Source organism: Halichoerus grypus, chromosome 3 (genome assembly GCF_964656455.1).
Source record: "Halichoerus grypus chromosome 3, mHalGry1.hap1.1, whole genome shotgun sequence".
Classification (NCBI taxonomy): Eukaryota; Metazoa; Chordata; class Mammalia; order Carnivora; family Phocidae; genus Halichoerus; species Halichoerus grypus.
Window position 1 is genome coordinate 70,686,751 of NC_135714.1, and position 144,179 is coordinate 70,830,929.

At 37.3% G+C, this 144,179-nt stretch overlaps 2 protein-coding genes and 1 long non-coding RNA gene across 4 annotated transcripts; 2 read left to right on the forward strand and 1 right to left on the reverse strand.

Moving 5' to 3' along the window:
- Positions 1–21,746: 21,746 nt before the first annotated feature.
- LOC144381259 (uncharacterized) lies at positions 21,747–69,288 on the reverse strand. The gene is made up of 2 exons (XR_013446151.1): positions 69,234–69,288; positions 21,747–21,902 (listed from the first exon to the last, which is right to left on the reverse strand). It is a non-coding gene; the product is annotated as an uncharacterized LOC144381259 (long non-coding RNA).
- Positions 69,289–70,109: 821 nt separating this feature from the next.
- On the forward strand, positions 70,110–84,131 carry IBSP (integrin binding sialoprotein). 2 transcript variants are annotated; one of them, XM_036096738.2, is made up of 7 exons: positions 70,110–70,250; positions 73,074–73,141; positions 73,235–73,285; positions 73,381–73,458; positions 77,566–77,628; positions 82,362–82,532; positions 83,108–84,131. In XM_036096738.2, the coding sequence occupies exons 2-7, from the start codon at positions 73,088–73,090 to the stop codon at positions 83,645–83,647; spliced, it is 957 nt and encodes a 318-aa protein (XP_035952631.1). In that variant the 5' UTR covers positions 70,110–70,250; positions 73,074–73,087; the 3' UTR covers positions 83,648–84,131. The 2 variants fall into 2 exon arrangements, with proteins under 2 accessions (XP_035952631.1, XP_077925064.1); XM_078068938.1 differs by having other exon boundaries at positions 70,159–70,250; positions 73,077–73,141.
- An 11,604-nt stretch (positions 84,132–95,735) lies between these two features.
- On the forward strand, positions 95,736–110,860 carry MEPE (matrix extracellular phosphoglycoprotein). Its single transcript, XM_036096721.2, has 5 exons — positions 95,736–95,800; positions 97,544–97,609; positions 101,926–101,979; positions 102,914–103,006; positions 109,013–110,860. The coding sequence occupies exons 2-5, from the start codon at positions 97,556–97,558 to the stop codon at positions 110,483–110,485; spliced, it is 1,674 nt and encodes a 557-aa protein (XP_035952614.2). The 5' UTR covers positions 95,736–95,800; positions 97,544–97,555; the 3' UTR covers positions 110,486–110,860.
- The last annotated feature ends 33,319 nt before the right edge of the window (positions 110,861–144,179 follow it).

Genomic DNA, 144,179 nt, shown 5'->3' on the forward strand with positions numbered 1-144,179 from the left:
TTTCCTAATATTGATGGTATTTTGTAGTTATATAGGAAAGTAATCTTGTTGGTGGGAATTACACATTAAAGTATTCAAGAGTGATGGGGCATTTTGGAAATTTACTCTCAAATGGTTCAGCGTATAACAGTCTTTCTTGCACCATTTCATAACTGTCTGCAAGTTTGAGATTGTTAAGATATAAGAGTTTCTTTAAAAAAATAAATGACTAAAAAAATCAAGGCACAATTATATAAAATTTATCCACTCCACTTTCCTTTCAAAGGATCTCTCCTTGATGTTAGGTAGTCCCATATAGAGCATCAGTGCACCTTTAGTAAGGACCATATAGCCAAACCAGGCAAAGCTCAGACTTCTAGCTGAGCTCCGATCTTTTTTTTTATTATTATTATGTTATGTTAGTCACCATATAGTACATCATTAGTTTTTGATGTAGTGTTCCATGATTCATTGTTTGCATATAACACCCAGTGCTCCATGCAATATATGCCCTCCTTAATACCCATCACCGGGCTAACTCATCCCCCCACACCCCTCCCCTCTAAAACCCTCAGTTTGTTTCTCAGAGTCCACAGTCTCTGATGGTTCATCTCCCCCTCCGATTTCCCACCCCCTTCATTTTCCCCTTCCTTCTCCTAATGTCCTCCATGCTATTCCTTATGTTCCACAAATAAGTGAAACCTCATGGTAATTGACTTTCTCTGCCTGACTTATTTCACTTAGCATAACCTCCTCCAGTCCCATCCATGTTGGTGCAAAAGTTGGATATTCATCCTTTCTGATGGCGATATTTCTGATTGTATATATGGGCCACATCTTCTTTATCCATTCATCTATCGAAGGGCATCTTGGCTCTTTCCACAGTTTGGCTATTGTGGACATTGCTGCTATGAACATTGGGGTGCATATGGCCCTTCTTTTCACTACAACTGTATCTTTGGGGTAAATACCCAGTAGTGCAATTTCTGGGTCATAGGGTAGCTGAGCTCCAATCTGAGCAGCGTTTTCACTTTGAATAGCTACAGAATTCCCTGATACTACTAATCATGCTGAAAATGAATTTCCTTCCCATGTGTTTGTCCGTAACAGGTGAGAAATTTCACGCCCATTCTTAAAGCAGGGTGGAAGAAGGGGAGGTATGGAATGTGAGGGATGCCATAGTAGATTCCTGAATTTATAGGTGCAAGAATTTTTGTCAACATCTTTTGTTAATAAATAGCAACTGTCCTTTTATATTAACCACATTAGTGTGTGAGGGGATTTCTTAATACAGTTTGTAATACCTAAAACTTACCTCATTTTCTTACAGAAATAATAGTTATATCAGTGCTTAACATGATTCTCCTTTGCATAGATGTTTTGAGACTGAGCCAGATAGAGCAAGAAAGCAACAAGTACCTTGGATTCCATGACTATGATGAGCAATACCTCTATACGTGTTTCCCAAATGTTGGAATATAAATTCAGAACTGTGGTTTCTGGAAAGAATGAAATTCTGAGCAAATCCTAAGATCCTTCTTGTCTCTGCCAATTAAGTGGGGTTTTAGTACCTAATGTACTAGTGCTTTAAAATTAATTTCTTGGGGCGCCTGGGTGGCTCAGTTGGTTAAGCGACTGCCTTCGGCTCAGGTCATGATCCTGGAGTCCCGGGATCGAGTCCCACATCAAGCTCCCTGCTCAGCAGGGAGTCTGCTTCTCCCTCTGACCCTTCCCCCTCTCATGTGCTCTCTCTCTCTCAAATAAATAAATAAAATCTTTAAAAAAAAAAAAAAATAAAATAAAATTAATTTCTTCTTCTGAATTGAAGGAGACCTCTATTTGCTGTGGGTTTTTTTCAATTCATTAAATAAGTTTCTGTGAATTACCATGTCTGCCTGCTACCACTACTCTAAACACATTATTATAACAAGCTATACCACTACTGAACAGACTGAGTTAAACAGAGGGTGAATCTATGTAAGATTCTTCTACCTGTTCTGACAGCACTGGCTACAGTATCACTACAACAACTCAACAACTAGGGACATATTCTTTTTGTCTACTCAGTATCTCTTTTCTAAGAACCATTCCCTACATGCCTCTCTCCGTTCATGACCGCTGTCCCATTCCTGCACTATGGTCCTTGGTCATAACTCATTGGCTTATTGAGTCATGTGACCTTTGCTGGGCAGCACCTGCAGGGGCAGAAGAGAGGTGGTCAGACCTATACCTTATAAAATTCAAAGCTGTCAATAGCTGTTTTTTTTTTTTTTTTTTGAAATGTAGATTGGGAAACAAAATTGGGATGCAGAGAGAGAGAAAGACAAATGAAGCTAACCTACAGAAATGGACAGAAAAGAGAGATGAAGAAAATTTTAACAATTTTGAGCTCCAGGTTTTAGTTTGTTCCTGAAGCCCAAAAGCATTTCTGTCATTGGGTTTTATCAATTATACTAATATCCTCCAATCAATTTCTCATTTTTACTTAAGCTAGCTAGATTTGGTTCACTTACTTGCAAAGAGAAATTACTAATTAGAAACTAATGTAAGAAGTCGGGTGCTGCAGAAGACAGACCCTAGCATGTGAAGCTTGATAGTTCATGTGAGAAGAACTGAGAATTCTGCTGCCCCTTATGCCAGCATGAGAAACTGAAGATATTGTATGGGGGCAAAACAGGCAGCTACACCATCCTGCTGTCTCTTGGGACTCAAGACTTCAGGGCCATGAAGCTGGAGCAACGAGGCCTGAGGGCAATTTGGCAGGAAGCCCATGTGTTTAGAAGCTGTAGGAAATGTTGCCTTCAGCAAGAGCTACAAAGGAAGATTAGCTTCCTTTGGAGCTGAGCCTGTTGGAAAGCAGATAAGAGACATCAGATTAAGTGCACAGCCTTGTGAAGAAAAGCTATTTTCTGTCTAAGGCTAGTTATAAGAGTTTGCAAAACTTGAGATGATCAAAGCCTTGCTGGATTGCAACCACCAAATTCACTGAGATCTGAAAAATAGTAAGTGCATTATTGAAGAGAATGAGGGATTTTTTGGTATTTGAAATAGAGATACTTGGGGGAAGCTAGAAGGGTCAGGAAGCACTAATCCTCCTTCAAAAGAGCCTCTGCTGAAAATCCACTGCCAGTCAAAAGACTCAATGCTTCTCACTGACCAGCACGTGGGCAGGAATACAGCTTGTGGATGGGCACAGAACTCCAGGACAGATCAGTTCCACTTCACCAACCCCCCCCCCCCCCCAGCCTGTCACAGAATCCTGAGGCTAACTGTGTAAAGCTCAAAGGACAGAGTATTCACTTACATTGTAAAGAAGTCATGAGTACAGAGAGCCCTGCTTCAACTAGAGATTCTAAGAGTATGGATGAGAAACCTTTCTTACGTTGATTTGTATCCTAAAAACAAGATAAACAAGCAGCTGACTACAGTTTTATGGGAGTTGTATTGCAGAAAACCTCACACCTTGCACAGGGGTGAATGGGAGTTCTCATCCCAAAAGCGACCGCCATGGACCAATAAGACATAAACTGTTAAGGTGGAATGGCCCTCCACAAAAGAAATCCTTCTCTATTGTCAGAAATTACCTTGAAAGACTGGACAAATGAACTCATCCTAGCAGGTAGAGCTTGAGGCAGCCAGACTGGCTCAGCAAAGAACATGCTAATTGAAACTACTCTAAGATATTTTTAGAGATGGGAACACAGAAAGAAGAAAATATCTTACCTAAGATATTGGGCTAGGAACACAGGTAATCTAGTTCCATAAACCTCACACCCGTGGCATTTGCTAGTTCTATTTTGACCATCAAGATGAATCTAGAAGTTGAATTCTGGTTCTACTACTCAAGATGTGTAACACTGGACAAACTACTAAACCTCTCTGTGCCTCAGCGTTGTCTCCTTTGAATGGGAAGGATAATAACAGTGACTATCTCCTGGGGGTAATTTTGAGGACTGCATGAATAAACACATGTAAAGCCCTTACAATAGTGCTGAGCACTGCTACTGCGTTACTGCTGTCATTATTTACATTATTGTCATATTTTATGTTCTGCATTAAGGACAGCAAGTGTTATTGCTGGGCTAAAGCTTCTGTATCCCTAACCAACCCTATTGTGTCTAGAGGATTTACATGTTGAGCCTCTTCAATGTTTTCCAGCCAGGATTCAATAAACTACTATAAATTAGATCTCCAGGGGTGCCTGGGTGGCTCAATCATTTAAGCATCTGCCTTCAGCTCAGGTTGTGATCCCAGGGTCCTGGGATTGAGTCTCACATCAGGCTCCTTGTCCAGCAGGAAGCCTGCTGCTCCCTCTCTGCCCCTCCCCCTGCTTGTGCTCTCTGTTTCTCTCTCTTTCTCAAATAAATAAAATCTTTAAAAATCAATCAAGCAAGCAAGCAATCAATAAGATCTCCACATGGGCCCAAACAGATCAACAGATGATCACTAATTTACTTTTTCTTGATCTCACTGTAATTTTAAAGTTTATCATTGTATTGCCTAGAGTACAATACCAATTTCTAAGACTGTATTTTAATTAAAAAGAAAGGTGTATCAAATAAACTTAATAAACAAAAGAGTAAACAAAATTAATGAGCTCTTGACTATAAGGCTATTCAGGGCATTTAATATGATAATATTCATTGTGAAACTCCAAAAGGGAAGAGTGAATAGTAGTTTTTAAGATTATGTGACAAATACTGACTTAGTGGACCATCTAGTAACATCTTGAGGAAAATCAGCATCCTGTGCGCCCCTGGATGAGTGAAACTATTTGGAACCATTCAGGTTATCAGATGATTCAGGTCAAAAGCAGCTGCAGCAGTTAGCACACTGGCAGCCATGTGCATAGCTGAATGGTGACAATGAATCCCCTTCACTGGAAACCCTCCCTTAAGATGGTTTGCAGAACAATATTTAATTTTATTATAGCTTGGATTCTTCCTCTAAACCATTATTTTTTCAATAAAATAAATACTGTCTACAGGTGCTTATTTTTATAATAACCACCTTTTTTATTTCCAGGTGTTTCTGAGCTTGACAATTACACGTTTCTCTTAAGTCACAAAAGTTCGTGACTACAAGGAAAACGGAAGGTACTTTCTGCCTTCAGCCATGCACCTCCAAGTTCAAGAAACTCACTGAGCCTTATTTTCTTCTGTATGAAAAAAATGCAAAGTGTGCAACTTGAAGTGGTGAGGGGTGACAGTGTCAGGAAGAAATTTCCAAAACTGGTAGAATGTTAGGTTTGGGAAGCTTTTAAAAATACCCCAGCCCATGAAACACCTCCTAAATCAAAATATACAGGCAAGGCAAGGGGCTTGAAAAGGTTAAAAAGCTTCCCAGGTGATCATGGTGAACTGGCTGGCAGACTGGCACATTGTAGTGCTCAGTGAAGATTGGATAGCGCTGCACACCTCTGTCTCATGACCTCCTTGAAATTCAGGTTCATGTGGCACTTAAATCAGATTTATTTAGAGTATTTTAAATTGTTTCTCTTTTGAGAATAATATAATGATATTCCAAAAAGTATCTCTTTTTCTTTCTACGGATTTCTCTTATCTGACCATGTTTCATATATCAAAGTTTCTTTGGAGTTTTGGTGAATTACATTTTTCACTCTTCATACTCTTTCAGCAAATCTCATTAAATCTCATGGTTTTGATGACTACCTATGCAGATGACCTCTTCCCCAAACTTCAGATTTCCCTATCCAACTGCAACTAGACTTCACCTGGATGTTCCACACACACATCAAATCCAACTCTCACTCCAGCTCTGCTCCTCATTCTGTGTTCCCTCTCTCCACTGGCAGAATGGCCATCCACCTCATTATTGAAATCTGAATCATAGAAGCCATTATTTTATACTTCCATAAATTTTATCTTCTATATTCCAGCTTGATATTAGAAGTCCTGATCATTTTCTCCCCTAAATATTTATTTTATCTCTACCTTGATTCTGTATTGCTTGGTCCTTAGGTTCTAGAATCTAGAATGCAGGCAAGTAATAAATTTTGGAATACTCTTGCTAAATAATATTTGAATACTCATATTTTAGAATATTATTTAAAAAATGGCTGCTGAGATAGAAACACCTGATTTACAACTGAACTTGTGAACCACAACCCATTTGAAAATTGAATACTGACTATACTGGTTATTAATTCCCCAAATCAATAACTTTCTAAAAATTTTATTGTAAATATTGCTGCTTGGGAAAAAATAGTTATAATCAGAGCAGGATAAAAAGGCAGAGAGGCCCTTCTTTGGGTATTCTAAACTGAACTTCCAGATTTTTTCAAGAGCTTTAGAAGTTTACAGTTATGTAAAATATGTAAAATAACCATTTCACTAGAACATTTGTTGCCCTCTTATTTTATTGTTGTTGTTGTTCTTTTTTTCTAATGTATTTTGTGTTTCCTGGATTAAATGACTGGTTTTCTTGTTATGGTGGTACTTGGACTGAGTTCTAGTTATTGGAGGTTAGAACTCGCTGTGTGCAGTAGGTAACTAAAAATTGCTCATCAAATATTCATTACCTACTATATGTCCAGGAGTAGGGAAGGGGATTGACTGCAAAAGAGCTGGATGAAACTTTTCAGGGTGAAAATATATTATACCTAGATTGTGGTGACGGTTCCAAGATGGTATGCATTTGCCAAAACATCCAGTTGCCTGTTACTGGATCTAAGTTATACCTTAATGAGCCTGACATTTTAAAAAGCTTCAGGTGGGGGCACCTGGGTGGCTCAGTTGGTTGAGCATCCGACCCTTGGTTTCAGCTCCGGTCATGATCTCATGGGTTGTGAGACTGAGCCCCAGGTGGCCTCCATGCTCAGTGGGGAGTCTGCTTGAAGAATCTCTCCCTCTGCCCCTCCCCCACTCACACACACACACACACACACACACACACACACACACTCTCTCTCTCTCTCTCTCTCTCTATATATATATATAATAAATAAATAAATCTTTAGAAATATAACAAAAAATAAATAAAAAGCTTCAAGTGCCTTTTGATCAGGCAAGGCCTGATGACCAAAGCACAAGAGTATGGTGCCATTCAAAAGCACACTGGTGGGGTTAGCAGCACAAGGCTGACTGCTGTGGGCCTTGGATCTTAATGCTGAGGCTCCATGTGTGGGAACCCTAGGCACACACCCATCCCAGAAGAGGTATAGGGCAGCGAGCCCAGTACCCCCAGGCTGGCGCCCGGACCGTAGACCTTGCCTCTGAGAGCCCACCACTGCCACAAACCACTGGTGCTTAGTAGAACCCATGCTTCCTGATAGCTTGTCTCTTGCGTTTTACACATTATATTAATAAAAGTAGCCTGAAGCAGATCAGCCATGTTTGGGTGGGTTTTGGGTTTAGGCATGGATTGAAAACAGGAAGAGATGGGGCAGAGAGAGTGAGAAAATATACGAAAAAGATTCTTTGAAGAGAACACATTTATCTCTGACAAATTTAAGAGAATAAGTAGTGTTAGGAATCCTTGACGGGCTTATCTCACACCAGTCACTTTCCATATAGGAAATCCAAGAGGTAACAAAATATTTTCTTGACCACCTCGTGGAGGAGGTTTTCCTGAGAAGAAACACCAAATTTTGCTCCTCCCTCCCTTCCCCTAGCACTTTGTAGACATCTTCATAACAGCTCTCATCGAATTGTACTGTATGATTTATTTCTGTCTTCATTTAGCTCACCAGACCTGGAGCACCTCAAGTGCAAGGGCCATCTCATTCTCCTTTATATTTAATTGCTAGCACGAATTCTGGCACATGGTAAGTGCTGAATATACACTAATTAAACAAATGAATGGAGAATGTGCATAATTCAATGAGAATTTAATGTATGCAAGTTTCCATGGTCTTATAATTAATATAATTTGGTATAGATTAAGTCCATGGTCTTATAATTAATATAATTTGGTATAGATTAATTTGGTATAGATTATTTGTCATGAAATAGAAGCTCAGCAGCTGCCTCTCTTAGGTGGGCCCAGCAGCTCCCTGTGGAACAGGCTTCCAAGGCAGTGCAGGCTGGCCATGGGAAGCACAGTCTCTGGGCCTTGTGCCAGGTGTATGAGGCTTGTGCCTGTTTTCCAATCTGAAAACCAAAGATGCCAATAATACTGCCCACCTCACAGGGTTGTTGTGGGAGTTAAATGAGCTAACACATGTAACAAATGCTTCTAATAGTGCCTGGCAGAGAGTAAGCACTCAGAGTGCCAACTGGTATTGTGGTGCAGTGTCACTTGAGAAGACTTCTACTGTCATTCAATAATTTACTGAATGTCTACTATGTGCCCAGGTCACTGTGGACAAAGTTAGGGTACAGATGTGTTCTCACTGTTCATTGAACTGACAGCCTAATGCAGAAAGCAGAGGGTATTAAATAATCACAAAATAAATGAACAGTTTAACTGTGATCATTACTATGAAGGAGAGATAACCAGTACTTTGAGACCATGAATGGGGGATTTAACTGGTTTGGCAGGGTCAGGAATAAGGAACTAAGATCCGAGGTGTCAGTAGACACCGGCTAGTTTAGATATGAAGAACAGCATTCCAGGCTGAAGGAGCAGACATTCAAAGGCCCTGAGGCACTAAGGGTGTTGTACATTTAAGGGAGGAAAAGAAGGCCAGTGTGTTGGGGTACAGACAGTAAGAGCAGCATGGTTTAAGATGAGGTTGTATAAAAACAAAGCAGCCAGCTCACACAGAACTTTGTTACTCTGTTAGTCACTAGCTGTGTGAGGTGGTGGGAGTGAGTTGTGGAGAACAACATGATCATTTTTATTTTGAAAATCATTCAGATTGCAATGTGGAGAATGACTAAGGGGGCACTGTGTGAAAGCAGGTAGACTCCAATAGAGGAAGAGACAATAGCAGCATGGGCTTGAGTAGAAATGGAGAGAACAAGGTGAAGATGGGTGGTGATGGAGGAACTGTCAAGGATCAGGAGTGGGTTGGTAGCCTGTACTATGGTTAGAAAGGGTCCCACTGACTGAGACTGGGCACACTGAAGAGAGCCTGGGGGAATATTATGAGTGTAATTTTGAATATATTGAGTATTAGATTCCTTTGAGACAAGTGAAAATGTCCAATGGTCTGTCAGGCATATGAGTGTATGATGCAGGAAAGTTACGTAACCATGAGGCAATTAGGCATCCATTGCACTAAGGGAAAGATGTAACAGAATATTTTGTAGGTTGACAATACCTCTTGGATTTCAGAGCTTGTCCCCTTCAGAGATGTACTAAATGGCCTAATTCTTCCCTTATAATTTCTATTTTGATTCTCCAATCCACTCGGTGGCCCAAACTTAACCACAGTCAAAAACCTGGAAATTTCTCCAGAGCTGTGTTTAAATGGGGGGGGGGGGTGCTGAGTAGTACCAGGTCCCATTGTGGGGAGGCACATGCTCTTGAATGTCATCTGTCTACACAACTATCCATAGACACACTGCTTCTCTCTCTAGTCCTTAGTCCTCAGTCTGCCAGGTTGCAATGAAATGTCACTCATGCTGCCCACATGATTCCTTCAGGTATAACAACTCTTTTTGGTTTTGACTCATCATACTTAAGACACAAAAATTATTCCATTATTTCTGTCATGGTCTGTAGCACAGGAATCTAATTTTCTCTTTGGCTCACTGGACCGGGACTCAACATTCAGCTCTTGTCACCTCATCAGGATCCTACTATGGAAAGTAGGTAATACATGCCCTCTGCTCCCAGGTACCTCAAATTTCTGCAGTCTTCCCACCTCACCAGGGCTTTAAACCAGGAAGTGGGAAAGAGTTTCTCATTCAGTCTCTCCAAAGCCTCTCAAGGATCCTGTATCTCTCAGGGACTCTAACCCATAAAATGGGTGAGAACAAGGCTCAGTTCTAATCCCCATTCATAATTTCATTCTCCTGGATCTAACTCTGGATCTCTTCCCTCCATGTAGCTTGTGGAATAGTCTTCAAACTATCTTTGTCTATACCAGAAATATTCTTGTTTCTCCTTAGGGTTTTGGCTTTTGGAAACCAAAGCAAGGAAGACTCCTTTTTCTCCTTCCACCTCGTACGTTTCCATCTCCAAGGAAACAAGCTCAGAACAACTTAGCTCCTAAAACAGAAGTAAAAGTGGGGAAATATTAAAGGGAAGGTCAATATTTTAAAAATATCTTTATGCCCATAGACAAGAGAAAATTCCCTTTTACCTCTTCTAGATGATTTTATGATCAGATTAAATTGTATAGGTTATAGATGAAAATATCTTGCATCATTAATTATACAGTCAGAAAGAGACTGTGTGTACATATTCTTATGACTGATTATCTGCATAAATCTTGCTATGGGCTAAATTATGTCCTCTCAAAATTCATACTGAAACCCCAACTCCCAATACAATGGTTTTTGGAGATATAGTCTATGGAGGTAATTAGGTTTAGATGACGGCATGAGAACAGGGTTCTCATGATGGGATTAGTGCCCTTATAAGAAGAAATGCCAGAGAGCTTATTTCTTTTCTCTCTTTACCCACATCCACTGAGGAAAGACCATGTAAGGACATTGTGAGAAGGTAACCATCTGCAACCCAGGAAAGAGCTCTCACCAGACATCAACCCTGCTAGCACTGTGATCATGGTCTTCCAATCTACAGAACTATGATAAATAAATTCCTGTTGTTTAAGCCACCTAGTCTATGGTGTTTTGTTATGGCAGTCAGGACTGACTAAACAAATTTCAACTGATATAAAGGTCCATTGCACATGCCTATTTTACTTCTAATTCCATCTCAACTAAATTTAACTGGAATTGTGTGAGGCAAAACTAACTGAAACTGTAAAACTCCCTAAAATTAGTGACATTAAGTCATTCTGTTTCCTTGCCCAGCAAGACTGTTAAGATAAGACTCTATTCCAGTCATATTTTATAGTACATCATTTTCCAGTTTCCAAGAGCAACCAGGAGCTCTTTATTTGTTTTTAGCACTAATATGGGAGGTGAGGTTTGAACGTAATACAGTGGAATTAAAAGCATCACCACAGATTTGTTATGATGCTACAAGAAGAATAAATACTTTAGGGAAAAATAAAAGCTAGATTGAGTTTTCATGATGTCAAGAAAGATTTGCCCTTATGCTATCTAACCTAATGAAAGATATATTTCTAAAAAAAAAAAAAAAAAAGAAAAGAAAGATATATTTCTTTAAGTATGTAAGAAAAATAAACAATAGCACTAAGTTCATAAGAGTATAGTGACAGCACATCAGTAATTTCAGTTTAAGGTGGTATCTCTTGTGAGTTATACTCAGAGCTTGAGATATAATTGGTTGTTAACAATGTGAAACTAAGTTGAAGGTATTTTAGTTAATCATATGATATATAATGAAGAAGTCTGCAGGTAAAACGGTTAAGAGAATAATATAAGTGTTAGAATATAGCCCAATTTCCTTGGAATGCTTTAACTTAACTAGTTTTGATAATCCACTGCACTGCTTACTATTCAGTGCTCTGACGCTAAACTTCAGTGGATGACTCTTTGGCTTTCAACGTCATCGTATGCTAGTAAAGTGAAAATGAATTTGCGTTAAGAGAGGACACAAAAGGTATAAAAAATGTTTTCTATTATTATCTATAACATTTTTCTTCCCCAAATAGACCAACTTTAATAGAAAGTACATGGGAACTGATATTCTAGTATTCTATAAATTCTTTCCTAGAACTAGTAAGAAATGCTAAGTAATATATCCTTAATTATTTGCTTTTGTGATAGAACTCAAAACAGGTGAACATAAATTTATAAAATCCCAAAACAATTAATTGAACAAGAGAAAATACTCAGATTTAATTTAGAATTTGCATCTTTGCATGCTTTAGTATATTTACATTGCTTCCTTCAAATGTCTTTGACTGATTTTTCTAAAATTTTTCCTAACATCCAAACATCTTCTAGAATAGGGCTATTACTTAATCTGTGGGTCAAAATAATGTTATTTCTCTAATCTATATCAAGAAGAGATATGATGCCTTAAATATAATTAAGCTCTAGCTAAAAAGTTTAATGCCTCACTGTGGGAAAAAAAATATATTTAACATGAGCTAACTAAGATCATAAACATGGGGGCTCTTGATTTTAAGGCTTGTTTTCTTTTCCTTTTATTTTTTACCCAATTAGAAAGACCATGTTTTAATTTTTTTTTTTAATTCAGAAATAACTTCCCACAAAGTGAAAGATAACTCATTAACCCTGTGGCATTCCATGGAAAAGAAACTGTGGGCTACTCAAACCTTCTCTTGAATCTCTGGCTAGCCACAAAGCCAATCTTGGCAAATGGATAGAACATACATTTCCAAATTTGTCAAATAAACACAGAAGCTGCCCAGAGTTTTAAAGGCCACTGTGGCTATATTTCTAAACCAAAACCAAAACCAAAGCAAAACCAATCTAACCTGAGCTTGGCAACACTGGCAGTCAGATTCAAAGATGTAATTGGCATATTCTTTCCTTCAGTGCCTTTTACTATAACTCTCAACCACTTTATTTAAACCCTTTTATTAATTTTTATCTCTATAACTGGAACATAAGCTCTGTGGAACAGTGTCTGTCTAGCTTAATGTTTTGGTTTTTTTTTAAGATTTTATTTATTCATTTGACAGAGAGAGAGATAGTGAGAGCAGGAACACAAGCAGGGGGAGTGGGAGAGAGAGAAGCAGGCCTCCCGCGGAGCAGGGAGCCCAATGCGGGGCTCGATCCCAGGACCCTGGGATCATGGCCTGAGCCGAAGGCAGACGCTTAACGACTGAGCCACCCAGGCGCCCCATGTCTAGCTTAATGTTTTATTACCGATACTAGCAAAATAGCAGGCACATGACAAATAGAGCTACTACCTCTGTATTCTACTTTTATCCTCACCTTACTGGACTGCCATTTTAGAGTATTTCAAGAAAGTTAAAGTACAAGGAATCTCAAATTGAACATATTAATATGAAATCAGCATTTTCCCCTTCTTAGCCAAAAAAATCATCCAAAACCACAAGATGAACAGAGAACAGTATCACAAGGGAGGAAACTGAGAGAAGATAACACAGTGAGAGAACTAATTAATGACAGAATCTAGTTGCTATAAATATCATTAAAAAATGTAAACTTTTGAGATGTAATTGGTTGTTAACACTTTGTAAAACAGATATGAACACCTTGAAATGCAAAAACAATATCCCTAGTTTGCAAGGATGTAGGAGGTAGGGGTGGGCTACAGCTAGAAGACCTAATCTACTTTACTTGACTCCAGAAGCAGACCAAGTATGGCTGAATGAAATGTCACATAGATAAGACATGTTTTAAGGAAGTAGTGTTTCTCTATGGCAGTAGGGAAGGATACAACATATGAATTGTGAAGGAAAAAAATACTGCCTATCTCAATTGTTTGGGAATTAGTAAAGGCTATAAAAATGCTCTCATAAATTCCTAAATCAAAGACAAATCCCAAGTATCCTGGAACAAAGCCCTGGCCTCTACCTTTCCCATAAACTTTCTTCAAAGAGATGGTTCAAAAATTAACAAACAAATAAAAACCTTTAATAATGAATAATTGAGGGGCGCCTGGGTGGCTCAGTTGGTTAAGCATCTGTCTTCGGCTCAGGTCATGATCCCAGGGTTCTGGGATCGAGTCCCGCAACGCGCTCCCTGCTCAGTGGGGAGTCAGCTTCTCTGTCTCCCTCTCCCTCTGCCCCTGCTTGTGAGTTCTCTCTTACTCACTCTCTCTTTCAAATAAATAAAATCTTTAAAAAAATAATGAATAATAGAAAAGGATCAGTACAGAATCTATACAAAGATTCTATAAGGAAAAAAACCAAAAAAGCAAAGAAAATAACAGATGAAGAATACTCATCAGAAAATAGCTGCCATGAAGCAGATTAATATTGTGAATAATATTTTACCATTAATTTAAAAAAATGTAATGAGGTAATTGCCTTTATGAAGCAACAAAGAAAATACACACAAAAACCTATGGAAGAGACGGAGAGATCATGGATTTGAAACATTAGCTGGCAATGCTCAGGAAAAAAATGAAAGAATAAAATAAAAACCACTGCAAAAAGTATGTCAAAATTGAAAGGACATTAAAAGAGAAGAGATACCGTAAAAAAACATAATAAGTGGCGCAGAAGATGAAAATGAGAAAAGAGGCAAATTGGACCAGAAGTAGAGAATTTAAAAGGATCAGAGAGACTACTATAGCTCTAGAAAATAAGCATTAGAGTGTCAAGACACATAACCATGAGTATCAAAGAAGAAAACAAAGTATGGAACAGAAAAAAATTTTTAAGGAAGCATTTTTTGATATCAAAGGAAACTTGATCTGAGTATTGGAAAGGGATATGATGAGTTATAAAAAGTTGATAAAAAATGGTCAACCCTGAAGAATATTAAGTTTACCAGACTTCTAAAGAATCTTTTGGGTATCCAGGCAAACAAGAAAAGTTAACTTACAAAGTGAAAAAAGAATCAGAATGATTTCAGATTTCCTGACAACAAAATTGTGTCAGAAGATAACTATAAAATTCTTAGCAGCAATGTCCACAATAGCCCAACTCTGGAAAGAGCCAAGATGTCCATCAACAGATGAATGGATAAAGAAGAATGGATAAAGACATATATGTACACACACACACACACACACACACACACACACACACAGGAATATTATGCAGCCATCAAAAAAATTTGAAATCTTGCCATTTGCAACGACGTGGATGGAACTAGAGGGTATTATGCTAAGCAAAATAAGTCAATCAGAGAAAGACAAGTATCATATGATCTCACTGATATGAGGAATTCTTAATCTTAGGAAACAAACTGAGGGTTGCTGGAGTGGTGGGGGGTGGGAGGGATGGGGTGGCTGGGTGATAGACATTGGGGAGGGTATGTGCTATGGTGAGCGCTGTGAATTATGTAAGACTGATGAATCACAGACCTGTACCTCTGAAACAAATAATACATTATATGGTTAAAAAAAAAAAAAAAGAAGATAGTAGGAAGGGAAAAATGAAGGGGGGAAAATTGGAGGGGGAGACGAACCATGAGAGACTATGGACTCTGAGAAACAAACTGAGGGTTTTAGAGGGGAGGGGGGTGGGGGGATGGGTTAACCCAGTGATGGTTATTAAGGAGGGCACGTATTGAATGGAGCACTGGGTGTTATACGCAAACAATGAATCATGGAACACTACATCAAAAACTAATGATGTAATGTATGGTGACTAACATAACATAATAAAATAAAATTTAAAAAAAGAAGATAACTATAAAATTCTTAAGGAAAGAGAATATGATCCGAAGATTTCATACATAGCCAAAATATATGTCTTGTATAAAGAAAAAAGATGAACTGTTTTGAAAACACAAAGATGCAGGAAACATAGATCCTTCAAGAAGGAGTTCCTTAAGGTCTCCTTGATGAATTCATACATCACAAATTATAGCCAACCTAAAGAAAATAATTATCAAAAGCAAAAACCTGGTAAGTATTTTAAAAAATACCTTCATGCTCCAGAAAAGAGAGAACATGCCTCTGGGGGACTAAATGCTGCTTTCCCTTTCCTGCAACTATACCCAATCTCTCCAAATGATTCTATTCAAATCAGCACTTTTACTTAGCTTGGAATTCCTCACAGGGGAGAATCTGAACATGAAACTCTGGGCAGCCAATTGTTGAAAGCTTGTCAGCAATAAGAAAAAATGGGGCCAAACTACAGAGAAAAGCCAAGAAACTGGTATCTTACTATGAGGAAAGAGCCCTGTTCATTAACAGTGTGTGATCTCCTGGACTCTATGGGTTCCAACAATGAACAAAAAGAATCATATCCCTGCTCTTGTGGAGTTCACACTCTATCGAGGAGTGAGGCAGAAATCATGCAAACAAATGTGTGCGTGCATACACACACATGCATACGTTATAATATCAGGTGGTGGTAAATGCTGTGAAGAAAAATAAAGTGTGTGTGCAGGAGAGGGAGGGGGGTGTTGCTGAAGAATGACTGAGACAGACGCATGTTCTTTTATAGGATGATCATGATCAGGAAAAGCTTTTCTGTTAAGAGTAAACAGACACCTGAAGGAAATGATGGCTCAAGCCAAAGTATATTGAAGGATACACTGAGAGTAAGAGAACAGTAGCAGTGAGTCTGAAGGAAGGGCATGTTTGACATTTTCAAGGAATATACATATGCAAGTCTATTTTATTGCTATTTTTGTCCTTCAATTTTATACAAATGGTAGCATCCTATGCTTTTTTATTGAAAAAAAAATCTTGTTTTATACATATATTATAACTTGAAAATCAAGTTAAGGAACTATCAGAACACAGAGTTAGAGGTGAATTCTCAGGGAATGGGTCATCTAACTTATTTGACTAGTATCCTACTGATGGGCATTTGCAGACAGTTCTGCAATGAGTAAATTTGTATGCATTCCCAATGTGTGTAGGTATATCTGAAAGATCAATTCACAGGAGTGAAACTTCTTAGTCAAATGTCATATTCATTTGTGATTTTGCTAGGTTCTGCCAAATAACCCTTAATAGAAGTAATAATTTAGACTTCACCAACTGGATGAAGTTGCCTATGATCTCACAGCTCCCCCACCCCAAATGCTGTTTTAATGATAAAAGCTTTTACTGTGTGCCAGGAGCTGCTGTAAGCACGTTAAACAAATTTACACATGTAATCCTTAAAATAATCCCATTATGAGATAGTTCAAATTATGGTTCCCATTTTACATATTAGAAAACTGAGGATCAGAGAAGTTAAGAAATGTGTTCAAAGTCTATTTGGACTCAGATCCTTGTAGTCTGGCTCCAGACACAGGCTCTTAACCAATACTCCATAGAGAATAACCAAATTTTACACTTCTGCTAATATGAGAGGTGAAAATTGTACCTATTTGTTTTTTAATTACTCTGAGAAGTGGGGGATAGCATCTGCTTATATGGTTAAGAGTCAAATTATAATTTACTTTTCTCTGAACTTCTCATTCATGTCATTTACCAATGCTGTGATGTGACTGTTTTTCTTATTAATTTATAGGAACTCTTTATAATGGAAATACCAGCCTTTCGTTTATGAGTGATGTGAGTGGCAAATACTTCCTAAAATTTGTCCCTTATTTTTCGATTCTCTTAATATACTTTTTCCTTCATGCATAAGCGTTTGATTTATATGTCATCAGTATGGGGTCAGAGACAGGTTTTTTTGAGACAGTATGGGGAAAACTGCACACTTATGTACTACTGGGAATGATTCAGGACAGCAGGAAAGTTTTTAATTAGGATAAGGTAAGGACTGCTGGAGTGGTGCCTTGAGCAGGTAGGAGCTGACGGATCTTAGTGCACATTAAGTGCACATTATTACACAGAATCACAGAAAGTTCATCTACAGTGACATAGGAAACACAAGAGTACAAGGGCACACATACTAGTATGTGGGCAGGAGGGGTACTATAAGTCTGTGCCAGTTTTCTTCTAAGTGCTTTGCTTCTTAGTGAATTAGCAAAGTGGGTCATAAGTAGAAAGTGTGAATCAAAGAGAGGAAGAAATGATATAGTAGCTAGTAGAGAGAGAGAATGAATAACTAGAAAAACTTAGTAAGTATGATTGGGAGGCAGCATTAGCAGGCTATTTGAAATTCATAGTGATGGTGATAAAGCAAGACCAATTAGTGTGGTTTTTCTCTGGCCAGATTTAGCTGAACAGATCAAGGGACAAAGCAGGCAGAAGGTGGATATAATCAGACTTGGGGTTTCATACTACAAGTTCAGCCAGGTGAGAGGGGGCAAGTATATGTATAATATGTTGGTTAAGATAAAAGACCTTGGGATTTAAGCTGGGTAAGGAGGAACAGTAGAAAGACAGATTTAAAGAATTGTTGGGATGTAAGTATTGGAGAAAATGAGCTGAAACCTAAGGGGTGATGGTCAGAATGGGATGCATGAAATAGGGCTTATGGAGGGACTGCAGTTATTGAATAATATGAATAATAATATTAATAATATTATAATATAATAATATGAATAATAATGTCTGTGTAATGACCATGGGAGTCTTGGGTAGGGTGTAGTATACAACCTCTGGATATTTTTTCTTCAAGTCTCATGAAGAAGGGAAATACAAATCAAACAGGACAGATGGCAATACATGAAACATATCAACAAAAATTTGGTATATAGGAAGCACATGGATCAGAGGGAAAAAGTGGACTATAGAACAATTAGCACAAAAAGAAACCAAAGTTAAAAAAAAGAAAGAGTAGAGACTTACAAGAGGCATACCTAAAACATAGGAATACCAAAATGTTGGACATAAAGGCTGAAAATACATGCAATGCTAACCTAATCCAGAAAGAAAACTGATACAGCAGTACAAACAAAGTAGTCTTTAAGCTGAAAACAATTTCTAGAGATAGAGAAGTCTTTAATAATAAAAAGACCAGTTTTTCAGGAAGATGCAACAATTCTAAATTTGTTTGGACCTAGTAACTTAACCTGAAATAATACAAATTTTAAAATGACAGAACATAGAAATAAATGAATTCATATTCTTAGTAGATTTTTCCTTTTTTTTTTTTTTAAAGATTTATTTATTCGAGAGAGAGAGAGAGAGCATGAGAGGGGAGAGGGTCAGAGGGAGAAGCAGACTCCCCGCTGAGCAGAGAGCCCGATGCGGGACTCGATCCTGGGAGTCCAGGATCATGACCTGAGCTGAAGGCAGTCGCTTAACCGACTGAGCCACCCAGGCGCCCTCTTAGTAGAAGATTTTAACACAATTCTCTCAGCAACTGATAGAATAGACCAAAAAAAAAAAAAAAAAAAAAAAGGATTTCAAATATTTGAACAGCAGGCTTAACAAACTTGTCCTAATTGACATATGTAAAACCCTGCACCCAACAACTCTAGAAGAGATGATCTTATCAAATACATATGGATCATTTATCAAAATTAACCAAATGTGGGACATGAAGCATTCTCAACAAACTTCAAAGGACTGAAATCAGAATATGATTTCTGATCATAGTGGAAATTAATTAGAAATAAAAACAAAAAGGAAACTTAAAAACATCCATATGTTTGAAAATTAAGCAATATATTTCTAACTAATCTAAAGAAAAAAATCATAGTAAAGCTCAGAAAATATTAATTGCAGAATAATGAAAATACTATTTATCAGCTCACTCTGTGCATGGGAAGAAATTTATAGCCTTATATACATATGATAGAAAACAAGAAGAGCTGAAAATTAATGAATAACCAGAATGCCACTAGATCTTTGTTTGAGATGCCAATGGGACATGCTGAACCCTTTTATAGTTGCTATATTAATGACCCCGAACATTAAGGAAAAGTTGGGTACTTTACCTATTCCCTTTGATTTAAATTATTTTACTCCCAATTTTCAAATAAAGTTAATCTGAACCCTTCATTCAGCAGCTACATACCTACCTGAATTTGTATTTCATTGCCTTTTAAGATATGTAAATGTCTTCCTATCCACTGGCTAAAAATCATAAGCAGAATTTTTAATTCTTTCCTTTTCTCCTGACTTACTGGAACATACGACTCTTAATCTAATTGGATTGTGCAAATCTCAAGGCTGTCTGAATCTATTCACAGGATACTGCTACAAGCAATTTGTTCAATGTGAGGAACTGGAATGCATCATGTGCAACTGGTGTATTACATAACTGTATTTTATCTATTTGCAACATGTTATATTACCAGCATGTCATGACCCTTATTTCTTTAGTTCTTACTCCCCTAGGACAGCAATGAATAAAAGGAATGAAACCATTGGGTGGTTTTTTGAGCAATGACCTCAAAACTAATCCCAGAAGTTGGGTGTCCACAATATGAAAAAATAAACACACCCATCACTGTTGACACTAATTGTGTCCTTCACTTGTGTCTTCTGAGAAGAAAAGCTAAGAATGAAATTGCCATGAAGAACAAGCTCCTTCTCATCACTGGGGGTGGCCTCTTCAGTGCAGGGTTGGAGTCTAGCCTGATGTGGGATAAGTGTATTTGGCCACTACCTGTAATATTCCTAGCGTGTGGAAAAAGAAGGTGGGATAATATCCTGAGACATCTAGCATCCATAACTCAGCAACAAATCTGTTTGCAGAAGTTAAGAGAAGGTAAAATATGCAAAAAAGTAGGCAAGAGGAGACTTACTTAGAATTTTCTTTTATGAGACACAATTATCAATACGTCATCACTTAACATAGCTTTATAAACTACAGGATTTGTAAATTATTAAGTTTTTGAATATTTAGTTAGAGTTGGACTACTGATTAGTAAAATGCGGTACTGGTCAACCACCAGTAGGGTAAGTCTGAGTAGCAGACCCCTTTAATTCTCACACATTCTTCTATATCAGCTTCATTAGTAACAAAGTTGATATTTAAATTTCCACATACCCAAGGCTGGCTTCACAGGCTTTTGACCTAACCAGTCACACAGGACCCCATGCTTAGAATGTCCTTGTGCTTAGAGAAGTCCCTGGACTAAGTCTGATGCTCTGCTGTCCCTGTCTTGAAATTCTAATGATTATTAAACAAGGGGGTTCACATTTTCATTTTGTACTGGGCCCTGCAATTATGAAGATTGTCCTGAATATACTGCCCTTTAGCTTTTATTTCTTAAACTTGGTTTTCTTAGGTGAAGAAGAGGGATGTTATTTATTGAGTAGCTCCTCAAAACCCCAATACATTAAATTATATAAAGAAGGAATTTTTTTAATAATAAAAGGCAAAAAAATTATGGAATTGAATGGCTGTACCACATGATATAGAAACTATATTAAATTGCACTACTAGCAAAACTAAGAAAATGTGGTAAAAATATGATTATAGCTAAACTTTAACACACTACTTTAGAATAGGATGGTTACTATAGTCAAAAAATTAAACAAAGACATAGAGAAATTGAGTATCCTTCCAGTAGAGATTTCCATTTTTCTATACATCCATAGAGCATTTATAAAAATAAACTGTGTGCTTAGTCACAAAGAAAATTTTAAAATCTAAAAACTTGGGAGATGTTATAGCTTACATTTGATTAGCATAATCCAATAAAATACAAAGAAATAATGAAATATTCTCCCACCAAAAATTGAGGTGAATTAAAAAATTAAATGGAGAAAAGGAATAATACAAATCCTACAGAAAAATCCAGGAGACTTATCAATCCACAGATGTTGGAGGGCTTATATACTAGGAATTGAAAAAGAAAAAAAACCATTTTTTATAAAAATGAACAAACAATGGATGTGGAGAAAATAATTTTAGCACAGATTGAGACAAGGTGTTAGTAACTATGACAAAAATGGACCATTAAAAGACATTTAAAAGGGCAATATGTATATTAACCAATAGTAAGTCCAAGTACCCCACAAATATGAAATGATGCTCAAATTTACTACTGAAAATAATATTGCACACCTACAAATATGTAATAAAAAGGGTCCTCTCAGAACTGCTGGTAGAAATATACATGGCTACTGCTTTTCTGAAAAGTAATCTGGAAACAGCTATTGAAATTTTTACAATAATGTGTATTTTTTAATTTAATACTACTCCTGGGAATCTCTCATATAAAGTAAGCCAGTGGCACATAATGACATGTGTGTAAGGAAGTCTATTATAGCTTCATTAATAGTAGGCAGAGAATAAATGGCAACAGTGAATGACCACCAGTTGTAGTATAAATTATGCCACATTCACACCATGCAATATTTATTAAAAAGAATAAATCAGAGGGGCTCCTCGGTAGTTCAGTCGATTAAGCGACCAGCTCTTGATCTCAGCTCAGGTCTTCATCTCAGGGTCATGAGTTCGAGCCCTGCACTGGGCTCCACGCTGGGTGTGGAACCTACTAAAAAAAAAATAAAAAGGAAGAAGGAGAAGTCAGAGCTAAACAACTGATTTGAAGTGCTATCCATGAGGTGTTTGTTGTTGAGTAAAATGGGTGGCTCAACAGGTATTCGTTTCACAATAGTTTTTGTAAAAGCAAAATAAGAAGAAGAAATTAAATGTATTCTAGAATAGATAAATGTCTGTATATGATTCTATGACCATGGTGAAGAAGTAGAAGGATACATACTAAGATGTTGTGAATAAGAGAATGGTATGTGCAGGAGTAGGGGAGCAGGTTATGAGTGTGAGAGGAAAAGGAGAACCAAAAATGCAAAACAAAAATTTTAAAAAGACTATACTTAGGGGTGCCAGGGTGGCTCAGTTAGTTTAGTATCTGAGCCTTGGTTTCCGCTCTGGTCATGATCTCGGGGTCCTGGGATCAGCCCAGTGTTGGGTTCCTTGCTCAGCGCAGTCTGCCTGGGATTCTCTCTCTCTTTCTCCCTCTCCCTCTACCCCTCATGCCACCTGCGTTCTCTCTCTCTCAATAGATAAATAAATATAACTTGAAGTCCAGAATTGTGATGCCACCAGCTTTGGTTTTCAACATTCCTTTGGCTATTCGGGGTCTTTTCTGGTTCCATACAAATTTTAGGATTATTTGTTCCATTTCTTTGAAAAAAGTGGGTGGTATTTTGATAGGGATTGAATCGCCTGTATAGATTGCTCTAGGTAGCATAGACATTTTAACAACATTTGTTCTTCCAATCCATGAGCATGGAACATTTTTCCATTTCTTTGTGTCTTCCTCAATTTCTTTCATGAGGGTTCTATAGTTTTCTGAGTACAGATCTTTGCCTCTTTGGTTAGGTTTATTCTTAGGTATCTCATGGTTTGGGGTGCAATTGTGAATGGGATCAACTCCTTAATTTCTCTTTCTTCTGTCTCATTATTAGTGTATAAAATTGCAACTGATTTCTGTGCATTGATTTTATATACTGCCACTTTGCTAAATTCTTCTATGAGTTTTAGCAATTTTGGGGTGGAGTCGTTTGGGTTTTCCACATAGAGTATCATGTCACCTGCAAAGAGTGAGAGTTTGACTTCTTCTTTGCCAATTTGAATGCCTTTTATTTCTTTTTGTTGTCCAATTGCTGAGGCTAGGACTTCTAGTACTATGTTGAACAACAGTGGTGAGAGTGGGCATCCCTGTTGTGTTCTTGATCCTAGGGGAAAAGCTCTCAGTTTTTCCCCATTGAGAATGATATTCACTGTGGGGTTTTTTCTGTTTTAAGATTATATTTATTTATTTGAGAGAGAGTAAGAAAGAGCGTGCAGAAGTGGAGGGAGGGAGAAGGAGAGGCAGACTCCCCTGCTGAGCAGGGAGCCTGATACAGGGCTCGATCCCAGGACCCTGGGATCATGACCTGAGCTGAAGGCAGACACTTAACCGAATAAGCCACCCAAGTGCCCCTGCTGTGGGCTTTTCGTAGATGGCTTTTATGATATTGAGGTATGTTCCCTTGATCCCTACACTGTGGAGAGTTTTAATCAAGAAAGGATGCTGTGTCAAATGTTTTTTCTGCATCTATTGAGAGGATCATATGGTTTTTGTCCTTTCTTTTATTAATGTAGTGTATCACACTGACTGATTTGCAATTGTTGAACCACCCTTGCAGCCCAGGAATAAATCCCACTTGGTCGTGGTGAATAATCCTTTTAATGTACTGTTGGATTCTACTGGCTAGTATTTTAGTGAGAATTTTTGTATCCATGTTCATCAGGGATATTTGTCTATAATTCTTTTTGGTGGGGTCTTTGGTTTTGGGATCAAGGTAATGCTGGCCTCATAGAAAGACTTTGGAAGTTTTCCATCCATTTCTATTTTTTGAAACAGCTTCAGTGCAATAGGTATGAATTCTTCTTTAAATGTTTAGCAGAATTTCCCTAGGAAGCCATCTAGCCCTGGGCTCTTGTTTGTTGGGAGGTTTTGATTACTGCTTCAATTTCCTTCCTGGCTATTGGTCTATTCAGGTTTTCTATTTCTTCCTGTTTCAGTTTTGGTAGTTTATACATCTCTAGGAATGCATCCATTTCTTCCAGACTGTCTAATTTGTTGGCATATCGTTGCTCATTATATGTTCTTATAATTGTATTTCTTTGGTGTTGGTTGTGATCTCTCCTCTTTCATTCATGATTTTATTTATTTGGATCGTTTCTCTTTTCTTTTTGATAAGTCTGGCCAGGGGTTTATCGATCTTATTAATTCTTTCAAAGAATCAGCTCCTAGTTTCATTGATCTGTTCTACCATTCTTTTGGTTTCTATTTCATTGATTTCTGCTCTAATCTTTATTAAATCTCTTCTCCTGCTGGGTTTAGGCTTTACTTGCTGTTCTTTTTCCAGCTCCTTTAGGTGTAAGGTTAGCTTGTGTGTTTGAGACTTTTCTTGTTTCTTGAGAAAGGCTTGTATTGCTATGTATTTCCCTCTTAGGACCACCTTTGCTGCATCCCAACAGTTTTGAAAAGTTGTGTTTTCATTTTCATTTGTTTCCATGAATTCCTTAAATTCTTCTTTAATTTCCTGCTTGACTCATTCATTCTTCAGTAGGATGATTTTTAACCTTCATGTATTTGAGTTCTTTCCAAATTTCCTCTTGTGATTGAGTTCAAGTTTCAAAGCACTGCGGTCTGAAAATATGCAGGGAATGATCCCAATCTTTTGATACTGGTTGAGACCTGATTTGTGACCCAGTATGTGATCTATTCTGGAGAATGTTCCATGTGCACTTGGGAAGAATATGTATTCTGTTGCTTTAGGATGGAATGCTCTGAATGTATCTGTGAATACACTGGTCCAGTGTGTCATTCAAAGCCCTTGTTTCCTTGTTGATCTTCTGCTTAGATGATCTGTCCGCTGCAGTGAGTGGGGTGTTAAAGTCCCTTACTATTATTGTATTATTATCAATGTACTTCTTTAATTTTGTTATTAATTGGTTTATATAACTGGTTGCTCCCATGTTAGGGGCATAAATATTTACAATTGTTAGATTTTCTTGTTGGACAGACCCTTTAATTATGATATAGTGTCCTTCCTCATCTCTTATTACAGACTTTGGTTTAAAATCTAATTTGTCTGCTATAAGGATTGCTACCCCAGCTTTTCTTTGATGTCCATTAGCATGATAAATGGTTTTGCACCCCTTCACTTTCAATCTGAAGGTATCTTTGGGTCTAAAATGAATCTCTTGCAATGCATATTAATGTAATCATCAAGACAGTATGGTACTGGCACAAAAACACATACACAGATCAATGGAACAGAACAGAGAACCCAGAAAGGGACCCTTAACTCTATGGTCAACTAATCTTTGGCTAAGCAGAGAAGAATGTCCAGTGGAAAAAAAGACAGTCTCTCCAACAAATGGTGTTGGGAAAACTGGACAGCAACATGCAGAAGAGTGAAACTGGACCATTTTCTTATACCAAACAGAAAGATAAACTCAAAATGGATGAAAGACCTAAATGTGAGACAGGAATCCATCAAAATCCTAGAGGAGAACATAGGCAGCAACCTCTTCGACCTCGGCTGCAGCAACTTCCTGCTAGACACATCTCCAAAGGCAAAGGAAACAAAGGCAAAAACAAACATTGGGACTTCATCAAGATAAAAAGCTTTTGCACAGCAAAGGAAACAGTCAACAAAACCAAAAGACAACCAACAGGATGGGAGAAGATATTTGCAAATGTCTCATCAGATAAAGGGCTAGTATCCAAAATCTATAAATAACTTATCAAACAACACCAAAAGAACAAATAATCCAACCAAGAAATGGGCAGAAGACATGAACAGACATTTCTCCAAAGAAGACATACAAATGGTCAACAGTCACATGAAAAGATGTTCAACACCACTTGGCATCAGGGAAATACAAATCAAAACCACAATGAGATACTACCTCACACCAGTAAGAATGGCTAAAATTGACAAGTCAGGAAATGACAGATGTTGGCGAGGATGTGGAGAAAGGGGAACCCTCTTACACCGCTGGTGGGAATGCCCTCTGGAAAACAGTTTGGAGGTTCCTCAAAAAGTTGAAAATAGAGCTACCCTACGACCCAGAAATTGCACTACTAGGTATTTACCCCAAAGATAGAAATGTAGTGATCCAAAGGGTACCCTAACGTTTATAACAGCAATGTTGACAATAGCCAAACTATGCAAAGAGCCCAGCTGTCCACTGACAGATGAATGGATAAAGAAGATGTGGAATGCTACTCAGCCATCAAAAAATGAAATCTTGCCATTTGCAACGACGTGGATGGAACCAGACGGTATTATGCTAAGCAAAATAAGTCAATCAGAGAAAGACAATTATCAGATGATCTCACTCATGTGGAATTTAAAAAACAAAACAGAGGATCATAGAGGAAGGGAGTTAAAAATAAAACAAAACGAAATCAGAGAGGGCGATAAACCGTAAGAGACTCTTAATCATAGGAAACAAACTGAGGGTTGTTGGAGGGAAAGGGGTGGGGGGAATGGGGTAACTGGGTGATGAACATTAGGACGGCACATGATGTAATGAGCACTGGGTGTTATATAAGACTGATGAATCACTGAACTCTACCTCTGAAACTAATAATACACTCTATGTTAATTAATTGAATTAAAAAAATAACAAAATGATCTTGTCACTTCAAGGAAAACAGTGACAGTATTTATTGCCAATGATAAAATTTAAGATTTCAGACAAAAATTAGAATTTTGGAAAACTTGTATCTGCAACTGTGAGCCTGACAACTTCCCAATAATCAAAGATTTTTCTGGTGAAATAGGTAGTAATATTAACAAAAATGATTTTTTTAAAATTATATAATAAAATGTGCAAATATTTAAAAAATAAAATTTTTAAAAAAGAATGTACTTAAAATAACCAGCATTTATAATACAATCTGTATTATGTATTAATGTAAAATCATTACCATGTTTAACAAAATTAAAAAAAGAAAACCCAGTGCCTATTGCCCATATGCAGGTCTTCCAGGAGAAATTCCAACTGAAGGCAAAACATGGCATTTAGTCCACCTGGGAACAATCCCAGCTCCTTGTCCTAGCCCTGGCCTCATTTCTGCCTCATTTCCTTTTTCTGAAATTTTAGTTCCAACATAATGTGGTTGAAATTTCCACAGCTGGGTAGGAAATGGGTGTACCTCCAGAAGGGTGGAAATAGTATGAATGCAAAAATACATTAAGTGCTTAATGGTATGAAGTTTCCTTTTTGGGGTGAAGAAAATGTTTTGGAACTATATAGAGGTGATGGTTGAACAATACTGTAAATGTACTAAATGCTGCTGAATTATACACTTTAAAATGGTTAATTTTATTTAAAGTAAATACTTTTCTCAATAAAAAAGGCATGAAGAATGTTATGGACAAATACATTTTGGGGTGCTATTTCTGAACTTAACTCAAAAGTCACAGTCCCTTGGATGCTTATGCCAGATATGTAGACAGGTGTGAGATAATCTAATTTAATCATTTTCTAGTTTACCTTTGAAATTTAGTTCTTGAATCTTTCAAAGGTATTATTAGCTCACCTTCATGGCACAAACTGTAGGCAAGTGACTAAAAGACACATAATTAACCCTGCAATGTTAATATATTCAGCTGACAGATCCTAGTATTCAAGAATACTATGTCCTCTTGCCATATAAAAACCTCACTCATCTTTTTCTGGAAAGCATGCCTTAGCACAAGTGCCCTGAACCTACAAGCAGCTCTCCTGGTACTTAGGACTTGTAGTTCAAGTCCTGTGTCCTAGCACTCCTGGTGATCAAACACACAGAAAGACCTATGGGAATTAAGTATAGACTTTAGAGGTAGTGGGTGGAGAGAGAGCTCATACCCAAGAAAGGGCTACTGATGCTTGCTCAAAATGACCATGCTCCTACTTTACTAGGGAATAAAACTCTGTACAAAATCCTGTAGAAATTTACACTCAGAATTGACATCCTTCCATCTATAGACTCCTATATTTATTTTATGTTTTGTTTTTTTTTTTACTGAAGTATATAGTTCACATACAATATTATATTAGTTTCAGGTGTACAATATAGTGATTTGACAATTCTATACATTATGCTATGTTCATCATGATTAAGTGTAGTTACCATCTGTCACTATATGATGCTATTACAATATTATTGACTATATTTCCTATGCTGTACTTTACATAGTGTAAAGTGTGTCTTATTTATTTTATAACTGGAAGTTTTTACCTCTTAATCCCATTCTCCTATTTTGCCTATCCCTCCACCCCATCTCCCCTCCCAACCACCAGTTTTTTCTCTGTATTTCCAAGTCCGTTTTTGTTTTGTTTTTTTAGATTCCACCTAAATATGAAATCATATGGTATTTGTCTTTCTCTCACTTATTTCACTTAACATAATGCCATTTAGGTCCACCCATGTTGTCACAAATGGCAAGATTTCATTCATTTTTATGGCTGAGTCATATTCCATTGTACATATCTATACCACAACTTCTTTATTTTTAAAGATTTTATTTATTTATTTGACAGAGAGAGACACAGCGAGAGAAGGAACACAAGCAGGGGGAGTGGGAGAGGGAGAAGCAGGCTTCCTGCTGAGCAGGGAGCCTGAGGCAGGGCTCGATCCCAGTACCGTGGGATCATGACCTGAGCCGAAGTCAAGACACTTAAAAACAGCCACTGAGGGGCCCCTATACCACATCTTCTTTATCCATTCATGTATCAGTGGACATTTGGGTTGTTCTGTATCTTGGCTATTGTAATAATGCTGTGATGAACATAAGGGTGCATGTGTCTTTTTATGTTTTGTGTGAATTAGTGTTTTGTTTTCTTTGGGTAAATAACCAGAAGTGGAAATGCTGGATCATGCTGCATTTCTATTTTTAATTTTTTTTGAGAAACCTCCATACTATTTTCCATGTCTGCACCTATTTACATTCCCACTACTAGTCCATGAGGGTTCCTTTTTCTCCACATCCTTGCCAACACCTATTATTTGTCTTTTTGATACTAGCCATTCTGACAGGTGTGGGTGACATCTCAGTGTGGTTTGGATTTGCATTTTCCTAATGATTAATGATGCTGAGCATCTTTATAGTATCTGATGGCCATCTGTATGTCTTCATTGGAAAAAAGGTCCATCTAGTTTCTCTGCTCATCTTTAAATTGGATTATTTGGTGTTTTTTGTGGTTTTTATGTGTGTGTGTGTGTGTGTGTGTATGTTCAGCTGTAGTTTTTTTTTTTCAGTTTGAAGTTTTTTTAATACATTTTGCTTATTAACCCTTTACTGTATATATCATTTATAAACATGTTCTCCCATTCAGTAGGCTGCCTTTTCATTTTGTTGATAGTTTCTTTCTCTGTGCAAAAGCTTTTTAATTTGATGTAGTTCCAATTGTTTATTTTTGTTTCTGTTGCCCTTGTCTGGTGAGACAGATCCAAAAAAAAATATTGCTAAGACCAATATCCAAGAGTTTACCACCTTTATTTTAAGGAGTTTAATGGCTTCATGTCTTACATTTAGGTCTTTAATCCATTTTGTGTTCATTTTTGTATGGTGTTAAGAAAGTGGTCCAGTTTCATTCTTTTGCATGTAGTTGTCCAGTTTTGGACACCTACTTTTATTTATTGAAAAGAACTGTCTTTTCCCCATTGTATAATTTTTGCCTGCTTTGTCATAAGTTAATTGACTATAAAAGTGTAGGTTTATTTCTGGGCTCTCTGTTCTGTTATACCGATCTCTGTGTCTATTTTTGTGCCAATACAAAATGTGATATCATCCCATTTTGGTTGCTATAGCTTTGTAGTATAGTTTGAAATCTGGGAGTGTGATACCTCCAGCTTTGTTTTTCTTTCTCAAGACTGCTTTGGCTATTTGAGGTCTTTTGTGGTTCCATACAAACTTCAGAATTATTTGTTCTAGTTCCATGAAAAATGCTATTCATATTTTGATAGGGATTGCACTGAATCTGTAGATTGCTTTGAGTGGTATGGACATTTTAACAATTTTAATTCTTCCAATCCATGAACAAAGAATATCTTTCCATTTATTTGTGTTATCTTCAATTTCTTTCATCAGTGTCTTATGGTTTTCAGAGTACAGGTCTTTCACCTTCTTGGTTAAATTCACTTCAAGCTATTTTATTCTTTAGATGCAATTATAAATGGGATTTTTTTCTTAATTTCTTTTTCTACTAGTTCATTATTAGTGTATATGAATACAACAGATTTCTATATATTAATTTTATATCCTGCGGTATTATTCAAATAGTTATTTGGTGGAGTCTTCAGGGTTTTCATATATAGTATTATATCATCTGCAAATAGCAAAAGTTTTACTTTTTCTTGTCTGATTCCAGTACTTTGTTGAATAAAAGTGGCAAGAGTGGGCATCCTTGTCTTGTTCCTGATATTTGAGGAAAAGCTTTTGGCTTTTCTCCATTGAGTATAATGTTAGTTGTGGGTTTGTCATATATGGCCTGTATTATGTTGAGGTATGTTTCTTCTATACCCAGTTTGTTACTTAGCTCACCATTCTTAAACTGAAAGCCAGGTAAAATGGATAACTGCCTCTCAGAACAGTCCCTTCAGCGCTACTCACCTCCAAGCCAACTGCATATTGTTTCCTCCCACACTGCATTAACTTAAAATAAATCCATGTACTCCTACACAAACACTACGATAGCCATCATAATACTTCCTGGCTTTCATTCTACCCCACGCCTCAAACACAGATGATTTCCCCGGGAAATTTTTTTTACACATCAACTTACTACATGTGGTAACTCTTTCCAGGAAGAAAATGTAGCTTGTGTAAGCTAATTTAAGGGGAACTTTAGTGTAAATGGAAAATTGATCCAACATCTCCAATCTGGATTCTTAGACTTTCTTCTTTTTCCTAATGTTTTTATCCTTTTGAGCTTCCTAATACAGTTTTGATTCCATTAGTTAATATCCTTTCTTTCCATATTTGTAACATCCTAGTTTCTATTTCCTTTCACCCTATTCATTCTATTCCAGCCAATCCTAGATCTAATTTACTATTTGGCTTCCTCATTCTTATATACGGGTTTTCAGTGCTTCTGGAAGAAGTAACACAAAAGCATAGACTGGTATCATTACAACTCATGAGTCTATGTTAGGCACCTGTCCACTGTTAGAACTGGAGTTGGCTTCTTGGCAAATAAGGTACATCCAAGCTGAGGTTAAGGAAAAGCAGAAACCAAGAATCTTATGGAGGAAGCCTGTTTGCAGAGAGGAGAACAGAACAGACAGGGAGGGGAGATCACATAGAGAGAAGCAGACTGAGTCAAAGGGAGAAGGGGCTAACTCTGACATTCCAGTTTTGCTATGTTGCTCTAAATCTCCCCTTTTTTGAGGTAGCTTGAGGAGATTTTTGTTCCCTGAAAACATATGATTCCTTATAAAATACAGACCTAACTTTACAGACACTTTGGTTTCTGCACCTGCCAGACTGACTATGCCCAAGTTCATTCTGCTGGACAATTTGGTTTCCATTGGCCACCACTTTCTCAACTAACCAATGTATTTGCATTATGATATAACTTTTTAAATGTGTCTATTAGTATTTTCTCATTAGACTGCAAGTTCTAAATTGCATCTTTCATTTCTTTTTATGCCTGTGAATGTATAGTCTAGAGCTCTATGACCATATTCATAGTAGATGATCTTTAGATATTTACTGAATAAATAAATAAATAAATGACTCATTCATTATTAGTCTTCAGAAAGATGATAATAGCAAGAAGCTCTAGAGTCTTAGGGCTCAGAAAGGATAAGAAATGAGAGAGGAAGAAACACAAACGAAAGAAATACTGGCATTACTTCCACCAAAATTCAAAAGAGGAACAGGAGGATAGGCCAACAGATTGAGCCATTCCTGAGGCCAAAGCATGAGACAGGCAGGAATGGTCTTCCAGCATTCTAGGTCTCTGCATTTAATCTCCCCTTCTGACCTGCCATTGACATTCAAAGGGTACCAAAATAAAAGTGAGCAGAAATATCTAATTATATTTACATTTTAAAGGCAGGGGAAAATATATTTGCAGAACTGAACATTGTTTTACCAGTAACCTTACTACCTGCAATCTAAAAGACATCATCACCTTAGTTTATTTTGTTTTGTTTGCTGTGCTTATTTCTGGAATTGTGGTTTCTCTTTAGAATAGCTTCAGAGTGGAAACATGTGAATACTCCTGAGTTATTAAAACAACCACTACACTCTTCACATTCAAATGTGTCAAATATAAAAGGTAACTACTTTACTAAGCTATGAACATAATATTTGGGGGCAGAAAATAAGAGGAAAGAAGTCTCTACAAGAAATGCCTACAAGTGATGAAATGCCTACACTTGCAAGAAATGCCTAAAAGTGATCCAACCTTCTGCTCTTTAAAGTTTGGGCATCTAAAGAGAAACATCATGGGGCCACAACTTCATCTGGTTAAATATATGGTTTTAAAACACTAAGCTATTCATTTACAGGTTTCTGCTTAAATTTTCAACCACATTTTTAAGCACAAAACTTAGTGGTTCATGAGTTAACAAGATGCCACCAAAGAAAACATTGCTTCATGGGTGTTGCTCTTGAGATCCTTGGAAATGTCAGAATGCAATGGTCCTCCTCTTCCCACAAAGTGACCCTTTAAATTTGAAAGGCATTGGTTTGCTAATGGTTGGTTTCAGGCTGCAGTGTTCCACAAACTGTTTTGTTCTTTCTCTATGGTCTGGTAATGATATGCCTCAAGGAATGGTGGCTGATATTCTTTTCATTTTCCTCCCTTATTTTCTCACTAAAATGTTTAATTAGTGAAAAGGCAACATATTTATAGATATAATTAAACAGTACAGGAAGGACTGTTTTAAATATATGCACAACATGTTATATTTAGATATATACACACACATATATTTAAAGGATACTTTAAGTTCATACACATGTGATTCAGAAAACTGTACTACTAGGCAGGGCATGATAAAAGTGAAATGATACACGAACAACAAATTCTTTGAGATGTTCCAAGATAAAAAGAATATATTATGTAAAAATTATAAAATATTTAAGATACCAGAAATGAAATATAGTAATGGCTTACAATAACAGACATTATCCACTCATTTCTCATAAGGACTTTAAAATAGGTATCGGGGCGCCTGGGTGGCTCAGTCATTAAGCGTCTGCCTTCGGCTCAGGTCATGATCCCAGGGTCCTGGGATCGAGCCCCGCATCGGGCTCCCTGCTCAGCAGGAAGCCTACTTCTCCTTCTCCCACTCCCCCCGCTTGTGTTCCTGCTCTCGCTATCTCTCCCTCTCCGTCAAATAAATAAATAAAATCTTTAAAAAATAAATAAATAAAAAATAAAATAGGTATCATAATCCCCATATTAAAAATATGGAAGCTGAGGATGAGAGAAGCTAAAATGAGTTTTAATTCTAATAAAAGATGTATGGAGAGTTATGTCATCAATTTCTAAATTAACTATTTGCTCTTACAACATTATTTAAAGGTGACAATGTAGTGAAAATCAGTGACATAATATTTTGAACAAGACTAATGCTCTGTAGTCAAATTTGGTTTCTAAATTTCTTAATAGGAAGTCCCAAACCAGGAGTTAATGCAGGCTGAAAAGAAAGGTCCTGGAATCAGGAGAACAAAGGAAGAGATAATGTACTCCAAAGGGTTATAGAACTATGAAAAATAAATATCACAAATAATGTGTGAGAATAAATTTTTTGTAGAGTAATTCAGTAAATCATGTAAATAAAAATAATTAAATACAAAAGTTAATTTAATTTAAAGTAAGAACAGTATTGTTCTATTTTTTGTTAAGATTTTATTTATTTATTTGACAGAAAGAGAATGACAGAGAGAGCACACAAGCAGGGGGAGCAGCAGGCAGAGGGGGAAGGAGAAGCAAGCTCCCCGCTGAGCAGAGAGCCCAATGCAGGGCTTGATCCCAAGACCCTGGGATCATGACCCAAGCCGAAAGCAGACATTTAACCAACTGAGCCACCCAGGCAACACAGAATAGTATTATTTCATTTAAAGGTATATATATATCTTTTAAGATTTATTTATTTTAGAGAGAGAGAGCGAGAGCACATGCACATGAGTGGGAGAGGTGGGGGAGAGAGAATTTCAAGCAGACTCCATGCTCAGCATGGAGCCTGAGGCCAGGGTCAATCTCACAACCCTGAGATCATGACCTGAGCTGAAACCAAGAGGATGCTTAACCAACTGCACCACCCAGGTACTCTGTATTACATTTAATACAAGAGTCCAATTAACAAGTCCTATCAGTAACAACTGGCCACCTAGATAAATGAAAATTTAAGATATTAGAGAACAAAAATTCTTAGTTACACCTGAAATGCTTTATACATTTCCTATGCTGGCAAAGTTAAAACAAGAAGTGAGATCTTCATTTTCACACAAATTTGCAGCAGATATATTTCCAAGCTCAAATTACAATTCCAGCAGTGTTTGTTAGACCTGGATACAAGTATAAAGAAAATTTTCATATTTCAACATTCACTGAGTAAAAACGAAAAATTCATTTAACTGAATTTTAATGAAAGCAACTGAAGAGCTTCTATCTAGATACCTTCAATTGAATGTGATTAATCTATAATATAATGGATTCTCTGAGCCACCTTTAACTCAGCACATTCCAGCTTACCCTCTCCCAGCTGCTCTGTCAGGACTTATCGGCCTTAGCATCTTCTTGAGGTATACTTAATATACAAGAACCTTGCACATATTTAATGTGTACATTTTGATGAGTTTGGACATATGCATATACCTGTGACACCATCACCACAATCAAGCAGATGCACACCAACCTGATGGAGGAGACAAACAGGACAATCTTGGGTGGCTGTCTTCAAAAACCTGTACTTGTTTTCTCAAGGTCACATAGCTCTGCATCAGATAGCAACAGAGCTTCAGCAATAACAGGAGATGCCATCTTAGATTAATTAAAAGTGGAGTCCAATGTGGGGCTTAAAATCACCACCCTGAGATCAAGACCTGACCTGAGACCAAGAGTTGGATGCTTAACTGACTGAGCCACTCAGGAGCCCCTAAAGGACTACATTTTAAATACAGTTTGGAAACTATTCTTTTATATACACTTGCACCATGGAAAAAGTTGGAAGTTGTGACTTTGACATAAGTAGCAGTCAGCATCAGGTGAAATAGAGACAGTAGTAGACTGGCCAGGGGAGGACAGCTGCTTCTATAGATGTGTAAGGGGTTCTCTGGAGGCAGCAACACTCTTCTGAGTTTAAATGTATTTTTGATCTCTAATATACAGAAGTTTGGAAATTCAGTAACACCTTAATTATTATTATATGAAAGTAGAATTAAAGAAGAATTGTGTTGGTTTAGGAAGCAAAAATATAGGAGTGGACTTTTTGATCAATTTGGCTGCTTTCTCAAAGGTAATTTTTACTTATTTATGATAGTTCTGTCCATGTCTGTTGAATGTGGTTAAAAGCATATGGATCTCTGAAAATGTGAGTAGTACTATTCCCAAATGGCTGAAACAAAATGGGTAAAGAAAAGCCTGCTGGGTAGGTGAAAAAGTTAAGATAGTTTTTCCTGTTCTTATTGAACCTCAAGCAAAATGAGAGGACCAAGGCCAGCTTTTTCTCCACCTATCTGGAGTTAATAACGTGAAGACGAATTTGAATTACTCTTTGTAACCAACTCATATGATTATTACCGACAGGAGAGGTAATCAATACTAGCAAGATGAGATCATCATCAGTGATGACTTCCAACCTCATCTACTTTTTAAGGTCTTTGAGTAAAGCATGGCTCTTGGGGGGCTGAAATGAAAAACAGAGAGAGTGAAAGAGAAGGAAGTCACTGCCCTCAACTTCTTTCATTAATTTGCTTACCATACAAAGAAATAAGTGGAAATGCTGACAAATGTTATCTGTGAATGCTTTAGATTTTGTTCTTGTTATGTTGTTTGGTTTTGGTTTGCCCCTTAATGCCATGGCTTTATGTGACTACTAGTTGAATATCTTTGCATTCAAAACTTTGGGTCATAGAATCTTAAGATTACTAGGGTAATACTGTTGCTTATGATTTTATATTTGTTGAGGATTTAAAACAAAAACAAAAGAAAATAAACCGATTGCTCTGTTAATACCTGCTAAAAAATTGATAATGTAATGGCAAGCTAAAAGGCAAATATCAAGGGACTAATCTAATAGAATTCTATAAATGTCTTCCAAATGGACAAACATGCTCAATTAAAATAACATGCTAATGGACTGATGTCAGCACTTGGGAGGACCTGTCTGTGTGAACAGACATTTTCAGAGATAAAAAATGCAAAATCTCATTTCATTCATTGATGTATCTTTCCAATCAATTTCAATGAGAGAGAACACTAGCACTGAACATTTTACAATATTTAAAGAAATATGTATAATTTGTACTTCAGAAAAGAAAGAAGACTTAATTGACATTGATGTGGATTTCTAATTTCTTATCCAATCTGAAATCTTTGTTCTTTAATTATAGTATTTGGTGTAGCTGGAACTCTCAGCCAGTCATGCTGGTGAGTACTCTACCCACCACTGTACCATTACACAGTGGACATTACAGCCAGCTGCGCTGGGAGCCAGCCCCATCACCAGCATACCCACAATAGTAACAGCCAGTCACAACAGAAGGGTGCATACAGCCCTCACAGGGCATACCTCTGGAGTGCCTGGTTCTGGTGACCAGGAGGATTGTACCTCTGGGCCCCACAAAATACCCTCTACATTAGGCAACTACCTTCAAAATCAGGAGATGTAGCTGAACCTACCTATTACACAGAAACAAACACAGAAGAGTTACACAAAATGAGGAGACAGAGGAACATATGCCAAATAAAAGAATAAGACAAACTTCAGAAAAACAACTAAACAAAATGGAGATAAGCAATCTACTTGACAAAGAGTTCAAAGTAATGGTTATAAAGATACTCACTGAATTTGGAAAAAAAGAGTGGATGAACACAATGAGATCTTCAGAAAAGAGACAGAAAATATAAAAAAGAACAAATCACAGCTGAAAAACAAAATAACTGAAATGAAAAATACACTAGAGAAAAACCAACAACAGATTAAAAGATGCAGAAGAACAGATCAGTGATCTGAAAGATGGGGTAATGGAAATGAAACTGGGCAGCAAAAAGAAAAAAGAATTTCTGAAAGTGAAGATAGGTTAAGGGACCTCTGGGACAACATCAAGAACACTAATACTTGCATTATAGAGTTCTCAGAAGGAGAAAAGACAGAAAGGGGCAGAAAACTTATTTGAAGAAATAAGTCCTGAAAACTTCCCTAACCTAAGGAGGGAAAAAGACATCCAGGTCCAGGAAGCATAGAAAGCACCAAACAATATGAATCCAAAAAGGCCCACACCAAGACACATACTAATTAAAATGTCAAAAATTACAGATAGAGAATCTTAAAAGCAGCAAGAGAAAAGCAAATAGTTACATAGAAGGGAATACCCATAAGACTATGAGCTTATTTTTCAGCAAAAACTTTGCAGGCCAGAAGGCAGTGGTATGATATACTCAAACTGTCAAAAGAAAAAAATCCAGGGCGCCTGGGTGGCTCAGTTGGTTAAGTGACTACCTTTGGCTCAGGTCATGATCCTGGAGTCCCAGGATCAAGCCCCACATCGGGCTCCCGGCTCAGCGGGGAGCCTGCTTCTCCCTCTGATCCTCTCCCCTCTCATGGTCTCTCTCACTCTCTCTCAAATAAATAAAATCTTAAAAAAACAAAACAAAACACTTCCAAGAATACTCTACCCAGCAAGGTTATCATTTAGAATTGAAAGAGAGATAAAGAGTTTCCTAGAGAAACGAAAGTTAAAGGAGTTCATCACTATGAAACAGACCTTACAAGAAATGTTAAAGGGACTTCTTTAAGTGGAAAAGAAGAGGACATAACTAGAAGTAAGAAAATAATGAAAGAAAACACTTCACTGGTAAAAGCAAACATATAGTGAAGGTAGTAGATCAATCACTTGTGAAACTAGTATGAAAGTTAAAAGATAAAAGTAGTAAAATCAACTCTATCTACAATAATAAGTTCAGGATTCACAAAATGAAGAGATGGAAAACATGACATCAAATACATAAAACATGGGGGGAGGAGGTAAAAATACAGTGCTTTTACAATGTGCTAAAACTTAAGTAACCATTAAACTTAAAATGGAGTGCCATATACATAGGGTGTTATAAATGAACCTCATGGTAACCACAATCAAAAATCTATAATAAGTACATTAAAAAGTAAAGAAAAAGGAAGCCAAGCATAACACTAAGAAAGTCATCAATCATAGGGAAGAGAACAAGAGAAGAAAGCAGAAAAGTATAAAAACAACCAGAAAACAATTAACAAAATGGCAGTAAGTACACACCTATCAATAATTACTTTAAATGTAAATAGACTAAATGCTCCAATCAAAAAGATATTCTGTGGAAGTAGAAATGAAAAAAAAAAAAAAAAAAACTGGGGTAGCAATACTCATATAAGACAAAATATGTTTTAAAACAGAGACTGGAAAGAAAACAAAGAAGGGCATTATATAATAATAAAGGAATCAATCCACCAAGATCAATATAACAATTGCCTCTACACAACATAGAAGCACCTAAATATATAAAGTGTTAACAGACATAGTGGGAGAAATTGACAGTAATAGAATAATAGCAGGAGACTTTAATATCCCACTTACATTAATGAATAGATCATCCAGACAGAAAATCAATAAGGGAACAGTGGCTCTGAACAACACATTAGACCAGGTAGATTAACAGATATATACAGAATATTCTTAAAAAACCAGCAGAATACACATTCTTTTGAAGTGCACATGGAACATTCTCCAGGACTGATCACACTAGGCTACAAAACAAGTCTCAATAAATTTTTAAAAGATTGAAATCATAACAAATAGGAGCGTGAGAAGATGGTGGAAGAGGAGAATCCTAAGCTCACCTCATCCCATGGATACATCTAGACAATATCCACATCACTGTTACTAACCCAGAAAATGAACCAAAGATTGATAGAACAGACTCTCTATGGTTAATCATAGAGAGGAAGCCACACCAAAAAAAAAAGAAGAAGTAAGGGCAGAGACATGGTGGGTAACCAAACTAACCTGTGAAACTAACCACAAAAATGAGAATCACCACAAGCACGGAGAAGAGAGAGGAAAAGACCGCACACCAGCCACCCCAGACACGAGGGACCTGCACTGGGAAGATGAGTGCCCATAACATTCAGCTTTGAAAACCAGAGGGGGTTAACTTTGAGAGTTTCTATAGTCAGTGGGGCTTAACACCCAGAATTTTAAAAATCAGAGGGATTGACTCTAGGAGAGCCAGAGGGCCACAGAAAACAGTCCCTGCCCTTAAAAAGACAGGATAACAAACAACCCCTCCTAGATACAGCATAGAAGGAGCAATTTAAGAAGCACATGGGGTAAGTGGGAAGGTTTATTTGCTAATCTCAGAAACTGCAATGAAGAGGCAGAAATCTTTAAGTCACTTCTCCAAGAACAAAAGAGCTGATGGGTGCCATTTCTTTACCCTGCTCCCCCCCCCCCCAGCCTAGATACCCAGACACCTGTGGGAACCAGAGCAAACACTCACCACCTAGCATGCTGACACCATGCACCCTGCCCCCCTGTTCTCCTGCAGACTCACCCCACCCAATCCAACCCACTCAGTAGGAGCCCATCCAAAGTGGCACATGTTAGTGCAAGAAGTCCAGACAGTGGCCAGAATCACTCCAAAGTGACTCTTGTCCTGGGGAGAGGGGAAGATAACCATACATACCAGTGTGACCACAGCCCCAGCAGTGGGCTGGGGACAGACATCTGAGATGACTGCCAACCCTGCCCACTGACAAAAACCTCACAGGGGGCATCACAAAGAGAGATCCTTGTAGTTTAGAGTCAATGCAACCCCAAAAGACACTGGAGGCAGACATCTGGCCTGACTGCAGGCTGTACCCACCAACAAAAGCCTCAGGGGACAATGTAGGGAAAGTATCCTGCAGTTTGGTGTAACCACAGTTACAGCAAACAGGCCAAGGGCAGGTATGTCGTCTGACCCAACTACAAACCAAAGGTAGCCCCAGACTGGCCTTTTAACAACACAGGGACCAAACACTGCCCAGAACAGACAAAAAGGACTATTGCAGCAAATTGTACTGAAGGCAAACAAGACTCAACCACAACAGCAGGGTACACAAAACACATGAGAGACACCCTTGAAGAGCATGTCTCTGATGGACAGAAGACACTGTACTGCAGGGTACCACAGGACCTCTTCTTCATAAGGCCATTACTTTCAAGATCAAGAGACATAGTGGACTTTCCTAATACACAGAAAAAGAGAGTTAGACAAAAGAGGTGACAAAGGAATATGTCCCAAATGAAAGAACAGGACAAAATCACAGCAAAAGAGCTAAATGAAACAGAGACAAGCAACATGTCTGATAGATAATTCAAAGTAACAGTCATAAAGATATTTACAGGACTTGAGAAAAGAGTGGAGGATCTCCCTGAGACCTTCAACAAAGAGGAAATATAAAAAAGAATCAATTAGAGATGAAAAGCTCAGTAACTGAAATTAAAAATATACTGGAGGGAATAAACAGTAGACCAGAGGAATGAGAGGAATGGATCAGGAGGCTGGAAGACAGAGTAATGGAAAGCAACCAAGCTGAACAGGAAAAAGAAAAAGAAAAATTGAGAATAGGTTGAGGGAACTCAGCAACACCATCAAGTGAAATAACATTTGCATTATAGGGATCCCAAGAGAAAAGAGAGAAAAGGGGGCAGAAATTGATTCAAAGAGAAAACAGCTAAAAACTTCCCAAGCCTGGGAAAGAAAACAGAAATCCAGATGTAGGAGGCACAGAGAAACCCCAACAAAATCAACCCAAGAAGGTTCGCATCAAAACACGTAATTATTAAAATGGCAAAAAGTATTGAAAAAAGAGAGAATTTTAAAAGGAGGAAGAGAAAAGAAAACAGTTAAATACAAGGGAAACCCCATAAGGTTATCAGCTGAGTTTTCAGCAGGAAAGAAGGGAGTGAAATGATATATTCAAAGTGCTGAAAGGAAAACATCTGCAACCAAGAATACTGTATCCAGAAAGGCTATCATTCAGAACAGAAGGAGAGATAGAGTTTCCCAGACAAACAAAAGTTAAAGGAATCTATCACCACTAAACTAGCCTTACAAAAAACATTAAAGGAAATTCTTTGAGTGGAAAAAAAAGGCCATAATCGGGTAAGAAAATTAGGAAAGAAAAAAATTTCACAACTATATATAAACATAACAAAAGTAGTAGATTAATCACTTATAAAAGCAGTACACAGCTTAAAGCACAAAAGCAGTAAAATCAATTTATCTATAAAAATCACTCAAGTGATTCACAAAAGGATGTAAAGAATAACTTCATATACATAAAACATGGGAGGGGAGTAAAAATGTACTGTTTTTAGAATGGGTTTAAACTTAAGCAATCATCAACTTAATATAGACTGCTGGATGCATAAGATGCTATACATGAACTTAATAGTAACCACAAATCAAAAAAACTAATAGATACGCAAAAATAAAGTGAAAAAAATCCAAGCATATCACTAAAGAAAGCCATCAAACCACAAGGGACAAGAGCAAGAGAAAAAAGGAATGGAAAAGAAATACAGAAACAACTGCAAAATAAGTAACAAATGGCAATAAACATAGCTATCAATAATTACTTTGACTATAAATAGACTAAATGCTCCAACAAAAAACACAGAATAATTGAAAGGCTAAAAAAGGAAGACCCATCATATGCTGCCTACAAGAGACTCACTTCAGACCTAAAAACATATACAGACTGAAAAATGAAGGGATGGGAAAATATTTACCATGCAAATTGGAGTAGCAATACTCATACTGGACAAAACAGACTTTAAAACAAAGCCTATAATAAGGGACAAGGAAGGACACTACACAATGATAAAACAATCCAACAAGAGGGAGTAATAATTTTAAATATTTATGCACCCAACATGGGAGCACCTAAATACATAAAGTAACTATTAACAGACATAAGGAAAGAAATTTACAGTAATACAATAATAGTAGAGGACTTTAACAGCCCACTTAGGTCAATGGATAGATCATCCAGACAGAAAATCAACAAGTAAACAGTGGCTCTGAATGATACATTGAACGAGATGGACGTAACAGATATATTCAGAACATTCCATCCTAAATAGCAGAATATAGATTCTTTTTTTTAAATTTTTTTAATTAACATATAATGTCTTATTTGTTTCAGAGGTACAGGTCTGTGATTCATTGGTCTTACACAACTCACAGCGCTCACCATAGTACTTACCCTCCCCAATGTCCATCACCCAGATACCCCATCCCTCCCACACCCCTCCACTCCAGCAACCCTCAGTTTGTGTCCTGAGATTAAGAGTCTCTTATGCTTTGTCTCCCTCTTTTGTTTCGTCTTGTTTCATTTTTCCCTCCCTTCCCCTATGATCCTATGTCTTGTTTCTCAAATTCCTCATATCAGTGAGATCATGATACTTGTCTTTCTCTGACTGACTTATTTTGCTTAGCATAATACCCTCTAGTTCCATCCACGTCATTGCAAATGGCAAGATTTCATTTTTTGGATGGCTGTATAATATTCCATTGTATATATATATACCACATCTTCTTTATCCATTCATCTGTTGATGAACATCTTGGCTATTTCCATAGTTTGGCTATTGTGGCCATTGCTGTTATGAACATTGGGGTGCATGTGCCCCTTTGGATCACTACATTTGTATCTTTGGGGTAAATACCCAGTAGTGCAATTGCTGGGTCATAGGGTAGCTCTATTTTCAACTTTTGAGGAACCTCCATACTGTTTTCCAGAGTGGCTGCACCAGCTTGCATTCCCACCAACAGTGTAGGAGGGTTCCCCTTTCTCTGCATCCTTGCCAACATCTGTCATTTCCTGAATTGTTAATTTTAGCGATTCTGACTGGTGTGAGGTGGTATCTCATTGAGGTTTTGATTTGGATTTCCCTGATGCCGAGCGATGTGGAGCACATCTTCCTGTGTCTGTTGGCCATTTGAATGTCTTCTTTGCAGAAATGTCTGTTCATGTCTTCTGCCCATTTCCTGATTGGATCATTTGTTCTTTGGGTATTGAGTTTGATAAGTTCATTATAGATTTTGGATACTAGACCTTTATTTGATATGTCATTTGCAAATATCTTCTCCCGTTCTGTCGGTTGTCTTTTTGGTTTTGTTGACTGTTTCCTTTGCTGTGCAAAAGCTTTTTATCCTTACGAAGTCCCAATAGTTCATTTTTGCCCTTGCTTCCCTTGCCTTCGGCGATGGTTCTAGGAAGAAATTGCTGCGGCTGAGATCAAAGAGGTTGCTGTCCGTGTTCTCCTCAAGGATTTTGATGGATTCCTGTCTCACATTTAGGTCTTTAATCCATTTTGAGTCTACTTTTGTGTGTGGTGTAAGGAAATGGTCCAGTTTCATTCTTCTGTGTGTGGTTCTCCAATTTTCCCAACACCATTTGTTGAAGAGACTTTTTTCCATTGGACATTCTTTCCTGCTTTGTTGAAGATTAGTTGACCATAGAGTTGAGAGTCCATTTCTGGGCTCTCTATTCTGTTCCATTGATCTATGTGTCTGTTTTTGTGCCAGTACCATACTGTCTTGATGATGACAGCTTTGTAATAGAGCTTGAAGTCCGGAATTGTGATGCCGCCAGCTTTGCTTTTCTTTTTCAACATTCCTCTGGCTATGCGGGGTCTTTTATGGTTCCATACAAATTTTAGGATTATTTGTTCCATTTCTTGGAAAAAAGTGGATGGCATTTTGATAGGGATTGCATTAAATGTGTAGATTGCTCTAGGTAGCATAGACATTTTCACAGTATTTGTTCTTCCAATCCATGAGCATGGAACATTTTTCCATTTCTTTGTGTCTTCCTCAATTTCCTTCATGAGTATTCTATAGTTTTCTGAGTACAGATCCTTTGCCTCTTTGGTTAGGTTTATTAATAGGTATCTTATGGTTTTGGGTGCAATTGTAAATGGGATCGACACCTTAATTTCTCTTTCTTCTGTCTTGTTGTTGGTGTATAGAAATGCAACTGATTTCTGTGATTTTATATCCTGCCACTTTACTGAATTCCTGTATGAGTTCTAGCAGTCTTTGGGGTTTTCCACATAAAGTATCATATCATCTGCAAAAAGTGAGAGTTTGACTCTTCTTTGCCAATTCGGATGCCTTTTATTTCTTTTTGTTGTCCAACTGCTGAGGCTAGGACTTCTAGCACTATGTTGAACAGCATTGGTGATAGTGGACATCCCTGCCTGTAGTGTTCCTGACCTTAGGGGAAAGGCTCTCAGTTTTTCCCCACTAAGTATGATATTTGCTGTGGGTTTTTTGTAGATGGCTTTTATGATATTGAAGTATGTACCCTCTATCCCTACACTGTGAAGAGTTTTAATCAAGAAAGGATGCTGTCCTTTGTCAAATGCTTTTTCTGCATATATTGAGAGGATCATATAGTTCTTGTTCTTTCTTTTATTAATGTACTGTATCACATTGATTTGCAGATGTTGAACCAACCTTGCAGCCCAGGAATAAATCCCACTTGGTCGTGGTGAATAATCCTTTTAATGTACTGTTGGAACCTACTGGCTAGTATTTTGGTGAGAATTTTTGCATCCATGTTCATCAGGGATATTGGTCTGTAGTTCTCCGTTTTGACGGGGTCTTTGTATGGTTTTGGGATCAAGGTAATGCTGGCCTCATAGAAAGACTTTGGAAGTTTTCCTTCCATTTCTATTCTTTGAAACAGCTTCAGAAGAATAGGTATTAATTCTTCTTTAAATGTTTGGTAGAATTTCCCTGGGAAGCCATCAGGCCCTAGGCTCTTGTTGGGAGATTTTTGATTACTGCTTCAATTTCCTTAGTGGTTATGGGTCTGTTCAGGTTTTCTATTTCTTCCTGGTTCAGTTTTGGTAGTTTATACATCTCTAGGAATGCATCCATTTCTTCCAGATTATCTAATTCGCTGGCATATAGTTGCTCATAGTATGTTAGTATAATTGTTTGTATTTCTTTGGTGTTGGTTGTGATCTCTCTTCTTTCATTCATGATTTTATTTATTTGGGTCGTTTCTCTTTTCTTTTTGATAAGTCTGGCCAGGGGTTTATCAATCTTATTTATTCTTTCAAAGAACCAGCTCCTAGTTTCGTTGACCTGTTATACTGTTCTTTTGGTTTCTATTTCATTGATTTCTGCTCTAATCTTTATTAAATCTCTTCTCCTGCTGGGTTTAGGCTTTATTTGCTGTTATTTCTCCAGCTCCTTTGTGTAAGCTTAGGTTGTGTATTTGAGACCTTTCTTGTTCCTTGAGGAAGGCTTGTATTGCTATATACTTTCCTCTTAGGACTGCCTTTGCTGCATCCCAAAGATTTCGAACAGTTGTGTTTTCATTTTCATTTGTTTCCATGAATTTTTTAAATTCTTCTTTAATTTCCTGGTTGACCCATTCATTCTTTAGTAGGATGCTCTTTAGCCTCCATGTATTTGAGTTCTTTCCGACTTTCCTCTTGTGATTGAGTTCTAGTTTCAAAGCATTGTGGTCTGAAAATTTTCAGGGAGTGATCCCAATCTTTTGGTACTGATTGAGACCTGATTTGTGACCCAGTATGTGATCTATTCTGGAGAATGTTCCATGTGCACTTAAGAATGTGTATTTTGTTGCTTTGGGATGGAACGTTCTGAATATATCTGTGAAGTCCATCTGGTCCAGTGTGTCGTTTAAAGCTTTTATTTCCCTGTTGATCTTTTGCTTAGATGATCTGTCCATTTCAGTGAGTGGGGTGGATGTTAAATTCCCCCACTATTATTGAATCATTGTTGATGTGTTTCTTTGCTTTTGTTATTAATTGGCTTATATAATTGGCTGCTCCCATGTTGGGGCATAGATATTTAAAATTGTTGGATCTTCTTGTTGGATAGACCCTTTAAGTATGATGTAGTGTCCTTCCTCATATCTTATTATAGTCTTTAGTTGAAAATCTAATTTGTCTGATATAAGGATTGCCACCCCAGCTTTCTTTTGATGTCCATTAGCATGGTAAATGGTTTTCCACACCCTCACTTTAAACCTGGAGGTGTCTTTGGGTCTAAAATGAGTCTCTTGCAGACAGCATATCCATAGGTCTTATTTTTTTTTTTATCCAATTTTATACCCCGTGGCTTTTGATTGGAGCATTTAGCCCATTTACATTCAGGGTAACTACTGAAAGATATGAATTTAGTGCCATTGTATTGGGTGTAAGGTGACTATTACTGTATATTGTCTCTGTTCCTTTCTGGTCTACGTTACTTTTAGGCTCTTTCTTTGTTTAGAGGACCCCTTTCAATATTTCTTGTAGGGCTGGTTTGGTGTTTGCAAATTCCTTTAGTTTTTGTTTGTCCTGGAAGCTTTTTATCGCTCCTTCTATTTTCAATGATAGCTTAGCTGGATATAGTATTCTTGGCTGCATATTTTTCTCGTTTAGTGCTCTGAATATATCATGCCAGTCCTTTCTGGCCTTCCAGGTCTCTGTGGATAGGTCTGCTGCCAATCTAATGTTTCTACCATTATAGGTTACAGACCTCTTGTCCCGACATGCTTTCAGGATTTTCTCTTTGTCTCTGAGACTTCTGAGTTTTACTATTAGATGTTGGGGTCTTGACCTATTCTTATTGATTTTGAAGGAGGTTCTCTGTGCCTCCTGGATTTTGACACCTGTTTCCTTCCCCAAATTAAGGAAGTTCTCTGCTATAATTTCTTCCAATATACCTTTTGCCCCTCTCTCCCTTTCTTCTTCTTCTGGGATTCCAATTATTCTAATATTGTTTCGCTTTATGGTATCACTTATCTCTCGAATTCTCCCCTCATGATCCAGTAGTTGTTTATCTCTCTTTTTCTCAGCTTATTTATTCTCCATCGTTTGGTCTTCTATATCACTAATTCTCTCTTCTGCCTCATTTATCCTAGCAGTTAGAGCCTCCATTTTTGATTGCACCTCATTAATACCCTTTTCGATTTCAACTTGGTTAGATTTTAGTTCTTTTATTTCTCCAGAAAGGGATACTCTAGTATTTCTATGCTTTTTTCAAGCCCAGCTAGTATCTTTATAATCGTCATTCTGAACTCTAGTTCCGACATCTTACTAATGTCTGTATTGATTAGGTCCCTGGCAGTCGGTACTGCCTCTTGTTCTTTTTTTTGAGGTGAGTTTTTCCATCTTGTCATTTTGTACAGAGGATAATAGATGAATGAGAGAACAAAATGCTAAAAAAAAAATGCTAAAAGGGTAACAATGACCCCAGGAAAAGATACACTAAACAAATCAGAAGGGACTCAAAACTGGGGGGAAAAGAAAGGGAAAAAAAGAATATGATCAGGCTGGTGAAACTAATAAAGCCACACACTAGACTTTGGGTGTATTTTGGTCTGTTAGAAGAAATTGCTTCCCAAAATTTTAAAGAAAAACTTCTATATATACAAAAATAAGGGTAAATACGATGAAGCGATGGAATATGACTGTACAGATAAAAATTTAAAAAGATTTTAAAAAAGGAACTGATAAGAAGTTGGTTGAAAAAAGAATGAAAAAAATTAAAGAAAAAAAGGATGGAATGTGATCAGGCAGGAGACTAGGACAACGTCATACTCTAGATTTAGTGTATATTTTGGTCTGTTAGAAGAAACTGTATCCCAAAATTTTAAAGAAAGAAAAACATATATACACAAAAAATAAGATTAAATACAATGAAGAGATAGAATATGACTGTAAAAATGAAAAATTAAAAAAGATTTTTAAAAAGGAATTGATAAGATGTTGGTTGAAAAAGGAAAGAAGAAAAATTCAACTAAAAAAAATAGAAAAAGAAAAAACCAAAACTTAAAAAATTAACTTTGAAAGACTACAGCATCATGGGAAAAAAGCCATGAATTCTATGTGCTGTATTCTCCTAGCACTGGGGTTCTGACCTTCTCATTAATCGGTAAACTTGGTCTTGGCTGGATGTTCCTGCTGATCTTCTGGGGGGAGAGGCCTATTGCAGTGATTCTCAAATGTCTTTGCCTGAGGTGGAATTGCTCCACCCTTGCCAGGGGTCTGGCTAAGTAATCTGCTCCGGTTTGCTCTCGGTAGCTTTTGTTCCCTGAAAGCTTTCCGTACAGCTTTGGAGGATGAGAGTGAAAATGGCGGCCTCCCAATCTCTGGTCTCAGAGGAGCCGAGAGCTGGGGTCCCACTCCTCTGTGCAACCTCAGAGAAAAACAATCAGTCACTCCTGTCTCCCTGGTCTCTGGGCCACACTCCATGCTCACCAGCCTGTGACAGAGCGTTTCTTATTTTTTTTCTTTTGCATTTGCTCTTTTTTTTTTAAGTTTTATTTTATTATGTTATGTTAGTCACCATACATCATTAGTTTTTGATGTAGTGATCCATGATTCATTGTTTGCGTATAACACCCAGTGCTCCATTCAATACGTGCCCTCCTTAATACCCATCACCATGCTAACCCATCCTACAACCCTGAGGTGGGGGGGGATGGGTTAGCCTGGGAGCATTTCTATCTCTGGCACAGGACCCTGTTTGGAGTCTCCAAACCCAGCAGATTCCTGCGGTGCACTCCCGCGCCACTCCTCCTGGGGGAGGAAGGGGAGTCTCTCTGGATCTGCTGCTTGTTGGGTCCCTGCTCGAAGAGCAGTGGCCCGACTGTGCCGTGGATCACCGTTTATGGCAACCCCGAGCTGAGAGCCCACTCCTTGGCTCCGTCTTTGCAGCCAGCTTCCCTGCTCCAATACCTGGGATCTCGGCCACACTCAGGCACCCCTGGTCTTTCTGTGACCCCAAAGGTCCTGAGACCACACTGCCCCAGCAAGGGTTCCACCCCCCACTTAGCCACTGGAGCGATGTCCCTCAGTGGAGCAGACTTCTAAAAGTTCCGATTTTGTGCCCCGCTGCTCTATCACTTGCTGGTAGCCAGCTGAAGGAGGATCCCTCCCCCCCCCACGGTCTATCTTCCTGTATATCGCCTCAGATTTACTTCTCTGCACATCCTACCTTCCAGAAAGTGGTTGCTTTTCTGTTCAGAGAGTTGCTGCTATTTTTTTCTTCGATCTCCTGTTGAGTTTGTGGGTGTTCTGAATGGTTTGATAACTATCTAGCTGAATTCCTGGGACCAGACGATATTTAAGTCTCCTACTCCTCCACCATCTTGCTCCTCCTCCCAGAATATAGATTCTTTTCAAATGCACATGGAACATTCCCCAGAAAAAATCACATGCTAGACCACAAAACAAGTCCTAAATTTAAAAAGACTGAAATCATATCATGCATCTTTTCCAACCACAACAGTAGGAAACTAGAAATCAATCACACACAAAAAATAAAATTCTGGAACGAACACAAACACATGTTTAATAACATGCTACTAAACAATAAATGAGTCAACGAAGAAATCAAAGAATAAATAAAAAAATACGTGGAGACATATGAAAATGAAAACTCAACAGCCCTAAATAACAGGCTAAATAACATGCTACTAAACAATAAATGAGTCAATGAAGAAATCAAAGAATAAATAAAAAAATACGTGGAGACAAATGAAAATGAAAACTCAACAGCCCAAAATCTTTGGATGCAGTAAAAGCTGTTCTAGGAGGGAAGATTATAGCAATACAGGCCTACCTCAAGAAGCAAGAAAAATCTCAAATAACCTAACCTTACACCTAAAGGACCTAGAAAAAGAAGAGTAAAAACAAATCCCCAAGCCATCTGAAATAAGGAAATAAAGACTAAAAGTGTCTTTTGACTATTTAAGAGCAGAAATAAAGGAGATAGAGAATAAAAAAAAAATAGAACAGACCGATGAAATCAGTAGCTGGTTCTTTGAAAAGATCAACAAAATTAATAAATCTTTAGCCAGACTGATTAAAAAAAAGACTCAAATAAAATCAGAAATGAAAGAGGAGAAATAGGGGCGCCTGGGTGGCTCAGTCGTTAAGCGTCTGCCTTCGGGTCAGGTCATGATCCCCGAGTCCTGGGATCAAGCCCCACATCGGGCTTCCTGCTCCGCAGGAAGCCTGCTTCTCTATCTCCCACTCCCCCTGCTTGTGTTCCCTCTCTCACGCTCTCTCTCTCTGTCAAATAAATAAATAAAATCTTAAAAAAAAAAAAAAAGAAAGAGGAGAAACAAAAACCAACATAACAGAAATTCAAAGGATTAAGTCATTAAGTTATGAAAAATTATATGCCAAAAAAATGGACAACCTAGAAGAAATGAAAAAATTTCTAGAAATATATAATCTCCCAAAACCAAATCTGGAAGAAACAGAAAATTTGAGCCAAAAAATTACTAGCAATTAAATTGAATTAGTAGTTAAAAAACTGCCAACAAAGAAAAGTCCAGGACCAGACAGCTTCACAGGTAAATTCTACCAAACATTTAAACAAGTTAAAACCTATTCTTCTCAAACTATTCCAAAAAATAAAAGAGGAAGAAAAGCTTCCAAATTAATTTTATGAGGCCAGCATTATCCTGATACCAAAATCAGATAATGACACTACAAGAAAAGAAAACTACAGGCCAATATCTCTGAGAAACATAGATGCAAATATCCTCAACAAAATTAGCCAACTGTTTTCAACAATACTTTCAAAAAATCATTCACCACAATCAAGTGGGATTTATTCCAGGAATACAAGTGTAGTTCAGTATTTGCAAATCAATCAACATGATACATCACATTAACAAGAGAAAGGTTAAACCATATGATCATTTTAAGAGATGCAGAAAAAGCATTTGACAATGTACAACATCCATACATGATAAAAACCCTCAACAAATAAGTCTAGGGGGAACATACCTCAACATAATAAAGTCCATATATGAAAAACCAACAGCAAATATCATACTCAAATGACGGCTAAAAACTGAGAGCTTTTCCTGTAAGATCAGTAACAACACAAGGATGTCCATTCTCACCATTTTCATTTGACATAGTGCTGAAAGTCCTAGCCACCACAACCAGACAAGAAAAACAAAGAAAAGGCATCCACATTGGTACAGAAGAAGTAAAACTTTCACTACTTGCAGATGATATGATATTATATACAGAAAACCCTAAAGACTCTATCAAAAAACTACTAGAACAAATAAATGAATTTAGCAAAATTACGGGATACAAAGTCAATATACAGAAATCTGTGCATTTCTGTACACTAATAATGAGGGAGCAGAAAGAAAAATTAAGAAAACAATCCTATTTACAACTGTACCAAAAAGAATAAAAAACCTAGAAATAAACTTAACAAAGGAAGTGAAAGACCTGTACAACTAAAACCATAAAACACTGATGAAAGAAACTGAAGATGACACAAACAAGTGGACAGATATTCCATGCTCATGGGTTGGAAGAATTAATATTGTTTAAATGTCCATAATACTGAAAGCAATCTACAGATTCAGTGCAATCTCTATCAAAATATGAATAGCATTTTTCAAGAACTAGAGTAATCCTAAAATTTGTATGAAGCCACAAAGACTTCAAATAGCCAAAGTAGTCTTGAAAAAGAAGAACAAAACTGGAGGCATCATAATTCCAGATTTCAAGATCTACTACAAAGCTATAGTAAGCAAAATAGTATGATACTGGCACAAAAACAGACACATAGATTAATAGAACAGAATAAACCCATGCTTATCGGGTAGATAAGTCTATGACAAAGAAGAAGAAAATACGCAATGGAAAAAAGACAATTTCTTCAACAAATGGTGCTGGGAAAACTGGACAGCTACATGCAAAAGAATGAAACTAACTAGACCATGTTCTCACACCACACACAAAAATAAACTGAAAATGATTAAAGACCTAAATGTGAAACCTGAAACCGTAAAAATCCTAGGGAAAAAAAAAAAAACACAACATAGGCAGTAATCTCTTAGACATCGCCATAGAAAGTTTTCCAAATATGTCTCTTTTGGCAAGGGAAACAAAAGTAAAATGAAACTGCTGGGACACCACCAAAATAAAAAGCTTTTGCACAGAGAAGGAAACAATCAACAAAACTAAAAGACAACCTACTGAATGGGAGATGATATTTGTAAATGATACATCCAATAAATGGTTAACATCCAAAATACATAAAGAATTTATATAACTCAACACCAAAAAAACCAAATAATCCAATTTAAAAATGGGGAGAGAATCTCAATAGACATTTTTCCAAAGAAGATATACAGATGGCCAACAGGCACATGAAAAGATGCTCAACATCACTCATCATCAGGAAAATGCAAATTAAAACCACAATAAGATATCACCTTACACCTGTCAGAATGGCTAAAACAAAACAAAACAAAACAAAACAAAAGAAGTAACAAGTATTGGTGAGGATATGGAGAAAAAAGACCCCTTGTGCACTGCTGGGGAAATGCAAGCTGGTGCAGCCAGTGTGGAAAACTGTATGTAGTATGAAGGTTCCTCAAAAAATTAAGAATGGAGGGCACATGTTGTGATGAGCACTGGGTGTTATACTCAACTAATGAATCACTGAACACTACATCAAAAACTTATGATGTACTATATGCTGGCTAACTGAACATAATAAAAAAAATAAAGAGATGTGATGTATAAGGCATAAAAAATTTTAGAATGGAATTACCATGCGGTTCAGTAATTCCACTGGATATTTACCCAAAGAAAACAAAAACACTAATTTGAAAAGATATGTGCACCCTCGTGTTCATTTTGGCATTATTTACAATAGCCAAGATATGGAAGCACCCCAAGTGTCCATGAACAGATAAATAAAGATGTGATATTGTGTATACAATGGAATATTACCTAGCCATAAAAAAGAATGAAATCTTGCCACTTACAACAACAAGGATGGATCTAGCAGATATAATGCTAAGTGAAATAAGTCAGTAAGAGAAAGACAAATACCACATGATTTAAGAAACAAAACAAAGAGACAAAGAGACAAAAAAAAACCCCAGATTCTTATATACAGAGAATAAACTGGTGTTTGCAGGTATGGGTGATACTGGTGAAGGGGATTAAGAGTGCATTTATCATGATGTCCACTGAATAATGTATAGAATTGTTGAATCATTATATTATACATCTGAAACTAATATAACACTGTACGTTAATTATACTTGAGTTAAAAAATTAATTTTTAATATATTGCAATCATATCAAATATCTTTTCTGACCACAACTAGATATAAAAACAGAAATCAATTCCAAGAAAAAAGTTTTGGAAAAAATACACATGGAATCTAAACAACATGCTCCTAAATAACCAGTCAACCAAGAAATCAAAGAGGAAATTAAAAAATACATGGAGACAAATAAAAAAAAAAAACAAATCTCAAATAAATACCTAACCTTACAATCAAAAGAAGTAGAAGAATAAATGAAGCCCAAAGTAGGTAAAAGAAAGGAAATTATAAAGATGAGAGCACAAATAAAACAAAGATTTAAAAAATAAAAAATAAACTAAGATCTGGTTCTTTGAAAAGACAAACAAAATTGATAAGCCTTTAGCAAGGCTAGTCAAGAAAAAAAGAAAGAGAACTCAAATAAATAAAACAGAGTAGTTACAAGCAACACCACAGCAATACAGAAGATTTTAAGAGACTACTACAAAAAATTATATGCCAACGAATTGGACAACCTAGCAAAAAATAACAAATTCCTAAAACATAAAATTTTCCAAGACTGAATCAAGAAGAAATGGAAAATCTGAACAGACTGATACTAGTAGTGAAAGTGAATCAGTAATAAAAAACTTCAAACAAACAAAAGTCTAAGACCAGACAACTTTGCAGGTGAATTCTACCAACATTTAAAAAAAGTTAATACCTATCCTTCTCAAACTATTCCAAAAAATTGAGGAGGAGAATTACCCTGATACCAAAAGCAGACAAAGAGACTACAAAAAAAGAAAATTACTATTCAATATCCCTAATGAACATAGATACAAAAATCTTCAAGAAAATACTAGCAAACTGAATTCAGTAATACATTAAAAGGATCATTCACCATGAAAAGTGGGATTTATTCCAGATATGCAAGAATGGTTTAATATCCACAAATCAATCATCATGCTAAAACATATTAACAAAATGAAGGATAAAAATCATATGATCATCTTAATAGGTGAAGAGCACTAGATAGAATTCAACATCCATTCATGGTAAAAACTCTCAACAAAGTGGGTATAGAGGAAACATACCTCAACATAATAAAGACTATGTATGACAAACCCACAGCTAACATCATACTTAATGGTAAAGAGCTGAAAGTTTTTCCTCTAAGGTCAAGACAAGGATGTCTACTCTTGCCACTTGTACTGTAAGTCCTGGCCAAAATAATCAGAGAAGAAAATGCATCCAAGTTGGTAAGGAAGTAAAACTGTCTTTATTTGCAGATCACATGATGCTATAGAAAGAAAACCTTGAGGACTTCACCAAAAAACTGTAAGAACAAATAATGAATTCAGTAAAGCTGCAGGATACAAAATTAATATACAGAAATATGTTCTGTCTCTCTACACTAATAATGAACTAGCAGAAAGAGAAATTAAGAAAGCAATCCCATTTACAATTGTACCAAAAAGAATAAAATACCTAAGAATAAATTTAATCATGGACATAAAAGACCTGTACTCTGAAAACTAGAAGACACTGGTAAAAGAAATTGAAGATGTCACAAATAAATGGAAAGATATTCCAGGCTCATGGATTGGAAAAATTACTATTGTTATTTTAATAAATAACTTACAGTACTCAAAGCAATCTACAGATTCAATGCAATCCCTATCAAAATACCAACAGCATTCTTCATAGAATGAGAACAAATAATCCAAAATTTTTATGGAACCATGAAAGACCCCAAATAGCCAAAGCAATATTGAGAAAGAAGAACAAAGCTGGAAGTACCATACTCCCAGATTTCAAACTATTCTACAAAGCTATAGTAGTCAAAACGGTATGGTACTGTCACAAAAATAGATATACAGATCTATGTAATGCCCAGATAAACCCACACTTCCATGGCCAATTAATCCATGACAAAGGAGGCAAGAATACACAATGGGGAAAAGACAGTTTCTTTAATAAATGCTGCTGGGAAAAGTTGAGGGCTATATGCAAAAGAATGAAACTGGATCACTTTCTTACACCACACAAAAATAAACTCAAAATGGATTATAAACCTAAATGTAAGACCTGAAACCATAAAACTCCTAAAGGAAACACAGGCAGTAGACTCTTCAACATCAGTCTTGGCAATTTTTTATTTAAATTTGTCTCCTCAGGCAAGAACAACAAAAGCAAAACAAACAATTGGGACTATATCAAACTAAGAGGCTTTTGCAAAGAAAATGAAACCATCAACAAAATGAAAAGGCGACCTACTGAATGACACGACATATTTGCAAATAATATATCCAATAAGGGGTCAATATCCAAACTATACAATGAACTTATACAACTCAACACCAAAAACAAACAAACCAATCTGATTAAAAAATGGGCAGAGGATCTAAATAGACACTTTTCCAAAGAAGACATACAGATGGCCAATAGACACATGAAAAGATGCTCAACATCACTAACCTTCAGGGAAACAGAAATCAAAACCATAATGAAATTACCACTGTTACTGGTGGGAGGGTCTGTCTTGTGTGAATGGAGGTTTCAGTTCTTGGATTCCCCATCAAAGATTTATGTGAGGGTCCATTCTCAAAAAAAAGACAGCCAGAGGAAGGTAGCAAGCACACAGCAGTTTATTACGGACGCTACACTCTCAAGAAGGGAGAGTGGGCAGGCCCAGATGTGGCAACTGCACCGGGGTTAGGGCTGTTTTTTCTTTTAATGTTTGCAGAGGTTATGGGTCATGGCCATCTTCCCCCACAGGGTGGGGGGTGGGGTGGGGTGGAAGGGTTGAAACCACAGTGTATATATATTATAATGAAGCTACAGGTTACCCTGGGGCAGAAGTTGAAGAGGAAAACACATGTTCTGTACCTGTGGCTCCTGGTCTGTCAGCCCCGGGATGTTGGAAGCCATAAGGCCAGGATGTTAAAAGCCACAAAGTCAGGGTGTTGTGCCCTCAGCCTTCTAATGTATCACCTATTTATCACCGCCTTTGCCTCCAGCTGAAGTCTAACTAATTGCCTACTCTATGATCACCACACAGAAGTTAGAATGGCTAGTATCAAAAGACAAGAAATAACAAGTTGGTGTGCATGTGGAGAAAAGGGAACCCTCATGCACTGTTGGTGGAAATGTAAATTGGTGCAGCCACTTTGGAAGTTTGTACCTGTTAATCCCATTCACCTATTTTGCTCATAGGTGGGGGGTCACCTTCACTCCCACCCCTCTGGCAATCACCAGTTTGTACTCTGTATTTAAGAGTAGAAATGATAACTAACATAACATAATAAAATAAAATTTAAAAAAATAAAAAATAAATGCCACAGCAAAAAAAAAAAAAAAAAGAGTGGAAATGATATACATCACTTCTAGTTCTGTTCTCCAAAATAAATCTTCCACAGTATGATCCACTTTCTTTCCCCCATCTGCTAGTTGGTTCCTTATAGCCAGCATGACCTGGAAGCTCATGTTACACATGCCAGAGCCTCCATTTGCCTGGGCCTATAGGATGGCATGGAGTAGAGGCCCCAATTCCACCACCAGACAGAAAAACCCAGACTGGGATTTTATTTATTAAACCAAAAACATTAGGGGGTTTTATCCATCAGAGTATGTCTAGTTTATTCCATCAATTTGCCTTATGTAAGTTCAACCACAGAATCATCTACATAAAACAATGCAAAAAAGTTTTTTGTTTTTTTTTTAAAGATTTTATTTATTTATTTGAGAGAGAGAGAATGAGAGAGAGCAAGCACATGAGAGGGGGGAGGGTCAGAGGGAGAAGCAGACTCCCTGCTGAGCAGGGAGCCCGATGCGGGACTCGATCCAGGGACTCCAGGATCATGACCTGAGCCGAAGGCAGTCGCTTAACCAACTGAGCCGCCCAGGCGCCCCAATGCAAAAAAGTTTTTAATTTAAATCGTCACTATCTATAGGATATGAGCCAGTACTCAAATTACACTCTCAATATATTTTGTCTAATTTTGATATATAAATTATGCTATATCTGATTACATTTTATACCAATTAAATTTTCTATGACCTTAACTAGAACATCCCATTTAATTCTTTTACTTATCAAGGTGGGAATTACTTTATAGATGAAAAGACTGAGTCTCAGGGTGGTCAATTAATTTCTCTTAAGTCACTGAGCCAGAACTTAACCTAAGTATGTCCGGCTCTAAGTATATCTTTCCACACTCTAGTTAGTGTGGAAAGTTTCCACCACTCTAACTGATGTCTACTTACTCCCATGACAATTCCCAACACAGCTGGGCTGAAGTGCTCAGAGCTGATTTGAGAGCACTGAAGTATGGAGCTCTTGGTGTGTTTTGGTGTTATAGACCCTATTAATTATAGACCTATTAATAAATTGTATTGGCCCTTGTCCATCTCTTTTATACTCTGATTCTACTCAAGAAGAAGTACAGTACTTCTACTTACTTAAGTTTAAATATCAATGCTCTAACTTCATTACAACTTAAATTTAAAATTAAACATGTCATATGTCCATTAAAAGAGGAGTACACCAGAGTCCAGTCTCTCACAGTTTGTCTCCCTCTCTGATTTCTTCCCATTCAGTTTTCACCCCCTTCCCCTCTGGTCATCTGTGCTATTCTTCAAAAACTAATGATGTACTATATGTTGGCCAATTGAACATAATAAAAAAAATAAAATAAAAAAAGAGGAGTACACCAATGTTCACTTCAGCTTTTTTCATGGTAGAAAAAAATGGAAATAAACCAAATGTCCATCAACAGGGGTATGAAAAAACAAACTGTGGTATATTTATATAATAGAATACTACTCATCAATAAAAACAGTGAACTGCTGATACATGCATCAAAATTGGGTATAAAAGCATTATGCTCAGCAAAAGAAGTCAGATACAAAAGGAGATTTACCATATAATTCCATTTCTATAAAATTCAACAGAAGGCAAAACTAATCTATGGGATAAAAATCAGAAGAGTGGAAGAAAAGACACTTCAAAGTAATACAGAGTATAGTGTTAACCAGAAAATGTAACTCATTGTTCTTCCTTGATCCAAGAACACTATCAACTCATTCTGCTCCAGGAAGCAGTTTCTCTTACTTTTCTCAGATGTGTTATTAAAAACAATATTGCTGTGAAACCCTAGATATACAGTTACATCAATTTAAATTTCCTTCATTATTCTGTTTAGTGATTAATAGTCGTAAGAGTAATTAGTACACTATTTTATCAAGTTGGGATTGATTCCTTCACCATCTGAGTGGCTCAGTAAGAAGAAGACGGTCTTTACATCATGATCAAAGGCATTTATTAAAACATACCATTTGTGACATGGTCTTTAAAAAGAATAGAGTTATTGAAATATAGAGATTACTTCAAGAGTGTTTAAAATGTCTTTTACATTTACTGTAAAGTGAATGACATTAGCCATATAACATTGAATCTAGTTATAAATTAAATAGTTACATTAAAGTGTAAGTAAAAGGGTACAGAGAATAAAGAAGAGGCAAAAATTTGTTTTAGAAAATTAAATCTTTAGTTCTTCATATTTTGGGATAAATATCTAGATTGTGTTAACCAAAGTCTAACTTGAAATACAAATTTTACTTTAGAAAACAAATGAGGCAAAAAAAGTTTTCTCCCACTAGTGTCATAGAAGAACTTTGTTAAGCTCTGAATCTTCTGTGCCTTTCTTATGATTAGACACAGTAAGATGTTTGGTTTCTCCTTTAGATCCATCTTTTTCTGTCACCATCTTTGTTTCTACCCTCCACTCCCACCCTTGCTACCCCAGCTACTGCTGGTATTATGCCTGTAACGTCCCCACGAGGCCCCTGAGCTGGACAGTCATCCCCTTGCAATCCAGTGCCTCATTTGATACACTCCACTGCCTTCTTTACAGTCCTTTAGATTTGATTATTCTAAAATAATCTGCTCTTTTGTGAAGTTCCCCTCTAGTACTAAATAGAATCTACTACCATTTTTTAAAATTTTTATTTAAATTCCAGTTAGTTAACATATACAGTAGTATTAGTTTCAGGTGTACAATTTAGTGACTCAAAACTTCCATATAACACCTGGTACTCATCACAACAAGTGCGCTCCTTAATCCCCATCACCTATTAAACCCATCCCCCACCCACCTCCCCTCTGGTAGCCATCAGTTTTTTCTCTTTAGTTAAGAGTCTGTCTCTTGGTTTTCCTCTCTTTTTTTCCCCTATGTTCATTTATTTTGTTTCTTAAATTCCACATATGAATGAAATCATACGGTATTTGTCTTTCTCTGACTTATTTTGCTTAGCATAATACTCTCTAGCTTCATCAATTTTGTAATTATGTTTTCCTGTAATAGCTCAAAAGCTCCCTGCTCCACGTTCAAGTTCATATTTAATTAAGGTAAACGGGCCGAGTCTCTGCTTCTGTTGGTGCTACTGTGTCAGACAGTGAAAAGCCTCCACCCGTGGAGACCAGACATGGTCTTTGTGGTGGAAGGAGTGTTGGCCACCACGAGGGACAGAAGTTCTGTCTCCACGTGGGTGGTCTCCACGGGTGGTGGCTTTTCACTGTCTGACACAGTAGCACCAACAGAAGCAGAGATTCTGCCCATTTACCTTAATTAAGTATGAACTTGAACGTGGAGCAGGAGCTTTTGAGCTATTACAGGAAAACATAATTACAAGGAGGACTTGGCTCTGGTTTGAATCAGCCTGAAATTGTAGTCAAATCCTTTGACCCCCACCCTAGATGTAAAGCCACAACACCAAGGGAAGACATCATCTCCTGATGCCAGCTCATCAGATTTAAAGAAAAATAAGGAATTCCATGTGTTTTAACAGATTTTTCTAACACTGTAGAATTAGATTACAAAACTTGACTTTTATGGGCTCTCCAGTCCACCATTCCATAATTGTATTTACTATTTTCCTTTTTCCATGGAAATACTGAATCTGGCCTATTTGGGCTGTTACTTAATTTTTTTTTTTTTTTTTTTTTAAAGATTTTATTTATTTATTTGAGAGAGAGAGAATGAGAGAGAGCACATGAGAGGGGGGAGGGTCAGAGGGAGAAGCAGACTCCCTGCCGAGCAGGGAGCCCGATGCGGGACTCGATCCAGGGACTCCAGGATCATGACCTGAGCTGAAGGCAGTTGCTTAACCAACTGAGCCACCCAGGCGCCCTGGGCTGTTACTTAATTTTATATTTCTATCAAGGAATGACTATTTCTAGGTTTTTAGATATTTCTATCTAAAAATGAAAAAGAACCTCAGACATTTTTTTACATATAGAGTGTTCTTCCAAGAGGAAGACAAGTAAAAATAGGCATTTCAACATTTTTGATAGTGATAGTGATGACAGTAACAAAAGATCATGTTTTCCAGAGTTGTTATATTTCTTGCTTAATCTGATTTATTTTACTTCTGACTTGGTCTATCATTTAACTCACCATCACTTTATCCATTTAATTTTACTATAAATTGTTTTAAATTTTTTTAGATTTTAAAAATTGAGGAGACATGATTCTGCAGGTAGAATATAAAAACATACGTATAACCATCTTGAGTTTAAAAATCCCTCTAAGAGGGGCACCTTGGGAGCTCAGCTGGTTAAGTGTCTGACTCTTGATTTTGGCTCAGGTCATGATCTCAGGGTTGTGAGATCAAGTCCTACCTAGGGCTCTGCTCTGGGTGTGGAGACTGCTTAAGATTCTCTCTCTCCCTCTCCCTCTGCTCCTCCCTCCAATTCGCTCTCTCCTTCTCAAAAAAAAAAAAAAAAAAAAATCCCTCTAAGAGATGCATTTCTTAGGCATTTACAATTTTGAATCTAAATAAATGACATTTTATTCTTTAGGGTAAAAGTAGGTAGGATTAGGAGGAGGAAGGAACTCAACTCTGTAGCTCAAATTCTGGAATAGGAGGAAGACTTCATCCTCAGTAATAAGGGTCACATACAAGAAAATCGGTCATTCATTCAGTCATCCAATATTTAATAAGTTCTTTCTATATGTACAGTACCATGATAGCAATACAGAAAGTTATTTGGGGATATAGAGAAATCAGTGAATTAACTAGAAAATCTCAAAAGAAAAAGAAAAAACCCTAAAATCAGAAATTTTTAGGACAGAAAATTTAGATGAAAACCCAGGTGGGGGGGATAAACTAGCTTCAAGAAAATGAGATATATAGGGGTGCCTGGGTGGCTCAGTCATTAAGCGTCTGCCTTCGGCTTGGATCATGATCCCAGAGTCCTGGGATCGAGCTCCTCATCAGGCTCCCTGCTCCGCAGGAAGCCTGCTTCTCCCTCTTCCACTCCCCCTGCTTGTGTTCCCTCTCTCACTGTGTCTCTCTCTGTCAAATAAATAAATAAAATCTTAAAAAAAAAAAGAAAATGAGACCTATATAAATTATTCTTCCAAAAGGGAGACATTTGCTTGGAATGTGCTAGGCCAGAGGTATCTCTAAGAATCCACACTGGACACACTCAAGCAAAAAATATCAAAGTAAATCCCAATAAAAGTCCACCAAATGGCCAGCTGGCCTCAGATTTCCAATGAGTGTTGTAACCTTTATGGTTGGTGCAATGCAATGAGCTATATCAGACAAAATTACAGCAAGACCACAACTAAAGACTGGCAGTGATTTGTTTTCTGTGGAATCACAAACTGTTATTATTGCAGATCATTGCAGAAGGCCCAAGGCAATGAAAAACCTAAGAAATACCAAAAATATAATCCCAGCTAGTAACTAAAAGACTATGTTTGTCAATTGTGAAATCTCTGAAATGGTTTCTGAGAAAATATTTTTCAGTTTTTCATTAAAGAATGTGCTGATTTGATAAAAAATATATATACACATATATATATATAATATTCATATTAGGCATTTTAACACCACAAAGTGAACTTTCAGGAAACAATCAGGTTATTTACAAAGTAACTGAATAATTAGGTAATAGCATGAAACAGAAGGTTCTGTTACTTTACTCTGGTAAGTACAAATTTGCTTCTAGAAGGGTAAGGAAAATTATTAAATAAAGAGCAAGATCAAAAGTACCCCTCAATCTGTCTGTATGTAGAAAAGAGTTTTTGATTGTTTCTTCTTTCCTTAACTGTGGCTGGCATAGATATAGACATCACTGCCTTCTAGAAATCATTATAGATTCCCTTCCCCATTCTTAGGTATTACAGTGGTATGTGGTCTTTCAAAGCCCACTCTTTCCAACAAAATCTATTCCTTAGTATTCAATTTTTCTCCTTAGGGAGACATTAATTTAAATTAAATTTTTCTCCTTAGTGGGCAATAATGAAAAAAAATTGCAAAATACTGTGTTAGTCTTTCAGGCATTTGTTCTTAGTCAATCAGCCATTATTTAGAACATTTATTGAATAAATGCCCTACACCAGGCACTGTGATGAGTGGCTGGAGATACAATGGCATCCTCTCCCTGTCCTCAACAACTCCTAATCTATCCAAACAGGAAGAGAGATAAGCAACCAGCCACAATAGAGAAGGAGAGCTTGGAAACACAGACAAGGCCCGGATAGGAATCAAGACAGGATTCCTGAAGGATGTGACTTCAGAACTGAGTCCTGAATAAACAAGTCAAAGATAGACAGACAAAGATAGCATGTATAAAGGCTCCCAGAAAAAGACATGGGGCACAGGGAAGGAAATGCAATACTTTAGTATGACTTAAGCTCAGTGTGAGGCAAGAAAGTGTAAAGGGTGGGGCTGAAGGCCTATGTAAAAGCAAGAAACTGAAGGGCTTTCTATATAACATTGAGAGTTTAAATTTTATCCTGAAGGTATTAGAGCCATAGAAGATTTTAAGCAGAGACTGAAAATATATTATTGGTGTTTTAGAAAATTTATTTTGGCCATGGTATGGAAAACGGACTGGAGAGAAAGTAAAGATGTTCTTATATTAACCCAGGTGAGACAATACTGGCCTCAAATAAAATAACAGTGGTAGTGGGGGGTAGTGGTGGATGAAAGTAAGATTTGAGGGCTGTGGAACTGACAGGAATTGACAGGACTACAGTGAGGTGGGAGAGGTAAAGGACAGATAGGTGATAAGGATGAGATCCAGAATCCTAGCTTGAGCAACTGGAACAGAAACGGAAGGAAGAGCAGTTGGGAATTTGAGGTAATTCTGGAACTTCTAGGTAGAGATTTCCATTGTAAATATGATATTCAACCCTGAAGCACAGGAGGAAAATCCATATAAAAAACCAAATGAGTAAATGAAGCCATGGGAATGAAAGAGATCAAGAAAGACCCTGGAGAATGAGAAAAGGAGATGGACAAGGACAGAATCTTGAAAACAAAAACATCTAAAATCTGCTAGAGAAAGAATAGCACATAAGAGCAATTGAGAAGAAAACCAGACAATACAGTACCATGCATGTGGCAGGTAGGTAGAGCTTTTGAAAGAGGAGAAAACAGTGGCATCAACTCTATCAATGCTAGCAGAGAAAGCGACTGAAAGTGTTCATTCATTCCAGTTAACTAACAAACACTCACTGATTAACCAGAATGAAGTCATTCGTAACCTTTATGAGATAAGTTTCAACAAAATTGTGGGGGCAAAAAGCCATATTGCAGTAGGCTGAGAAATGAGCAGAAGGTAAAGGAACTGGGTCATTAAAAGTTGACAACTCTCAAGAAACTTAGTTGTGAAGAGGAAAAGAGAAGTATACGAGTAGCTGGATGGGAATGTGTATGGATGAAGAAAGGTTTTTATTTCTCTGTTTTATGAAAGAGATTTGAAAATTAAGTACCAATGAAAGAGAGCCAATGGAGAAAGAGAGTAGATGATAAAGTAAGGAGAGAAAGACACCCCAGAAAACTACAGAAAGAACCAACAAGACTTAACTGTTCTCCATTCCCCCAAAATCTTGAATAAAGAATATTTGGAGAGAGAGAAACAAATTCAGGAGCTTTCCCTTGGAGACAGGAACCACATCAGAGAACAGTCTATCAGTAGTCTGTCCTTAGATTTACCATCTGCCTACAGCATTGTGTGTTAACCTTTGCCTTGTCTTTTAGAAAGGGCAAGGAATCAATTGATGGATCTCACTAATGTTCACCTGATGTCAGTTTCTATGAGAATGTCCAGTCTTATGTAAATAACCATAGATGTGGTTTCCCTGATTCCATATACAGTAATTTAAATAGATACACTCCTTGCCCTCAAGAAGCTCACAATAAAAAACAGATGACAGGGACACACATCTACCACCACCACTACCACATGAGGTCACAATAGTACAGTAAGAGAACATGACACTTCTTAAACAGGAATTTATATTAGGTACGAGTTTGGTATTTGTTATTTCTGGCTATGGATTACATGAAAGTTTTATTGGCACACTGGGTGGGGTTAGGAAAAGCATTACTGGACTTCCACAAAAACAGAGGAGGTCTGGGAAATAAGTGGGGAGGGAGAACTAGACTGGATTATAAATTCTGAGGAAAAAAACCCACTGTATCCCCTACTACCGGGCTTACAAGGGCTCAGTAAATGACAGCAACTGACTGATTATATAAAGTCCTAGATCCAGAGACTCATTAATGGAAAAACTAGGTTTTTCAACTGGTTCAACTAAGGTTGAACCGGTAAGCCTTGATTCTGGAAATCAAAGGATTAAAGGGGTATGAAACCTTAGACTGGTAGAAAAGGTTTCCAGGGATGGAATATCAAAGAGCAATCAGGCTGATGATGAGACAGTTCAGGAGAATACTGTAAAGATGAGTACTGGTACCCAAACTAGATACTACTACCTTTTGGTTTCAGAGAGAAAGCGTGGATATGGAAGAAAATAATAGAAGTATTTAGTAATAAACAGAATGTTGGCATAGCCAAGATTTTAGCGTTTTTCTAATGGAAGGGAAGAAATTTTATCATTTATTCTAGAAAATTCTAGGTTATTAAGATTTCAATTAGGAGCTGCAAAGAGACCTCACATGAAAATATGTTTTAAAAGCATTTGTCTACTTTTTTGACTTGGCTATTCGTAAGTCTTATCTACAGCATTTTGCAATGTATTCTAGCAGGCAAGAAGTATAAATGATATTGGAAAAGAAAGTTGGGGTCAGACTTTTTATGTTGAGAGAGTTTTAGCCAAGTCAAAAGCTAGCAAGAGACAGCACCAGGACTCCTTCTCAATCTTTGATTCTAAATTTTGTGATCACAGAATATTTTGGAAGGGTAAATAGGCAACATGCCCACAATTAGAATATTACTACTATAACTTGGCAAGAAGTAATGAGGATTTGAACAAACAGGGACAAGAAAGGAGAGAGAAGTCTGGATTCCAAAGAACTGTGGAGGTGATGTTAATAGGATTTGACAACTGAGTACATGGGGTAGGTAAGAAAGAAGGATACATCATAATGAGTACGGGGTTTCCCCAGAAATGACTCACCACACAGTGCAACTTGGTTGTGGCATGCCAATGAGACGAATGTGTGTCCATATGTCATCTAAGAGAATCAATTCATAACAATCTGCTTAAATAAAGATTATCATGACAATGAGACTGCAACAAAAAGTATTGTTGAAACAGCCCTGATTATAGAAAAAGCAGAATTAGTAAGGATCTGTGATTTTTTTTTCTCTAACACTACTCCTTAGAAAAAATGCTCCAATTGAGAGGTAGAGTTTGACTGGAGTAGAGGGTTGTTGGAAAGGACATAGCAGGCTTAAATAACTTATTGAAACTAAGAGTGTGATTTTTTTTCTCTAACACTACTCCTTAGAAAAAATGCTCCAATTGAGAGGTAGAGTTTGACTGGAGTAGAGGGTTGTTGGAAAGGACATAGCAGGCTTAAATAACTTATTGAAACTAAGAGATTACAGAATATTAGAAATTGAAAAACTGTTAGAGATTAGTTAGTTCAATTATTTCCATTAAAAAAAACTGTATATAGACGATTTCAAACATACATAAGTGAAAAGAACAGTATAATGAATCCCTAGGGTAACCTGTTACCAATTCAATAATTATCAATTTATAGCCACTCCTGTTTCATCTTTATCCACCACCCCGATAACTGTAATATTATATAAATATTTTAGTATGAATCTCTAAATATAAGAATTATTTTTTAACACATAATATTGTCAGAAGATATTAGCAAATGCTATATCCAATAACGTGTTAATCTCCAAAATATATAAGGAACTCACACAACTCAACACCAAAAAACCCAAATAATCCAATTAAAAATGGGGAGAGGAACTGAACAGATATTTTTCCAAAGACATACAAATAGTCAACAGACACATAAGAAGATTTCAACATCACTAATTATCAGGAAAATACAAATCAAAACCACAATGAGATCTCACTTTACACCTGCCAGAATGGCTAGTATCAGAAAGACAAGAAATAGGGGCGCCTGGGTGGCTCAGTTGTTAAGCGTCTGCTTTCAGCTCAGGTCATGATCCCAGGGTCCTGGGATCAAGCCCCACGTTGGGCTCCCTGCTCGGTGGGAAGCCCACTTCTCCCTCTTCCACTCCCCCTGCTTGTGTTCCCTCTATGCTGTCTCTGTCAAAAAATAAAAAATAAAATCTTAAAAAAAAAAAAAAGAAAGACAAGAAATAGTAAGTGTTGGCAAGGATGTGGAGAAAATGGAACCCTACTGCACTGCTGGTAGGAATGTAAGTTGGTACAGCTGCTATGGAAAACAGTATGGAGGTTCCTCAAAAAATTAAAAACAGAAATACCATAATGATCCAGTAATTCCACTACTAGCTCTTTACCCACAGAAAACAAAAACACTAATCTAAAAAGACATATGCACACTTATGTTCACTGCAGCATTATTTACAATAGCCAGGATACAGAAACAACCTGTGTCCATTGATAAATGAATGGATAAAGAAGATGTGGTATATACACACAATGGAATATTACTCAGCCATAAAACAGAATGAGATCTTGCCATTTGTGACAACATGGATGGACCTAGAGGATATTACACTAAGTGAAATAAGTCCAACAGAGAAAGACATGTCATATGATCTCACGTATATGTGAAAACTAAACAACAAAACAACTAACAATAAAAAAAGCAGAAACGGACCCATAAATAGAACTAACTGATGGCTGCCAGAGGGGAGGAGAGTGGAAGGATTAATAAAATGGGTGAAGGGCAATGGGAGATACAGGCTTCCAGTTACGGAATGAACAAGTCACAGGGATGAAAAGTACAGCATAGGAAATACAGTCAATGGTTCTATAATAGAATTGTATGCTGACAGGTGGTAGCTACATTTGTGGTGAGGATAGCATAAGGTAGACTTGTTGAATCACTATGCTGTACACCTGAAATTAATGTAACACTGTGTGTCAACTACACTTCAATTAAAAAAGAATATGAATTCAATAGAAATTAGCAGATTTTTTCTTAAAAAAATATCGTTTCCAAATAATCATCACCAAAAAATTAATAAAAATTCCTTAATACCATAAAATATTTTGGTAAAAATATTTTTACCAAATATATTAATAAAATATAAATATATTTTATAATATATTTATATATAATATATAAATATAAATATTTTATATATATCTACTAAATATAAAATATTCAGCATTCAACATTTCTCCAATTGTTTCATAATTTCTCTAGATATGTCTCTGAAGTCTTTTTCATCTATAGTTTCCCCTTCCTTCTTTTTAAATTTTTCTTGCTAATAAAACAGGAGCCAGGTAATATGTCCTATAAAGTTTCCCACATTCTAGATTTTGCTAAATGCATCCCAATGGTGTCATTTTACGTATTCTTCTATACCTTGTATTTTCTTTAACCTGGTATATATAGGCTTCATCAGATTCAAGTCCAATTATTTGGCAAGAATGCTTCACAGGCAATAGAGGCACACAATGACTAGCTCTTTTTTGGTCCAAAACCCCCCTTATTTTTATTTTTTTAAAAGATTTTATTTGTTTATTTGAGAGATAGCAAGCGCACACGAGTGAGTATGAGCAGGGGGAGAAGCAGAGGGAGACGCAGACTCCTCGCTGAGCAGGGAGCCTGACCCAGCAGGGGGGAGGGGCAGAGGGACAGACAGAAGCAGGCTCCCCACTGAGCAGGGAGCCCAATGCGGGGCTCAATCCCAGGATCCCGGGATCATGACCTGAGCTGAAGGCAGACACTTAACCGACTGAGCCACCCAGGCAAAACAAAACCCCCTTATTTTTAAAATACGGATTAAATTGAAGCCTCAGCATTGTCAAGTAGTTCACACAGTGATAAAATCAAGAACAAAACCCCAGCCTTTTAATTCTATTTTCTACTCCTTTCATTATATCAGATATTGTTAACATCTTGCTGATTGATTATAATATACCAATTACTCTGCTATGCATTATATGAGATATGGTCCCACCACTCACCACTTATTACACAAGCCATAAATCCAGAAGTCATTCTAGGATTCTTCACTTCTCTTACTTTCACTAAGTCCATTAATTTTATCTAAATAACATCTCTCTCATTTGTTCCATCCTTTCTACCCCCCACAGCTACTGCTTTAGTTCAGACCTTTCCCATTGCTTTCCTGAATCACTAAAATAGCTTCTTGGACCCCCCTTCTCCATAACTATCTTGCCTTTTTCAACCCAGATCTACCTTGTCAATAAAAGATTTTTCCAAGTTACAAGTCTAAATATATTATTTTTCTGCCTTAACCCTTTGATATTCTCTCATTTCCATGGTGGAGTCCATATTCATTAATACAACCTACAGTCCCCATCATCTGGCCTTTGTCTATCCAACCACCCTCATCTTCATTACTTCCACTCACTATATTCCAGTTTATTGAATCATTGAAGCTTTCTGAATGTGCCAGCAAGGATATATAGTGATTAAAAGTAGACTCTAGAATTAGACTTGACTTTGATCCCTATAGTCCCCCATTTACTATCCATGCAACCCAGAACATACTTACCATCTCTGTGTCCCACTTACCTCACCTGTAGAATGGCAATAATCTCACTGTATTATTTTCTGTGTGTGTGAAGGATGACTGAAATAGCACAAGTAAAAAACTAGCATGAGGGCACTCAGCAAATATTGGAAGTGTGTCATTATGTTGTTCATTCATTTCTATATCCTTTAAATCTATTCCCAAGAACATTTCCCTCTTCTTTCTTGATAACCTTTCCCTTATTAATAACCTAGAAAATTCCGATTCTGATCTCTAAACCTTGTAGATATTTGCATTGCTGTGCCCTACAGCTATAAGTCTGTCTCTCTACACAACTGTGAAAATTTTGGACAGGGACCAGATCTTTCTTATATTTGGCTCTTCATGTCCTGGAACACGGGCTCTCCACTGTCCTGGTTCAGTGGAAAGCTCAATAATTCAAGTTTGGTAATCTGAACAAAATTGATGGTGTTCACTTTAATTATATCAATTTTAATTTATGAGTTACTTAAGCATATTTTAGGAAAAATATAAAATAATTGATATTAAAATATTAACTGTTCATCAGCTCCTTTCCTTTATTATTTCTTTTTTTACTAAATTAAATAATGTAGGATTGTATCTTATGACAATAAGTTTCCTTTTCTTTCAACAGTGAAAACTTGTATAATTATAAAATTTTTAAATGGTTAAATCTTTTGCTACTTATTTTAATTCAAATCCAGTATATTATTATATATATTCAGAACTCAAACTATTCATCTTCATCTAAACCTTCAATTAAATTCCACAATGCAAACCTCTTGGCACTAGAACCACATTTCATGTTTATTCAACTGAGACTGTGTCTTGAAAAAGTGTTGAAGTTTGGGGGTTTTCTGGTGAGAATCCACATTCTGACATCACCTTGCCCATGACAGCGATTGGCTGTTAGAAGGCAAAGAAGAGTTTATAGCCAGTCACAGCAAGCAAATGAGTGAGTGAGAGAGCAGAGGAAATATTCAATCTGTGTCACTCACTCCTGTGAGACTGTCTCCTCACTCCAGCACTGCAAAAGGGTAAGATTTACTATGATGACTTCATTTTCTTAAAATTGAACACTCCACATTTTACAACTCTGGACCTGCTTTGAATTTTTTATTTTAATGTTGATGTTATTGAATTGTATAGAATGGCTATGTAATTTAACACTTGTTTATCATTAAAGTAGTACCTCAGAGTTACGATTCTTTCCAAAAGGTTAAGCTTATTTACCTACACATGTAAATAAGTTCTTAATATTGTGCACATAAACTAGAAAATTCTGTGTCCTACTTTCTATCTCTCCACCTCACAAATAACTGCTTGTTTCCTCATTCTGATGTATTCAAGATAACCTGACTGAAATACTATTTTTCACTTGTAACTCTGCCCCAATGAGTGCAGATTTCACCATAAATTATGCGTAATCTATACTTGAATTATATATAATGTCTTTTTAACATGTTCGGTTTCAAAGTGTTGATATCCTATACCTCTAAAATCAGTATGGGAAAATATATAGGACTAAAGAAATAAATAATGTTGTTAGTTTATCAGACTTTTCCCAATGAAAACTTGTAATTAGATTTTCAAAACTATCCTTTAAGAATGTTTGAATTGTCGTCTGGGTTAGTAGTAGTCAATATAGAGTCTTTGTTTTTTATGAATCAGAAAGTAAATAAAATGAGATTTATGTAGGCAGCCAATTGCTGCCTACATGAATCACTTGGTTCTTTTTATATTATTCCTGCTACGTTTTCATCTAGTTGTTTTTATGGTTTGCTATGAGAAATTTATGTAATCAAAACCCTTTCTACAGTTCCATGTACTTAAGTTTTTAGCTCTTTAAGACATTATAAATATTCCAACTCTTTTCATAAAGCTGCAGAGCAATAATCTTCCTGTTTGCTGGCAAGCTTGACCATGGGTAACAAAGTTCAAAGTATTACTTTAAGCACCCCAATAGCAATAAAAACTTCTTAGACAGACGGGCCCCCTTCAGGGGCAAAGCCTCTTTATCATTGTGTGGCCATTAAGAACCTTTACTAAAGTAGACAGAACTGTGAGGAAGTGAGTAGGCATCAAAATCAAAAGACCCAGTCTGCCACAAATAGAGTGTGACTTAGGACCCAAGACACCTTCTCCAGGCCTTAAATTTTACTCTGTGTAATGTTTAGTGGTAGATACTCAATAAGGATGCAATAAATTGTGGCTAATGACAAAATGCAAAATCAAACTTCAGAATACAGTATATGCCATGGGTTTCATACATACATTTTAAATATTACTTTTCCAAGTGTGTTTATGGGGAAATTGCCATCATCACTACATACTGCTTCTAAAATGTTCCCAAAGCTGTCACTCTCAGTTAAACACTCTCAGTTAAACATATATGTCAGTGCAAATAGGTGGGTATTAGTAGGCTTTTAGCTAAGTTTATTCAACCTCTATTAAAATAGGATTTTATCGGGTGCCTGGGTGGCTCAGTTGGTTAAGTGTCTGCCTTCGGCTCAGGTCATGATCCCAGGGTCCTGGGATCGAGTCCCGCATCATACTCCCTGCTCAGCAGGGAGTCTGCTTCTCCCTTTACCTCTCCCCCATTCGTGATCTCTCTCTCTCTCACTCACTCTCTCTCAAATAAATATCTAAAAAAAGGATTTTTTAGGATTTTATCAAATAGAATGAAATTAAGTAGGATAGGATTCTATTATCCCTCTTTTTTTATTTATGAGGAATCTATATGGAAGTGAAATCTTTGCATGGCCACAAACCCCAGGACTGTTTGGGAACTACTCCCATTCTGAGAGTTCCATCTTCAATTCTTCCATAGAATTGAAGTCTCCATGATGACTACTGCCCTGACCCTGAAAAGCCCTTGATCCATCCTGTGAGTCTCCCCACTAGTGATGGAAAGCTTAAGTGGAGCTGCAGAATAACCTAATTTGAGGAAATTTGTCCCTGATATCCCAAGGTGAAACTCTAATGAGCTCTTCTCATAGAGTTATTCTTAGACATGGCTGTTTGGTGCTACATGCTATGAGAACAGTATTTCACATATTATGGATCATTTCATACACAGAAAAAAAAATACAAAGTATTCTAAGGTATTCATAGGAAAATGGTTCCTATTTTCCATCTTACAAATAAACTTTTAGTTCAAAACCCATATAGAACCAATATATAGAATATATATCTATAGAATCACTTATAAAATCAATCATTTAAATGTATTCAATTTTTGCTTAGTTTTCAATTATAAAAAAACAGGTCACATAACTACACTAACAATTCAATTCCTTAGCTGATATTCCTATGTCAATGATATTAGGAAGCCTCCTTGCCCCAGTGTGAAATACACCAAGCATTCAAGCCCCTTACAGTAATGAAGTGGTGTGCCACTGACAAATCACAGCAGATAGGGTAAAACCAAATATGGAACTCAAGATTACTTAAACAGGTAAAGTTAGTTTTCTACCACTTAAAAAAAAAAAAGCAACAATTTTAAAATAAAAGCCATAAAATTGGTCTTAATTAGTCAAAACTCTAACTAGATAGAAATGAAAACAAATACTTCATCTTCTAGTATGAGTAAAAAAGTTACACTCTGGGGCATGTGGGTGGCTCAGTCGTTAGGCGTCTGCCTTCAGCTTAGGTCATGATCCCAAGGTCCTAGGATAGAGCCCCGTGTCAGGCTCCCTGCTTGGCTGGGGGCCTGTTTCTCCCTCTCCCACTCCCCCTGCTTGTGTTCCCTCTCTCGCTGTATCTCTCTCTGTCAGATAGATAAAATCTTAAAAAAAAAAAAAAAAAAGTTACACTCCTAGTTTTAATATTTATTAACTTTACCACTTCATTAATTCCAGAAGCAATCACCAAAATGAAGACTGCTTTAATTTTGCTCAGCATTTTGGGAATGGCCTGTGCTTTCTCAGTAAGTTCAATATTAAAAACTTACAGTTATTTCCTTGTTTGTCTTTTCATGTAAAAGAGAGAGTATGTAATAATTAAATGTTCTTATAAACAGATGAAAAATACTCATCGAAGAGCCAAATTAGAGGATTCTGAAGAAAATGGGGTAATTATGCTTAGCATACTTTCTTGGCCTGACTATACTTCCTCTAGATTTATTGCATAGTAAACATGAATATATCATTTATTTTGCTTATGCAGGTCTTTAAGTACCGGCCACGATATTCTCTTTACAAGCATGCCTACTTTTATCCTCCTCTAAAACGATTTCCAGTTCAGGTAAGTATAAAAATTAATTTTCTTTCCCACCCATTATAATTTAAAGGGAATCAAATTTAACTACAAAACATCTAAATTCAATTCTCACTGAAAGTCAACCAGAAAGACTGACTTACTACAAAAAGTTTGTTTTTACTACAATACAATAAAATTTATTCCTAAGTCCTCTTTTAAAGCAGAGATATACACATCATTTGGGCCCAGTCTAGAATGATATAATAAAAGCAAACACCTTGGTACAGAGTTCGGGTATTTTGGCTATGCATTGACGAAATGGACAACTTTATCTGTTGTTGACAATTAAGTCAGTGATAAGGTCACTAACTGTCATTTTATAGTTGAGTCAATACTGTCATATAGCTGTTAACATCCGATAATTTACAGTCCTTTAATTGGTAAGGGAAAAACTGACTTCATAAACAGCAGAGACCATTTTTTTAAAAACATTCCTGATAATCAGTGGTGATTGCTGAAGATTTTCTGAACCTCTGACCTGTGTTGGTCACTATAACAGAAGCGTGGCTCAAGCATGATAGAGGAAAGAGAGAAATTCATGAAGTGAATTGTGAGAGTGTTTGTGAGAAAAACAAAACATCCTTGAAATTTGTAAACAAAAAGGAAAATAACAAACACTAAAAATAAGAATTTCTGTTTTTACTAGGTTACCAGTGAAGAAAGCCTTTGAAAACTTGAGGGTGTGGTGTTGGTTTAAAATATTCAACAAACCAGAATTGTGCTATTTTTATTACTATACAGTTTGGGTTCAGGGCACCACTTATGTACCATTTGACCCAGGACTCCTGAGACACTAAAAGCAGTCAAGATGCTGAAAACGATGCCTCAGCACAGTGGCTTGGCAGAGCATCCTACCATATGTTGGGCCAACCCATTTCTAACTCATACAATGATAGGAAATGATAATCTTAAAGTATTTATAGCACCATAATAATTATGGGGAATGTGTGTGGCCACAGAAATATGAGCACAGATGATACAAGAGTTGTGGGTTTTCAGAATTGTCTTCATTCTTTGGTACACCTCAGACCCCACAAATAAACAGTGCTCATTTGAATGTTTGCTTCATTCTCTTTTTTTTTTTACTCTTTTTTTTAAATTTTTATTTTATTTATTTGACAGAGAGAGACACAGCGAGAGAGGGAACACAAGCAGGGAGTGGGAGAGGGAGAAGCAGGCTTCCCGCCGAGCAGGGAGCCCGATGAGGGGCTCGATCCCAGGACCCTGGGACCATGACCTGAGCCAAAGGCAGACGCTTAACTGACTGAGCCACCCAGGCGCCCCCATTCTCTTTCCTAAGCTAAATGGAAATGATATTAAGTTTACATTTCTGGCTAGCTCCTCAATTTTTTAAAAATATCACATAGAGATTATTTCCATCTATAAATTTTTATAGACATATAAATGTGATCCAATTAAAATATCCATAGTGAAAAGATATTAGGAGAGGTTATATTTTTCTTATCATAAATTCAAAGTTCAAAAATCTTTAAGTAGATTTTTAATATACAATATTTAGAGAAATTATATGCAAATTCATTTCAACTAATGTAGAATTTGTTAGTAAGACAGTTGTATTTTAAAAATATCCAATAAAATATATGCTCCAATCCAACAGTCTGACCTAGTATTGATGATCTATTCTCCTACTTTACAAAGTTTGATTTCTAGAATTTTTTCCCTTACATGTCTACTTACATATTTTCCACAGCTCTGTATTATTTATTCTCTTAAATCTATCAAGTATTTGGTGCCCAGATTGTCACCCCAAAATTCATTAAACTGTATTGGCTTTGAAATTTATGTTTTATTCAAACAAATCTGTGTTTACATATAATCATTTCTTTTTTTCTTTTCTTTTTTTTTTTAAGATTTATCTATTTATTTTAGAGAAAGTGCGCACAAGTGGGGGGAAGGGCGGGGGAGAGGGAGAAAGAGAATCCTCAAGCAGATTCCTGCTGAACATGGAGCCTGACGTGGGGCTCCATTCCATAACCCTGAGATCATGACCCAAGCACAAATCAAGAATTAGCCACTTAACCGAGAGAGCCACCCAGGCACCTTTACATACAATCATTTCTAAAATACCAACTTCCATGAAATATGTCATATCAATTATAAAGCTATCAACAGTCTACCTATAGCTTATCTCTCTGCTTGGCTATAGAAATGGAAGCATAAATAAGCCTAATACCCTAAGCATTTTTAATTAAGGAAATTGCTTCTTTTAGGAATCATATGTTATTTGAATTGTATGTGAATTCTTTGAGGGCAGAATCTTTATATTTCCTTTATCGTACTGATCTCAGCTATCACAGTGCTTGACACAGGGAAACTGTCCATGTTTCCAACTTCATCTCTTGCTACCACCCTCATTCTCAAAACAATGCCTGAAACACATATTTTGGGACTGAATAAATGGGAGTGACAGAAGTTGAAAGGAGTTAACGGTAAAACATATATACGTGTGTGTGTGTGTGTGTGTGTGTGTGTGTATTTGACTTCTGGAAGAATAGTATGTCTTAGTTACAAATTGGCATAAATGAAAGAAAGGAAAAAAAATGTCAAGGCTTTAGGGCATTTCATGAAGCTTTAAAACTGTTCTCACTGCAGACACTGAAGAGTAATGTGGTTGGGACAGCAAGAAAGCTAAGGGTGAGGAAGCTTGTAAAAAGATTCAAACATTCCCACTGAGACAAAATACATTGCAAAAATATGCTGTCCTCTCTATTAACTAACAAATAGAAATAGTTTACATGTAATACCATGCTTTATTCACCCTCTGAGCTAAGGAAAGCACAACCATTAAGGTCATGGCAGTGGAAGAACAGGTATAATTATTCTCTTTTCCACCCAAGGTTATTCTTGGCTCAAGGGGACAAGCATTCCCTTTTCTTGGGTGGATGGCATGGCCACTGAAGAATGAGCCCTACAGGGACAGCCCTGAGTAGGACTGGAATATGAGTGTTTCCTCATATCTGATCTCTAACCCTGAGGTTCTTCTGAAGCTCTATTTTCTAAGACCCACAGTACTTAACTAGGTCATCAGAATCTAAGCTAAGATTTGTAGGGCAGAAAATAACAGCATCTTAAGTCAGATATCCATTTATCTACCTGGTGCTATTAGGGGTGGTTGCAGAAAGAGAAGGAAAATTCAATTTATCATTGGGAGAAAGATGAAAAATCTCCACCGTCTTAAAGTCTCTGATAACAGGTGTTTAGACTTATATTTCCTTTTAAAAAGTAGCAAAGCTTGTTAACTTATATTTTTATATACAGACTCCTCGGTTTAATATATTCTCATTCAATATTGAACTCTTTAGAGGGATGGTACTCTATAACTCTCCTAAATGAGTAAGTGAATTAATTTTGCTCTTATATAATTTTTACCTCATATATATAAAATCTCATTTATATATACAGAGAGGCTTATTTTATGAAGTAGCTTTAATTAGACTGAAAGATATTAAAAATTATATGTAAATCTAATTTCAAGTTAAATTCTAATTTAAATTCAGCAGGAACTCATTATTTAAAAGAATCATTTAGTAACTTTTATTTCACAATAAGCCTAATCATTTCATTTATATTTTATAAAGAAAATAAAATAATATGATCTATGTGTTAGTTCATTTGCCTTGAACTGGCTGGAGAAGTCACAGCTGCTCTGGGCTTGATTCCTTCTCTGTAAAATAAATTGAACCAGATAATCCTCTTGTTCTTGCAGAGTTAAGCAATTCTGATTCACCGCTCTAGTTTTTACATACAAAATGTTTCAACATATTTCCTATGTTTTTGGTATTGAAAATGGAGTATCTCATTTCATATCTTGATCACTACAAAATGCCTTTTTCTAACCTCATTTTATATATTCCCAATCTCCTTATATCTTTTTCTCAGATTCATATGAAAACTGTTCTAAGTAAATAAATCAATCAAGATGGTAATACTAATTAGGGTAAATATTTGTACATATTTTATCTTAATTCAATCAGCAGGAAATTTCCTTTGGTGTTGAACATCTGTGTACATATATATGTACACAGATATTCATATATTTATGAATTCACACATATATACATTTTTTTTTAGAGCAGTAGTGACTCATCTGAAGAAGATGGAAATGGTGACAGCTCAGAAGAGGAGGAAGAAGAGGTAAGGAACTTCTGCAGGATTTTTCATAATAAATCAGGCAGCATAAAAACAAATAGGAAACTAGTCTACTGTAGCCTGGACTTAGCAAACAGCCATTGCCAGTTTACCAACTACCCACAGTCTTCTATTTTGGACAAGAGGAATGTTATTGAAATTAGAACCAACTAAAATGACCTGTTTAAAATACTATTGCAGTTTGACGTTAAAGTGACCTGTAAGCGGTACACAAAACCAAAAATGTCTCCATAATAAGTGGAAGAAGTGTAAATTCTGATAAAAAGAAAAGAGAGTATTATCTACACTTAGGTGGACAGAACATGATGATAAAAGACAAGTCCCTAAACTCAGTGCAATACTTGTTTTAAGGACTGAATTTAAACTCAATTTACTACGTGGGTAGTATATGAAAAGCTAATCCTATATCCTCTACAATGTTATTTTGATTCATTGGTCTTTCTTGACCCACAAAGTAGGGTTGTTGTTTTAAACGAGAATTTCCTATGTCTTTTTGTCTAACAATAAAATTTATGTTCTTACAGAAATGCAAATACTCAAGGTGTATAAATGTATACAGCACTATATGGTACCACAGATTCTACACATAGTACTGCATAGTCCTCGATAGTACTACAAATTAGTGTAGTTCACGGCTAAAATTCATCTGTGTATCTTGGAAATTGTGCTAACATGTTTATAACTGACACTCTTGCTCAATATACTAATTAGGTACCTTTTCCTGGATAGTCAATTATAGCTATCCACTGCTTTGGGGACCTTCTAAATTCAGGTATTCTTAAGTGCTATTTATGAATGGGCAGCAACAGTCAAAAATGGATCGTGTATAAACATCTGCTATCTTGAAAATAAAATGGTATGGGAACTTTAAAAGTGACAAATAATTTGTTTGATTTTTTTTAACCATAAAAGTATCATTTCCAGTACTATAATTTACCCTAATAGCTTAAGGAAGACCTTATAAGAATATCAAGCCAGTACCAGGAAAAATGCCACCTACTAAATCCCACAGAATTTTACCCGGAGTTCCACTTAGTAATCTAACAGAACAACTAAGCTGAGGTAATCCATTTAACTACAACTGTTTGCTGTACAGTGATCGCAAAATTGCCTTGCCAGTAGATTTCCCAATTAGATTACATACATTTTGGCAATGGTTCTTCATTTGTTATGATGGTGGTTGGGAATGGAGGAAGATTAGGACTGCTTTAAAACTATGATGAAATCATACACACTCAAAATGTTGCCAACAATCTCTGAACATTAATCATCCTCCCAAAACTTATCTGCAAACTTCTCATGACCCAGAGGACTAGAGCCCATAGGGTTCATCTCTGGTTTGGGGAGAAACAGTGCTGTACCGTCCTTATACCTCCTCACATTGCCTAGCACAGTTTCTTATACAATATATGGTATCCAACAAATACCTGGTGGTTTGGTTTTGAAAACTTCAGAGAATAAATACTCCAAACATCATTCATTAAAAGTGATCATAGCAAAGTGGATAAATAAACCTGGAGGCTTCTCTCCTGAAGAGATTCTAGAACTCCCTTTTTCCCCATTTCTTCCCTAAAATTTCATTGGCAATTCAGGTTAAATACATAGAGTCCCCAGGAATTGTATTCAAATGAGAGGGTGCTTAGGAATGTTTTCTATTGGGTGATCATTTTTTTCCACTCCTAAACTATTCAGCCTCACTTAAAAAAAAACTTTTATTTAAATATAATATACACAACACAATTATCATATGTATAGATGTCACTGAAATTTCAGAAACTGAACACACAAGTGTAACCAGCACCGTATCAAAAAGCAGCACATACATTGTGCTCCATTTCATTCATTAACCAAAACCACCAAGAGCAACTGCTTTTTTAAATCCTAACAGATACTGGTTTTGCCTATTTTTGTGTATTGTATAAATGGAATCACACATCATATATTCTTTTATGTGTGGTCTCTTCCACTCTCAACTTCAACGGTTGATCCATATCGTTCTACAACTATTTATCATTCATTCTCATTGTCAGTATCTCATGATCTGAATGTACCACAATGTATTACTCTTCTGTTGATCGGCATTTGGGTAGTTTCCAAGTTTGGGCTATAACAAAGAGTGCTATTGTGAACATTCTAGTATTCCTTCTGGTGAACATATGCATTTACTTCTGGAGGCCATTTTACTTAGAAGTAAAACTTCTAAGCAAAAGGTATGCATATGTTCAATCTGAGTAGAGGCAACCAAAGCAGATATACTGTGATCTCCCTCTATCAGTGTATCAGTTGCTCCACATTCTCACCAACACTTGTTTCTTTCAGTCATTTTAGCCATTCTAATGGGTTAATAATACTTTTTAAAAAATTATTGCTAATTTTTCTATTCAAAAAGATATCTGATGCTTAATACCCATCAACAGACTGATCTGTTTTTCTTTTTAGTTCACTGCAACAGGATATCCTTAAATAAAGTATCTAATAAAGAAAGGGCTTTGTAGGAGAAAATACAGAAGTTCATGAGTTGAGAGTTTGGATTTTTAATCATGACTGCCACTAATGAACTACCGTCTATTTGACCCGATGCAAGTTATTTATCTTATTGGATCTCAGGTTTTTCATGTGTAATATGACAGTACAGGACCCAAATTGTATGTTCTATTCTAGGAATCTTTCCTCCTTCTCCCCTGAAAGGTTCAGTCTGTTGGAATAAAGCATAAATGAGAAAACATAAACAGCATGGTGTTTGTGGGTTATTTGTCACAATTAGCTTAGAGACTGTTTTGGGGTGGATTCTAATAGTCCCAAGAGTTTATTGAAACAGTGGAATTTACAAATTTGATGAAATAAACATATTCTTCTTTAGTCACTTTGTTTTAGTAATAAGGCAGGCTAAATCTGGGTTGTGTTTGTTTTATTTTTTTATTTTTATTCTTTACATAACTTATTTTTTTCTTCTAACATTTTGTTTTGGAATCTGTGGATTAAGTTTTTATTTAAATTCCAATTAATTAATATACAAGGTAATATTTGTTTCAGTTGTACAATATAGTGATTCAACACTTCCATACAACACCCAGTGCTCATCACAAGTGCCCTCCTTAATCCCTATCACCTACATAACCCATCCTCCCACCCACCTCCCCTCTTGTAACCATCAGTTCGTTCTCTATAGTTAAGAGTTTGTTTCTCAGTTTGCCTCTTTCTTTTTTTTATCTTTGCTTGTTTGTTTTATTTCTTAAATTCCACATATGAATGAAATCATATGGTATTTGTCTTTCTCTGACTTATTTCACTTAGCATAATACTCTCCAGCTCCATCCACATCATTACAAATGGCAAGATTTCATTCTTTTTCGTGGCTGAATAATATTCCATTATATATGTATATGTATATATATGTATATGTATTACATCTTCTTTATCCATGCATGTTTTGAAGTCTTGACTTTTAATATTAGCTATGAATCACATCAGACTAACTCCATTAACAAACAACTGCCTAACAACATAGAGTAAAGGCCAAGAACAAAAGGTTAAATAAGATTACAGTAATATTAATAAAATTATAATAACCATTCATTTGAGGAGTATTAATTTTTTTAAAACATCTTCATGCAATAACTTTATATACCACTAAAAATTTCTTGGAGTGTTTAGTTTCTTCATTGCACAGTAAAACTGATTGTGTGTCAAATGCCTAAAGTTTTCTGAATACTGCATACAATACAGAACTAGCTTATATGCTGGCAGATGACTTTTGAGTTAAATATGTTTTTTGTCTAAATACACTTGAAAGCATATGAAAAATATTCACTTCTTTTTGCCAGTAAATAAGACATGCAATCAATTTGTTTGAAGAGAGGCATTTCTATAAAAATTCCTTTAGGAAAAAATATCCTAGGCATAGCGTGAACATTCATATAAATCCTCTTCCTCATCAAAAACATCATAGTGCATTACAAATGGCTCAGCTTTTTAAATTAGAAAATACAGCTTCATCACATATAAGACCTTAAGGGGCGCCTGGGTGGCTCAGTCACTAAGCGTCTGCTTTTGGCCCAGGTCATGGTCCCAGGGTCCTGGGATTGAGCCCCACATCGGGCTCCCCGCTCGGCGGGAAGCCTGCTTCTTCCTTTCCCACTCCTCCCTGCTTGTGTTCCCTCTCTCACTGTGTCTCTCTCTGTCAAATAAATAAATAAAATCTTAAAAAAAAAAAAAAAAAAGACCTTAAGCAAGTTATTTAGCTTTTCTGAGCTCACCTTCCCTTTCTAAAGAGCATAATAATCCTACCTTACAAGGCTACTATGAGAAATTAAAAAAAAACAGGTATAAGCTCTCAGCTGATTTGTCAGCAAATGTAAGAATCCATTTACTACCATGTTGTAATAGTACATAAGACTTTAGGAGACTAAGGCATCTAGGATAAAATACCACATAGTCAGATATGCTGAAATTATTACAAAAGCATGTTTTATTGATTAAATAGAATATGGAAATGTCTAAAAACAGAATATGGTGAGATAAATAGAATGAGGTAACCTTGAGTTGAGTTTTAAGAAGTGAGAAGTGCAAATGGCATAAGAGGAAGCAAAACTGTTAGCATTAGGTGATGAGCTGGCTGAGGAATACACTGTTTTTCTCAATTGTGGCTCATGACTCCAACAGATTTTGAGTTCTCTTCCAGCTAAAATAACTTTCCTTGCTCTGGATATTTTCACCAGGAGAATTCAAATGAAGAAGAAAACAATGAGGAGAATGCAAATTCTGATGAAAACGAAGATGAAGAATCTGAGGCTGAGAACACCACCCTTTCTACCACACCTGGCTATGGAGAGGAGACCACACCTGGAACAGGGTACATAGGTCTAGCTGCAATGCAACTTCCCAAGAAGGTAATCATTCCTCAAAAATGTTAAATCCGATTTCATTTCTTCACTGAAATCTAAGGTTATCTTGACACCAAACAGAGTGTTTTATAAGGTAATTGAAAAACCAAGAGCAGATTCAATTTCCCTGTTTACAAATAAGGAAGGATCTTTTCCCAGGCCATGCTATTACACTGACTTCCTACATTATAGCAGAAGACTAAGGACAAGCATCTTAGCAATGGATAGAAGGTCCTGAAAGATGCCACTGTATTTCAGGGAAGAGGACTCTAAGACAGACAAAATGAATAGCAAAGCTATAGGAAGCATCTCCCACAGAGAAGGCTTATTTATCAAGTACATTTTTCTCCATCAAAACCCAATGACAAAGGTACTAGTCCTGAATTCTTAAAACACCCACCAAAGGTACTAATTCTGAATTTTTAAAACACCCACCAATTCTTTTGTAAGTTAAGCTGGCTTCAATTCAAAAATACATCTAGAACAAGGCCTTAGGTACAGCCTGTGTTGAATGAAGGAATGGTCTTAGGTTTTTACATTTTTATACCTAGATCTGGATTCTTTCAAACTTTTCCTTACAGGCTGGGGATAGAGGACACAAGGCTACAAAAGAGGAGGAAAGTGATGAAGAAGAAGAGGAAGATGAAGAAAATGAAGCAGAAGTGGATGAAAACGGGCAAGGCATAAATGGCACCAGCAGCAACAGCACAGAGGCAGAAAATGGCAATGGCAGCAGTGATGGAGACAATGGAGAAGAAGAAGGTGAAGAAGAAAGTGTCACTGAAGCCCACGCAGAAGGAACCACAGTGGCTGGAAAGCAGGACAACGGTGGCTCAAAGACAACAACCTCTCCAGATGGTGGGTTTGAACCTACGACTCCACCACCAGAGCTCTACGGGACTACCACCCGACCATCTGGGGAAGCTACCCCCACCGGATATGAGGGAGAGTACGAACAAACAGGCACTAATGAATACGACAATGGATATGAAGTCTATGAAAATGAAAATGGGGAACCTCGTGGGGATAATTACCGAGCCTATGAGGATGAGTACAGCTACTATAAAGGGCGCAGCTACGACGGCTATGATGGTCAAGATTACTACTACCACCATCAGTGAAGGTCCAGCCTGGGATGAATTCCTCTATTCTGGCATTTCATGTGCCACCATTTTCAAAGTTCAACTCAGGAAGGTGAAATATAACAAATGTGCATATTATAATGTGGAATGGTGCTACCGTTCCAAAATAATTTTCTGTAATTGCTTCTGCAAGTAATGGGCTTCTTGTTGCTTTTCCCTGGTATGTTATTGAAAGGTTATTGTAAATCAGGGCCATTTAAACCAATCCATGAGATTGAGTTCAATTACATGTTTTGAGGTTGTAGTTTTATAAATAGTATTTTTAACATGTTTATACTGCTAAAACTCTTCATGCAAGAAGTGCTTCTAAGAATTAACATTAATGACACTATATACAAAGTATGTGTAGTTCTTTAATCACACTACCTATCCAACACTGTATATTATGTTTAATTATCATCTTCATGTATTTTTATGTGACCTTTATGTATATTCTATCTATGGGTTTTATCACAAATAAAAATGCAATCTTTCAAATATGTTCTAATTTTTAAAAAGAGAGAGAGAGATTCAGAATTGAAAAAGATGAATCCAGTGGGGGACAACAAAGCTAAAGGATAAAAGCTTATTTCCACTATGGTTTAAAACCCAGAAGAACTCTAAGTATTTTGTCATGGATAAATCAACATAACTAAGATTTTGACATGCTTGTGGCATAGTCAACCACACACATCAGGAGAATAAATGGCTTTTATTAGAGTTGCCAGATTTCACAAAAATATAGGATGCCTAGTTAAATTTAAATTTCAGATGAACAATGAAAAACTTCTTAGTATAAGTATGCTCCATGCACTATTTGGCCTCTGTGAATTATTTAGGACATACTACTAAATAAATCACTCATTATTTGTCTAAAATTCAAATTTAATGGAATATCCTATTTTGTATCTGGCAACCCTACTCCTTTTTGATTTGGTTTTAGGCGGGGTAGGGTGTAGGATGGAGTAGAAAATTCTTATACATACACACACATTCACATATCCACACACATGCACAGCATTAAAGAGTGGTTGCAGACATCATGACATCAGGATGCTTCACTCCTAAATACTTCAATATTTAGTATAAAAACAAGAAATTCTCCTAAATAGCCACAATACCATTCTCATTCTCATTCTAAAGAAATTAAACACTGCTATGATAGTATTTTGTAATATACAGATCATATTCACATTCTCCCAATTATTCTAATAATATCATTGATTACTAACTCATTTAATCCTCACAAAATTCTATCAGGTAGGTATTTTTGTCATCCCCCATTTTACTGATGAAGGAACTGAGTCAGGCACAAAGAGATATACAGCTTGCACAAGGTCACAAGTGGCAAAGCTGAGGGTAAAACAAAGGCAGACTGGTTTTAGAATCTGTGTTCTTTACCATTATGCTATATTCATTAGTGTATATTTATCAGTAATGGATGTTGAGCCATAAGTGAGCAGGAAATCTTTAATGATGAGAACACTGCTGAAAAATAAGCTTTGTCCTATATCACAATTTTCTTAGAACCAGCCAGGTTTTATGACTTGGGCCCTAAAGAATATTTTCAAAGCAAGGGTCTTCTCATATCTTGGCATATGTTTTTACATACTGTGCAAAGTGCATGAACTATCGAGTTAGATGGGCTTGAATAATGGTATTATTGAGAGTAAATTAATATCCTCCTCTAGAACCCATCACCTCATCTCCTACATGTGGAGTGTACACAGTAGTTGCTGTTCAGAGCCCAAGATGTTAATGAGGTGCTCAGAATCATCATCTCTCTCCTCTCCACTCCCCTTCCTTTCTCAATCTTAACACCTGGGTGCATCGATTGTTATATAATTACCTGGTCCTTTGGGAACTCATGGAACATTTTTTTCTTGCCCTACTGCCTCTTTTGTAAACAAAAGCTTTTGACGAGATTGAGGCCTTGGGAACAGTCGTCAGATCAGCAGCAGCATCAGAAATGCAAATTCTGGAGCACCACCCAAGACCTACTCAATGAGAAACTGGGAGTGGAGAGGTGATTCTTGTGCACCTTAAAGTTTGAGAACCACTATCTTCATTAATATAGTAGCTAATGTTTATTACACATTTACTGTGTGCCAGTTCTAGTCTAAGCATTTTACATATATTACCTCATTCTCAACAATTACTTAAAAGTCCACTACATTTTACAGGTAAGGAAATGAGTTACAGAGACATTTAGTAACTTGCCTGAGATGACGCAGCTGTTAAGTGGGGGAAAGGAATCTGCTCCAAAGTCCACACCCCATATATCTCTCACAGCTTCTTTCTTTATAGAGAAAAGTCACCCTGTTAAGATAAGTGAATTTAATTGGGAATCAGAAGAGGAAATTTTGGATAAGAGCACATATAGCAACCCTAACTATGTTTTTACTTCTTTGCCCTTTGGTGTTAATAAGAAGATATAATTTTACAGGTTTCATGTCATGCTCAGGTGATCAAAGAAGGATCTCTTTGAGAACAGAGACTGTTAGTAAACAAGGAAAACATCCCTTCATGCTGCTGTCGAAATAGGACAAAACTTTGTCAAGCATTCCCCAAAAGGCAGTGTGATTCGTGACAGGGCCATGAGGATCTCAACTGCAGCTGCTAGGTTTGCATGTCATAACTCCACTGATTCAGCCAGTAGGGAGACAACAACCTCAAATGGAGTCAAAGTTTATTACTTTCACAGAGAGCAAAAGCAGGATCAGCATGGTGTCAGCTCTCTGGTCCCACAAGATGACACTGAGCCAAAGGGGCCAGATGACAGACAGCATAGGTAAGTAGGTCATTCCACTGTGAAGGAGCTAGCTCTCATGTATGGCTAAGTAGAGAGACAAAGAAATCTGCAGTTGAGACTTAAAGGGGGAGAGGTTGAAAGTCCTATGCTCAACTGAAAGCAGGGAGATGGATGAGAAATAGCCTTGTGACCAACTCCCAGAAGATGGAGAGGTGGGAGAGGAACTGCCTCTAGAATTTCTGCACCGGGCTGCTTATCACTCCTTTCTCCAGGAGGTAGTATAGGGTACTTGGCCAAGCCTCAGGTCAGACTGCAGTCAACCTTCACCCATGTGGTCCATACAGAGACATGGCAGGTTGTCAGGAAGTGGCAGTAGAGTTCTTCGCCTACACACCTCTTCCAGATCCCAAAGTTTGGGAGGCTTATGAGTTTCCTGGATCATGTAAAGAAGGCTGGTCACACAGGGGAGTTTGGATAAACTAAGAAAGGTCACAGGGCATGAGAAGGATTACTTCTACAAGATGATCCCCAGCAGACATGCGGGGCCTCACCAGGCAATGGTGCACTAAAAGTCTTCTCAGCACAGGCCATACTGTGGGGGTGGATGGTCTGTGGCTAGTAGAGTGGCCACAGGGCAGCTGCATCTTAGAGATGACTCTGTCCCTCTCCCTGCGGTCACTCTAGGTCCCATCCCCTCATTTCAAGCCCTTCTTACCTCCTTCAACATGATACCACAATCAATATCCTCTCCGGCTGGCAGTCAGGTAACCCATATTTAATCAGTGGGGAACATTAAATATCACCCTGCCCTCCTTTTCAATTTACTATCGTGATATATTCTACACCCTGTTTCTTTCATGACTAACCCCGTTGATTTTCTACTACCCTTTCTTCTCTTAGCAAAATTTTCACTTCACAAAACTAAAGCTTTGATTTCCAAAATGATTGTTTCTAGGAGCTTCAAGAGCCTATTTCTGAAATGAAAAGCCAAACTTTAACTTTCTTTCCATTTGGATTCCTTTCATTAGAAAAACAAAAAACAAACCCAGCCTATCTCTAGGCAAAGTGAATCCCTCTGAATGACCAAGAGAAGAAATAATGAAAGTGGGAGAAAAGCAGAAAAATGTAAAAACACTTTTTTGAAAAGGATAATCTAATGTCAGGAAATACGAGTCTCACTTTAAAAAAAGAATCAATACTAGTTAAAGGGAAACCATGAAGCAATCACTCAGACTTATGTTTATCCAAGTGCAAATATTTGTAAATATTTTCTGCCCTTGTATCTTTAAACTATTCAGTGGGTTAAGAACTCATTAACTGGATTTGTTGGTTTAAGAATAAAAGTTCCCATGCAAATTACTCTGGTCTTTCTCAGGTTTCCCCCCTTGAATTTTATGGCCCCTAGAGTCCCAAAAAGGTAAGACCTGCATTGGTGTGTATAGAACTTGTCTTTTCTCTTTTTAAAATACAAATTTAACCTCCACTATTTTAGTCAGGGGTCACCAAACTTTTCTGTAAAGCAGAAGTCAGTAAACTTTTTAAAGGACCAGTTAGTAAGCATTTTTGGCTGTGCAGGCCATACGGTTTCTGTCACAACCACTCCAATCTGTCACTGTAGCGATAGCAGACATAGATGTATGTGAACAAACAGACATGGCTGTGTTCCAAAAAAACTTTATTTGTGGTGACGGAACAGATTTGGTCCACAGCCCATAGATTGCTGACTCCTATTTTAGATGATTATATAAGGTGATAACCAGGAAGAACTGTTTAATTTTAAAATTTAGCTGCTGTTAATAACTTAGGCTATAAACAAACTATTAATGAATTCACTATCTTTTTTTTTTTTTTTAACTTGAAGTTTGGCCCTTTATTTCAAACTCTACTTTAAAAATTCAGTAAAATTTCTGGTGTTTGATACAGCAATCTGTGAATTGTCTCCTTTGTGCAGCTACTTAATAAAATGCTTCTGACATGTCCTGGCTCTAAATACATCAAGAAGTATTACCTTTGATAAATAATATTTAAAGATGATTTTTTTCACTACACTATCTTTGGAGATTTTGTGACAGAGATGATCAGCTATGTCTAACCCCTTAGCCAGGTAGGAAAAGCTGGATATTGATTCTAGCTGTAGGACAGTATAGTAATGTAAAATTAACTGCACAACATAAACCATTACTTATGCTGTATAGAATGGGTCATCATCAAATCCAGTACAGTGATGGTTAATTCTGAGTAAACAGGGGTGTCCAAATGAAACATTATTTCTAAGTAATACTCAATGAGATCAGCATGTGAATATGTGGACTTGGTAGATTGTCCTCAATGGATTAGGCATCATCCAACCCATTGAGGACCAAAATAGAACAAAAGGTAGAAGAAAGAATTTGCAGCTTTTGCTTCCTACCTGGCTGCTTGAACGAGGACATCTGTCTGCTCCTGCCCTTAGAGTGGGTTTTATGCCATCTGTTCCCCCGGTTTTCAGGCCTTCTGACTCAGACTGGATTTACATCACTGGCTTTCCTAGGTCTCCAGGTTGCAGATGGCAAACTGTGGGACTTCTCAGCCTCCATAATCATGTGAGCCTATATGGAAATATATGTGTGTGTGTGTGTGTGTGTGTGTGTGTGTGTATATATATATATATATATATATATGGGCTCACATACATATGGATATATATATACATATCTCTTACTGGTCCTGTTTCTCTGGAGAATCCTCACTAATACAGGTATACCAAACATTCCGAATTGAATGCATTTTGAATGCTCAACACCTGCACTGTTATCAGAAATTGACTCAGGCACACTGTATTCTCCAAAAACGGTTCCAATGATATCCCCCATTCTACAAGCTCTTCAGCAATGTGACACTGTCACTTCTCTACATCAAGGCATGGAAACTACTTCTGCACAACTTTGGATCTGACAGCTTTGACCAATACAATGACAATGACTCCATAACAATTCCAGGCTTAGCTCACAAAACTGGCCTAACAACTTCTGCTGTCTGGTCAAGACCCTGGAACTCATGAAATATAAGACAGAGGAGACCGCCTGAGAAAGAACAGAATATAACAGAATGTAATTTGCATGGGACTTTTTATTCTTAATCCAACAAATCCAGTTAATGAGCTTTTAGCCCACTGCGTATTTTAAAGTACTGAGCCACCATGTAAGAAGTCTAGCCTGTTCTACCAGAGAGAGAGGTCATATGGAGAAGCATCAAGGCACCATCAGACTTCAGTCAGGTCTTTGGATAACTTTGGATAAGACTTTGCACTTTGTTCTCTCTGAATGTTCCAAATGAGAGAACCCAAGCGAGGACCTCATGGCTAAGCCAAATCACATTACAGAACCTTGAGAGAAAATAATATATTGGTATTTTTTAAAAGATTTTATTTATTTATTTGACAGAGAGAGATAGCACAAGCAGGGGGAGCAGCACAAGAGGGAGAGGGAGAAGCAGGCTCCCCGCAGAGCAGGGAGCCCAATGCAGGACTCGATCACAGGACCCTGGGATCATGACCTGAGCCAAAGGTAGATGCTTAACTGACTGAGCCACCCAGCCACCCCTATATTGGTGTTTTAAAACATTAAGCTTTGAGGAGGTTTGTTTCATAGCAATAGATAACTGGAACAGGAGCTGACAAGCATAGAGAAAATCTGGGTTCATGAGAATTAAGAGAGTCATGAGAGAAGAGCTAAAATAAAATACTAACACTAAAAACTAGAAACTGAGGGTGCCTGGGTGGCTCAGTAGGTTAAGTGTCTGCCTTCGGCTCAGGTCATGATCCCAAGGTCCGGTGATCGAGTCCCACATCAGGCTCCCTGCTCTGCAGGGAGCCTGCTTCTCCCTCTCCCTCTGCCTGCCACTCCCCCCTGCTTGTGCTCTCTCTCTCTCTGTCAAGTAAATAAAATCTTAAAAAAAAAAAAAAAACTAGAAACTGAGAAGACTACATATGCTCCAATTTGGTAAGAAAATATTAGTATGAGCCCAATGCAATGAGTAACTAGCTGGTAAATGTTGTCATATTCTGTCTCCTAAGGAGAAGATTCTCAGTCCTGAAAAACAAAACGGCAACCTCTGAAAAACACTATTTTGAGAATGAGAGATATTTCCCCCTTGAGGTAACACAGCAAAGTTTTACAGCCACTTCCAGTGATGTTACCATGTCCTGAAGGAAAGGACTGGTATCATTATAATTATGTTTTAACTACATCCTCTGAGTTACATTTTAAGGTGTAATAAGACATCTTTCTAATATAAAAATAAAAGTAAATTATATTGACATGTCTTCTCTTTGCTAGTAATAGCTGAATGAGTAAATAAATAGCCTAGAGAAATGAACACAGCTAGCTTCATGCTGCTCTATGACCCTCCATGGTTCCATATCTGGATGAAATTTTTATGTACTTCTGTCGAAAATCTCAAATACTGAGAGAAAAAAATAAAAACTAAAAATAAAAATAATTTTAGGGTAGAAGACAAAGTTGGTTGCAAGTGATGTTTTAGAAAAAGTGACCTTTTTAAAAAAATTTAGGATGAATATTGATATACACATGAATGAACATATGTAAAACAGAAACATTTTCTTCTGCTAAACACAGGGTAAGACTCCCAGCACACCAATTCTGGACTCCATTCTGAAGATCAAGGGGGAATAAATACTTCTTTGAAAAGCTTAAAGCCTTGACAAATTTTTAAAGATCTATCTATATGGTAAATAGGAAATTACTCAACAAAGGCCCCTATTTTCTAATCACAACACTGCAATGACTCCCCACTGAGTCTGGAGGGGAAATGTACATGTGTTGTGTTCGTAAATTAGAAAAAAAATTACTATATATATTATATACTATATATAATTTCTCTCTCCCCCCCCATATATGTTTACCTCTAACTGCCTAAGATGATACAGAAAAATGTGCTGCAGAACAGTGTTAAAAATAAGTTGGGCACCAAGATTCCAGAAGATAAAATCATTGCCTATAATATTTTTTTAAAATATCTATCAAAGTAATTGGGCCTAGAGCACAAGTACAGGGAAGATGGGTGTAACATTCCAGAAATAGATGGGAATACAAAACAAAACAACTAAAACCTCACCCCTGGATGAGGGTCCAATAGCTGGAACTGATAGTATAGGTTCCTAGTTAACTAACATTTTATATGATTGCTCTCTCAAGTGAAGGGTAAGGAATGAAAAAGCCACCACAAAATGCAACATGTTCCATGGACTACTTCCATCTTAAAATCTCTTTGAGGACCAACCCTGGGTCAGTGTGACCCAGGAAAGCCAGGCTAGGTACATAATCTGTGTAGGTGTCCATTCTTAAACTGTCAGACAAAAACCAGAAGAAAATCCAAGTGTCCATTTCTTGCCTTAGTCTCTACTGCTTCCCAGTTTTGTTTTGTTTTCCAGTTAAATAGGGATGGTGTGAGAATAATCCCCCCCCTTTTTTTTTTTACAGAACACTGTTCTTTATCTTTGGTTATTCATTCCTAACAAATATTATGGCAAAACTGTTTATGACACAGAACATTTAGAAAACATTGAGTTTTCGTAGTTCAAGCTTAACTGAGGGGGCAAGTCAAGAGGGTAGAATTAACACCTCTCCCTCAGAGAACTTTAGCAAATGATCGCTCTTGGTTGTCCCCACCCCCCACCTCCGCCGCAGTTTCTTCTCTGCAACCTTAAAACCAGAATAGGCTTTTTTTTTTTCTTTTGTCAATTGTAGGTTCTAAATTTAAGGCCCAAGTTGATTTTTTTTTTTTTTTTTTTTTTTTTGCAGCTTTGAATTCATTTTAACTTTGGGAGCATATATATTTAGCTACTGCCAGTTTACTCCTTGCTAGGACTAGGAGCTAAGCAATTTTTTTCTCTTAAAATTCAACGAATTTTCTCTTGTTAAACATAGATACGTCTAGATAGAAGTAAACATTTTCCCATCAGTGACATAAAGGAGAAATACCTCACAGGTTCTAGGCAGCTTCACCCTGAAGCTCTCCGCGACGAGCATATCCACCGCAAGCATTTCCCTCGCATAACTAACTGACCGTAAAGCAACTTTGCCGTAAAAGATACAATCACGAAGAATAAAGGGGGCTTTCATTAAAGGGGGCGTAATGAAACATGAAAAATGAATAACAAAATTAAAAACACTGCTGCGAAATGCAAAATATTGAGTACATTCAAAATGTATAGTGCAGATTTGGGGTAAAACTGCACAAATAACTGATTTTATTTTGTAGATTTTATCTAAGCCCTTGTCTTCATAGTCATTCATAGTATTCTACTATTTTTTCTTTGCTTGATGATTCATCTCCTCATTGGCATTACACTTTTTCTTTTTTCACTAAAATTTCTTCCTTCATTAAGAGAAGTTTAAGGGGGAGCTGGGTGGCTCAGTCAGTAAGCATCCTAGTCTTTTTTTTCTGAGTTTGAGTTTGGAGTGGTTTATTATGAAGTACTGCTGTAACAAAACTGATAGATACATGTTTGTAATACTAAACATAGAACACTCAATAAGCACCCAATCAACTGTAAAAAAAATTGATTTAAGTGAATCATAAGTGTAATCACAATACTGATAATTGTGTTCCCTTAAAGATTTTATTTTTTTAAGTTTTTGTTTTTCTAAATGAGAAAATGGTATTCACAAAAATTTTTTTTTCAGAAAATACTCAGATTTTTTTTTCACATCAGAAACTAGTGATTTGAAAACCAGCACTTCAATGCAACATATCACATGAAGCATCTGAGTCTTGATTTGGGCGCAGGTCATGTTCTCAGGGTGTGAGATGGAGCACCCCCCAACCACCACCAGCTCCATGCTCAGGAGGGAGTCTGGCTGAGATTCTCTCTCCCTCTCCCTCCACCCTCCCCTCTGTGTTCGCCCATGTGCATGCGCTCCTGCTCTCTCTCTCTTTCAAATAAATAAATAAATCTTAAAATAAAAAAAGACACAGAGAAGTATCAGTTTCCAAATACTAGGATGCATATTTGTAACTGAGCTTTGTGTCCCCTTGTGAAAGCCTTCTACACTGTTGTTTGTTCTTGGCATATTGTCACATGTTCAGTGGTAGTCTGTTAAGTTCTATGGGAAATGTAGGTTCAAAACTCTGCACTATCATATAGACCATTATGAGGGTAAGGTTTATATAATATAAAAATGGGAGTAATGTGTCAATGGAGAAATCAAACCAAACTGTTAAGCCAAACTGTCAACCAGTTATTTTTTTTATCTTTTATGACAAAATTGCCATACAGCCAATTCCTTATGTGGTGAAAATGTTTTTAAGGAAAATGCTCACAGCAAAGTAATCATTCAATGAAAGTTTAACTTATTACTATGCTCCTCATTTTCAGATGAAGAAATGGAGGCTCAAAGAGATTCCATTTAGTTGCTTAGGCAACTGACCACAATAAACAAGTGGTAGAGTCAGTATTTGAACTCAGGTCTGTTTGACTCCAAAGCTACTAGATTTAAATGTCTCCATCGTCAATGACAACACTCAAACATTCTAAAATCCAGGGTTGCGCAGTGAATCAACAGTACTTCCAGCCCAACAGCTCAAACTCTAGTCCTGGCAAGTGTTTTAAAAACCAGCTCCAGTTACTCAAAAAGGATCTGCAGAATTTGGACAAAGCAAAAATAGGGATTCAGCCTAAACAAAAAAGACGCCATTCTCTCAGCTAAAGCTGCCCAAGGGCTGTTTTGTTTGTTTTATTTCGGTTTTTGTCTGTTTTGGAAGTTAGGAGAATTGGGAGTTTACATTTAAATCTCATTGTATATCATTTATAGTTTGTTAAAATTGTGTTTAACCAAAGATAATTCTTACCATTTAACCATTGGGTTAAATAATTCTTACATTATTGTACATTGATGCTTCACATATAGTTCTAATGTAAATTATCCCTCCAGGCAGTGTAATATTTTTAACCTGAACTATTGCAATCATTATTTTGGCACACAGACTGGGCAAAAGAGGAGAGAGCAGGCAATTGCCCCAGAAAGGCTTATTCTAATATGGGTGTTCTCTTGTTTCACTGAGGAAGTCAATGTCCTAAATTGACCATTCTGTAACATTCATTTCCAAACCCAAACTCTGAATGTTTCTCCCAAAACTACTTCTTCTGCAGTTTCCCCCATATCCATAAAAGGCAACTTCATTCTTCCGGTTGCTCAGAGCAAAAAACTTTGGAGTCACCCTTGATTCTTGATTTTCTCTCACACTCCACATCTGGTATGTCAGTGAATCCTATTGGCTTTACTTTTAAAATATATCCAGAACTTGACCAGTTCCCCCAGTCCCTTCTGCCATCACTCTGATTCCTAATCGTCGTTTGCCTGGATTACCTCGAGAGCTTCCTAGCCCATGTCTGCCTTTTCCTATCTCAGTTACTCTGCAGTTACTGCTCTGCCTAAAACCTCCAAGGGTTTCTTCTCACTCAGGGTAAAGTCAAGAGCCTTGCAATGATCTATAGGCCCTATGTCATCTGCCACCTTTTTGACCTCATTTCCTGCTATTCACTTCATTCGGTCTTTCCAGTCAAAATGCCTTCTTCTCTGTTTCTGGAACATGTCAGCAGGCTCTTGTCTCTGGGGCTCTCCTCTTCCTCTTCCTTCTACCTAGAATGCTCTTCCCCTAGATGCCATGTATTTACAGGGTTCAAAAGTCACTTTCTCAGTGAGGTCTTCCCAGGACCCTATCTAGTATTACAAGTCAGTGTCCCCATGTCCCCACCCCCAGTTCTTGTCATCCCCTCTCCTTGTAATACTTTTCTTCTTAGGCTTAGTCTGTGTCACTATCTACACAATATATTTTACTTATTTATTTTGTTTATTGTCAGTCTCCCCACCAGATTATAAACTCCATGAATACCGGGATTTTTTTTTCTGTCTGTTTTGCTTCCCGCTATTTCCCCGGTGTCTCTCACATAGTAGGTACCCAATACATTTTTGTTAAATGTTGCTGAATTTAATACAGAGAAAATTGAAATTATAAACTTTCTACACAAAAGGATAGCTAAAATGTTTTCCACTTACAAACTTGTTAGTTATTCAGAGAGTCCTAATTAATAGTTCTGAAATCAATTTTAATTATCTTGCAACATCATACACCAAACTGAGGTATTTATATTTTCTGTTTATCCTACTTTCTGGAACATTTGATAGCAGCTTTTCACCACAAAAACATTTTTAGATTAAAATTACTTTGCCCCCTATGGTTATCTGTGGGCACTGGTAACAAATTGTTTGCTAGTGCTAAGTGAGTCTATGCTGATTGGCCATTGGGAACTCTAACAAACTTTAAATTTCAGCAAAATTTGCCTGGAGACTGCTAATCCTGTGGAAGAAGCCAGGTATTCTGAAGGTAAAAGATATCAGGTAATTTGGCTCTCTTGATATTCTTGATAGCAAATAGCTTTATAATGTAGTTTACATTTTCAAGATATATGCCATCCAGTTAGGGAGATTGCTTTTGAAAATAAATGTATATTGAAAGTATTCTCTACTCAGCACAACTGTGTAATATTTAGTGCTTTATTTTATAAAATATAAAATATGTTACCAAGTTCTGGAAATTATCAACTAAAATTGATAGCTTGGTAGCAACTTCCTCTTTGATTTAGGTGTTAGCATTATCAAGATCCACCATAATCCAAAGGCTCTAATTTTACTCTACACCTTCACTTACAAACCAGAATAAGGATAATGTGATCATATTCATAGTTTTAAACCTCATCTGTGCAGATATTTCTACTGATCAGCATTAAGTCATTTGATGACTTGTATTGTCCTGCTCTCTAAAATACTTGGATGGCTAAATTATAGTTAGAATTAAGATCCTGAAAATTATATTGTTTAGATGAGAATAGCCCAGAGTTTTAGAATATATTTAATAGTTACATTATTTCTTCAAATAAAATTTTTCACCTTGAAATGTTTAAAGATTGCAACAGTATTTAGATTATTATTCCCATCAAAAGTGTTTTCCCCAAATAATCTCAAAGAGTGGTATAAATATTTTATTCTCATATTGGTCTCTATGTGTCTGTGTGGTAGTCAGAAAAATACTTAATATTCATCAAAACCAACAGCTTAGTAATTCACAGTTATATTGACATTTTTTTCAATAATGGCTACTTGACTTAAATGAGCTCACTAGATACTCTTAGTATATTCACCAAAGTATAAACATGTGCCTTTATCCATAACTAAATGTTAATGTTTAAACTTAATTTTGTTGACCTCAATATAAAATATTATTTGCCTTTAAATCAACTACATGTAGATTTTTTTGTAATAAGATGAAAGAATAAAAACTTATTCAAAATAGTATAGAGTCTTCATTAAGACTACTGGCTCTGTAGTTACATTGTTTAGATACGAATCCCAGTTCTGCCTCTCTCAATACCTGGGAATTCTAGGGCAAGTTATTTGACTTTCTGTCTAATTCCTATTCTAAAACAGGAGTGGTAATACCATCTAACTCATAGGGTGTTGTGAGGCTCAATAATTGAATATATGTAAAATTTTTAGAACAGTGGTTGGCTCATTTTAGTATTCAATAAATTTTAGCTATTAATATAAGGATTACATAAATTGTTTCACTCTTCAGTCCACAGATGGCTACTAGCTCAGATAAATTGCTGATGAATTTAAGGACATATATTAGGGGGCCATCCTGGTAGCAGACAAGATTTTATTCCTCACAGTAAAGCCTGCTTTGCTGGCACCCATGTAAAGAGTCTGTTATGAGTTGTTACAACTAACGTCATATTATTATGAATTATACAAATAATCAAATTAAATGATCTCTAAAAACAAAAGGGAAAAGTTTCAGCTGACAATAGAGCAAGTAAATGTATCTATAAAAGTCATTTGTATCAACTGATTTCATTGTTTTAATAATATTGGACAATTTTCACTTTTACATTAGAATAATTAGACATATGAAGGCTCTTGGGTTAAAGTATCTACACTTGGATATAAATGATTTTTTTTAAAACAAGAAAATGGACTACTGGGAGAAGGATGTTTATATATACTTTTGTGTTTTATTTATTCTTAGGACTACAGTTTGTAATTGGCAATGCTTTAGGGTAAAATATTATTATCTTTTTGCAGAGAGTCTCAAAGATGCAAATTGTCTGTTTGGGACTGCTTCTTTTCAGCGTGACCTGGGCAGCACCAGTAAGCATTTAAAATTCAGTTATGCATCGTATTATCTTCTGTCTCTTTATTTTTCTAAGCAATGTTTTGTTTTTTTTTAAATTAGTAACCCTTACCTACCTCAGCTGCAATAAAGTACCAAACAAAAAGAAAGCATCCAGCACTTGACACAAATGTCTATCACCAAGGAGTACCTCAAGAAACGTGTGCTGAATTATAAGATGTCAACATGTGGCCTTTTAGGAAATGCCAAATAGAGTATTTTTGAGAAAACTAATAGCCAGCCACAGTGTTTCAAATCAGCTAATGTTAATGAGTAAATGCTCAGAGACCCAAATTATAACACATCTAAAGAACTTCTCGATATTTTACTAAAAACTAAAAAAAATTTGACTTGACTGCTTTAAGGCTGACCAAATAGATTTTGTAAATACAGTGGCAATGGAAAGAAACCAGACCTTTTCTGTAATTCTTGTAAACAGCCCCCCCCCAACACTGAAATCCTGCTAATGATTTTCTCTTCATCAGCAAGGCTAAAGATGGGAAGAAGGACCCCTAAGCCTAACATAAATTGAGCCGCAATTTCTTTTTGTGTCTTTTCTTCCCTCTGATTCACCCGGATGAGTACTCAAGATGTGACTAAATTATCTTGTGAAAATGCTGAGTGTTACCGATATTTTCTGCAGTGCAGACACGGTGCTAATTAGATAATGTCTGAAAAGCATCCTAGCTTTTCAGAACAACAATTTCAGTTGGAGAGCAGGGAAACAAGTAGTCATTCTGTTGCCAGAAGTACTTAAATATAGGTCCTGAGCCAGTGAGTGACCAGTTGGGTAACCCAGTGATGAGCATGGACCATGCCATCCAGTGAGGACAGCAGAAGTTGGAGAAAGCATGGCCCCTCTTAGCATATATCCTTTGACAGTCCTGTGGTGGGCCATACTGCTTAAAATAGACATCTGCCAGGCCCAAATCACACAACTCAGCTCAATCACAACCACAGAGGCATGTGCTTAGGCATGACAGGGGTTGATTGGTTCTGCTGACCCAGCTCAATCCCACCAGCTGAGAATGAATCTATTTTGAGCAACACATTCCAAGGAACAGCTGGAGTGGCATCTTCTGACCATTTTCCAGTAAATGTTATGTCAATATCAATCCAGTGACCACCGGTCAAGAAAAGGTGCCGGCATTCCTCCTTAGAGGGAGACAATGCCTTCTCCATTATAGGGCCACACTCAAACGTGGGAGAACTGCAAAGTGGGTGCAGGGGGAGAAGGGAGGGATGCATATTTCAGATGAAAAAGGCTCAGCAAGGACATAGAGACAAAATTTGGAATTATGAGTGGCTAAATGTGATGTTTTCTCCCAGATAGATTCCATTTGAGCAATTACCTAAATTATTTATTAATAGATTGTGGTATCAGAAATTAGAATATATTGAGTCACTTATATCTGTTTTGGAATTATAATCAAAATTCAAACTGTAGGAGAAAAAAAGTTTTCCTCAACCTTCTTTGGGTTCATGGCTCTGTCAGAAAATTAAACTGATTCGACAGATCAACAGGAGAAAAGCATGCAAATGTTATTAAATTTCTACATGTGCATGGGAGCTGTCACAAGAGAATGAAGACCCAAAAAGGTGACCAAAGCAGGAAGCTTTTATACCTTTCAGACAAAGAAACAATAAATTTGTGAAAAATTGGTAAGACAAAGGGATTTGGGCTGAAGGTAATCCAACTAGGTCTAGATAGTCCTTAAATTCCTTAATAAGGAAGATTAGGGTTAGTTTAACAAAATTTGTGGATTCCTCCCATGTCTTCTCTGAACTGATGAGAACTGGTCCCCAGTAACAGGAGACTTTGTTTCCTGCCTGTAGGCAGAAAAGGGGGAACTTTTTCTGCATTTACAACTAAATTGCCTTCAGTTCAAGATAATTTTTATGTCAAAGAAACGTATTTTGGAGGTGACATTCTGGTTTCCTTCAAAAACAAAATTTGGAAGTGGAAGAAAACAAAAGATGGATATGGGGCCATGCAATTCAATTAATATTCATCAACATGCAGTTAGACTACAAAGACTTTATTATAAGTTACTTTGTTGTAAGTTCATGACTTATTATTGCAAACTTTTTTAAGGTACTCTATACTGCCAAGTATGCTTTTAATTCATAGGTGTGTGTTTTCTATGAGAAGATGCTGAATACCCCAAACCACCGTTTTTTTCTCTTGCTTAGTATCTACCCATCTCATTTTTATGTTTTCTCTTTCCTACAGCCCCATATGCAGAATTATTTTCACTGTTTTGAGGGTTTTGAGAAATGAGGCAGTGATCTAAATTTACATGCATAAGAGAATAAAAAAAACCAGTGTTAAAAAAAAGTCAATAATGGATGGAATTATAAAATATGCCTTGAAGGTACTTAATGTAAACTTCAGAAACATTTCCTCTTATTATTAAATATGGTTTTTTGGCAGAGAGCAGGCCATTTAGAATTTTATTCTTTTAAACCTGGGACTTTGAGACAAAGGATTTGGTTAAAATATCTCCTTTACTTCTACAACTTCTACTGGCTGTTTAAGTGTAGGTAATTTTATTTCTTCTACTGCCTATCTCACAGGGGAATCAGATGAGATTAGGTATACAAAGGCAGTTTACAAACTGTATAGTGCTATGTAAATATAAGGTGTTATTAACAAACTATTTTGTTTCTAGGATTTAATGGAATATTAGGCCTTGGAGCCAAGCCAATAGGGCACTTTTACTAAAGTTTTGAGTTTATTTCTAAGACAAATTTATCAGTCAGGGTCCAGTCACGAAAATAAAATAAAAATAAAATAAAACTCTCATGACAGGGAGTTCAGTAGAGGGATTTTATTTGGAGAATCGTTATAAAGTATAGGACAAACAGAAAGCAAATCATGGGTGGTGAGACAACCCAAAAATTAAAATTACTACCACCCCTTGGGCTGAAGAAACAAGGAAGGAGGTGGTGTTCTCAGTGCCCTGAGTGGGAGGAGGGGCCCCAGCAGAGGCAGGACCACAAAAGAGATGTGTCCAATCCCAGAGATGCAGCCCCAAACAGAGAAAGCAGGAAAAGACATACCTTGGCCGCTCTCTCCTTCTACCTTCCAACCTCAGGCTAGGCCTCCCGTAGGCCAAACCCAGACTGAAGCCAGATGGCAAAGTTGCTTGGGAAATGTAGTTTGTAGAGGTCATTCCTGAGAGAACAGAAGTACAATATCTGAAAGTATAATTGCCTGTATTTTATTGTAGAAAAATACACAACGTTAAGGTTTATTCAGGAAGACTGCTGTCTGGGTGGATAAGACCTTTTATTTTCACCTTTCCCTTGAGGGCTTCTGTCTCTTCTACGACTGAAATACCACCATGATGCCTGTTTCCACTTTAGCACATGCATTTAAACACAAACCAGTCCCACCCATTAGTTCCTTTTCCCAAATCTGAGATAACCTAGGAGTTTCAAAAATTAATAAGAAAATTAAAATACTGGGAATAAAAGAATTGTTATGTCTGCTCTTCCACAGCAAGCTTGCTCCAAAATTCTCAGGTTTTCTTCTGCATGCTCTCCTGTGACACCAAAATTTTAGCCGAAAAGCCTGGAATACACTGCCTGGATCTATTCCTTCCTACTTTCTGGCCTTTCTCCACCTCAATAGCTACCTCTCACCCCAGGTACTCTCAAGATCTTTGGACATGTCTATGTCAGATCACAAGGAAGTATTTGTCCTGATCCATAGGCCACTCCATTTTCCTTTCCCAGACAGAAATCTCTGCTCAGGTGACTGGCAACAACGAAGTCCCATCCTTGGATGTGGTCCTACCCCTTATGTACATGGCTATGGTTTTACTTTTGCTGGACCACCAGCAGCATCATCTCTTTGCTCGCATAATAATCACTAAGCTTATGCAATCTATGCGCACGTATACTCCACATCACTGGACTCTGATTTTGGTTCACTGATACTAAACAACTCCCAGTGTGCCAGTGAAAACTTATTTTTCAGTTGATAACAGCGACATCCACGCTTCCACATCTGGAGTGACACCCCTCCCCTACTTGACAATTCTCCTGTGCTTGAGTATGGTTCTAATGGGGATGGCATTGTCTCCCTCTGGTGGAGGAATGCTGGCACCCTCTTTTGTAAGACTAAAACAAATATTAATGTAATGTATCCATCTTCTTTGGTTGGAATGATTTTTCACATTGCATAATACAACCCAGTAAGAGAAAAAATAAATGAGACATTTATTGTTGGCAGAAATGGACGAAAGAATGAATGTTTGGTAAAGTTTTATTTCTTGTTTCCTTCCAGACATTTCAGCCACAGACTGAGAAAACTAAGGAAGACTGTGTGGAAGAACAGAGGGTAAACAGAATTATTCTTCTCAAATAAATCTATTTCAACTCTGCAAAGAAAAAAAAAAAACTCATGAGAGGAAATTTTTAACTGTTAAAATATTCCTGTACGCTTAGAATGGAATTGCAAAATTACACAACATAATTTTGGCACTTAATTCAGACAATATTTGATAGAAAAAAGAAACATTCTGAATGGAGATTTGTAGCTCTTCACTGTGATTTCTTTCTTCAGAGGGAGAAGTGAGTAAAAATCCTGGCGTATTATTAGCAAACTATTTTCCCACACATGTACATGAGAACAAAACAACAAATAAGGGAGCAAACAAAGGGAAGGGAGTTAACCAATCTTAATGTGAAATTCTGTTTACATGGAGTTAGTTTTCCATATGCATGCAGAAAGTTAAACAAGTATCCTCAGCTTTTCATGTCACCAAATTGCAGCCTACCATGGTTTCTCCCGGCAGTCTCAGAAAATTCTGTTCTAGAACCTAACAATCTTCTGTTCTTTACCTCAGCTGAAAATTACAAAGGCAAAAAGGGCAAATGTTAGAGTCTGAATGTTCACGCTGTGAGTCTTTCCAATTTGACATCAGATATGAATATTGTAAAATCTGCATTTCTCCTAATCCTTACAGCCCCTCCCACCTGAAAATATTTCCACATGCTCCATTTCCATTGAAACTGGTAATAAAATTAATACACCCTGGGAGAGAGAGCCGTTGATAGCCATCCTTGGAGAAAACAGATTCACAGACATGTAGAAAAGAAAGGGACAAGGTTTATCTTTAGGAGCTGGCTGACAGGCGCTCTCCTGTGGTTATAAGAAGCACCACCATTTGTCAGAGGCAGAATTTGACTTCCCCTAAGTTAAAGAATATCTCATACAATAAAAAAGAGAGCCAGATATAAACACATCTTAATACAATGTTATGTTTTTGTAGATAACGTACAAAGGCCACCATGAGAAACATGGGTATTATATTTTTAAGTATGTTTACACATCATCTGGGAGGAAAAATCAAACTGACATAAAGGTAAGCTGAATTTCTGAGCGAAGATCCTTATCATGAGCCAAACTCTGGACTAACCCTAGGGGAAACTGTAGAGGAGACAACTTTACTTTTGATTACTCTGGGTTTCTGTCTGTGGTGGGTGCCTTTGTCCTTTTCCCATAGTCCCTGGCTCCTTAAACATCTCTGCTATTAAACTCTGACACAGATGGGCCACCCCACAGCCTGGCCCAAATCCTGCCCTGCGTCAGGACCTGCCCCAGCAGGTGTGATACTGGTGGACCCCCGATGCCCGGGCCTTTTTCTTATTGCTTCTGAGTAACGTTTGATCTTTTATAAGGAGGGTTTCTGAACATATTCTATCATAATGGTAAGGATTAGAAGACTAATAGGAGAAATCATTTTAGCCTAAAGAGTGACATGTTTTAGTGTCCCTTAAATTCATTCCACTGATGACTCCATCTGGGCCAGAATGCTTGGAAGAGAAAGAATAAGGGCCTTGTCCCTGAAATAGGACAATAATTCTTTTCATTCAGCCCCTTTTTGCAGATTCATTGGCCAAAGAACTGGAAACAGCTTAAAATGCCATCAGCAAAAGAACTATTTACTTTTTTCCAAATCTGGCTTCATTTCCCATGAAAGTGGTAGTTCTCTTCAGAATGTTATTTTGTTCTGCTCATTATTCTTTAGATGGCATCTCTAAGACTAACTGCCTGTTAAACTAATTTGTTACACTGAGTAAGTTAAAACTTATTTGTTGTAATAAATATATGTTGAGCTCTTCCTATTGTGCAAGATACTATGTGAGATAAAATGATTGAGAAAACTTAATTCTTTCTCTCCAGGAACTTAGAGTTAGAAAAAAAAAAATGACTTATAAAAGTCATTATAAAACTCAAGACAGAAATGTGCAAAGTGCTGTGGGAGTAGTACCCCAAAACTATGATTTTAGGGGTTTAGAGTAGAAAAAAATAGTTTCTAGTCTGGTGTTTAGGGAAAGCTACATAATGGAAATAACTGAGCTGGGCCTTGGAGGAGGAATACAATTTGAGCAAACAAGTGGATGAGAGAAATTAGAACAAACAAGTGGATGAGAGAGGCCATTCCCCACGAAAAGAATAATATGAACTAGGGCATGGAGATAGAAAGGCAGAGCATAGGAAATCAGACCAGCCAACTGATACAAGGACCACCATGCAATTAGTGATGCAACCAGAAATCATTTAAAATAACAAATACAAAAATGACTGACCATCACATTCCACAGTTTAAAAGTTGTTTCATGTTTTCATCTATAAAAGAACTCTATTCAGTCTTTAATGAAATGCACACAATTCATTAGTATACAAGCTACTGTTTTTAAAGCAGTCGAAGCACCAGAAAGAAAGCAAAATCTTCCACTGCAGAGTAGGGAGAGAAACAAAATTAAAAGGGATTATCCTGATCTACTGATTTGCTAATGCATCTATTTAACTCAAAGGGCTATATTCACAATGAGCAAATGAATTTTATTTCAAAGGAAAATATAAATGTCTGTGTAAAACTTTCCAGGACTCAATGACTTAAAATAAGTCAAATGTTTAAAATGCTTTTTATTCAGAAATAATTTACTATAAAGTTTGTTTCTGTTATAGTTTTCCCCACAGGAAAATCTTACCTATTTTCAGAATATTCCTGCCAATATAATAAGATCAGAGAATATCATAACTCCCACAAATAAATAATTTCAAGTTATATCTTAAAGATGCTACAGTTCTAACTTTTACATGCTGTATATTAGCCAGTTTCCTAAGAGTAGAAGGCATTTCCATAAGTTATTCTTAATCTTGAGGTTCCAGTATGAGCTGATTCACAATTTCCCCATTGCTTCCAATAGTAAGATACATGTATGAAAGCAAGCAGTCCTCCAAGTAAAATGGTATACTTATTTGCAGACAAAAGAAAGAGAGAAAAAGGAAGTCCAAGCAAAATACATTTCGGATAGCATAGTCAGAGGGGCCACAAGCTCACGGAATCCTCCTAGAGGGTGACACTCAGGTAGTACATAGATAGAAGCGTCCAGAATTAGTCCATCCCTATCTGCCACCACAACGTCTAGGGAGGGACAAAGCCTGAGAAAATAGCTGTGCATCCAATAATCAAATGACTAACTCCTATCACTCACAATAGGTAGGAAAGCAAACAGCCATTTGATAAAGTTCTGTATGAAATGATAGTTACCATTATTTATATAGACATTGTTCTAGATACACAGACACTGTTCTAGATACTTTACACACATTATAACATTTAATAAAATCATTTAATTCTCCCAACAATCCTGAAAGGTAGCTATCATTTTACTTATTTTACGACTAGGAAAGCTGAGCCACAGAAAAGTAAAATAAGGTTTCTAAGATCACACAGCTCATCAACGGCAGGGTTGGGCAACTGACTCTAATACCCATGCTCTTTCCGTAGTACACCTACTTTCAACGAGCACTTGGCTGAGGTAACAAGAAAGACCATTTGGCACCTCCTGCCTGCTATTTGGCTTAAATGTGATTCCCCATTATCCTGGCTCCCTGAATGTGGGCTTTCCATCTCCTTTAGCTTCCCTACACACTTGCCCTGTGAGTGCAAGCTTCCAGCTGTCTACACTTTTTTCCTCCATCTGGGAGCGCTCATGTATTTGCACATATTTAATTAATACATCCAAGAAAATGTCCACATGCTCAATAGGAGCCAACAGACTGAAGCGGTGGCCAAAAAAGACAGGAGAAAATTAAGCTGTATTAGTAAAAACAGGGTTGTGGCCAGGGCAAGGAAGCTACCAGATGCTGTGTGCTCAGGACTGCCCAGGCCACATCAGAGTCTGGGGCCATTTGGGACCCCACAGGGTAAAGGAGATCCGTAGTCAGACGACAGCCCCAAACATGGTGACCTAATAAAAGAGAACTGCAAGTGTCAACTTGGAGAAGAGAAAGCATCCAGTGAGTTTAGGGGAAATCTTAACTTTTCCAAATATTAGGTTGCAAATGAAAGAGGAAATAACCTGAATAATTGTTGCATCAGTTACTAGGTGCAGGTTAAAAAAAAAAACTTAAAAAAATAGAACATAATGAAAATTAGATTATAAATGAAAAGATCTCACATAAAACATAACAAGCAATTAGCCCGTAAAGTGTTCAAGGAGGGAAGAGCTGACCATAGGTCATGAAACTGGGAAGGACTTGTCCTGGGTGACCCCGTGAGGCTGTGATACCTAACCCTGTCTCTAACTAGGTATTGCTTTTCAAGCTCAGGTGCTACATCCTCACAGCATCAATCTGTCCAATATTAAAGTCGTTCTTTTTCTCGTCTTCATTTTTGCAGATCAATATTCCAGTCCATTTTAGTTATTAATCATCTTCTATTTGGACACCAATAGAAGGCTTTTTTTCTTTGTAATGTTTTTCTCTGGCATAATCCAAACCCAAGTGATTACATCTCAGTCTTGGACACTGCAACATCCTCCTAACTGTCCTTTCTTACCACTATTCTTCCTAAACTGTTGATTTTTATTTTGTTGATCCCTTGCTCATAAACCTTCACTAGCTCTTCATCCTTTGCAAAATAAAACCAAATTCTTTACCCTCGAGTTTCAGGTCTACAGCTCTCCAGCACTCTGTATGTCTGTGAGAACCCCAATTAGATATGAGGTCCCTGCCCCACCACTCCACGCCCCCTTCTATGCCCCTGCAGGACTATTGCCTCTATCATCCCATGAGTCATCAGGTATTGCTTAGTACATGTGGCACACAGCCCAATTTCCTACATGTCCCCATCCCTCAATTAATACCTCTCATGTTCATTTCATATTACTCACCAGTTCATATTACTGACCAGGCTTATGTCATGGTGGTGTCAATTTTATCTCACCCTACAATTTGGAAGTGGAGAGGAAGTATGTTATTTATTTTGTCTATAATTGTTCTGTTGCTCAAGCGCTCCTACCTGTGGGTTAATGGGAGGGAAGAGAGAGTGTGCAGAAATTAATTTAAAATCAGCCTGTTTAAACTTAAGTTTATCAAATCATTGTAATAGTTCTTTAAGTAAGTCCTTTAGTCTCTTTTGGGTAAAAACACTCAGATCCTCTCTCTCTTCTCTCTCTAAGATGGCATACAGGCACATGAGGCAATGGGGTATGGCTTATACCATCCACTACATATGATATACCATATGTACAAACATGGCTTCCACCACAGTGGAGGGGAAGATGTGGAATCCTCAGACATGCATGGGCAATGTTGCTTGACCACTTGCATGCTATCCACCTTGCTTGTATCCTAAGATGAAGTCTCTGGCTACCATAGCTTAAGATCAGCCCAGTACAGTCTTGGTTGGGGCCCAGTGGTGCTTCAGTCTCTCTTGGCTCTCATAGACAATTTAGACCCCTCTGTGTTTGAGTATGACTCACATTTGTCCATAGTGTATATGTTCCATCTATGTGGCTTCTTTAAGAGCCACCTCACAACCCTCCACAGTGATACCTTCTGGAAAGTTCCTGACCAGACTCTCAGACACTTTCATATCTACCCTGTGCCACACAAATACTGTGAGTGGCATGGGCAAAGTTGCTGTCAACCCCTTTTTCTTTTTGACCACATTGTTCTGCCAAGCTTATTGCAACTTGGCTGCACCTCAGGTTGGTAAAGTACAGCACATGAAGCAGCCTCTTTACAGACTACCCCCCCAACAAAAGGACAAATTGAGATACATGTATAAACACTTTACTTTCCTTCTTCACTTTCTCTTTTGCATCCCATTATCACTTGAGGACTTTCTTTATCTAGATCTCCATTACTTAAACTTTATGACCTAGAACTGTAGTTCTCAAATATAGTCTACAGACCAGCAGTTATCAACATCAGCTGGGAAATGTTATTAAATGCAAACACTAGAGCCCCATCCCAGATCTACTGGATCAGAAACTCTGGCCATTGGTTCCAACAATTTTTATTTTATCAAGCCTTCCGAATGGTTCTGATAAATGCTAAATTTGGGAACTATTGATCTAAACTATCAAATTTGGTTTATTACATGACAAACAGGGAAAAAAAGAAAATTAGTGAATCCTTTTTCTGACAATAGCTGGGTTTGCAACACTTGCTGCAAATCCTTTATTTGAATGTCAGAAGCTGAGTATTACCTAGATTAATCTATTTGTCCATTTTCTGAAAACAGGGGACAAAAAGAAGAAATGAAAAGAAAAAGAAAATTTTCCTCTAGGCAGATGAATACCTCTGAAGACTGGGGCAAGAACACACACACATACACACACAGAAAGGGAGAGAGAGAGAGAATAATTATTTTTTAAAATATGAACTCCATTTCACTTGCAATGACTTACACAAGAAGAGGACAGCATTTTTTTTTTTTTTGCTAAAAATATTACTATTATCAATTTGCATTTAAACATCTTATTGTTTGGTGTGGTATTCACAAAAATTTTAATAGTGAACTTTCCACTTTTAGTCCAAATATTTGTCTTTGTCTCAACAACAAATAATGTTGTCATTGAGATTTTAACCATGATTTCAATTTCTTTTATTTTAGCAATTATGTTTCTATGTTTAGGAAGGACCACTCTTGAATCATATGCTCCTTAAATTCAGGTCCTCCTTCAAAATTGGGCCCTAATCTACATTTCCAAATTTATTTCTTATTCACTTCTTTAGGATTTCTCTGTTCAAACCACAAAGTTTTATTCATATTATCTTTCAAATGTTTCCTGTTTCCAGACATTTGAATATGCCACTTTTTCTTAAAATATCCTCTCTACTTTCCTATCACATATCTGGACCCTACCCATCCTTCAAACCTTTTTCATTCTTTATCCATGAAACTTGCTTTGACCATTCCAAAATTATCTCTACCAACAAACTTCTATTGAGTTAATAGTCTTTCTCTTAAGCATCTGGTGGGTAATTGTTTTTAAATTGCTTGGGAATTACTAATTTTTTAAAATGTAACATAAAATAATACTTTATGTTGAAAATTACACTTTAGCAGGAAGAAAAAAACAAAGACAATATTGCTCTTCAAAATCCTGGTAAGAGAAGAAATCAAGAACTAGCACCTAAAGAAAACATTGCCCAGGAAAGAGAGAAAAACTTGTCCATTCTTGGAGCCAATGAAAATAACCAAAGTAGCAAAACCCAAACTCTTTTTGAAAACAGACAGACAACAAATGAAGATGATAGTATTAATAACAAAGGAAATGCCCACAGTGACCTAAAGATGTCCATTTATCCTGAATCCACCAGGAATAATGGGGCTGAGGATGGAGACAATGCTATCAACAAACTACGTGACCAAGAAGAATATGGTCCAGCTCTCATCAGAAATAATATGCAACATATAATGGAGCCAAGGACTCTGACTGAACTCTTGGCAGAAGAAAACAAAGAGAAGAAACCCAGGAACGTTCTAAGCAAAATTCCAGCAAGTGTGAACTATGTTAAAGTCCCCTCAAAAGATAGGAAGAATTATCAAAGAGATCCCCAAGCCCAGAATAGTCCAGTTAAAAGCAAAAGCACCTACCATACGCAACACAACATTGGCTATCCAAAACAGCTCCCCAAAGTCAAAAAAATCCCCAGTGATTTTGAAGGCAGTGGTTACCCAGATCTTCAAGAAAGGGGTGACAATGATATCTCTCCTTTCAGTGGAGATGGTCAACCTTTTAAGGACATTTCTGGCAAAGGAGAACCTATTGGTCCTGACCTAAAAGGTGCAGATATTCAAACAGAGTTTTCCGGTCCAAGTGGAACTGATCCTATCGGGCCTGATGCAAGAGGGCCAGGTTATAATGAGATCCCAGAAAAGGAAGAAGGTGGCAGAAGTACCATTGGAACCAGGGATGAAAAGAGACAAGGGGCAAGCACTGCTGCTGTGAGGCTAGTGGAGGGCAGCAACGCTATCATAGGTAGTACCGACTTCAAGGAACTCCCTGGAAAAGAAGGAAACAGAGTGGATGCCAACAGCCAAAATGCTCACCAAGGGAAAGTAGAATTTCATTACCCTCATCCACCCTCAAAACAGAAAAAGAAAGAAGGCAGTAGTGATGTTGCTGAAAGTGCTAATTATAATGAAATTCCAAAAAATGGCAAAGGTAGTAGCCAAATAGATATGGAGCCTTCTAACCAGAATCAAGTAATCTCAACTGAAAAACAAAGATTTCCCAGTAAGGGCAAAAGTCAGGGCCGGCTCTCTCCTTCTCATGATCTTGATAATGAAATTAAAAATGAAATAGGTTCCCATAATGGCCTCAATAATGAGGAGACTATAATAACACAGAGCAGAAAAAATCATTATGTACCCCACAGACACAATTCTACACGGAATAAGGGTGTGCCACAAAGGAAAGGCTCCTGGGGTTACAGAAAACCCCACTCCAGGAGAAGGTTTAGCCCCTCTAGGAAGCATGACAGCAGTGAATCATCTGACAGTGGCAGTTCCAGTGAGAGTGATGGAGATTAGCCCACTAGAAATTCCCAGCGGGATAAAGCTTCAGATATCTAGTCGTCTGTAACCTAACAGAAAAGGAGAGCCACCTGAGAGCAGACCAGATGAGAAAGGGCGGAGCAGAGAATTGAGTAAGCCAAGAAAACCGGCCTCCTGGGGAGATTTGTTGCTCTCGTAATGGTCACAGTATGAGGTTCTATTCAGTCATGACGCTTTTTTTCAAGAAGAAAAATTAATTAAGGTTATGTGGAATAGGTAACATTTGAATAGATGTCATTTAAAACTAGTTTGTGAGTGTCACAAAAGCCTTCGTTTATTGTTTGCTTTATAGATATGAAAAGCAACAATATCGCTCATATGATAATCTGTAATTAAATCATCCATTAGAAAGTCTGTTGTCCATGGTGCTTTATTTCAGAGGCAACAAGATTAGTTCTGCCTCTGGCAAAGGCGGTGTTATGAAGTTTATCTGTTGAAGAGAGCTTAACCGCATTCCCTCATCCCACTGCGCTTCAGCCAACATTTCCTTCTTCTGACCTCCCTGTTTCTAATGGAGATATCCTGCTTCCTATCTTTCTACACTCCCTTCCTGTGTTGCACATTATAACTTCCTATAAGGCAAGTTTTAATTCCTGAAACAAATTTCCATGTTATTACTTTTATTAGTTCTGCCTCCTTCTAGACAAAGAAGGGAATGGGATGAAGGGAGGAACGGGGATAATTTGAGAAGGAGAAGCACAAGTGCAAAGACAAAACCAAACTTACTTTGGCAGATAGTATTCATTGGCTGATCCCAAATCACTTCCAATTTCTTTCTTTTTCCCAATCTTTCATATAGATGCTTTTCCAGCTAATGGCCTTAGGACACTGTTCTGGAAATTAGACCCAAGCTGCCTGGTAAGGGAGGGGAGTGAAATTCCGGAAGGCTTTTGCTCTTCCTGATAAGAAAAGCTTTTACAGCTAGTACCATGCTTCCTCCTTTCTTACCCTAGTCTTCTTTGCTCGACATTAACATGATGCTCGAGGGTGCAGCAGTCATTTTGTAACCACGAAGAAAAGGTGACAGGTAACAGAAAATATACATTTTGGTCTCTGCCCCTGGTTCCTGGCATAGAACTCTGAAAACCCTTATACTTTCCTAAGTGATAAGAGCACTAGGAACATCTTTTATTCTAATATTTGGTCTTTGACCCTGGTTCCTGACACAGAGCTCCTAAATGCCTTGGAATTTCCTGGGTCTTTTGTTCTAATGAGGTGACTCTTGGTGGGCTCCTAGATGGGGGCTGGTCATGAGATAGGCCAGATTAAAAGCTTGAAATTTTCAGTCCTATGCCCCCATTCTCCAGAGAGGGAGGAGGGGCTGGAAATTGAGTTAATAGTTAATTATGCCTGTGTGATGAAGCCTCCACAAATACCTCAGACGTCTGGTGTTCAGAGAGCTCTCAGGTTGGCGAACACGTGGAGGTGACAGGAGATAGCCTACTCGGAGAGGGCATGGAAGCTCTGAGCCTCTTCCCACATACCTTACCCTTCACATGTCTTCCATCTGGATGTTCATCGGTATCCTTTATCATATCTTTTTACAATAAGCTGACAAACAGGAAGTAAACTGTTTTCTTGAATGCTGTGAGCTCCTCTAGCAGATTAACCGAACCCAAGGAGGGGTTTGTGGGAAACTCTGATTTATAGCCAATAGGTCAGAATCATAGGTGACAACCTGGACATACAATTGGCATCTGAACTGGGGAAGGGGGCAGTCTTATGGAACTGAGGCCTTAACCCGTGGGATCTGATGCTACCTCTGGGTAGATAGTGTCAAAATTAAGATAAATTGTAGGACACGCAGCTGGTGTCACAAAAGTGCTTAGTGTGAGGGGAGAACTCACATATCTTGTGTCAGAGGTATTGTGAGTGTGGTAGAAGTGTGAGAGTAAAAGAGACACACAGGAGAATTGTAGGTTTTCTAACACAAAAAGACAAAATAATCACAGAGATACCACTAAACCAGCTCCATCAGTCTCCTGCCCCCAAAATGCTTGTTCTGTGAGTAAAATAATTCTCTATGTGTTAACTGTTCTTTTTTTTTTATAGCTGAGTTGAATTACTAATTCACATACCTCTCTATTTCTTACATTCTTCTAAATGAGAAGGGCCAAGAGAAGAAGAAAGAGGTAGAAGGTAGAGCAGGTTGTCTATTACTTCTCTTGTCTCTCTAAGATAGAAGTTTCCAGACAGTAGAAATAATGACTGGTACATTCTGGACGGCACCTAGATTATTGAGTTGAATAATGTATATAACACAAATGAAAAACATCAATATCAATACAACATCATGGTGCCTTCAAAAAATCTAAACTGTACATTAGGTTGATAGAAGGTACTTTTTTTTGCTAAATAAAAGTTGCAATATAAGCTATGGAAAAAATCAGATTCTCCACATACACCCAAATAATAATGGCCCACATGTGCCGTGCTCTGTTACAACCTTTAATCTGCACACCGCCCAGTTATATGGGTACCATTACTATCCCCATTTTACAGCTGAGGAAACTGGGCCACAGAACTGTTAGTAAGTGTCCGAACTAGTAAGCTAGGATTTGATCCAGGCAGCCAGGCTCTTTGCTCTTAAACACTCACTGTACTACCATACATCATATAGATAGATATACATAATACAGAATACGCATTACATATATGGATGGAAGTATATATATAGACACATATACACGGAGAGAGTGTGTATATATCCATATACACATGTGGGCATGCGCGTGCGCGCGTGCGCGCGCGCACACACACACACACACACACACACAGCAAGAGAGAACCTGAAAATAGAACCTGAAAACAAAGAATATCTTCTTTCCCTCACTTAGTCTCCATCTTATAGGTATAACAGTAATAAGTGTCAATGAAAAGAGTTAACATATCACCTAATAAATTAGTCACCATTAGAATTCCAGAATAAACTCTTTCTAGTACTTCGCTTTTTTAAAGATGAATACAATTTTGGTGCACACGTACACACAAACACACACAACTTGAGGCAATTAATGAAATGAAGAAAACTATATCAGAATTTAAATTGCAGAAAAATGAATTGAAATCAACCTGCTATTTACATTCTAGATTATAACAGACTTTTACATGTAAATGGTCTGATCACATGAAAAACACTTGGCATTGTAAAGAAAAAAAAAATGAAGTGATAGAGAAAACGAATGTTTTCTTTGGGTTTGCAGGCAGGACTTCCAAAGGCTGTCAGTCTTAGTCTGCTATCTAGTGGAGAAATTGTACATTTCAATTCTCTGGCCAGATGTTCTTTTTTCTCACCAAGCTTCAGTATTTGTGCACATTCACTTAAAACACTGACAATGTTCAGATTTTCATCCATTTAAGGGAAACTGGAAATGTTTCAACATCTTCGATGCCTTGCCAAGGGATTCAGACATACAGGGTTGAGTCCAAAACTGAAGGACCAGATATCTGGAAGCCCAACCCACAGTCAGGCCGTGGGTCTGTGCTGTGTCCAAACACAGATTTCAGCCAGCAAGCTGCACTGCTTCACTTTTTTTTTAAAAAACAAACATAGATTTCCAAAACAGGGCAGAAAATTCCAGCTTCACAAAGCTGCCTTTTATGCAATGATTGAAATGTGCATATTCTGCCACCTTGTGCCCAAAAAGAAAAAATTGCTCCAGGCTCTGGCATTTATTTCAATGCTGGCTACTCCCTCCAACCTCACCCTCCTAGATTTCTCTGCTTATAAATATCTACCTTGATTTTGCAGCTAGAGTTCTTCTGTTTTTAGCAATCTAGCTAGTCGGGACGATGTATCTGATTCTGTTTGGCATAACGTTCAGCTCTGTCGTAAAACGTTTACCAAATGACTACGTTTTACAAAATTCCATGAGGATCAGAAGGAGAGAAGAGATGCTCCTGGCCCTTATCGAGACTATTATTTAGTCAAGGAGAAAGGCGTACAAAAGATACAAGGCGACTGTGGTAAAATCAATAATAGAAATATAAATAAAGAGATTATAGGAGTTCTGAAGAAAGAGATGAACTCTAGCTGAAGGTAAGTGCGAACATATAGTACAGTTCATTTTCCTTAAGGTATTATACACGCAGAGGGGCTTCAGGCAGTCAGTTCCAACAGGAAAATGAGGGCCTGATAGTCAATAACCTTAAATGGTACTGTATATATTTTAGAGCTTAAGAAAGATCACTCCAACCATACGGTGGGGAAGTGGTGGTGGGTGAGAGGCGTAGGGGGAATTGGAAGGCAGAAGATTAGCTGTAAGAATACCTAAGGACCATTGCTATAATCTAGAAGAAACATAACATTGTCTCTTCACTCAGTATATTAGGACCTGCTTTGAACTAAGTAGGTACTCAAGATGGTAACAGTTGCAAAGACACTATGATGCTTTCAGAGAAGCCCACATTTCAAAAACAACTTCCAATAGGGTAAACTCTGCTAGTCAAGATATTGATACCTGGAATCACAGGTGTTAAAATATAATATTAGGGGCACCTGGGTGGCTCAGTCAGTTAAGTGTCCAACTCTTGATTTCGGCTCAGATCATGATCTCAGGGTTGTGAGATTGAGCCCTACATCAGGCTCCACACTCAGCTTGGAATCTGATGGAGATTCTCTCCCTCTCCCTCTGTCCCTCCTCCTGCATGCTCTCTCTCTTTCTCAAATAATAAATAAATAAATCTTTAAAAAAAAACCATATAATATTAGACAGCCCAAAGGAAAAGGAGAAGAAATAGATGGGTCTGGATAAAAGTCATGGAAAGGGGATTGGGAACAGAAGGGTAAGTGGGGAATAAAGGCTTACAAAAAACTTACTGGAGAAATCTGGAAAAGAAGGAAAACAAAACTCCAGTGTAATCTCAAGGCCAGAAACCCAGATGAGAAAAAACTAAAAATGATGAGTGGATTAACACAATAACTGCAAGAAAATTTACAAGAACATATGTGGTTTTAACTTTACAGAAGAAGGACAGGAAGAGCTGCAAGTACCATTTTATCAAATGGCTAATACTTTATAAATTCATGAGGATAGTGTAGAATAGCATATGTGCTCCTTATTTAGAAATATGGTTATTGCTATATTTAATATTAAATAGATTTTTACTATTGTTAGATTAATAGATTAACAATAGAATTTAAACAATTTTAATTTTACAATTTTTATTTAAAACAGTAAGATAGAGAAGACTCTGAAAGATCTCAGAGAGACAAAGAAAAGATTAAAAGTGTAAAGAAAACTGCTAAGGAAAATAAGAATAAAACACTGGGTAAAATATAAGATAAAAATGAAAACAATTTTATGAATATAAGTTAGAACATTTCTGTGAAGTAGTCCTTTCTGGGAACATACAAATCCTGAAAAATCTTAAAACCCAAATACGTCATTAACCAGGAAAGAAATTGGAAAATGTTTTCAAAGAATTACTTCTCAAAATATCCCCATTGCCAAATGGCTTTGCTAGTATAGTCTCTCATACTTTCAATGAATAGATAACTGGCATGATACATGCACTGTGCACTGTTTTGGAAGTAATGAAAAAGATGGAAAGCTGCCCACTTCATTATATAAAGCTAAGATGAGCTTGATATCAACCCCGTAAAAAATGATCAAAATAAGAAAACTATAAGACAGACATCACTTATGAACACAAATTGGAAAAATCTAAGCAAATTGAATTGCAAAAGTACTTAAAAATTTGTTTTACCTTTTTAAATGAGTATGGTTGACACACATGTTACATTAGTTTCAGATGTACAACTTAGTGATTTGACAAGTTTATACATTATGCTATGCTCACCACCAGTGTACCTACCATCTGTCCTGTTACATTGCTATTACGATATCATTGACTATTTTCCTTATGCTGTGCATTTATTCCCATAATTTATTCATTCCATAACTGGAAGCCTGTATCTCCTACTCCCTTTCACCCATTTTGCCCTCCCTCCACCCCCCTCTTCTCTGGCAACCATCGGTTTGTTCTCTTATTTATAAGTTTGATTCTGATTGTTGTTTGTTTATTCTTTTGGGTTTTTTTTTCTTTTTACATTCCACTTATGAGTGAGTGGAATCATTTGGTATTTGTTTTTTTCAGTCTAATTTATTTGACTTAATATAATACCCTCTAGGTCTATTTATGTTGTCTCAAACGGTATGATCTCATCCTTTTTTGATGGTTGTGTAATATGCAACTCCATGTGTGTGTTTGTGTATAGATATACTACATTTTCCTTACCCATTCATCTATTGATGAACATTTAGGTTGCTTCCATGTCTTGGCTATTATAATAGTGCTGCAATAAACATAGAGTGCATATATCTTTTCCAACTAGTGTTTTCATTTTCTTTGGGTAAATGCCCAGTGGTGGAATTATTGAATCATATAGTATTTCTTTCTTTTTTTTTTTAAGATTTTATTTATTTATTTGACAGAGAGAGACAGCGAGAGAGGGAACACAAGCAGGGGGAGTGGGAGAGGGAGAAGCAGGCTTCCCGCCGAGCAAGGAGCCCGATGCGGGGCTCGATCCCAGGACCCTGGGATCATGACCCGAGTGGAAGGCAGACACTTAACGACTGAGCCACCCAGGTGCCCCTCATATAGTATTTCTATTTTTCATTTTTTGAGGAACCTTGATACTATTTTCCACAGTGGCTGTACCAATTTATATTGCTACAAACAGTGTGTGAGGGTTCCTTTTTCTCTACATGCTTGCCAACACTTGTTATTTCTTGCCATTTTGATTGTAGCCATTCTAACTGGTGTAAGATGATATCTCGTTGTGGTTTTGATTTGCACTTCCCTGGTGATTAGCATATTCTCATGTGTCTGTCATCTTTTGTCTTCTTTGGGAAAGTGTCTGTTCAGGTCCTCTGCCCATTTTTTAATTGGATTGTTTGTTTTTTGGTATTGAGTTGTATAAGTTCTTTATATATTTTGGATATATCATTGAATATACCTTATTGGGTATATCATTTGCAAATATGTTGTCCCATTCAGTAGGTTGTCTTTTTGTTTTGTTGATGGTTTCCTTTGCTGTGCAAAAGCTTTTTATTTTGATGTAGCAAAAGTATTTTTTTTTTAAATTAGTTTCAGAGGTAGAATTTAGTGATTCATCAGTTGCATATAACACCCAGTGCTCATTTCATCAAGGGCCCTTAAAGAGTCATTCAGTATAATCAAAAAGAATTTATCCTGGAAGTACAAAAGTACTTCTTTAAATAATATTATAGGACACCTGGGTGGCTCAGTCAGTTAAGCATCTGCCTTCACCTCAGGTAGTGATCCCAGTGTCCTGGGATCGAGTCCCGCATCTGTCTCCCTGCTCAGAGGGGAGTCTACTTCTCCCTCTCCCCCGTCCCCTCTCCTCTGATCATGCTCTCTTTCTCTCACTCTCTCTCTCAAATAAAAATAAATAAAATCTTTAAAAGATAAAAAAATAATATTATAAATATTTAATATTATAATATTAAAATATTAATGTTTAATATTCTAAAATATAATTCTATTATATATCACATCAATAGCTCCACTTTCATCAAAAAATAATGACATTATTATTCATTCAACAAATACTTGAGTAGAGTTGAGTTCAGTTCAGATCTGTTGACTACCTACAATGTGGCAGATACTGTCACTGGTGCTGAGGATGCCCTCACAGAACTGACATTCCAATGAAAGAAAGACAAGCAGTATACAGAAAAAAAATAAAAAGTATGTTAGATGGTGATAAATGTTGTAGAAAAAATAAAACAGGGAAGGGTGATAGGAATTGCTATTTTAAATTGAATGGTCTGAGAAGGCTGCATTGAGGTGACATTCAAGCAGAATCGAGGAAGAAGAGGGAGCTCACTATGTAGATATGAAGGAAAGAAGCTTTTCAGGCAGAATTAAGAGCAAGTATAAAGGCCCTGAGGCAGTATCCTGCCTGGTGTTCTCAGGAAAGCAAACATGGTTTGAGTGGATGTGCAAATGGGCAGTGGTAGGAGAGCAAGTCAAAGCAATGGGAGCATAAAAGACAGAGCCTTGTAGATTAAGGAATGAGATAGAAATCTAGTTAGAGATTGTGGACAAAAAGTGGATGGCCAGACTTATCTTAAAAGAATAACTCTGGCTACTGTGGTGGAGAACAGAATGTAGTCTGGTAAAGGTAGAAGCAGGGTAAAGTCTGAAGGCTGTCCTAATAATCTAGATGAAGGAGGTGGTGAGAAGTGGTCAGATTCTGTGTGTGTGATCAAGTAGACACAATTCACTGATGACTGGATTTGAGGTTTTAAAAGAAAGAAAAAGGACACAAGCGACTTTAAATTTTTGGACTGAGAAACTGGAAAAATACAAAATGCCATTTTCAAATACTCAACACCAATTTCTGATTTTCAGATTATTAGTAAACAAGGAATACCAGCAAGTGGTATACTCCTAAATATGATAAAGAATGTGTATTTTAAAAACAAATAATTTTATGAATAACAGTGAAATACCAGTGGCATTCAGATTTAATTTTAAAAACCAAAAAAGAGTTTATAATGGAGAAAAATCCAGAAAACACTAAATATCCTTCATAAGTAAATTGAACAAATTGTGGTACAGTTATATAACGAAATTTTTTAATGGCTTAAAATATTTAAATCTGTGGTAAAAGGATACATTAAGTTAACAGAATAGGATACCAAACAGAATATAAAGCCGGATACCAGTTCTCTTTTCTTTTCTTTCTACATTAATGCTTATAGTAGCTTTATTCACAATTGCCAAAGCCTGGAAGCAACCAAGATGTCCTTCAATACGTGAATGAATACAGAAACTATGGCACATCCATACAATCAAATATTATATTTAATGATAAAAAGAAATGAGTTAATACCAGTTTTCTTAAAATGTATATAAATGTATGCCTGCAAAAAGGACTGGAGGGAAAATGCATTGATGCATCTGTGATTTTTCCTTTACATTTTTCTATATTCTTTGTAAACTTACATATTGAATTTTTCTTTTTTTTTTTTTAAGATTTTATTTATTTATTTGACAGAGAGAGACACAGCGAGAGAGGGAACACAAGCAGGGGGAGTGGGAGAGGGAGAAGCAGGCTCTCTGCTGAGCAGGGAGCCCGATGCAGGGCTCGATCCCAGGACCCTGGGATCATGACCTGAGCCGAAGGCAGACGCTTAACGACTGAGCCACCCAGGCGCCCCTCTTTTCTTTTTTTAAAGGTTTTATTTATTTATTTATTTGAGAGCTAGAGAGAGTGCATGTGTGTACATGTGCAAGCAGGGAGAGGGGCCGAAGGAGAGGGAGAGAATCTCAAGCAGGCTCCACACTGAGCACATATCCCGATGCAGGGCTCGATCCCAAGACCCTGAGAGTGTGACCTGAAATCACGAGTCAGACACTTAACCAACTGAGCCACTCAGGCACCCTGAATTTTTCTTTTCTTTTATGATTAGAAAAACTATAAACATTATTTGGACAAAGAAACACATGCAAACTGATTTAAGGCTTACTCTCACATGCTTTTAGTAAGTGATAGGAGAACAAGCAAGAGTAAGCTAAAGCTGAAATAATAAAATCTCATCTACTCAAAACTACATCATCCCTGTAAGACCATAAGTTGGAGAGTCAGAGTGGAGACTCATTTCCATTGGCTATAGGGAGCCTCGGGGAGGTCTGAGGGGGGCTTTCGCACCCAGATTTCTCTATCTTCAATGATTCCTCAATCTCCCACCTAAAACATGCTTGCCCAATTGAGGGGCCTTCCCTGGAAGGGGCTCATTCTTTCCAACAATCTGGGTCTCTGTGAAGAGAGAACTCCAGCACTAAACAGGTCATGAAAGCCAACTCTGTAGGAGAACACTACAGACTAATGGGTTATTGCTTACAAATTCTGCTAACTGAAAATTCTATTAAAAGGGGATAGTCTCCTAGAACCCAAACATTTGGGAAACGTAAAGTAGCAAACACATCTCAGATCAGCCCATTGTGACCTTTTGCTCTTTTCGCACTTTAAACTTTTGCTTCTTTGGTTCATTCTTTGTTTCCTTATTACACTTTCTGTCTCTTTTACAGAGACATAGGTTGCAGTCATATCCTGTTAGAATGACTGATTTGTACGTGACCTGATGGCTTGCCATAGCTCTAAAGCCACCAGATGACTTTCCACATTGTGGTGAATGAGGGAAGCCATGTCTACACACTGGGAACAAATTCTGTTTCACAAGAGCTTGTCTCAGGTTCCACGTTTGAAGAGTGTCCTGTAAGTTGACTTTAAATCATATTTTCGTGGGCATTCTATCTCTTCAGTTTAGACTGAAAGCATTCCCACAATGCCAGATTAATACAGGGGAAATCTGGACTGGCCACAGACCTAGAGGAGACCTAGGAAGCTGATTTGAGGGTCACTGGGAAGACGCCCCTGCTGGTGATTTCAAACTTTGGTTGTATTAGAATCACTTCAAGAATATGTTAAAAATGAAATGAAAATCCTTAGGTCCCATCCATGGCCTTATGTCACAAACAATACTCTATCTACTCACTAATGCAGAGTTTCTAAGACTGACTCCAGACCATTGACTCAGAATCACCTCTTTGCTAAAAATACAGCAGCTTTTCTCACATAATACATTTAGGGTGTCAGGGTGTCAGCATATATAGAACTACCTCATTCTTTTTAAAGGTCATTTCAATGCTTGTATTTACTGTCATTTTTTTTAGCCAAACCCTATTGATGAACATGTGCATAGTTTTTAGTCAATCATTATTAAAACCAGTGTTACAGTAAACATCTTCGATTGTGTATCTTCGGATATTAGCAGGAGGGTAAATTCTAGCTGTGCCAAGCCTATTTTAGTATCAGAGATACAAAGATGCAGCATCAAGTTGCATATGCCTAAAACCCAGTTTTTAGAGCAAGTAGGTAAATATTGCACTTTACATAAATTTGCTTTTGCAACACTTCATCCCATACACAGTATGTTCCCAGGGCAGTTAATTCCAAACACTGGTGGTAGACTAGGCCCAGAGTAATCATCTGAAGATCTTTAAAATAAAGCAGAACCTCTGGAGCCCTGTCTCCAAAGATTCTGATTCCAGTCTCAGGTGGGTGTCAGGAATCCATAGTTGGGGAAAACTTCCAGGCCATACTAACATACAGCCAGGTTTGAGAACCAAGAGCCTCCTAAGTTGAAAACCAGAAGACAATCACTAGATGGCAACCTTACTCACTTTTTTTTTTTTTTAAGCACTGATGCAAAATTAAGCAGAACACTTGAGTCTTTTTTCTTCTTATTCATGTTTAAATTTGCAGACATCTCCCTATAGGAAGTTATTTTTTTAAAATATACAAGCAGGTGCCTCTCTTTTATAATGCCATATCCCATTATTTTTGAATTCCATAATCAAAACACAAGGCCTTTTTTGTTTGAATAATAATCCCCCTGGAAATTTTTAATCCAGCTTTCATTTGCACACATCTCTCCTATAAAACCCTGAATTTCCTGCTTCCTAAGATAATAGCTGGAGTTTATCTTAATGAAAAATATCTCTTTTCTTTCTTACTAATGTCTGGATCTCATTAACAACAAAGACAGCTGTGCTCTGTTTTGTGAGGTTAAAGCCCCTGATTAACACTTTGCCATTCTCTTCCTAACTCAGCCTATAAAGGTGCATAGATTCTTGGAAGGAATGACCTCAGAGGTCATCTAGTCCCAGTGCTCACCTAAAGCAGGATCACTTTCTTTTATCCCTGATAGCTGGTCATTTTGCCATTGCTTAAATACTTACAGTAACAGGGAACTCACTACCTTACACTTCTGGTTCTAGGCAGAGTGATTTATTCTTTTACCACGTGGCATTTTTCATGTTCTCTACCCTTTTTCTCATCAAATTAAACACTTTTCAATGACCTTTCATGTGACCCGTCACCATGCTTGTCACCTCCAATTAGTTGGGCACAATGCCCACATATCATCCACATGTCTTAGCATACAATGTGACAATTACCTCCCTTATTCTGGCCACTCCCTCCTATTAATATAGATTCTGTAGCATCTACAAGATGCTATGCCAGTGCTTGGCCCAAAATGCAAGCTGAATTAATACTGGTTTCCTTTGTTTTCTAAATTTCTAATCACATAAACACTACCCTCCTTCCATTCGTTGTTTGCTTGTTGCTTGCTCCATAAGAACCAATACCAGACCAGTACTGCTCCTTATACTATCGCTGCCAGTTTTTGAGATGCAAATGTCAAGGAGCAAGAATTTCCTGTCCCCTTCAAAGGTCTTTCTAGCTGGACTAAGAATCATATTGACAGCAAAAAGTCGAATTTAATTTTGTATGTATGGGGAATCCACACAGACATGGAAATTCCAGTCAGGTAACATGAGGTATGGGGGTAGGGATCTGGGACTTCAAAGGGAAGGAATGCAATTTGCAGGAAGATGAAAAAGAGCAAATGTTTGGTAAACAAATGTTTGCTGGGCCACTGAGAAACAATGGCACACAGAGGACTTTGATCAACCAGGTGTAGCTAGGTTCCTCCCTGTCTACCATGCCTAGTTCATAACATAATGTAGTTATCTATTGTGATAGCTCTCTTCCTGGAGTAGGTCCTATATATCTCAATTCTTTTTAGGCAGTTGAAGAGGAAGTCAAGAGTGTTTCCTGAATCTGCTGGGTTTGATTACATTTTAACTCAAAATAATCTTCATGCCAAAGTGGCCCATCTTGCGGCCACCTGCTCTTGGCCCCTACACAAATATATTATTGTCTTTTAACATTCATTTCAGTTATTTGTAAGAATTTTGAACAAGGCAGAAGCTAGGACAGTGCCCTGTTGCATGCTAATGTTGGCTCCCCTGTGCTCTTTGGTATTTTTTAAATCCATATGACCAGTAATACTATTAAAATTAGAATGGAAAAAAAAAATAGAATGGCAAAATCAGAATAGTGGCAAAGCTATGGAAAAAATGGTGATAATGTAGATTAAAAAATCATAATATCCTCTTTCACCACTTTTTTTCAACATCATATGGGAAGTCCTTATTAATGCAATAAAGCAAAAAGGAGGAAAAGATATATATAGATATAGATATAGATATACATATACATATACACACACACACATACTGGAAAGAAAGAAAGAAAACTTTTTTGCTCACAGATGCCATGATCATCTGTATAGAAACCCAAAAGAATCAACCAAAAATCAAAACAAAAACAAACTGCTGAAACTACTAAGCAATGACAGCAAGGTTGCAGGATATAAGTTAATATACAGGAAATCAACTGCTTTCCTATATAGTAACAATGAACAAATGGAATTTGAAACTAAAAATGCTAATACAATTTACATTAGTACCCCCCCTCAATTAAATACTTGGGTATAAACCTAACAAAATATGTTATAGGTCTATATGAGGAAAACTACAAAACTCTGATGAACAAAATCAAAGAATAACTAAACAGATGGAGAAATATTCCGTGTTCATAAATAGGAAGACTTAATCTTGTCAAGATGTCAGTTCTTCCCAACTTGATCTATGGAGTCAATGCAATGTCAATCAAAATACCAGTCAGTTATTTTATGGGTATTAACAAACCGATCTTAAAATTTATATGGGGAGGCAAAAGACCCAGAAAAACAAACACAATATTGAAGGAGAAGAACAAAGTGGAGGACTGACACCACCTGACTTCAAAATTTACTGTAAAGCTACAGTAATCAAGACAGTGTGGTATGGCAAAAAAATAAACAAATAAACAAATAGGTCAGTAGAAGAGAATAGAGAGCCCAGAAATAGACCCACATAAACATAGTCAAGTGAGCTTTGAAAAGGAATAAAGACAAAACAATGGAGCAAAGATAGTCTCTTCAACAAACGATGCTGGAAAACCTGGATACCCATATATAAAAAATTGAATCTAGACACAGGGTTTACACCCTTAACAAAAATTAACTCAAAATAAATCAGAGACTTACATGTAAAATGCAAAACTATAAAACTCCTAAAAGATAACAGAAGAGAAAACCCAGATGACCTTGGGTAGGGTGATTACTTTTTAGATACAACAGCAAAGGCATGATACATGAAAGGAGTAATTGATAAGCTGGATTTCATTAAAATTAAAAACTTGTGCTCTACAAAAACTGTCAAGAGAGTTAAAAGACAAGTCACAGACTGGGAAAAATATTTACAAAAAGACACATCTAATAAAGGACTGCTATCCAAAATAAGTAAAGAACTCTTAAAATTCAACATAAAAAAAAATGACATAATTAAAAAATGGGTCAAAGATCTTAACAGACACTTCACCAAGGAAGATATACAAGTGACATACAAGCGTATGAAAAGATGTTCCAAACCATAGGGCATCAAGAAATGCAAATTAAAACAATGAGATACCGCTATGCACTTATTAGAATGGCCTAAATTTGGAACACTAATAATACCAAATGCTGGCCAGGATGTGGAGCAATAGGAACTCTCATATAATGCTGATAGAAATGCAAAATGGGGGGCACCTGGGTGGCTCAGTCGTTAAGCGTCTGCCTGCAGCTCAGGTCATGATCCTGGAAACGAGCCCTGCATTGGGCTCCCGGCTCCGCAGGAAGCCTGTTCTCCCTCTCCCACTCCCCCTGCTTGTGTTCCCTCTCTTGCTGTGTCTCTCTCTGTCAAAAGAATAAATAAGATCTTTAAAAAACAAAAACAAAACCAGACTCTTACATACAGAGAACAAACTAGTGGTTACCAGACAGGAAGTAGGTGAGTGGATAGGTAAAATAAAGAGGATTAAGAGTATACTTACTGTGTTGAGCACTGAGTCATGTATAGAAATGTTGGATCATTATATCATGCACCTGAAACTATTATAAAACTGTATGTTATTATACTTCAATTAACCATTTTTTAATTAAAAAAAGTAGAGTAGTGTGAATTTTATTCATTTATTCAACAAATACCTATTGTGAGCCAAAAAGATACCAAGCATTGAGGGTAAGCAAAAAATTCTGCTTGTAGGAGCTTAAGATCTAGGGTAGATACAGGCCATAAATAAAATAAATAAAATAAAATATATAGTATGCTATATAGTGCCAAATACTAAGGAAAAAGACTAGGGAAGGAAGGTTAGGAATGTGTGGGAAGGGCTAACATTTTACATAGGGGGCAAGGAAAATTCTCAATGAAAAAGTAACTTTTGACTAAAAAATGAAGGAAGTCAGGAAGCAAGCCAAGATGATATCAGGTGAAAGAACACTGCCGGCAGAGGGAACAGCAAATACAAAGGCAGGATTGTGCCTGCCTAGCATGTTTGAGGAACATCAAGTATGACTTACATGGCTGGTGAAAAGAGAGTAGTCAGAGAAAGAGAGGAGGTCAGAGATATAACAAATTTGGGGCAGGAAAGTGCCAATACATAACACCGTATCAGTCATAGGAAGTACTTCGACTTTCACTGAGTGGAATGGAAAGCCATCAGAGTGTTTGAGCAGTGAAGCTCCATCATCCAGACCTACATTTTAAAAGGACCTCTTGGCAGTCCGGTAGAGACGGGTGAAAAGGTAGAAGCAGTGCGACAGCTTAGGAAGCTATTGGGACAATCTAGACAAGAGGTGATGGTAGCTTGGAGTAGCCGTGGAGTGAAGGATTTGGATTCAGGGTGTATTCTGAAAGTAGAGTGGACAGAATTTGCTGGTTGATGGGATCTGGAGGATGAAAGACAGAAAAGACAGAAAATGACTCCAAGGTCTTCAGCCAGAGCAACGGAAAAAAAGAGCTGCACTTCTGAGATGGGCAATTCTGTTGGAAGAGAGGGTTTAGAAGTAGTGCGTATCAGAAGACAGGTTAAGTTTGAAGTGTCTGTGGCAGAAGTGGTTTATGTCTCTCATCCGTCCTCTTGTCCACTCCACTGCACACCTGCCCAACTTCCACTTCCGGAAATTTACATCTTTGCCTGAGGATGCTCTTTAGCCACAGGAGTCTGCTTTCCACCGAAAGTGGCTAGATGTGCTAGGGAATTAAGATCCTCCAGGAGCAGCTGTCAACCAGTAACTGACAGGATTTGGGGTATAAATACCCCAGTTCCCTCCCCCTTCAGCTGGAATAAGTGAGGCTTGTGTTTTACACTGGTCCCCAGAATTCTCTCAGCACTCCATTTGCCCAGAGGGTAGCTGGTTTGATAATGAATGCTTTATTGTATTTCTTCATTTCTCTGTCTCGTTTCCCCATTTCCTTACCTTTATCTCCCCTGCTCCAAAATAAAACATAACAACAAAAATATAACAACAGAAAAAAAAATCTGCTAGTGCCTGCATCCTTTCTGGTACAGCTGAAATGAAGATAATACCTATGAGACACCCAAAAGGCAATGTCATAGCAGCAGATGGACACCCAATCTCTAAAACTTACGGAAAAATCAGGCCAGAGATAAATCTGGAAGTCATCAGCATATGGGCAGTTTGGAAGTCATAAGAGTGGATGAGATCATTAAGAGTGAGTAAAAATAGAAAGAAAAGCAGAATGGGTTGGGACCTTTGGTCACACTCAAGTTTAAAGGTAGGAGAACTGGGGAGGAACCAGCCCAAAATGCTAAGAAGCAGCAGCCAGGGAGGTCAGAAGAAATTTAGGCAAATGAAGAAAATATTTCCAGGAATTAATAGTACTGATTCCTGGGTCTCACTGCAGATCAAAAGAACCAGGGTGTCTGTCGGTTCACACAGGAAGCTTGCATTTTTGAAGCCTTATCAGATATTCCTTAAGCACAATAAGATTCAAGAAATACTGAACCTTAGAAACTCCTATCTTCTCAGGGGCGCCTGGGTGGCTCAGTCGGTTAAGTGCCTGCCTTCAGCTCAGGTCATGATCCTGGAGTCCTGGGATCGAGCCCTGCATCGGGCTCCCTGCTCAGTGGGGAGCCTGCTTCTCCCTCTGCTCCTCACCTCTCTCTCTCTCAAGTAAATAAATAAAAATCTTTTTTAAAAAAAGGAAACTCTTCTCTTCTCTTTTTTGGGGGGTGGGGGAGGCAGTTGTGGTGTAGCTAGCATGGCACAGATAAGCTTTTATTCTTTCTTGGTAAGTCCCCAACATTATAGGTAGGCATTTAAATTGACTTCTCAAAAGCTCATCCTGCTACTTAAGCATATTGTGTCCTTGTAATTAGAGGTTACATCTATGTACAATTTTGAACTAGCTAAATATGGATCTTTTTCTCTGTAGTTGAGGTTATCCTGAGTTGATCATGTTAGTTGCTAGGTTTTTCACATTCTTGAACTAGATCATTTACCTAAAACAGGTCTATAGGAAATTTGCTTCTTTTTAAGATGTGAAATCAGATCAGATAGCAAGGTTTCAGCTTACTTTTGTTCTACAGATAATTTTTTTGCAATCATGACTAATAATTATACTAATAAGTCTGATTTTTTTAAATTATCAGTATTTACTCATCCAAGTGAAATCTCCTTGAAATAGTCCTCTTAGGAAGCCATATGCTACATTTCTGAAAATCTTTAGAAATACCCTCAGTATCCATGACAACTACATTTGACTAGCATATCTTCATTTTTTAAAGTAGTCTTGATTTTAGGATTACTTATACTGATACTAATGATAGTTAACACCTTTTCATGATTTCCTGTAAACTGAATGTGTGCCCTCAGATTCATATGTTGAGACCTAACCCCAATAAGATGGTATTTGGAGATGAGGCTTTGGGGGGTGATTTGGTCATGAGGATGGAGCCCTCATGAATAAGACTTGGCGCCTTTATAAATGAGAGCCCAGAGAACTACCTTGCCCCTTACCCCATGTGAAGTTATAGGAAGAGGGCTGTCTAAAAACCAGGAAGCAGGCTGTCACCAGACACTGAATCCACTGGTGCCTTGACCTTGGACTTCCTACCCTCCAGAACTGTGATAAATAAATATTTGTTGTTTAGCCATTCACTCTATGGTACTTTTGTTAGAGCAGCCTAAACAGACTAGGCCAATGATTCTCATAAACGGACTCTACAGAGTAGTCTCAAGAAGGTTTGCAACAAAATGTTATGATGTAAGTTTAATAGGTGAACATAACCACTTATAGAAGAAAACTCTCAAATGGCAGGCTGTTATTAGCAGAATAAAAAAAAAACTACTATAGAGTTCCCCAAAGAGTCAAGAGCAGTCACATAATTTGCAAAGCCCAGTACAAATGAAAATGCAGGGCCTCTTATTCAGAGGGCAGGGGGAAGGTGTTGTTAAAAGTATTAGATTATAAAGCTGCTCAAGCACATGCTCCCTGCTCACTAGACTTCACTTACAGAACACAAGTTCAAAGATAATCATTAATTTAAAGATGGCATCAGCGGAGCATTAGTCCAAGTGTGGGTCCCTTCTGAATATGGTGTGTATGTGGTAGCACAGGCCACTCACCCACAGAGCCAACCTGCCCAAGGAGCCAGCCCTGCAGAGGTCCCTGCTATTCAGATTCTACCGGTTTCCACCGATGCATAGAAAAGTTACAGACTGTCTTCACCTCCTCTTTCATTTATAAAACTTCTTGTATTTTTAATCTTTGTTTCCTTGTAGTAAAAGAATAAGAAGATTCGGGATGTCAAGAAGAGGTGTACTAGTTAGGGCAACAAAAGCAGGACCTGGGCTGAGAGGCAGGGAACTACCTGGAGATAACACCTTCCAGGCTGGCTTACTAAGGCAGGCCAGGAGGTCAAGGACATGGAAGTTTATTTTACCTCAAGTTCCAATAAAACAGCAACATTTCCCCTGTGGGTGGGTTTCAGCAAACATCCTAAAGGCCACCTAATACAAAATTTCATGGGAACAGAGTGGGACAAACCTAGCATCACCCCTACCCACTCTTTGTTTGTCCGACCTCATTTCCTAGACTTCCTGTGGCTGCCATGTCTAATTCAATAGACAACCACAAAAGTGTGGGTTATTAAACAACTTAAGGTTAATTTATATTCTCATCATGTTCTAGGTTTCTGCTAAAATGCACATGTGTTATTTAAAGGGGTCTACCATCTCTGAGTTTCTTTAATTCCCTGATACAGTGCAGTTTCCTGTGAACGTTGTCTTATCTTTTCAATGATAATTTTCTCCCTGGGGAGGAGGGGACACTTAGTTCTTTTGTATCTCCTATATTCTTTATTATACCACTAAGCATGGGACTAATTACATATTGAGTAGAGTTTAGCTATATATCACAACTGGATAAAAATGTGTAGAAACTATATATAAATGTTCCCTTCTCCCCTCCTCTCCAAATGCAGCCTATTTATTTATTTATTTATTTACTTATTTATTTTTAAACAGAAAGCTTGTAAGTTTATCCTCTGGCCAGTATTTTTTTAAATATTTTATTTATTTATTTGACAGAGAGAGAGAGAGAGTGAACACAAGCAGGGGGAACAGCAGAGGGAGAGGGAGGAGCAGACTCCCTGCCTAGCAGGGAGCCGGATGTGGGGCTCCGGGCTCGATCCCAGGACCCCGAGATCATGACCTGAGCCAAAGGCAGCTGCTTAATTGACTGAACCACCCGGGCGCCCCACAGCCAATTTTAAATGTAAATCTTGGGGCACCCCGGGTGGTTCAGTCAGTTAAGCATCCAACTCTTGATTTCAGCTCAGGTCATGATCTCAGGGTTGTGAGATCCAGCCCCTCATTGGGCTCAGTGATGGGCATTGAGCCTGCTTAAGATCCTCTCTCTGCCTCACCCTCTGCCCCTCTCCCCAGACACCTCTTGCTCTTTCTTTACCTAAATAAATAAATAAATAAATGTACATAAATATTAACCTTGATGCATTTTCCTAACTACTACGGTACAGGATAATTTACAGTGTTACTCAAATCTGGTATATGCCAATGCTAAGAGTATTAGAGTGAGGTTACTATATTTCTATATATACACTATATAAATCCATCAATTTCCAGGCCCATTTATGATACATCACAGCTTTACTTAAATCATTTGGAAATATTTTCTGAAATTCTTGAAAGAGTTTCAAAACAAAACAAACTTTATTTTAACTGATATTAATCACATAATAGTAATAGGAGAAAGTGAGGCTATCATAAAATCCATTTTTACAATCCCAGGTGTTCTATCGACTTCCCCAGAATGCTTCTGTCACCCCTTCCCTGGTACGAACACTAGTCCTGACCTCAGGCTGTGCCAGCTCTATTGCGTCACAACTTAGGTCTAAGCAATAAAGAACAATATTTGTTGTGTGAGGGAAATAGCAATTACTAAAATAAAGTTTGTATAATACAATAACATTTTAGAATGACCTTGAGGAAGAAACTCTTAGACCAATGAGTTGAACTTTCCGTGAAGCTTCTCAGACAAAAGAGAAGAAGGCAGATTAGTGAAGGAAGAAATTAGAACAGTAAGGACAAAAATTTCCCCAAAGTGAGCATGAGGTAAAAGATTTTCCAGTCACAATGAAAATAGAATTTGCTGACAAGGTCATGATCACATCAGACAGCTCACAACTGGGAACAAGGAATTTACAAAAAGCATTATTTATCTTTAACTACAAATTTGGAATGTTTCCAAGCTACATCTGGGAAATGCCTGCCTGCCCTTGACCAGTATATTGCTCAATTTTCCCTCTTATATCTCATTTACCACACTCATGCCACCTTAAGGGTAGTGAGGAGTTCACTGACATGAGGTACCTAACATAGTAAAAGACTCATAGGAACAGAGTAGAATGGTGGTTTGCCAGAGGCCGGGGGCGGGGGGTGGGGGGTGGCAAGGGGCAGTTGCTCTTTGATGGATAAAAAGTTTGAGTGATGCAAGGTAAGTTCTAGAGATCTGCTGTACAACATCGTGCCTATAGTTATCAACACTATATTGTACACTTAAAATTTGTTTAAAAGGGTAGATCTCATAGTAAATGTTCTTACTGCAAGTGTTTTAAGAGTAGTAAGGAAGCACTCAATTGCATTTAATTTGAGCCATATTTTTGCTCCTTTAACTGGTATAATTGATTCAGGTGATTCAGATATTCATCATTGGTAAGGCATTCCTTATTAAATGAATTGGAACATCTGTGCTCCTAATTTAATGCAAAACCCCCATGACTTTCTGATCTTTGGCATTATTTTTTTTTTTAAAGATTTTTTTTATTTATTTGTTTGACAGAGAGAGACACAGCGAGAGAGGGAACACAAGGAGGGGGAGTGGGAGAGAGAGAAGCAGGCTTCCCGTGGAGCAGGGAGCCCGATGTGGGGCTCGATCCCAGGACCCTGGGATCATGACCTGAGCCGAAGGCAGGTTAACGACTGAGCCACCCAGGCGCCCCTTTGGCATTATTTTTGAGAAGTCCACCTGGGTATTTGTACTGTAACTGATTAACACATATCCTCACACTATAGTTCAATGCAGTAAACCTTCCCTGACAACCAAAAGATTTTATTCACAATACAATGAATGATTTTGAGTCCATCACTGACAGTGGGAAATGGCCTATACTACTGTTCATTGAGGGAGGATCCCATTGTTTTAAGATAGTAAATGGAACAAGGTGGACTTCTACTCATTTTCCAAGAATAACATTGATTTGCAGCAAGATCTCTGAAGAATCATTTCTTTACCATTAGAAGACATCGCTCCTTCCTAAGGCCAAGAAAACACTTAGGATGCCTGGTTCCTTTGTAGATACTAGATCTTTGGACTTCCCCGGACTGGTGGCATTCACGTAGATAGGTGTTTAAGGTTGCACAAAACACAATTTAATGCCTTTGAAACAGCTGGAAGGAACACACTCCCTCCAGACCATGCAGCCTAAAGGGATTCTGGGATAATTAAATGAATGCCATAACCCAAACAAAGTCCAGGGTTTATGAGGCCCAGTCTCTTCAGGTGCTGCTTTCAAAAAAACACAATCAATTGTTGTGGGTTCTAAATAATACAAGCTTAAGGAATTGTATTATTGGAAGGGTGCTAGACAGCCTATGATAGCCACATTTCTGTAGCATTTTACACAAGATTGAAAAAAAGCCGATTATTCATCTCAGAGAATTGACTTTCTTGATGACACCACTGAAGTTCAAAAGTTGAAACTAGGTAGGTGTAATTCTAATCCTCACTTGCTTCTTTAGACCATCATCAAAGGGAATTCAATTCATAATCCAGATTATTTTTAAAATTCCCTTTTCCCATTTCTCGTTCATTCATTTCTTCTCTCTCACAGCTGCCCCCCCACACCCCCACCCAGTCTTTCTTGCCACACTCCCCTGAATGTTTTCCCTGAAGCCCACTGACTTACTAGAACCTTTTATTCTATCTCTTCTCATTCTTTTCTATACGTAGTAAATCTGAACTTTTAATTCACAAACTCTCCTAATTCATACTTTCTCCTGTTTTTTGCCTTCCTAATTACCCTGGTCTACATCAGTGTTTCTCAACCTTCTTTTTAGTATTGCTTCCCCCGAGGAGACTTTTTAGACATACTTTTTCTTAACTCCCTCCCATGAAATTTTAAAGTTACAGATATACCATATATTTGCTTACATGTTATATACATGTATATATAATACAATAATATCTGTGCTTTATTTTATATATATATGTGTGTGCATGTATACATACGATCCACACATACACATATATATGTATATATAAAGTAAATGTCTATAGGGGAGGCTTTATGTATAAAGCATGATTTTTTATCACCCCTCCAAGAACAAATCCTCCCTCTTGGGAGCAATATCAACATCATCGCAGCTGAGAATGCATGGCTACAACATAGGTAGGACAGCAAAGGGGAGCAGGAACTGATGGGCAAGCAGTGCCAGCCGACTGCAGTTTTTTCTGTGAGAATCCCAATTCGACTCCCTTTCTGCCTATTTTTTAGTCACTTGGGTGTACCAATCTAGCCCATGCCTGTCCTAAGCAAAACTGTATAATCTGGCCTCCCTTCTTAGCTTCTGTGATACTTCATTCAAAAATCATTCTTGGGGCCCCTGGGTGGCTCAGTCATTAAGCGTATGCCTTCGGCTCAGGTCATGATCCCAGGGTCCTGGGATCGAGCCCCGCATTGGGCTCCCTGCTCAGCGGGAAGCCTGCTTCTCCCTCTCCCTCTGCCCCTGCTTGTGTTCCCTTTCTCGCTGTCTCTCTCTCTGTCAAATAAATAAAAACAAAACAAAACAAAATCATTCTTACTCCTACACCCAATAAATGCCTACGCATTTGGAATCTCACCTCCTAGCTATCCTTAGGGTAATTTTTGCATGTTATAGACTAATCCCACAAAGTTGATATACTACTTCTCTGGAAATCATTTGCATTTCCCTCAAAAAGGAAACTATCTCCCCCACAGGCATTAAGTTTTGCTGGTAGTTCAGACACCATAGAAAGCAAGCAAGGAGATGATTTGGAACAAAAACATTCTCTAACTATCCCTAAAATCATAAAAGAATAAATCACTGAGGTGACCCCTACTCTGCCTCTTCACACTGCTCAGGATGACTCTCTTACCCATCACCGCTCTCCCCGATAATATTACCTAGTCTTCTAGAGCAGAAGCTTGTGAGGGAAGGGGGAGCATCATTAATAGCTTTGTAGTCATTATACCATCTAGTGCAGGACATTGCATATTGCTGTCACTCAATGGAGCCAACCTGAATTCCCAATTCCATATATTTCTCATTTTAAGAAGTAGTCCTGCCTGACTTCTGGTCCTCAACCTCCTCATCCCTCAGCTAAAAATAATAATCCCTATTTCTATCTTCTCCATATGCCTAATTAAGATTTCTATGAGAGACAGCAGTGCGGTGGCTGTACTTTTCAAACTTATTTTTGCCTCCAACACATAGTAAGCATTACATTTCACATCATGACCCAATCCACTTACAAACACACACACACACAGAAGTTTCACAAAACAATGTTATGTGGGATGTACCCTGCTAATTTCTATCTTCTTTTTTTTTTTAGATTATTTATTTATTTATCTGACAGAGAGAGACACTGTGAGAGAGGGAACACAAGCAGGGGGAGTGGGAGAGGGAGAAGCAGGCTTCTCACTGAGCAGGGAACCTAATGCGGGGCTTGATTCCAGGACCCTGGGATCATGACCTGAACCGAAGGCAGACACTTAACGACTGAGCCACCCAGGCGCCCCTCTATTTTATTTCTTAACACCATAGTTGTGACGCACTGAATCATTCTCAAGACCTAGAGTTGGCTGTGACCTGAAGTTTGAAGAACAGAGGGTAGAGGTTGAGGGCATCTCAGGGTTTTGAGTCAGAATCTGAAATGGGTCCAAACTTGGGCACTTTGATATTGAACAAATGATTTAGCCTCTCTAGGCTTTGGTGTTCTCTCCTTTAAGATAGAAGTAACAATAGTACTTACCTAGAAAAACTGTTGTGGGAAATTAAATAATGCATCCAAGGCCTTTTGTTTAGCATAAGACATACAGTAAATGTTAATAATTGTTAGCTCTTATTATTCATTCTTTGAATTCTTTTGAGAAACTTGGAAAAAGAAGTTATGTAAATGTAAAATATAATACTTATATTTCACTCACTATGGGCTTAACTATGTTCAATAATTTTTTTAAAGATTTATTTATTTATTTTAGAGAGAGCGCACATGAACGGGGGGCGGGGAGCGGCAGAGGAAGAGGGAGAGAATCCTCAAGCAGACCCCCTGCTGAGTGAGGACGCCAACATGGGGCTTGATCCCAGGAACCTGAGATCGTGACTTGAGCCAAAACCAAAAGTCGGATGCTCAACTGACTGAGCCATCCAGGTGCCCCGTTCTATAATTTTATGTCTTTAATTTCATTCAATAATTTTATATGCCTATAAATCTTGTCTTCTTGGCTGTTACAACTATGTTGGAACTCCTCATAAGGTTTTTCTTCTGCTACATGTAGCATTAGCCCAGAGCTGAGATTCAAGTACTATTAAAGTTCTCATCTAGCTGCTTTTTTTGCAAATAATTTTTATAACATGTTAAGGAAAATGATAATGTAAAATAGATTAGGGAGTAGGGAAAGGGTAAATGACTTGCAACTTTGCATTAATACCTCCAACAATGGCTGAAATTTATCTTAAAAGAAGATAGCTTTCATTACTGTAATATGGAACTTTTCCCAAACAGTAACTTAAAATAAATATGAGAACCCCAAGTCATAGAATCATGGTATTTTTGAGAAGTGCCACTTAGAGTGAAAATGTCTTATGAAAACAAGTACTCTCCACTTGCTTTGCCCTCATAAATCAGGAAGCGGTATTCCAAACTGATGTAGGAAAACAGCGAAAACCAGTTTCTGAAGATTATAAAACCCTATATTGCTATGCTCAAAGGTGTAACAAGATTACACCCTAAGGGAAGAATATGATACTGTATTATACCAAAAATGCATTTTCATGAAGGCATTTTATAACAAATAATAATAATAATAAAACAGTAAAATAAAGCTGATCTAAATAATGCCAGAAAGAGTAAAATCAATAATTATTCATTGAACACCTCAACTAAAAACTGTGGAGAATTAAAGGGTCAAGTGCTCAAGAAATTAACAAGTGCTTGGACAACTAAGATGAATACATGTAAACTTCATTAGCAAATTGAGTTAAAGAATATGTTGAGACAGGAGAGACATCACAGAGGAATGCATGGCTGATTGAACAAGAGAGGGAGAGATCACTGTGGGTCAAGATGCTAGGGGAGAGTGAAGTTTAAGACTTGACACCAACTGCTCTCCACAATTGTCCTTGTGGAAAAGGACTTAGCACCATCTGTCTAAACCCCTGCTGGGAGGAGTTAGTTAAAGCGTTACTGGGTATGTTAGGTTCACTATGAACTTAACCCTTGACTAGACCTAGGACATAATAGGGCAATGAAATGTTTGAAAATTCTCATGACTTCTGTTGTTTACAAATTGGTGAAGAATTATATATTTTATCGTCAGTGGATGCCACCCTGGCATCCATTTAGGATCCACACAATTCCCTCCCTTTTTAAATATAGTAGTTGTGTATTTAGAATTTGAGGTTAGACACATGTTAAAATATGACACAGTCTTTCCTGCTGGATAGCTCAGAACACCCAGTTATACTTATGTAAACACTGAAAAAATGTTACAGAGGAAGTGAGAGGTTTACATATTAAAATGAACACTAGCATTACCAATGGTACGCGCAAATATAATTTAAATCTATTCTAAGTAAAAGTTCAAGATTTGTCCCAATCGTTTCTGCCAAATGTTGTTCTCACTTTGTGCTGGAATTTTTGAAGAGTAGAAATGTCTTAAAGTAAGATTTGTGTTTTATGTTATCCAAGAAGGTGATTTCTATTAATAATTGTCCCCTGGTGACATCTGGAGCCTTGACAAGAGTAATGAGGACAATGGGACTAGTGACTAAGCATTATTATATTGATTTTTCAATGTATCCTCTTTTGATCAGGTTTTCAGGGGACTTCCTGAAGTTGACAACCACAGCAGCCCACCAAAGAGGAAATGATTTGGAAAAATAACAAACCCAATGCTAGGGAGGATAATTTGCAGTTAAATATAGTATGTATATATCTAAAATTACTCCGAAACATACTTAAAAGTATTAATAGCTAGACAAACTATCAACCAATCAACTAACAATTTGTTGGCCTTGGAGTAAATAAAGAGCCTTTCAATTTTCTTTTTAATTTAGTTATTTACTTTGGAGACTCAGAGTACAACCACAGATGAAGAACAAACATCAACCCTTTGAAGGTTTAAGCAAACACTTTCTGTATATGCCTAATGTGAGTCCACATGACAGAATCAACCAGGTGCTCTGGGCAACAGGTCTTGTATTCACACAGCAGATGCCCTAGAAAGATAGCAGAAATATTTTCCTCTAATTGAACACACAGCTATCACAACTGTGCTCTTTAATTTAAAACCTAGGAAGATGAGTTGACTGTAAACTCAATATGAACCAAAGGTTGGACGTGTGTTAAAAGGCTAGGAATTATCTTAGTCCATTAAATATATCCTCTAGTCAGATAATACTTGTATCTTTTTTAAAAAAATTTATTTATTGTTATGTTAATCACCATACATTACATCATTAGTTTTAGATGTAGTGTTCCATGATTCATTGTTTGTGCATAACACCCAGTGCTCCATGCAGAATGTGCCCTCCTTAATACCCATCACCAGGCTAACCCATCCTCCCACCCCCCTCCCCTCTAGAACCCTCAGTTTGTTTTCCAGAGTCCATCATCTCTCATGGTTCGTCTAATACTTGTATCTTGATGGGCTGGAAAGCCAATTGCATGAAGAAGAATGAAAGCGATGTGTTTGCTCTCTTTGTAAAAGAGAAGATCATCGTAGGAATAGTGGCAGTGACTTCAAAAATTTTAGGAGCTAATATGTATTAGGAGTAGACATTGTCTATTTTATGTAGAGGGCAGCCCTTATAAGTGGAAATTAGAAGAAAGATTTCAGCTCAAAGAGAGAAGAACTTTTAAATTAGAGTAGAAATGATCTCATAATAGTGAATTCCAACACAACTCTACAGGTTTAAGCTAAGAATGCATGCCTCTCAGGAAATACCAGAGTGCTGATGGACAATTACATCAGAAGTTCTAAGGATCTGAAATTCTGAAAATGAAAAAATTTTTATATTCCAAGTCTCATTGAATCTTATGAACACAATCTAAAACTATTAACTAAAGTGAAGTTGCTAGAACTCACAGAATTGGACAAAATTTAATACAGGATTATGGGAGAGTAGAAGTCTTATAGGAAATCAAAAATACTTTTTCTGCCAGTTCCTGGATTTGAAATGTTTCTACTCAAAAAGAAAGTGCTGAATATGAGCATGATTATATTTACTAGTCGGCTTATTTCAAAAAGTACATTAGTCTGTCATTCTTTTGAAATCTAAAAGCACCCTGCTCCTTGAATTAATAAAATATTTTATTTAGATACAACAGTGAAGGAACCTGTAGGCTGCACTTTGGTTTAAAAAACAAAACACACTGCTTTTGCCAGTTTCAAAATATGGAAAATTGTAAGCAGCACTGTTGGTTGTGCTAATCATAAGACTTAGTGCTTCTATTTTTCCCCCTTCTCTGCACACTGCTTAGACTTGTTGCTTTCCTTTGCTAAATATAGCTGGCTTCCTGCTATTTTCACAGCTGACTGGAGAATTTCATTAGGAAGGTGGAAAGCTAACACTGTCACTCTGATGAATAAAGCGGTCAGCTGATAGCTCTCCTTGCTCCAGTGGAAAAATTTACAACGACTAGAGGTGCTGAGAGACAGAATGGAGTTTCATTAAAATGGCCAATTAGTGCAATAAGCAAAAGGCAAAATGTGACAGCCTCCCTCCCACTGTTTTCCCTTATCAGGCAGGTGTTAAAAGCTCTGGTTGAGAGTTTGAAAGGGGATGGTCTTCTCTAGCTCAAACCTGGCCTCAAGGATGATTTCATGCCTGGAGCCTTATAAAATACGATTAGCTATCACTCTTCCCTGACTCCATGAATGAAGTTCAGTGAGTCTTGCCTCTACAGATCAACTGCAAATTTTCAGGGACTTCTTGTCGCCTACAGAATAAAGCCCACAGCCCCAACCCAGACTTCAAGGTCCAGATATGTCGTTCTGACCATACCTGCATTTCTCCCCTACGTTAACCCTTTACTCCAACCAAAGTATTCTGCACATCTTTACCCCAACACACCTTTACATCTTTGTCATCTTTGTCTGGAATGCTAATCTCATCTGTCCCATCTATCCCAATGTACCAAACTCTGGCTCAAATCTCTCCATCTCATCTCTGATTATCCTCCAACTAGAATTCAGTGGTCCCTTATATGTCATGCCCTAACCCAGTATCCTGAGCTCCTTCCAAGTGATATGGATCATTGATCAAACGAGCTGAAGTTCTTAATTGCTGTCCACTATCATTGGTTAGTTATGTTCAGGTTAAAAGTGAAAGTATCCCTCATGATTTAACAATTGCCAACCATAAGATCCTGCATGTAAATTAAATGTCCTCACAGAAATATTGAATTTGCATCAAATTATTTTTCCCCATCTGATCTAAAGCTATAGATTACTTTGTTAGATTTGATTTCTATTTAAAAAATAATGCTTCTCATTTTTTTAAATTGTAGAATCACGTACAGTTCGTTATACTAGAATCCCATTCCCTGCCTAGCCACAAAAGCTGAGTTCACAGATTATGAAGTCTCTATTTCAATACATAGAGATTTACTTAATACTTTGTAAAAATTGCATAGTAGTTCATCATATGAATATAAAATTATTTGATCAATCTTCTGCTAAAGGAAATATAGGGTTTTTTCCCCCAGCTTTTTTATTGTAAGTAGTACTTTAATGAGCAATTTGTTCATATATCCTTGGAAATTATCTCTGGGATAAATTCCTAGAAGTGGAATTACTGGCTCATAGGGTTTTCTGCATTTTTAATTTAGAGAGATCTTGCCAAATTATACTTTAAAAACAAGGCTAACAAACTCTGAAACCAATAACTTATAAGTTGTTTTGGTACTTACTAGTTGAAATGACTAATTCATAAACTTTTCTTATGACTTAAAAATATTAATGCACCACATTTTTAAAAAAGATTTTGTTTATTTATTTGACAGAGAGATAGATAGAGAGCACAAGTAGGCAGAGAGGCAGGCAGAGAGAGAGGGAGAAGCAGTCTCTCCGCTGAGCAGGGCGTCCGATGTGGGGCTCAATCCCAGGACCCTGGGATCATGCCTGAGCCGAAGGCAGCCGCTTAACTGACTGAGCCACCCAGGTGCCCAAAGCACCACATTTTTTTAATGCACTTTATTAAGAAGAAAGATATTACTTTGGTTCTTACAGTCTAGGAATACATGACATTAATTCTACACCCATGTAGAAGTGTCAAGGAACTTGCTGGTAAAAGTCTATGAACATTAATTTGAGTTGTATTTGAAGATTTGTGAAAAAACTGAGAACTTCTTAGTAACTAAGGAAATATGAATAGGGCTTGGTTCTTGTTAGGAGAAGGAAGAACAGGATGTAAGTCTTTCTATTGTCAAAGGGAGATTAAAAGTCAATGAAATAAATATAATATTAACCATCCTACAACCCTAATGAATAAATCTAGACATTTTTCTTTTTAAAGATTTATTTATTTATTTATTTGACAGAGAGAGAGACACAGTGAGAGAGGGAACACAAGCAGAGGGGGTGGAAGAGGGAGAAGCAGGCCTCCTGCTGAGCAGGGAGCCCGATGCAGGGCTCGATCCCAGGACCCTGGCTGGGATCATGACCTGAGCCAAAGGCAGACGCTTAACAACTGAGCCACCCCGGCACCCCTAGATCTAGACAATGTTTATCAATCCCTGTTAACCTCAAAAAAAGACATTATAGCATTTATCTCAATTAACATACACAAAACCACCTATGAAATACTTTTGATCAAAAAGTCAAATCTGTATCTGACCAAGATTTAAAGTCTAGATCTGATCACCAATTCACAGAAAATACAGAAACATATTAGACAATAACACAAAGATGCAATCAGCAAAAATCAGAAAAATGACCCATTTTTTAAAACAAACACATAGAGGGAGAGAAGAGAGAAAGAGCATACATATTAAAAGAGACTTACAGAGATGTATGGGCAGCATTTGGATCCTGATTCAAACAAACTGTAAATAAAATATAAGATAACTGGGAAAATCTAATATTGACGAGATGATTTTTTAAAGATTTTATTTGTTTATTTGAGAGAGAGAGAGAGAGAGAGCACTCAAGCAGGGGGAGGGATAGAGGGAGAGAATCCCAAGCAGTCTTCACCCTGGGCTTGGAGCCTGGCGCAGGACTTGATCTCACCATCCTGAGATCATAACCTGAGCTGAAATCAAGAGTTGGACACTTAACTGACTAAGCCACCCAGGTGCCCCTAATATTGACTAGATAATTCATGAAATTAATACAGTATTGTTATTTTCAGGTACTATAATGGTATTGTGGTTATTTTTTAGTCTTTTTTTTTAAAGAAATACATAGTGAAATATTTAAAAATGAAATTATATGATGCTCAAGATATGCTTCAAAATACCCTGGGTGGGAAGAGAAGTGGACTGAGGTATAGAAAAAATAAGATTGGCTAAAAGTTAATTGTTGAAGCTGGTTGAGATGTACATGGAAGTTCATTGCATTACCCTGTGTATTTTCTATGTTTTAAATTCTCCACAATCAAACATTCAAAAATCAAAAAGGTTTTCATTAAGATGTTTTGAAATGTTCCTTTGTAAATGTTCCTTTTGAAATACCCCTTTAAAGAGAATAGCTTTAGGAAATTTGAAGGCTCTTACATAACGGCCACAAACTCATTGAACACCCAGAGGCTTGCTTCCAAGCCTTCTGCCTGTGATTTTAGACAAGAGTAAGAACAGGAGCCAGATGGTATGGAAAACATACTTACAAGTGGGTTCATGAGCCAAATGAAAGCTATAATTTAAGGGAAGGAACCAACAGTCCTCTTTAGCTTTAAAAATGTTTTTGAACTCAGAAAGGGACATGTATAGCACTCTAACACAAACTTATAATCTTTGGCCCAGACAAATGGATGCTCTTGTAGACAATGACAATGTAGAGTTCGTCATCTCTTTCACATGGAATTTCTTCAGTTGCACCATCTCACCACATCCTTCCTTAGGGGGTCCTCTTTTTCCTCTTCCACTTTATCCATTCTCCATTCCCCTCCAACCTATACCAAAGGAAAGAAAACATACTATTTTCTTTGCCTAGCTATTCAAACATATCCCTGCAAGAAATCACTTTTTAAATACATAATACATTGGATTGCTTCTGACCAGTCTTATTAATGAAATCTTTATAGCAGTCAAAACCCAGGCTGACTAGTTTATCAAAAGACTGAAAATAGTGCCTCTCTACACGGTTACTAGCAGTAGTAACCTTGTTTCCACAGTTTCTTGGCTTATTTTTCTTTTTTTTTCTTTTTTAAGATTTCATTTATTTATTTGACAGAGAGAGACACAGCGAGAGAGGGAACACAAGCAGGGGGAGTGAGAGAGGGAGGAGCAGACTTCCTGCAGAGCAGGGAGCCCAATGCCGGGCTCAATCCCAGGACCCTGGGATCGTGACCTGAGCCGAAGGCAGACGCTTAATGACTGAGCCACCCAGGTGCCCCTTGGCTTATTTTTCAATTGAATCTCAACACCAGGTGACCTTCAAATGCGCCCTTAATTTCCATTCGATCATCATATTACTCCCTCTACTTCTCTATTCCATTAAGTATATGTAGAGTTCACCAGTTAGTTATCATACAGTGTAATATTAATTTCAGGTACAGAATTTAGTGATTCATCACTTACTTGAAAAAAAGAATAAAAAATAGAGAACTATAGAGAACACATCCCCCGAGGGGAGGTGGGTGGGGGATGGGTGAAACAGGTGATGGGAATGAAGGGGTGCACTTGTGATGAGCACTGGGTCTTGTATGGAAATGCTGAATCACTACATTGTACAGCAGATTCTAATATTACACTATCTGTTAACCAGCTGGAATTAAAATAAAAACTTAAAAAGAACTTCTGGAAACTAAAGAAAAGACAAAGAGAAAATATTAAAAGCATCCAGAGGAAAAAACCCATCATTTCTTTGTATGGGAAAAACAACTCTAATGGTAGATGATTTCTCATCAGAATTCAGAAGGCACAATATTTTTCAAGGCTTAAAAGGAAGTAACTGTCAACCCAGATTCCTATATCCAGTGAAAAGATCCTTGAGGAGTAAAGAGGAAATCAAGATACTCTCACATGAAGGAAAACTAAGAGGATTTGTTACCAGAAGACATACCCTAAAATAATGACTGAAGAAAGATCTCTAAACAGAAAGGGAATAGTAAAAGAAGAAATCTTGAGATATCAAGAAGGAAGAATGAGTACAGTAAACAAAAATATGGGTAAATATAATTGACTTATGCTCCCCTCATAATTTCTAAGTAATGTTTGATGATTGAAGCAAAAATTATGGTTTCACTGAAGATTTCTACCCAACATTTAAAAAAAATTAACACCAATTCTACACAATCTCTTCCAGAAAGTAGAAAACATTTCCTAATTCATTGTACAAAACTGGTATTACCCTGATATCAAAACCAGACAAAGATAGTACAAAAAGGGAAAACTATAGGTCATAATCCCTCATGAATAGAGATCCAAAAATCTTTAACAAAATATTAGAATATATAATTAAACAATAAAAAGAACATGAAAAAGTGGGTTCATGAGGAAATTGAGACTTGAAGAAAGTAAGGGATTTATCTCAAGTCACAAAATTAGCAGTATGGAGCTGAAATTAGATCTTCCCCTCTCCAAGTCCCTGCATTCTTCATCACACCAAACCATAGTACACAGGAAAATAATAATATTTTAAATGTGTAAAGACATTTGAAAATTTTAAATGGCTTCTGCATATGTTGCGTTTTGGAATCTTTGAAATGATCCTATGAGTTCAGAAGGGCAGACATTAATCCTTCTACTTTACACTTAAAGAAGCTCAAGTGGCAAAAAGTTAATGACTTGCCTAAGGTCAACTGACAAATTGAGGCTGAAATCAGGGTCAAAGCCAAATCCCTATGTTTCACAATACCAGACTCCCTCTGGTGTCCCTATAAAACAACAAGGTCATCACAGCCTA

Bases quoted from the DNA above. Each gene is read 5' to 3' on its own strand.
- IBSP (XM_036096738.2), top strand. From the start codon at position 73,088: ATGAAGACTGCTTTAATTTTGCTCAGCATTTTGGGAATGGCCTGTGCT. The intron at 73,286-73,380 runs GTAATTATGCTT...TTGCTTATGCAG, and splicing joins AGGATTCTGAAGAAAATGGG to GTCTTTAAGTACCGGCCACG. The intron at 82,533-83,107 runs GTAATCATTCCT...TTTTCCTTACAG, and splicing joins CAATGCAACTTCCCAAGAAG to GCTGGGGATAGAGGACACAA.
- MEPE (XM_036096721.2), top strand. From the start codon at position 97,556: ATGCAAATTGTCTGTTTGGGACTGCTTCTTTTCAGCGTGACCTGGGCA. The intron at 101,980-102,913 runs GTAAACAGAATT...ATGTTTTTGTAG, and splicing joins ACTGTGTGGAAGAACAGAGG to ATAACGTACAAAGGCCACCA. The intron at 103,007-109,012 runs GTAAGCTGAATT...ATTACACTTTAG, and splicing joins AAAATCAAACTGACATAAAG to CAGGAAGAAAAAAACAAAGA.